At 43.2% G+C, this 129721-nt stretch overlaps 1 protein-coding gene across 2 annotated transcripts; it reads right to left on the bottom strand.

Annotated features, from left to right (window-relative positions):
• Nucleotides 1–12423: 12423 nt before the first annotated feature.
• TPPP (tubulin polymerization promoting protein) lies at nt 12424–121074 on the bottom strand. Of its 2 annotated transcripts, none has more exons than XM_074945156.1 (4): nt 98962–99074; nt 92077–92391; nt 29293–29446; nt 12424–15394 (listed from the first exon to the last, which is right to left on the bottom strand). In XM_074945156.1, the coding sequence occupies exons 2-4, from the start codon at nt 92385–92387 to the stop codon at nt 15200–15202; spliced, it is 660 nt and encodes a 219-aa protein (XP_074801257.1). In that variant the 5' UTR covers nt 92388–92391; nt 98962–99074; the 3' UTR covers nt 12424–15199. The 2 variants fall into 2 exon arrangements, with proteins under 2 accessions (XP_074801257.1, XP_074801256.1); XM_074945155.1 differs by lacking the exon at nt 98962–99074 and adding an exon at nt 120946–121074 and having other exon boundaries at nt 12425–15394.
• Nucleotides 121075–129721: the final 8647 nt, after the last annotated feature.

Here is a 129721-nt window from a genome sequence, read left to right as displayed (position 1 = left end):
TAAGCCAGGGTGAGATGTAGCATAAGCACCATTTTCTGCTATCATTTCATGGCTTAGGAAAGGGAATTGGTCTTGTCCATCTCATCTATGTAATTTCATAAATCCATGGACTGATCTGGGGAACTAGAGCAGGGATATACAAATGGACAAACAAGACGGTGCAGCGGAGCTGGGGAGTTAGGTACACTTGCCCAAAGTGTTCCAGCTACAGTAACGACGACGACGTTACCTTTGTGTTTGTGCTTGCAGCATCCTTTGATGTTGAATGATCTTTGTATTTGCAGTTAGTGCAGAAGCTTGTGTACCAGCTGTGGTGGCAAGTTTTATACACTAACTCATTTTACATTGTGGAAAAACAAACCGCCAAAAATGTGATATGTGTATAATGTTTTCGTGGATGCAGAAACTCCCAAGCACAAATCACATTTATGGGAGACGCTTTCACTGAATAGTCCACTTTGTCTGGAAATGGAGGCAGGTGTACTACAGCACCATCCTACTTTTAAATGATTCCATACAAATACACCAACCGGGTAACCCCTACATGTTCTAGGCATGCTAAGCTGACTATAAATAAACCAGCAGCTGAGCTCAAAAGATGACTGGGCTCTAGCAAAGGAGCTAGTTTGCTAAATCAGCTTTCAGATAACACACAGCCATTTGCTTCTTATCAGATATATCCATACAAGCACATTTTGGCCCTGTAGTGGCTCAGGGCAGGGGCCCTCTCACTCTGGGTCCTTGGGAGGCCCCCCGGCCTCACTACAGGCACCAAATGCCCTTTGACTAGGAATGGCAGTGTGGACTTCGTTTGGGCTTATTTGCTCTGTGCTATATAAAAATGCCCCACTTATGAAGGCCATTTAGCACTGAAACGTTCTCATTTTTCTAAGAGTGAGCTTCTATTGCCACATTGCCTTGGATACGTAAACAGTACACACCACTTTTGCCTTATCAGTATTTAATTAGCAGTCAAACAGAAATATTTATGTAGTTAGTTAGTTGTGAAGGAAATAGTCTGTGCTGGCCAAATTCTCAGTTACGCCTGCACAATCCCACTGAAGTTCTAGTGTTTGTAAAGCTGCACAAGAGGGCAGGATCTGGCTTCATGCTTTTGCCACAGACCCAGGCAGGCTTCCTTTGCTGGCTAACCCCCAATCTGCTGCGAAGGAACCCAACCTCTGGATTCCCAGGTATTTTAAACTCCTGGAGACCCATCATTGCCTCAGTCTTCGGGTCCCAGAGCACAGAGCCTCTGTCTAGCACTCCCTCCTGAGATCTGGAACCTGCATATGCTTAAGTGCTTTGCTGACTAGAGATGGAGTTAAGAACATGCTTTAAGTTAAGCGCACACGTGCTTTGGTGAATTGGGGCTGTGGTTACTATGCTGTTAGCATAACCCCTTAAAAGATGTTTGGCTAGTTTTAGAGCCTTCAGTCTCAGATAACGACAGTCTCATATACACATCTCAGGATTATACAATCTGTATCTCAACCAGATTGGTGCACCATAATGCAGGGATTCTCAAACTGTGGGTCGGGACCCCAAAGTGGTTATGATCCCGTTTTAATGGGGTGGCCAAGATTGGTGTTAGACGTGCTGGACTCCAGGGCCCAGGCCCAACTGCCTGGGGCTGAAGTCAAAGCCTGAGCTCCACCACCCAGGGCAGAAGCCCTTGGGCTTCAGCTTTGGTCCTTCCCCCACCAACTTGGGGTAGTGGGGCTTGGGCAGGCTCAGGTCACCCCCTTCTGAAGTGGTGGAGTAATTTTTGTTGTAGGAAGGGGGTCATGGTGCAATAAAGTTTGAGAACCGCTGCCATAATGAACTTGAGTTGATTTTTCAGTATCAGGCTAATTAAGGAGTCAGAGTCTAAGTCCTACTCCAATGCAGATCTCTTGGCAGGGGTACACCAAGTGTGGGGGATCCTCTTCCGTCTTAGATCCAGCACAGCTAGCACCTCTGTCTTCCTACCAACAACCCCAGTACAGTAGGGGCATGGCGGGGCAGGCAGAGGGACCAGAACATAATGCACTCTGAAAATGAATTGGCATATGGACCCTAGAGCACTGGAGCTACCAGGTGTGGTTTGGCTTAGCCCCCAACTTGCTCTAAGATGTACTTGGGGCTGGAGTCAGGGGGATAATCATAGAGCCATAACCAGCTCTCTGACAGACCCCCTCTCTCTGATGCAGCTCACAAAAGCTAGAGCACAGAGAATCTGGCCAAGATAATTTTACATATTTTAATTAAATACTATGTTGCATAGACAGCATACATATACTGTGCGTACAAAGATATATACATACCCATTTCAAGAGGCTGCGTTTATGTCACTGAAAATCCCAGGCTCATTGTGTCAGTCAAAAAAGCCCAAAGGAAATAGGTGCAGGTCATTCTCTTGAAATTCTGTGGGATTTGGACACTCCGCTCAATTGGACTCCTTTGAAAACCCTAACCTTAATTTCTAGGTTCCCAGTAAACTAGAATAGTGGACTGTAAAACACCCTTTCTTTAAAGGTTTTTGAGTTAAAAAACTGACCTTTCTATTAAAAAAAGTAAAAAAAAAAAAAAAAAAAAAAGCTCCAAAAAGTCATGTTTTATTTGACTGCTGCTATTTGGGTGACCTACCACACATGCTTGGGGATCACAACTTCACAAATAACACAGTTCTTTGAGGCAGTCGTGTTGGGTACAGTCCGAGGCCTCTATGGAGAAATGAAGGTCATCGGAGGTTTTCAGTTCTATTTCTCAGATTTTAGCCAAAGACATTTCCATAGGTGTGTTTAGTGAATGCAAAAATGACATTCATTCCAATAGTATGTATGGGACAATTCAGTGGTATGTTGCACTATAACACGTTCAATCATAGTTTGATAGTAGTATTGTGATAAAGTAGGAAAGTACCATGTACAGCTTCCAACATAGTACTTCTACAGCTCTTTAACAGCACAACGTTAGTGTGATATTATCTGCTAATTGTTAATACTATTTTAGTGTATGTTCTGATGAAATAGCTTCATTCTATTACTTTTTATCATACGACTGCAAAGCATTAAGGAATATTTATACTTATGGATAAAGGGTCTGTGATTAAGTTAAAAACCTTATTGAGCACAGTCTTCTTTTTTTTTTGTTTAAAATAATAAAACGAAATGTTGCAAGGTTCAAAAGTCATTGAGGGTGAGCAGATGCACCATTGATAGTTACATCTACCCAATCATCCAATAGGCAGGACAGTTACTCTCTCCAAAGGCCATTTGCTCCACCAGGAAAGGAATGCATTTGCTTTTTCAGAAGGGATTATATTTATTGACGGCTCTTCCTGGGAGTAAAGCATTTATTGTCACAATGCTTTCTGTCAACAGTAGAGTAGCAGCCTAGGAGCTTGAGATCAGAGCCCAGTTGTGACTATCCAAACTTCTGTTCACAATGAACTTGTATTCACTTTTATATTTTCAGAACTCGAGAATGCTCATTATATAGTCCTAGTGTCATAATATTGCTTAGCTCTTACACTAAGCATCACTTTTCATATTCACAGCACTTTGCAATCATTAACTTATCTTCACATCGCCCCGAGTAAGATAAATAGATAGGAATAATGATCCCCCTTTTGACAGATGGGGTTAACTAAGGCTGAATGGAAATGTGTCTTTCAAAGCTAGAAGTGGGGGTGTCAGTCAGTGAAGTGTTTTTAACGGTAGTTTATACATTTATTGCAGTTATAAATTACAAAATGACTTGTAACAGACAGTTTAACTAATGGTTAGTGTCATTTACTTTATGAAAACAAGAGGCTAACATGTATTAACAGATTTATTGATCACTTAACCGCCTTAAGATACAATTTTTTTACAATCAGCAGCAGTAGCATACATTATGAAAAGCTATACTCCTAAGGAACAATGGCGTACACAATATGAAGTTTACTAAAAGTTTTCAAAACAAGCTTTTACAGTGCTAAACAGACTACTGCCATACTTGAACTTTTCCTCTAAACATCAGGAATAATGTTGTTTACTTGACAAAGTAGCTTGTCCATGGTTAACGTGGTTTTAGAAATCAGCCAGACAACTTTAAAAGGTTTAAACATCCACAACATTGTCATTACTTTAACATTCACACTGATAAAGTGATATATTTAATACTTTATAGCATTATTAAACAGTGTAAAAATATATTGCATATATATATATTTGTTTCCTTTTTCCTGAAAAAAACCTAGTACAAACTAGTAGTATACGATTCCCTTTCAAGTGTCTTTCTTTATTTTTTTTGTTAGACTGAATAGTAGTTGAAATGAAACTAAGATCTGGGAACAGAGAATTACTGATGTGCTCCCCCATAACCTCTGTCATAGCTACTAACCCCTTGGCTCACTGGTGGGTCCATCTTTCCTGCCATTAAAGCCAGCAGATGAAATCCTGTCCCCATTGAAGTCAATGGGGCTTTTGCCATTGACTTCAATGGGGCCAGCATTCCACCCGGTGTGTTCTGCAATGAAAGATGCATGGCTCCCTTCATCAAGAGGTGAAATACTGCAGTATGTTTAGCCACTACAGTAAACATTAAGAGATGCTACACTCAAATTGTTCATTTGCAATAATGAAAAAAAATCAGTGATAAATTAGTCAGAAAAAAGTAAACTTGTAACGTTAAATGATCTTAGGTTTTTACAATGTTGAAAATTTCACAGTGGACACAGTATGGTAGTACAGATGAATGTTAATGTTTGCAATACTAAACATTGACTATAAGGTAATCATAAGCACACAGCAGCTTCCTGGTTTTCTGGGCCAAGATGAAAGACATAAAAAGGAACAAGAAATGATCAGATTAATTTTAGCTATTTATCAGGCTTTACAGGGCTCCAAGGAAGATGAGAATAAGACCTATCTCCATGTTGCAAACAACTATGTGACACAGATTGCGGCTACTACTCTAGCCAAAGCAATTCTCCTTCCACACCAGTGGTGAGATCCTGACAGTAAGCACATTCAGACATATGTAGATCTGAGACAATATAAGCCAAATCAGATGTGTATATTGGAACAGGATGAGACAGATAAAAGATGTAATTAAAGAGCAAAGGATAATATGCATAAATAAATGGCCATGGCTGAAAATGAATGATAAAAAACACCCAGAAACTGAATTCAAAAAATATTCCTGTGTATAAATATATATTTTTCCGGTGATGTTTAAATTTATGACATGATTAAATCTTGGTAAGGATAAACCTCAACCTATATACCCATCATCGACCATTTCTTTAATCTGCAGCATTTCGAGCCAAACAAACCACTTTATACTATTGGCAGTATGGGGGAAAACCTCCCGGTGGAGTTGTCTGCTGAGGCGAATATATTCTGAAGCCAGCACAGAGAAAAACACTCTCATGTTACACACTGTAATTTGTTGTTGTCTTTGACTTTGTAACTTCATATAATTCATTGCTTAGTGAATGTACTTTGTCAACAGCTTTAGGCTCTTCTGTGTGTGTCCAGGCTTTTACACAAGGCCTTTATAAAAGATGTTTATATAGTTAGTAAGAATACTTTACCACAGAAAAATAAAAAGCTGTATTTCATGACTGCATTAACACCAACAATCTTTAACCGAGCCCATGCTGAACTATTTCATATGTTTAAAATAGCACTTGAGCAAGTACCAACACAAATTCATCTACTGTAAACTGGAACCTGAAATAATGCACCATCATCTGGGAGCAGATCACCCTTCTGTCTTGCCTCGTTTTTTTTAAACTATCCGTAGAATAACTCCTGGTTAAAATGGAGAGTTATGTGAGGCATGTGAGTATATTTTTTCAAGGCTGTATTTTTAGTTAATTTGAATATAACTTTATTCATGTGGCACTAAAAATCAAAAGTAATTGAATCTTGAGCATGCATTATTAAGAACACTGGCTGAAATAACCACTAAGTGACGGGTCTCTTTAAAACATATATTCAGAAAAAAATTAACAGTACAATGAAAACGGCTTCCTTCAAGTGCCATGTACTTTTCAGTTATTCAGGAAGTTAACAGATGCTTATACATATATTTCAAAAATTAACTCATCACCTGATGAGTGATTGACTTCAGTGGAGAGTGCTGGATGATCAGCACTTTTCAAAATCAGGCCAGTTATTTGGATACTTAAATAGGAATTTAGGAGCTTAACTTTAGACACCAACTTTGGATAATCTTGGCATTTGTTTGTATACTGTTTACGCTTGCCCAAATAGATCTGTATGCATGAGAAAAGATGGTACAGTATAATATCCATTTCAGAGTGGCATTAGAACACTTCAATACCACCATGCATGTGTCAATATCCAGCAAATGCACTCACGCCTATTTTCCTTATTTTTAATCAGTTGCCTTGTGTTACAGCAAAAATCCACTTACCCCACATAAGCAGGAAAGGGGAAGGTAGTTTGAATGAAATAAGAGCTCATTCAAACCCCAAATTAATTCCAATCCTTTTTTTCCAAGGTTAACAAAAACTAAAATTAGACTTGTCTTTTTACCTTGTTTTGAAATCCACCTCTCTGGCTTCAGCGCAATATAGATGAGGAAATATTGGAAAACTATGAAAAAATAGCTGTCCTTGCAGTATCCCCACGGCTCCTGATCTCATGATCAGTTCTTGGGCAATGGAGGTTCTGTCTGCAGCGCATCCAAATCTTCGGAGGCTACCCCATCACTAGTTTGAAAGGCAACGTTTCAAGAGCTTCCTTCTTATATTCCCATTGCTTTGGGGATCTAGCAGGCGATTGTGATGGTAGTAGAGTGTCTCTTGCTGCCTTTATGGATAAAAATATGAAAACAGCCTAGGCCCTATTTTCAAATATTTGGGTGCTCCAATGGTCACGTGGGCACCAAGTGCCAATGTGGGATTTATTTAGGTGTCCAACTGAGGCACCCAGTTTGATTACGTGGCTTGTAGCATTTATTAGGAGTTTAATGCGCATTTGAGGTCTCTGCACTGATGTTTCATATTTTGAATATTACTTTTTGGGCTTGTGTAATCATTATGGGCCAACACCTTAGGCCTAGTTCCACGGGAATAAAAGGACACATTTTTAGTCCTTTCCCCCCCAGAAATACATGGGCTCTGCACTGACCTGATTGTTGCTGAGGATGGCTGGCCTGGTGTAGTGGTCTGTACAGTAACTAGATACCCGCCTAACGAAAAAGGGCTGCAAAAGTGCATGAGGCCAAAGAGCTCAGGGTATGAATTGGGACTCCCTGCCATGGATAATTGTAAAATGTTGCCTGGCGGGCATGTGAGGGCATCCATTCTGGTGACCTATTGTCCTCGCCCTGACTGATAGCTGTTTCCTTTCCTGGTGGAACATCAGGGAGGCGTGCTCCTGTGGTGTTACCCCCCTCTACTCTGCAGCTGCCCTGCAACGTAGTCCAGCGAGGGACAGAGTTGTGGACGCTGCCCTCCAGAACCAGGAACGGGTTAGACATCTGTGCAGGAGCTATTGAGCTGCCCTGACAGGGATTTCTGTCCTCCATTTTATGGAGAGGGCTTTGCAGCATCAGAGCCACACAGCTCTGGTCCGGTTTTGTGGAAGGGCCAGGATTTGTCCCTGGTAGCTTTAAGTTTTGGATCAGCACGCATATGGCACAAATACTAGTTACATCTACAGCATCGGTACACACACATACACACCTGCTAACAAACATGTACAAATCTTGGGTATTATATTACTCACTACTGAGCAATTGGCAGGGTACGTAAAGTACTTCTAGTTTGCTGTACAAAAAGGTGTGGTTACTTTGGCACACACTCAAGGCTAATAGTTTGGAGGGCATGTGCTAATGCATGCAACACATTACATTTTCTCCTTATTATGAGATCAAAATGGTTTGTTTCTTGGCCAATGGAGGACAGAGAACACCTCTTCATGATTACAAACAGGACACAGATAGATGCCCCCAACAAGTACATCCATACATCACTGTAAGGCAGGGTTATGCTTTAAATATCAAGCAATATGGCATTGCACACCGAGGCACAAAGAATCAAACTTTAGTTTGTAATAGTTAATAGCCTAAAAGAAATAAAAATTGGTTTTCAAATTAGTTTTAAGATGTTTGGGGAAGGGTCAAATATATGGGGGTACACCCAGCACCGCGAACCAAGTCAGTAAAAATTACTGGTAGATCTGAAGCATGAAATGAAATGTCAGGTGCTGTAAATTAAAAAAAAATGAATAGAGTGAGCAGAGGAAAAAAACCAAGCATGGTTCAAAATATTTATTGAGGGTTTAGGCCTCCTATAACCCCAGCATGTTTTCTTGTCGACATAGATCAATAACATGCGCCGGTGCCATGCTTTAGCCAAAAATATCTTCAGATGGGAATCCCTAAACTGCTGAAAACTATGAACTTTGAAGAGGCTTTTGAGTTTGAAGATACCAAACAGAAAACCAACAATAAATCTCTTACTGAAACCACACAGTTACTAGGAAATTTTGGTGAACTGCAAATATTAAATCTGGTGGCTTTATCTTGGCCAGTCTCCCCCGCGTAAAATATTTACTTAATCTGGACTCATAAAAATATTTTATTAGAATTCATCATGTAATTGCTCATGCAGAAGAGCTGTTAAAGCAAAATTGCCCTTTTAAATGCATGCGTTATTTTAAGGCTGTTGTTAGAGCTTCCGTGGCCATAAATAAAAGGACAAAAACGTCCATTACTGAATGCTCTATATAAATGTGATTACTGGGGAAAACTACACTGACTAAACATTAAAGCACATCATGTACTCAAAATAATTTATTAAACTAGCACTAAAGCAAGAATCAAATCTCATATTTTTGTGTCACTTCACTTTTTAAAAATCCATTTGTTTCCCCCCAGTCAGCACTTTAATTTCTTGGGCCCTGATCCTGCAAAGACTCATAATGCATGTGCTTAACTTTGCACTCAGGGCGTAAAGTTAAGCACATGTGTAAGGCTCTGCAGGACTGGGCCCTGCCTTGGTGTTAATGGAATCATAAGCATATTATGACTTATGTATTTGGGGGTGGGGAGGGGCAGCTCCAGTCAGGCCAACAGTGCCTGCCCCAGGCTTGCAGTTTCAGGGGGGGAGGGGGGATAATGTCCCCTGGTCCCCCCAGACTACACCTATGAATGGAATTTATTTTTAAATTAATTGTGTTTGATTTGTTTTTAAAATATAGATTTTGATGTCTGCAATACCACATTTGAAGTATCTTGTCATGTTTCAATACTATGAGCTTCAAAGGATGCAAAATCAAATTATAAATGAAAACAAAAGATGAGGACTGCAAAATTTGTACAGTGACTTTTGTGTGTGTGTGTGTGTGTGTGTGTGTGTGTGTGAATTGAGAAGCATTGGGTGCTTCAAATCAAACTGACAAGAATGCAGTCAGATGGAACAGCCTTAGATGCATGGAAAAAGATCACAAGCAGAAAACCTGCAATGTACACAAATCCTGACTAGGGACCATGCCATTTACCCAGCCTAGAGTAATGGTGTACAATAGAAGCACACCTACTACTACACTGCTTAATTGGGTGCAGCCTGCTGCCTCCTACACATATGGCTGTTATCCCTCCGCACACCCTGCTCTCCAAGCGCAGGGGCTGCCACTGTGCCTAGCCCTCATGCAGGCTACACAAGGGGCAGGCTCTTTGCATCCTTCCCACCCTGTAAGGGCTAGGCAGACACTGAATCTCAGAAAGTAAGTGTCACTCTTTTGTTGTGTTCTCACCTCCAGTTAGCAGCAGAGAAAAGACTCATCACAAAAGATTTTCTTTCCTACTATCTTCCCTCTTCACCCTCATTTCAAAGTAACTTTTCTTCACCTGTTCTTTTTGGCTTTTAAAAATTGACAATTGAAAAAAATATTAAAATAAATATCCATTTAACATTTTAATAGGAAATATATAAATGCTTCTGTCAACCGATAATGTTGCTGTTGGTGTTATTTTCTTAAGGCTTGATCCAAAGCCCATTGAAGTCAATAGGAGACTTTCCATTGACTTCAGTGCTCTTTGGATAAGGCCCTTATAGAGCATGTTTCTTTTAGTAGGAACTTTTGGTAGGCTTGGAAGGATTCAAGTTTTATGTTTAAATGTTGGTAAACATCCATTTTACTGCACACAAACAAACCAACAGAAAATATTGCCATAGATAATCATCAACATTTATCAATAGGCAATGTAAGAAAAATGCTGCTTGAGAACTTACTAGAATTTGATTTAAGGATATTTACTTTGCGTATTATGACATATGATGTTTACAATTTGTGTTTTAATGGTTGCAAAGCTAACTTTTTTGACTTGCAACATCAACTGTCATTAAATAATGGTCTGACCACTCCCAACTGGGAAAATTTAAAATCAATAAAAATTTGGGGGAGGGGGATGCTTTAAAATAAATATTGATATCTGATGAAATTAGAAAAAAATAAAAATCAAATTCTGCCAAGCCTATTTGTAAGCCAGAAGTAGTGTGCAGTAACTATAGTAATAGTGTTGTTGGTGCTATCAAGCTTGTCTATGCAACAAGGAGTAGTTCAATAGTTCTGTTCCTTTTCAGCATGTAACTATGACCTGCACCCACTAGCCTTATGGTCAGGACCTACACACACTCCAAACATGGAACTCCTGCACACAGTCAGACCCTTAGGTTGTAAGGCTTCTCAAACACCCAGAGTCACAACTTTAAATCTCTTCACTGCTGTGCCCTGCCACATTTGGGTAGCAGTAGAGCACAGCAGCGCTCTTTGAAGCCTTGACACTCTGTGGGATCAGCAGCATTTCAAAGATGCAATAGCTCCTACACCTCACCCTGCAGGAGGTGGGTACAGCCTGTCACACTAGCTGAGGCAACTTCCTAGTGATGAACAGTGAAGTCAACAGGAGTTGATGGGGCTCAGCAACTTGCAGGACTTGGCCTTCAATCTGGGCTTGATGCAGATCCCATTGACTTCAGGTCAGGCTCTCAACAGCCATGTGAACTAGGGCTGTCAAGTGATTAAAAAAAAATTATTGCGATTAATCGTGCTTTTAATAATAGAGTACCATTTCTTTAAATATTTATGGATGTTTTCTAGATTTTCAAATATATTGATTTCAATTACAAACACACAATACTGAGTGTACAGTGCTCACGTTATATTTATTTTTGATTACAAATATTTGCATTGTAAAAAACAAGAGAAATAGTATTTTTTTAATTTACCTCATACAAGTGCTATAGTGCAATCTCTTTATCATGAAAGTTGAACTTACAAATGTAGAATTATGTACAAAAAATAACTGCACTCAAAAATAAAACAATGTAAAACTTTAGAGCCTACAAGTCCACTCAGTCCTACTTCAGCCAATTACTCAGACAAACAAATTTGTTTACATTTGCAGGAGATGATGCTGCCTGCTTCTTGTTTTCAATGTCACCTGAAAGTGAGAACAGGTGTTCGCATGGCACTGTTGTAGCAAGATATTTGCATGCCAGATGCGCTAACGATTTATATGTCCTTTCATGCTTCAACCACCATTCCAGAGGACATGCGTCGATGACAATGACGGGTTCTGCTTGATACTGATCCAAAGCGGTGCAGACGGATGCATGTTCATTTTCATCATCTGAGTCAGATGCCACCAGCAGAAGGTTGATTTTCTTTTTTGATGGTTCGGGTTCTGTAGTTTCCACATCTGAGTGTTGCTCTTTTAAGACTTCTGAAAGCATGCTCCACACCTTGTCCCTCTCAGATTTTGGAGGGCATTTCAGATTCTTAAACCTTGAGTCTAGTCCTGTATCTATCCTTAGAAATCTCACATTGGTACGTTCTTCGCGTTTTGTCAAATCTGCTGTGAAAGTTTTTCAAATGAAGATGTGCTGGGTCATCATCTGAGACTGCTATAACACGATATATATATAGTAGAATGTGGGTAAAACAGAACAGGAGACATACAATTCTCCCCCAAGGAGTTCAGTCACAAATTTAATTAACGCATTATTTTTTTAACGAACGTCATCAGCATGGAAGCATGTCCTCTAGAATGGTGGCCAAAGCATGAAGGGGCATCCGAATGTTTAGCATATCTGGCACGTAAATACCTTGCAACGCTGGCTACAAAAGTGACATGCGAATGCCTGTTCTCACTTTCAGGTGACATTGTAAACAAGAAGCGAGCAGCAGTATCTCCCGTAAATGTAAACAAACTTGTTTGTCTGAGCGATTGGCTGAAGTAGGACTGAGTGGATGTGTTGGCTCTAAAGTTTTACATTGTTTTGTTTTGAGTGCAGTTATGTAACCAAAAAAAAAAAAATCTACATTTGAGAGTTACACTTTCATGATTAAAGAGATTGCACTACAGCGCTTGTATGAAGTGAACTGAAAAATACTATTTATTTTATAATTTTTACAGTGCAAATGTTTGTAATCAAAAATAAAGTGAGCAATGTACATTTTGTATTCCATGTTGTAATAGAAATCAATATATTTGAAAATGTAGAAAAACATCCAAAAATATTTAATAAATTTCAGTTAGTAATCTATTGTTTAACAGTGTGATTAAATCGCAATTAATTTTTTTAATCACAATAATTTTGGGGGGTTAGTCGCATGAGTTAACTGAAATGAATTGACAGCGCTAATGTGAACTTTGCAATATTCAGCTTTGATAGTGTTTTACAAATAATTCAAGGTTTGTTACACATCTGTTGCAGTAAAATGACTGTCCTTGAGCACTATCCAGATTTGTAGCTTTATGGGACATTTCAGGAAGGAATGTGTTCTCTAGTCTACACTTTACCAGTTACTCTGTGTTCCACTGCTTTTCTGGAATTAATTGGCCATAACAAATATCTGAAAGTGGGTTTGTGCTGTTACCTCTCCTTGAAGGGGAAGGCAGGTAGCCAGTATGATGTGTAAATGGATAACTAACCTTTCCTTTTCCAGGAACTGGATGGTTCAGGAAAAGTGGATAACTTTGAAACGCTTGGAAAGGCTTCACAAACAAATACTTCCACACACTGACAGTCCTGGTGTATCTCTAAAATTGTCTCAGGTAACTAGAGCCACCAAGGAGGGCTTAAAGCGGAAAACACACAAACAAGACCTTTTAAAAGCATGCACTGGGTTGCGCAGACTTCCCTCTCTCCTGAAAACCAAAAATCAAAACAAACTATAATCAAACAAATAAACAAAAAATTCCAAGCCCATGAGGGACTTCTTCTCTTTATTTATTGTTATTTTGGTTTCACGTTCATGTGTTGGTTTGAAAGGTCAGTGGTGGCAAAGTTACAAAAAAGGCTTCTATAGAAAGTCAGCAGAATACAAAAGACCGTCTGTTCAAAGGATGAGAACCTGTGTTCAGTGTCTGGACATGTGCCAAATACAGGGTATTGGCCTGCATGAAAAACTAGCATATGTTACTGCTTACTGTATATAAGTAGCTCACTAACGCTACCTGTTCGGTGTACATTAGAACCCTGACACAGATGGTGGCAGAGAGGCAACAGAGGTGATTACCCTGTACTATCTGGAGCTATAAAGTTAATGCTTGAACTTCAGTTAATAGAAAGCAAAGCAGAATTTTAAATGGTTGTAATCAAATACCCAACTAAAAGTCCTCCTTTATCATTTTATATTATACATTGTGGTGCTTATTCTGCTTTGTGGAATATCAATAACCACATGTAGAATATAGAGATCAGCTAATGAGCCCCTGCACTTTTTCTGTATGGATATTTCTCCTTACTTTTTAAGCAATATCAAATGAGTGAGATTTTTCAGTGATTTATCAATTAATACCACTTGTTATGGTGGCCATATATGGGATACTTAGTGGCCAGTTCGTTAGATCATTAAGACTGTGGTCCTGATTCTCCTCTTACAGCAGCTCTAAACCAGTGGAAATTGCTGGCCTTCAAGGAATTATTCCTGACTTACACTGGACAGTCCAAATAAGAGGAGAAAAGAGCCCCTAGCTTCAAACATAGAACACTTAACAAATAATGTAGCTAACTTTTGTAATATATCTTTAGAGGGGGTGAGACGCATCTAACTGTAAAATAAAGGACTAACAAATTACTATTTTGTGGTGATAATTTAGTTTCCTTACTTGAAATTCTGTATTGCAGAGCTGTCCCAGACCTTCCTTAACGCATTCACAACTTAAAAAGGAGCATGTGCCTGTGTGTGTGTGTACATGTGCATGAGAATATGTGCCTAGCTCAATGAAACTCTGATCAGTGGTGTTTAGTTCACACTTAACATAAAGTTTAAAACGTATAATCCATCATCTTAATGCCCCCTTCACTTGCCCTGTGCAAACCAAAAACCAGATTGCAACCAAGATTAATATTTCTATCACGACTTCCTTAGCAATATATCTAGTTCCTCTATAGATCATGTTAGTACATTAGCGCCTTTTATGTCCTGTGGTTTCAGTTAGAACCATGCTACCAATACATGCGGTAACTTGCAGGAAGTACAGTATTGGTTTTGAGAAGTCCTGGGCTTTGGGGGGTAAAGAGACGAGGGCTAGTATCTTCCACATCTTTCTGCTGACAAATACATTGGAACCTAAATAGTCTCAGCAAGGAGGAATAAGTCTTTTGTTGTTCACCAGTGGTCTAGGAAAATCTATTTCTTTTCAGGATAGCAACCTGTTATATTACAACCATTTACTTCCCACTAGTACAATACTGAATTTTTGTCTTTGAGGGCAGAGCTGGATCCTCTTTAAGACATCTTTCAAATAAATAAGTATTCAAATCAAACTACATAAATGTTGGGGTGCTCTTCGGAAAGGCTGCTATCACAGGAAAATTTACAGTGACCCTCTTTTCAACTATCTGGAGAGCGGTTTTCTTCTATACCCAAGAAAGAACTGGACATTTAGGAATGTTTGAGATCTTTTACCAGTATTGACTAAGTGTGGTAGAACAGCCCTTGCATTTGGTTTCTTGTCTAAAGCTCAACAACTTTGTATCTGATATTTTTGCCAATGTAAGCATGAGGAATGTAATGAAGTGTTGCTGTGCTTGCAAGTATCTCAGCGGATGTTGAAATCAGTTCCAGTTCTTGAAAACACTTCTCGCCAACATAGTCTTCACATTCACGATAACTGAAACATGTGGGATTCATCTACATCATTCTTACAGGTATATTCTCTCTTTTTAAACCCCCCAGGCTTACTTGCTTCCTTGTACTTTATGATCATATGTGCCTGCGTGCTTGTACCCAGGCACATAGCCCGACGCATCAACCAGGTCTTCTCGTCCTGCTTTGCCTCTTCCTTTCCCACTTGGATCAAACCTCTCTTTGTGGGAACCAGTGAATTTTGTCGTGTCTGTAAGTCGTGATACAGTTGGAGATGAAATGGTTTTCTATTGGGAGAAAGACAACACAAGAAAATACTTTTCATTGAAAAGAAAACTACTTTTAACGTTATAAATCATTAACTACTGTTGATATCGGAACTGCAGAGTAGTGATACCTTTTAACAGACGAAAAATAAATGAGAAATGTTTGTTTTGTGGCACTGGATGTAATGACTTCATTAGTTACAAATTGGAGTACAGAATGGCTTTGGGCATGAATTTTCAAAAGCGGCTTCCTATTTGGGGTGGGGAGGGTGGAACATCTGGATTCATGTCCCTACTCCAATGAATATCCAGGTAAGTGCCCTACCCATCAGGCTATGGAGTCACACTCTTTCTGGCCTAATACATGATTATTTTTTAAAAAAAGTGGAAAAGCTTCAGCAGAACAGATTTAGAGAGAATATCCTATCGCCCAATGGTTAGGGTAGTCTCCTGGGAGATAGGTGACCTGGGTTCAAATCCCAGCTCCACATGAGACTAGGAGAACCTCAGTCTCCCACGTCCTGGGTGAGTGCTCTGGCTACTGGGCAAAAGGCGGGGGTGGTACCACTAAAACCACATTTTTGGGCAAGAAATAGGTGACCTGGCTTTTACTCAACAGCCGGGGTGAAAGGAGAGAAAAAGCTGTTTCACAAAGCCATGCGGGATCATGAGAACTTCATTTGTGACCAGAAGCGGAGGTGAGATAGTGGCCATCTTGGACAATTTAGCTTTGTAGATTTATAGTTAAGTCAGAGGAGAAGAGAAAAAATACAACCCCCCAGTTTACACCTCTGTGGTTTTTGCATTGTGGCAGAAGACAGAGAAGGTGTGACATCTTTGGTGCGGTCAGTTGATGCACCTGGCACTAAGATGATCAATGTCCAATAATACTGCTCATCTCTCTTATGCGGGTGCTGCAGAATTAGTAATTGTTTATACTGTATTTTAAAGACAAAGTGCCAGTACTATTTTTGTGTGGTCCAGTGCATGTTAGGGGAAAGAAAGTGCTTTCTTTGAGACAAAGCCACCTTCAGGACAAAAGAGAATAGTTAACATGCAATTGTTTGCTGTCTTTTATGTTTCTTTCTTGATTTACAAAATACTTACAGTACAAAGGATTCTTGACATGAAACACATTCTGGTAAAAAAAAAAATCTAAAAAAATAATTCCCGAAAGATTTCATAATTTCAAAGTTGTTTCTGTTTGTAGTTTTTGAAAGACTTAAAAAATCAAAAATTGTTTTTATCTAAACCCACTTTTCTGCAAACCAGTGTTGATAATAATTTTGATAACATTGGGAATAAAATTGATAAAAATCACCAAAAAAACCCACCTCTTGGCTAGACTTCAGCAATGCAATATACCTTCAGCCCTTAGGAAACTTCAACCAGCACAAAATGCTGCAGTGCACAGGTGACTGACAGCATACCAGACCCGCCCTCTGCTCTCTACACTGGCTTCCCAGAGCATTTCTAATCAAGTTCAAGGTCTCAGTCCTTATCTTCAAAGCGCCATAGTGTGGGCTCAGGATATCTAAAAGACTGCCGGCCATAACTGACAGTTACTCTCCTCTGGTACAATGGAACTCTCAACAACAAGAGGAAAGCTTTTCTGTGCAGGAAACAGAACCTTCTCTAGGGGTGGTCTCAGTTCCTGGGATGAACTCTCCCAGGAACTAAAGGACCATCACGACCTCCCCACCTGCCTTCTCTACTATAAACACATAGCAACAGGTACACTTAACAATAACAACACCCTATCAAACCAAGACACTCCATCACACACGCTTCTCCCTCTGGGGAGCCGATGAGAGAACAAACACCATGACCGATGTGTAATCACACTGCTAGATGCTCTACTGGAAGGCGCTCAGACACTACAGCAATAAGTGCAGTATAAAAACCTAAACAGAACAGAAAAAAATTCACAACCCCCTACCTCTCTTCACCCCACCCCTCCAAAATACCCCAAAAGTTGTTTTCCATTTTTTTTTTAAATAAGGGAAAAAAATTAATGGAGGACAACTTTGTTTTGTTTTGTTTAATAAAGAAAAATAAGGAGATTTCTCCACAAAATAGTTTTGTTAGAAGAAATGTGACCAGTCTATCTGGTCACATTAGCAGACAAGCAACTTCCATTAAATACAACACAACTCAAATACGTACCCCCTTTGTCAAGAGAGCTGAGAGAAGAAAAGCACTACTTTCACTTTGTCCTAAAAGTCAACACACTCACGTTTTAGTACACCAAAGGCAGATACAGACTCCAATGTCAAGGCCCCTCCACCACTGAAAGCAACATGCCCCCATCACCAATTAAATAATGAAGCTGAATGTTTCCAAATTATGTTTTGCTTTAGACTAATGACATTTGATGAGGACGTGCAACATAACAACAACATAGTGGAGGTGGCCTTAAAAATTATGTAAACTTTTTGTTAGATATTGAATAAACCAATGTATACACTTCTCCCCTCCCCTCCCTGCAAACAAACCTAACACACCTGAAATGTCTGTTGAGTCACTGAAATTATAGAAGCTGCTGCAAGTGTGGCTGCAAGGGCTCTCTGTTCAGAGTATCACCAGGTTCGAGCATCACCGGGATTCCTGGTCTGCTATTGTCCACTTTTTAAGTTTTCAGTTATTTTGACTTTATGAATTATACCTGTGCAGTATACAGCTACAGTAAGGCATGAGCTGGGCCATGCCAAGAGTCAGACCATTGCGAGATCAGAGGTAGCTCAACCAATCACCACCCTTACTCTACACTGAGTTTGCATGGAACAATTTCATTGATTGTATGAGGGAGACTGCACAGATGGTGGATTACTTGGTCCAACTGCCATCCGCACAAATCAACACAATTCTCCCAAAACAATACAACCCCCCCACAAATTAACACACCCACCCACGCAATGCCACAACCAGCACACACAATAATCCCAAACATCATTCATGTTTGCAGCTTTTTTATACTTATGACTTTACTAATTACACTGGGGAGACAGGATGGGCTTTCAGCTACTAGTACACAATAAGATGTTCTACAGTGCAACTTTGGGGCTTGGTTTTGATGTGGAGATAGGCCAACATTACAGAAAACATTGGTAACAGCACCAAGAATGAGGCTTCTGGAGCATTTATTTCTCAAATAATTTTGTTGAAAGATATTTGGGGCCTTTTTTCCCTACTATCTTGTAAAGTGGAGCTTCCAAAATGTTTTTTTCCCCTGGATTCATACAGAAATGAAAATGATGGCTGGGAAGAAGCCATCTTGCAAATATGTATATTTTATTGGTGTGTTATGGCATGGCATTACTTTATATGGGGCTTTATTTTGTTTGTCCTGATTTATCACAGATCACCAGTACACTGCAGTCACAGTGATAGTAGGAAATACACCCCCATCAGCACTTGCCTCAGCTGCACAGCTAGACAAAACCAAAGTGTAATAAAATGAATAAGCTCAGACAACAGGACAGCAGAGTTGGACTCCTGGCCTGATGCCCAAGAGGGATCTTACTGTTGTTAATATGTACCCAAAGCATTACTGAATCTGACATGTACTCTGTATATAGATAGTCACATGCTGGAGTGTGGGCAGCTTAGATACTCCACAGCTATTTGTATTAATGCTGACCACAACTGTCCACTGCTGCAGCTGTCCTAATTCACAGCTGACTGGTATGGGAGACATGCTAGACCTCAGGCACAGAGTTAGCTTGTTAATTTCCTTGTAGCAAATAACCCAGTTCTGCTTTCTTCCAGGCAGACCACCACACATGGTGTTTTTGAAATGGGATTAAGAACAAGACCGTTGTGTGGGCTGTGGGTTCAGGGTGGTGTCCATATCCACCTTGCACCGCATGTAGAATGCTTGCATACATGTGTATTATTTGTAGAGCTGTTTCAGCACATACACGATACATTACCACCTACTGCAAATGCAGCACTCTCAGGACATGACATGCCCGTCAGGAGCAGCAGGAAGCCAGGCATTCTTGCTGCAGAATTCAGGACCAGTTTACTGTGGAGTACCCAGGCTCCTGTGTATAGTCAAGTCTCCCCTCCAGCCCCCACATCACTTGCTGTAAAGATTTCAGTGGGCCAAAAAACATTGATAACTGCCAAAAATAATTTAAAATACCAATGTAATTACACAGAGCATGGAGTTTGCAACAGGTGTGAGCAAAGGGTTAGTCAGGGCTTTGGTGTAAAAAAAACATGGCCCTTTCCTCTCCATCCTCCGCCACCCACAGACACATGATTTTCAGTCTAAGGAACAGCTAAATTAGGCAATTGGTGAGCAACAGCATGTGTCCCCATCTGTTATATAGGCTGGAAGTGGAGGGGAGAACCCCCTCATCTCTACGCCTTGGGTGCTCAGAACAACAGTTGCAGCAGCATATCAGCAAAGGGCAGGTTGTAAGACAAAATACATTTGGGGCATTTATTGGTTAGGTTTATTTATAGGTCCCTAATTCCCTCTCTGTAAGTGAGAGCCAAGAGCTTCCTGCTACAAGCACCTCCTGACCGTTTGGACAGTGCTGACCTAAGCTTATTAAAAATATAAAGAAGCCAGAGCAGATTGTATGGTCTGTAGGATGAGCGAATGACCCCAAGTAAGCAGAAAAAAAGTTAATTAAGCTGTGATGCTTGCCAAAGTATCCTTCAATCTCCCCAGACACTGGAAGCAAGGGCTGCAAGGGTTGGAAACTTGCAAAAAGCAAAGCTTATTAGTAAGTAGTCAAAGGGGTAAACTTAGTTTTTTCCCATATGTGTTTATAGAACATTGTTGCTAAAATAGTTCTTTACCCGCACACCACAGGATGCTACCAACAATTAAGGCTGTTTGTTTTGTAAACAGAAATAATCCCCATGCAAGACACAATCTTTGCAGTGTGAAGTTATTTAAGATCACTGTCCCTGTTTTAAAACACACACATTGTGTAGCACTTGCCTCATCTTCATCTCTGCCGAACTTCGGTTTTCCACAAGTTATACATTCTCCTGTCATGAGACGCCCTCTACATTTTAGGCGACTTCCTTAAACTTCAGCAGATCAGTCCGCAGGACAGAATTCACTTCTGATGGGTTGTAAGGGCACATCTCAAATTAAAGAGTTGGATGAAAAATGATATTCTCCAACTTTTTCTCTTCCTTCCACTCCCAACTCTGTCCCCCGCACCCACCTCCTACCCCCCCCCAAACAGTAGTGATAAGTAGAGATTTAGCAGACTTGTCCATATAACCCAATTCAAGCCCTGTGATTGCTGAAGTTCGGATGGAACACACACACCCAAAGTCAATTTCTGAGCAGATGTACAATTTATTTAATCCCATTGGTTTCAATGGGACTGCAGAAAGTGTACATCAGTGCAGAATTTCTCCAATGTCAATGTTACAATGCACAAACAATATTGCTACATTTGTTTTCAGAAGTTGCCAGTCATTTATCTGGGAACTTTCTTCATATTGTGAGTTATATCCCCAGGTATCTACACAATTTTCTACTGTTACCTCATAGAACCCCAATGTTAGGTCTAATGCACATCAACAGAAAGGTCCATACTTCATCAGTAAGGGTCAAACCCGTTTTCAGTGCCGTAGCAATACTCTCTCTAAAGTGTGGTAGATAGCAATAGATGTAATAAAACAGCCCCATCCTACAATTTAGCAACTCTTCCTCGTTTCTCTAATCATCTTGTTCAGCATTTTTCAAAGTTCGGGTCATGACCCAGTACTGGGTCGCAGCATATCAAGCGCTGGGTCACTCTGGTAGCACCGTCGACCAGGAAGTTGAAAGTCCTGTTGGCCGTGCTGCCCAGCTAAGGCAGGCTAGTGCCTACCTGTTCCAGCACTGCGCTGCGCCCAAAAGCAGCCAGCAGCGGGGCCACGGGGCTCTGCATGCTGCCCCCGACCCAAGCACCGGCTGCGAACTCCCACTGGCTGGAAACCGGGGGGGGGGGGGGGGGGGGTGCCTGCAGGCAAGAGTCACGCTCCTCTGCCTAGGAGCCGGACCTGCTGCTGGCTGATTCCGGGGAGCAGCATGGTCCACAGTGCCAGGACAGGCAGAAAGCCTGCCTCTGCACCCCGGCTGCGCCACTGACTGGGAGCTGCCAGAGGTAAATCTGTGCCCCAGCCCTGAGCCCCCCCCAAACCTGGAACCCCTTCCTGCACCCCAAACCCCTCATCCCCGGCCCTACCCCAGAGCCTGCACCCCCAGCCCAGAGCCCTGACCCCCTCCTGAACCCCAACCCTCTGCCCCAGCCCTGAGCCCACCCCACACCCCAAACTCCTCATTCCCAGCTCTGTTGGGTCGCAGGCATCAACAATTTTCTTCAACTCCCCAGAAAAAAAGTTTGAAAACCACTGATCTCGTTTTCCACTAAATTCAGATCTGTGGACTTTGCTATTGGCCTTCACATCAACTTGCTAATGATTTTAAACTCTCATGTTGCAAAGTCACCAAGCAACCACAATTCCCAGTGAAGCCATTGGAAAATGAGGATGCTCATTACCTCTGAAAAATCAGGCCACAAGCCTTCAAAACAGTGTATCAATTTCACAATCTTAGAACAAAGAAAATAGTGATCCCACCCATTATGTGCATTTCCATCACAAGCTGGAGCCATCTATTGAGAACAGTTCCAGCACCAGGGGATTCAAGAAGTATATGTAAGAAACATAAAAGTAGCATCCATGGAGACTGACAGAGTGTCTCTCCAAATTAACTGAGTAATGCGAAGGTCTTTTCGCCAGTTGTCTCTGAAGGTATTGAGAAGAATCCCACCCTTGTTTGTATTATAAGCAGGTGATGACAAGCCTGTCTGGCCTTCTGTCAGCACAGTTTCCCAAGAGACAAACTGTCCACCATGCTTCCAGAAGTGTGAACATCCAACAGACAGACAATTCTACCTCGGCTATTTCATATTTCTTTTGGATTTGTTCAAAAGACATTAGAGATAATACAATAGCATCAGTTTCCATTTCTTTGTCTTCCAGGTTTTCTTGGTCCAGAAACGTTCACAGATTGTGAAATTTGTACATGCTCAGATAGATGAACACTCAGACGATACTACACTTACTAGTTTTCTAAATGCTTTCTTCACATTAACAGAACACTAAAGAAATGGTGAAGTTCAGTGTAGACCATGTCTTCGAAAACATAGGCAGATAGCATAGGCAGATTTAGTTCCTTCCACAGTCTACTTTGCTCTCACTCTGCAGTGATTAATGAATGGGTTTCTCATCCTTATCAAAAGATCAACCCAGAGAATTTCAGACTCGCTGCTATATAGATTTAGGAAATGCAAGATGCTCCTTTGGCCAAACTCATTTACTTCTAATGAATTCTTGGTTAATATAAGAATAAAATACTTTTCTACATCCATGAAACAAATGGCAGTGGAATGTGAGATTGGGAGGATGTGGACAAAACTATCATGGTAAGATGTACATTTCAAGCAGGTCTGTTTTCCTACAAAGACAAGGACTTTCATCTTTCCAGGTCTCTTCTGTCAGAGATTAGTGGAGATACCACAGAGCATGATTTGGTTAAGGTCAACTGTTCTTTATATATCCAGGTATTTAAAAGAATTAAGCAGTCCAATAGAAATACTGGTCTTCAATAACTTTTTAGGCTTCTGACTTAACTACACTTATACTAAGCCTGGACTAAAAAACAATATCCAAAGTACCCGTAACGCAGGGGGCCTGAATGGGAAGATTTTTTTCAAAGCAAGCATGTGGTTGTTTACACAGAGACTTATTTTAGCCTCCAGAAAACCAAACTGCATCCCTCATATTGCTTCTTCATCCCTGCTATTCTGATGCAAGCAAGGAAAAGAGGAAATCTTGCCTTCAAATGAAAGGGATTGTGGCAGGGCAGGGGTAAAACCCCCTTTAAAGCAATGCCAAAATGCTGGCTGCAGACAGCTCTCTGGTCAAAAAGCCAGGTAGAGAGACATAGGTATGCAGCAGGGAGCCCAGCTGTAAGCCCTAATGAGGGCTAGCTCAGAGCAACAAGCTGGGCTGAGTGGGAACAGTTGGGCTAAAGACTGGGAGGGCTATAAAAGCCCTGGGAAAACCTCAGTGAGGGGTTGTTGGCCTGGGAGGAGACAGGAGGGCTGTTTCTCTGTCTCCTTACCTACTGGAAGGAACCTCAAGAGCCAGAAGACCCTGGGAGGGGTCTGTGGTGTGATTGTTGTTGGGGGAATTGGGACTGCACAAGAACACTGTAAATAAAGACACAAAGGTGAAACCACTGAAGAAGGTGGTGGGACTCTTTATTATACCAGCCTAAACACAGAGTTCAGGCACAAAAGTGGGAGTGCCGGCATAGACCCTGTGACAGGGATCCAGTGGACACTAGTTTGTTACAAGTAAACCTGTACGATATTTATACAGGTTCTTCAGCTGGCTTATGAGACGTTTCAAATTTCAGCAGAACTCCCTATATGCGCTATTGTGTACGCAACTTGCTCTATCAAAGTGTTGTCTCTTCAGCCATGGACAAAACTAAGTATGAGGGCTGGACTGGCAATTGGTCCATGAATAAACCATAGGTGGGAGTAGATGTACTCTTCTTAGTAGCACATCTGCACTATACAGTATGGAGCAAAGAAACAGCTGCCCCTGTATGGACACTTCTTCTGTACGAGTTCTTTTAAATTCACATTAGTAAATGGCATGCATTTTTGAGATGATGGCAAATTTATTTAGCTCTGATTTTGTTTTGCCATGTGGGCTATAACTTTATCCACTCTACTCCTTTATTTGTTCTGAGTAGACTCTTTTGAAATACAGAAGAAGGTATGATCTCTGGCCCAAAGAGTTTACAATCTAGGAAACATTTTATAGTCTAAAATATTACGATGCAATCTGAACCATTGGTTTCAGAGTAGCAGCCGTGTTAGTCTGTATCCGCAAAAAGAAAAGGAGTACTTGTGGCACCTTAGAAACTAACAAATTTATTTGAGCATAAGCTTTCGTGAGCTACAGTTCACTTCATACATGCATCCAATGAAGTGAGCTGTAGCTCACGAAAGCTTATGCTCAAATAAATTTGATAGTCTCTAAGGTGCAACAAGTACTCCTTTTCTTTTTAATCTGAACCATGTATCTCTTTGTCTGGGAGTAAACTGATTTTATATCCCACATGGGCCAAGGGTATCAGTTCAAACAGGACTTCAGCCTGATAACTTGAATTTTAGACAGTGCTTTACAATTACTGGTGAGGGGATTACAGGTCTGTAGTTCACACCTTCCCAATACATTCATCATCACGTTCCTAAAAGTGGACAGGAAACGCCTCTTCTGAAAAAGGGTTAAGTTGTCCAGCAGCCTGAAAAGGATGATACTTGGGTGTTATAGTGACAGAACTTGGAAGAGAAGCCAACCCTTAGACCAAAGCATCTACATTTCCCTTTTCCTTCAATGCTTCAAGGATTGCTATTCAACTGGAGCACCCAAATGACCTTCCCATCCCGCTAAGTTAAAGGAGTTTTACTTCTTGCTGTATGGCCTCTGGGTCAATGTTTGTTTCTGATGTAAATGACATCTTCTAACATTTGAAGAGAGATATGAAGTTATGTGCTTGTCCCCGCCTGTGCCTAAAAAACAAAAAAGTAGCACTGTGTTTGAATTAACTATGTGGTTACTTTAAATACAGTGCTACTTAACCCACTTAGCAAGCCACCTATCTTCTCCTTCACAATGATGGTTTTTAGCTGAAGAGCAGGCAAACATTTCTGTTCTTTAATTTAGCAACCCTTCCAACTGCTTGAATTGGATGATAAATTAGCCACACTTTGTTTTTTTATTTATACGGTGCCTCCAAGTAAATTATTCTCAAGACAATAGTTCAGATACAACTGACCTTTTGTTGTCATGACACCATTTTATGATCCAGCCCGTAATGAATATTTTCAATCACAAAAAAGCGTGTGCACGCACGTATCTATATATCTGGTAAATACCCATTTGCACATGTAATTACCCCAACCTGGAAAAGAACAAAGCTGAACAGAACTCCACTTAAAAAAAAAATGAAAGTAAGTATTGAATCCAGCATTTTCCAGCAGAGCAGAGTTAAACTTCTAGCCCTTCTACAGAGAATCCATTCTGGATTGCCAAATTAAGCTGCCTAAGGCATTTTCTGAAATATCGAGAGCTGCTTGGTGTAGAATGGGTAGATAAAGTGCTGAGAGACCCAAAAGACCTATGACAAAATCTGGGTCATCTTGATTTGTCACAGGTACTTTCCCAAAATACCTCTTTCACCACCAAAATTGGAATGGAATTAATTTATGACATTCTCTGGACTCCCAAGAATTACCTCTCTTCCCCTCACTCAGTTATCGTCACCATCGCAAACATCTGAGCCATCAGTTGCAATTTCAGTTTCCATGCTTCTGCCAACATGAGGGAAAACCCCTGCACAAAAATCAATGTTCCAACACATCTGTTTGCAATGCACAACCATTTTATAATGTTTTACAGGAATGCTGATGCAGCTCACATTCCAGGATACAGATCAACATTTCCACTCATCTTAGTATCTGGCTGCCAACTGTTGTCTTTCCAATCATATCAATCAACAGATAATTTTGTCATTTGAAAAACATTCTGAAGAAAAAAAAAAATGAATCCCTTATAGCACCCTCCAATCTCAAAAGCAAGGACTTGTAGATCTCACTGCTGAAGCGGAGATCTCCCTAAGCAAGAATGGGCAGTCCTTTAAAATAGATGTGCCCCACCATAAAAAACCTCAGCCAAAATTCAACCCAAGAAGGTAAGCCATCAAAAGCCCTTGATCTTCCACTGAAGTCTACCAACATCTGAGTCCCACTTCATATTATTTACATCATCCAGCAACTGAAATAGTGGGATATGCCCAAAATATTATTTGGGCCCCCAAAATGGCCCCCTGAAGCCTAAAAAGACCATCAGATACACATACCAAGAAATACAGATTAATTCTGTCTTCAGCAGAACTGAATGCACAGCCCTGATACGCAAACACAAAATCAGTTAAAACATGAACAGCCAAAAGCATAAAACAAAAAAGTAACTCTTGGAAAATATTTCACTGGCCTCTCTACTAATGTCTTAAAATGTATTGCTCCTCTCTGCACGGTGGTAAATCTCAAATTAAACTAGACTGGCATGAAGAGATGGTTAGATCAAATCCTTTTTGGGTGCCATTGCAAACAACTTTGTATCTCAATTAAATGTCATTCTGGCTACTAGCTCTCAGAATAAGCTTTTCACCTAGACACCTGATGATTGAGGAAAGTATCTGGAGTTACTAGATTAGTAGACAGACTACTGTGGAAACCTTCCAACTCAGGTTTACACGATATTACGGGTTGTTGCATCTGTTAACACCTCATGGTCACCAAGAACAACAGGCACGCTCTGACCCCTCCTTCAACCTTCAGGGGAACAGGAAAAAAACTGGGCACCACCTCGATCAGAACTCTGCCCAAAGCAATGATGGAGAGCTCCTCACAGCATATTTTAAGAGCCACAGGATCCCCTCTGAGTTTCACTTATGAGAGCATAGCTGTTAAATGTATCAATTTAGAAGTCCTGCATAAGGAATACAAACTAATTCAAATCGGCCCTCGTTTCCCCGGGTTTGATTTTTTTCCACCCCACCCCACCCCACCCCACCCCCCTTACTCCCATGTTATCTGTGCTATAACTTGCAGGTACAAGAGGGAGCAATGCAGGGGAGAGTCATTCGGCCTCCCTACCACCGCTACTGTGTTGGCATATCTCAGTGAGAATACTAAGCACTTACACAGTGCTACACTGTACATCTGCAAACCACTCAATGCCCCTCAACTCATGCAGGAAGCAGGTCTGTGTGCATGATTAGCCATTGCTCATTTCAGTACCTACTGACTGACAACACCAAAGATTAGAAGGGGCCTGGAGTAAGCTTTATAGAATGTGTACGAATCAAAGTAAGTAGTGAGTTAGTTAATATAGTTCAAAAGGTTAAGCATGCCAGCGAGGCTGAAATGTAACATTATTTTGGCAGGGTGAAACACATCCCATTTAAGTCAATTGTAAAGTTACTGCTGATTTCAAACAGAAACAAGATTTGGCTCTTAATTAATCGAACCCAACCTTAGAACTGCAGCAACATTATAGTTATCACAGATTTCAAAGATCCTGTAAAAACCTGGTAAGTACTATAAGGATTATGAAGATTGCTCTCTCTGAATCTGTCTCTCTTCTCCAGAAACTCTGACTGTGTATTGGCATTTGTCCCAAAACCTCTCCTTGGAAAGACTGTTTAAAATTAAAGTTTTAATTAAAAGACCTGGGCTCAGTTTCAGTAAGATAGTTGAACACATGCCTAACTTTAAGCAAGTGAATTGTCCCATTGACTTAACTTCAGCGGGAGTACTCAGATACTTAAATTGAAGCATATTTTTAAAACTCTTCCAGAAACTGGTCCTATGTTACTTTTTATCTTGTATGCTGTCTATTTCATTTTGCATTTCACGCAGTTTTGATAGTGAAAATAAATAAGCCCGTGTAACTGGGCCAGATGCTGCATTGTTTGGGTGACAGAAGTAGGGAAATGGGGTGGAGGGGAGGAAAGCAACCAAACTTGATATTAAAAATAAACAAATCTATCAACACTAGGCTTTGTAAAACTTGGTTTTGTTACACAAAACCTATCTAACAGTATCTCTACCAATATCAAAAACACTGAACAACATTATGGGTCTGACAGTCTTAAGTGGGGGGGGAATAGATTTAAGAACAGACCATATAAAACTGAGAATTCTGCCCTTAACATTCCCATGTCCACATGGCTCATATCATGCGCTAGGTTTACTTTAAGACTTTAAGACTTGCTTTCTTTGGTTTTGTGGATTTAATCAAAATATTTTAAAGTTGTTTAACAAGTCTTGTATTTAACTCCCATTTTTCTTGCAGCACAACTTATAACTAATATTTCTCTGCTCAGATCACATGCTAGAGCTTTCTTGACTATTTTGATTTTCCTTTCTTATTGGGTGGTACTGAGCAGCATAGCTCTGCCAGCATAGTAGGACTATGTAGTATCCTTTGTAATAGTGTGATACGGAGATATTTCATGAGCTTTGTTGCCATTTATTTCAGCACAAACATTTCAAGCAGGCCCATGCCAGTGACCAGTTCACCTCAGCAGCAAATACCTGCAATGACCAGTAATGGGACACTAGATGGGGAGGGCTCTGAGTTACTACTACAGAGAATTCTTTCCCAGGTGTCTGGCTGGTGGGTCTTGCCCACATGCACAGGGTCTAACTGATTCTCATATTTGGGGTTGGGAAGAAATTTTCCCCCAGGTCTGAGTGCCAGAGACCCTGGGTTTTTTTCACCTTCATCTGCAGCATGGGGCATGGGTAACTTGCTGGTTTAAACTAAAGTAAATGATGGATTCTCTGTAACTTGCAGTTTTTAAACTATGATTTGAGGACTCCAGTAACTCAGGCAGAGGTTGGGGGTCTATTTCAGAAGTGGGTGGGTAAGATTCTGTGGAATGCAATATGCAGGAGGTCAGGCTAGATCAGTGGTGGGCAACCTGCGGCCCATCAGAGTAATCTGCTGGTGAGCCGCCAGACAGTTTGTTTACATTTGCACGGCCTCCTGAAGCTCCCATTGGCCAGGAACGGCAAACCGTGGCTGGGAGCTGCAGACGACCATGCAAATGTAAACAAACTGTCTGGCAGCTTGTCAGTGGATTACCCTGATGGGCCACAGGTTGCTCACCACTGGGCTAGATTATCACAATAGTCCTTTCTGATCTTAAATAAAGTCTCTGAGTCAGTGTTTAGGCTCCTAAAAAGAAACAGCTTTGGAAAGGAGAGTGAGATTTATTGTATGTCACTACTAAAGTACTACTGTACCGTTACTCCAGATATGATCGGGGCTTTTCCTTCTATTAGTTTATGTATTTCTTGAACTGCTTCCTCATTGCTCTGGTCTTTAAATCGTTTCTTGGAGAGTTCTTGAAGAGCTTCTTTAAATTGATCAAAAGTAATCGTCCTAGAAGATTTCCCCCTGGCAAAACACACACACAAAAAATCAGAAGAAATTACAAAAAGGATACACAGTACTCCAAGAGAAGGATAACAGATGTGGTCTGCAATAGTGAAGAACAGTCAACATACAAATACTACATAAAAGGAATTGCCCTTCATCCCAAGCTTATGCTCAAATAAATGTGTTAGTCTCTAAGGTGCCACAAGTCCTCCTTTTCTTTTTTTGATGTCACCGTAACAGTAATGAACCTCACTTGGCTCAGCTACAGAATGAAAGAGAAACTAAAGGAACTGGACTACTGCTCATACTTCTCTCAGAATGTCTAAACCAAGGCCTAAAACTCAGCTCGACCTAACCACGTTTCTTAGGGGGTGTGAAAAAAAAAATCTCGTACCCCAAGAGACATATTTAAGACGACCTAAGACTGGGTATAGACAACCCTAGGTCAATGGAAGAATTCTTCTGTCAGCCTAGCTACTGCCTCTCAAGAGGTGGATTTATTACAGTGAGAAGAAAAACCACTTCCATTCCTGTGCTGTGGTAGTGCTTGTAGTGTAGACATAAGCTGAAGATGTAATCTAATTTGGGTAATTATTTGTAAACTCAGTTGCATAAACGAAATGAGTGACAGCAGCTTAGGCCAGGTCTACACTAAAAAGTTAGGTGGACCCAAGCTACATCACTCAGGGGTGTGAAAAATCCATAGCCCTGAGCAATGTAGTTAAGCCGACCTAACCCCTGCTGTAAACAGCACTAGGTCAACAGAGAATTCTTCCATCAACCTAGCTACTGCCTCTCAGGGAGGTAGTTTAAATACCGTGATGGGACAACCCCTGCCATCATTGTAGTGAGTGTCTCCACTCAAGTGCTACACCAGTGCAGCTGCAGTGGTCTGAACATAGACATAGCCTTAGTGTTGAACGCAAAAGGTGATTTTAGATGATATTGCATAGGTCTCCTCTTTGAAACGATGATCATGACCTACCCAATCATACAACATTTGTTTTGTGATATGAGCACTGTGAAATCAAGCTTAAACCATAAAGAAAACATGTCACTTTGAACTCCTCCTCCTCCTCAAAAAGCACCATACAACCCACTAGCACTGCATGTCTGATATCATAACCTATTAAACAAGTTAAATAATAAACTTATTGTAAAATAGGACTTCACTTCTCTCTTTGACTGTCCCATTTAGGAGACAACATTCACAAATAATAATTTATGGAAAAGGTTATTTGAGGGCTTGACATTTATGAAAAGCACAGAAATTCATAGCTGAAGCTGAAACTCTATCATTAAGTCTTTGTGTTGTCTTGATAAATGATTAAAAGTGAAAGTGAAAGGTGCACCACATTTCCAGTCTGGTGACTTGCTTGGTTGTTTTTATTTGCTAGAGTAGAAAAGTGTGCTGTAGAGGTGCCTATGGGTAGATTTTGATAGATTATTGCTTCTGAAAATACCTTTTTTAAGAAGTCAGTATATATTTAGACACTTTTATACATTATACACCTGACAGACCATAGTGACCCATTTAGAAGAGCTCTGAAAGCTCTTAACAAGAATGTCTGAATAATCATTCCGAAGATGTGTTTAGTCAAAAGGGCGTTTATGTAAATCTGCCTTTTGCCAGTCTAAATAAAAGTGCATTTCAGACAGAGCATAACTTCAGTTCACAAATCACTTTCTAATAGCAAAGACCATAGCAAGGGGAAATTACTTACTTGCCATAGCTTAATTTGTATGGAGGTTGTTTTGAATTTTGCTAATAACAAAAACTTATTAAGGATATAATTAAAGAGGATATAAATATATATCTTTCCACTTGCCTAATTTAATATCCCCAAACATTTAGACCAAAATTTACACTTTTTGCCTTTGAGATTTAGACATATCCCAGGCTAAAATTTAACGTACTAAGGGTATGTCTACGCTACAGTAGCACTGTAGTACAGATCCTTCCTACATCAAGAGAAGACATTGTTTCGTCGATGCAGGTAATCCATCTCTCCAAGAGGCAGTAACTAAGTCAACAGAAGAATTCTTCCATCAATTTAACTACATCTACACAGAGGATTAGGCTGACCTAATAACAGAGCTCAGGGTGCAAACATTTTTACAGCCCTAAGCAATGCAGCTAAGTTGATCTAAGTTTTAGGTGTATACCAGGCTTAAGTACAAAACCTTGCCAGAAAAGCTGACAGTATTGTTAATGCAATCCCAAAAAGCAGCATCTCTAATACAGAGGGATCCATTTACAAAGTTAGGAAACTCTCAGAGTCAAAACTGTTCAACGCAGAGATCTGTGTTGCTTGGCAACATCAGTCCTGTTTGCAGCCCAAGTGTTTCTTTTTGTACCAATTTAAAGAAGTGTCCTGACAAAATTAGCAAAAAACCAGATGAGTCCTTTCAGTGACGACAGCTGTTTATACAGGTGTAGGTGATGGATGGTGAAGACAGGGAAAGTGTGTGCTGGCAACAGAGAAATCAGGCTAGACAAACTGCACTCCAAAATCTAATTTGACTTTAATGACTAGATGTCATTATCATCATCATCAACAATACCGTTAAGTCCTTGCAGGACCTCAAAAAGATGTTGGCAAACATATCAGATTCAACTGCTAATGTAATTCTCTGTGCAACTATCCTGCTATGTAACATGCCTGACACAAGCAAGCATGGTAGAATGAGGACAATTCATAAGCAGATTTGTAAACATGCACTCCAGTTGCCTCTCATCAGAAGGGATCATAAAGAAATTGAAGCTAGATTTTGGTTTGAATTAAGGAAGGCAGTTTCTTAATGTATTCCTAGGGCAAAAAACAAAAACCCAAAATGAACACCCCTCTCCCCCCAACAACAAAACAAATGGTGAGAATCTAAGATTCAGGGCATTGGAAGTGACCTAAAACAGCAAAAATTCTCATTTCACTTTTGTGCACTCTAGTACTATTTGATATAAAATAAATCTGAAATCCTCAGGCATGAAGAAAAGCTTTCTGAACTGAGGCCCACAGCCCACAAAATTTACAACACCTAACTTTTAGGCGCATAGCCACCTAGTGGAATCCACAAACCCCAAGTTAGGCTCCCAGGCTCCCTATACAATGCATGGGGAGAGTGAGAATGAGATCCATAAAAGCCAGCACGCTAGGTGGGGAGCCGCCTGAGCTAGCCAACAGCAGATGCCAAGGAGCAGATGCAGTCTAAGCTCTCCTCCCCTAGGTAGTTAGGCACCTATATCCACTCACAATCCACAGCTGGGATCCCTCTCCTGGGGTCAGGCACCAAAGCAGTTTCTTGTAAGAAGGCAGCAGTAGACACCTAACTCTACACAAATCAGCTGACGGAGGACAGTGACTTCCCCCTTATAACCTTTAGCCCAATGATTAGGGAATTCACCTGGGATGTGGGTCCAATTCCCCACTCTGCCTGATGAGAGGGGATATGAACAGGGAACAGCCACCTCTCAGATGAGTGACTTACCCACCGTGCTAGGGAATGTTCCCATGTGGGACTCCGTCAAGTGCTGCTGTTGAAGCTGTTCATCTGTGCATAAATAACTAAATAGTCACTGGGCCAGACAGAGAGAGAATGACTCTACAGTCCAGCGGTTGGGGCAGTCATCCGAGAGGTGGGAAACGTGGCTAATGCCTACGTTCACGTGGTTTGAGGATCATGCTGGAGCTGAGGCATGAGATAGGTGTCCAGGCACCTAGACTTAAGGGTTGTGCACGTACTGACACACAGAAACTTAGGCGCCATGGGGACTTTCATGGTATTTAGGCACTGATGGATTTTAGGCACCTCCATGGTTAGGCGGCAGCTGAGCAGGGGATTGATCTTGATGGCACCTCAACATTGGACTTCAGCACCTAATCTCCTTTTATGGACCTGGGCCTGATTGTCCCTGCGCACACAGGGGCTTTTCACTTCACGTGTCTGTATGCTCATTAACGTGTTTTGCATTTGAAGGCACAGGTGCTGGTAGTTGGCAGAAGCATGTAAGAACCTGTCAGGCCCGATTCACCTATCCTGTCATATTCACGGGGCTCGTCCTCTGGTAGGCCTTGAAGATGAGCATCTATGACAGGATTTGTGCATGTGATTCCAAAAGGGAGGTGGGGGAGGGAAAGAGGAGAAAAGAGCAAAGATAGGCCGAAAGAATAAATGCTGTAAAGATGGTGTTATCTAGTGACTACATATAAAACCCTTAGGGTTTTTACAGCAAAGAGGAATAAATTGTTCACAAAAAGTGAATATGTTTATCCAATAATATTTTACAATAGTTGCTTTATATAGGGAGCCTTTCATCTCAAGAGAACCCCAAAGCACTTAATATTGGCCGAGTTCTGCTTTATGTCCACACACCCACAAAATGACTTCAGCCTCCATCTTTGCGACAGAACACAGTAGTTGTTCGTGACTACTCACATGCTAACAGAACACAGTAACGCTACATAGCATGTTTTTTAAAAGACAGGAAGTGAAGAAGAATATGATCTCTAACTAAGACTGCAAGGGAATAAGGCAAGCAGAATGTACTGTAATTATCCACCTGGAATTTGGCCAGGAAGCTCATTAATGGGATTAACATCCCTATTCTTATCAGAAATGCCAAGGGATCTTTAATGAGCACAATAGGTCAGCACCTTGTCTTGTGTCTCATCCAAAAATGCAGCACCTACAGCAATGCAGTATCCCATCATAATGCCACACCAAGGCATTGGTTCAGCACTGACTCATAGCAAAAGGGGCTGCCGAGAGAATTTCCAGCCCTACGTTTTAGATGCGAGTTATACCTGGAGGACTCCCATCCAACCATGCCAATACTGCTTAGCTCATGAGGTCTGACAGAATCACAGCCCCAGTTGGAATGACTGCATATAGTCAGTATAATCCATGGAAATTAATAATGTTGACTCTCTGCCAAACAAGTTTTATTCTGGCATGAAAAGAACTTTTATCAATTACAGTTTTTTCACAGCTGCACTTAGCTGATAAGAGAGTGACACTGATTTACCTTTTTGGTTTGGTTAAATGGGGAGTAGTGGGGAAAGGGATATGCAGATCTGACTCCTTCCAATCCATGAAATGGACAACCCTACCTCAAAAAGTCTGCACTGTTCACTCTCAGATTATAAAACAAGGAGCACTGAAGACATAACCACAACATATATTCAAATTCTCCACCTCAAAAGTGCATGCTGGAGCCACCACAAACAGGTGCCCTGAAAAAATGAAACAGTTTAATTTAGCTAGATGTATTCCATATAAACAGTGAAGAAATTAACCCATGATTGGCACTATGAGCTATGCTATATGTTATGCAGTGGTGTAGCTGTGTCATTCCCAGGATATTAGAAAGACAAGGTTGGTGAGGTAATATATTTTATTGGACCAACTTCTGTTGGTGAGAGAGACAAGCTTTTGAGGTACACAGACCTAAGGAAGAGCTCTATATAGCGCAAAAGCTCGTGTCTCTCACCAACAGAAGTTGGTCCAATAAAATGATATTACCTCACCCATTTTGTCTATGCAATTCTGGCAGATACAACTGGCTTCTAAGGAACTCCCCACCAAATTAACTTCTGGTCTGAATTCATGATGCTTTCTTCTCAATCCCAAAGCCGTTTTGCCTCCACACTTCTTGTTTTTTTAAAAGTTGGCAGAAAGTCTGTTCAGCTGTAGTGTCTAGCGTGAAACTCTCCACCACCCCACAACCACTCCCGATATTATTCAGTTATATCTAATAGCTTCACTAACACAAAAAACTGTGGATGGTATTTTCAAAGGAAAATAAGGGAATTAGATGCCCAGTGGGATTTGGGCACCTTAGACTATGAAAATCCGAGCTTCTGTGAATTTGACCTAGTGACTATACAGAGGAAAGAGTGAAGCTAACTATTATTACTATCATTATTATTATTATTTGCAAGGTGGTAGCACCTAAGAGCCCGACTCAGAGACCAGGACCTCGCTGTGCTAGGTGCTATACAAACACAGAACAAAAGGACAGTACCTGCCCCAAAGAGCAACAATCTAAAACAGCAGAAAATCATTAATGATCTGGAGGATGGCGTGGATTGCACCCTCAACAAGTTTGCAGATGACACTAAACTGGGAGGAGAGGTAGATACGCTGGAGGGTAGGGATAGGATACAGAGGGCCCTAGACAAATTAGAGGATTGGGCCAAAAGAAATCTGATGAGGTTCAACAAGGACAAGTGCAGAGTCCTGCACTTAGGAGGGAAGAACCCCATGCACCGCTACAGACTAGGGACCGAATGGCTCGGCAGCAGTTCTGCAGAAAAGGACCTGGGGTTACAGTGGACGAGAAGCTGGATATGAGTCAACAGCACGCTCTTGTTGCCAAGAAGGCCAATGGCATTTTGGGATGTATATGTAGGGGCATTGCCAGTAGGTCGAGACATTGGTGAGGCCTCATCTGGAGTAGTGTGTCCAGTTTTGGGCCCCACACTACAAGAAGGATGTGGAAAAATTGGAAAGAGTCCAGCGGAGGGCAACAAAAATGATTAGGGGACTGGAACACATGACTTCTGAGGAGAGGCTGAGGGAACTGGGATTGTTTAGTCTGCGGAAGAGAAGAATGAGGGGGGATTTGATAGCGGCTTTCAACTACCTGAAAGGGGGTTCCAAAGAGGATGGATCTAGACTGTTCTCAGTAGTAGCTGATGACAGAACAAGGAGTAATGGTCTCAAGTTGCAGTGGGGGAGGTTTAGGTTGGATATTAGGAAAAACTTTTTCACTAGGAGGGTGGTGAAACACTGGAATGGGTTATCTAGGGAGATGGTAGAATCCCCTTACTTAGAGGTTTTTAAGGTCAGGCTTGAAAAAGCCCTGGCTGTGATGATTTAGTTGGGGATGGCTCCTGCTTTGAGCAGGGGGTTGGACTAGATGACCTTCTGAGGTCCCTTCCAACACTGATATTCTATGATTCTAAGACAATAGAGGTTGTTGTCAAACGCACAAAGCAGGGGAAAAAAGACCCCAAAGAAGCCAAATAATTTCTCTTATCTTTTTCAAGTGTGGTAATCTTAGGTATTATGTGCAATGCCTGTAAGTTAAATACACATGGGGTCTAAAACGAAACTTGCTCATTTTTAGCTCAGAAAATGTAAGATTAAGAACAAATTTAACATGTTATTTTCTTTACTGATTTAGGGCTTAATTCTACCCCCATTTACTTCAGTAGGAGTTGTGTCTGAGTCCTTAAACTGCAGTATTGTTTATCATCCAGAAGCACCGAGTAATGTGACTCCTGGGTTATGGGTTAGGGCCTCCACTCTGTGGACAAGATTAAATGTCAGTGCTAGGTTTGCTGCTCATGGACCAGTGCTGGTGGTGTTAAGCACAAGCCACTTCATGCTTATTGTGAGGTATCTGATGGTATAAGTCTAAATTCAACCCAGGTATAACATCATTACAGTAACTGGGATTATACCAGGGATGACTGTGGCCCAATAACTTGAGCTCCTTGGGGAATCAGAATATCACTTCCTTTATCTTAGCTTTGGCTGGACACATCTCAGGTGTCCTCTCCCCACCACCTATTTAATAGGAAACTTCCATCTACTGTTCCTCTCACTCCCACCCACAACACACAACAAATCACTTTTTATTTTGGTGCATCCAATGGAACTAAGCCTCTTCCAGCTGCCATGGCATACTAGGTTGTGAAAGATGAGAGTAGAAGAAAGTTGCACACTTGATTCTGAACCTTACAGATAAAGGTCCCAATCAAATGAAATTGTAGGAGCCCAGGTTTGTCTGATCCAACCCTGACTGAAACACACACACACAGATAAATCTCCACACAGTGAAATACAAAGTAAACAAATCAAGCAGAACCAGTCAGACTCAAGTGGTCAACAGATCTGCTAACAACCTTGGATAGGACTTGATGCATATACACTGGTGAGTCACCCCAATCCTGCAGATTCTCTATTTACATTTCAGAGGACATTAGAGATGACCCAGCAGAACTGGCTGTCTTTCTACTAAGACTTAGCTCTGAAGTTTCAGGATTTGTTTTCTGAGGCTGTAAGTACTGCACAATGTACAAGACAATCAGGGCCTCTGGGTCGTTCCTGCTCTTTTAAAGGCCTCATTCACACAATACAGTTGAAACCATTTCCATCCATACGGTGGCCAAGGAGTTAATATACAAAAATAGAAAGTTTCCATTAAGCAATTGTTATAAAGAATCAGACTCCCTGCGTATGTTTGTAACTTGTTTTTAGGAGTTCATTACAAAATAACTATCTTGTTTCTATGGGAATAACAAAACAAATGCATTAACTTCCATGTGTTAAAAGTTCATAGGACTGTCTCTTCTCACTCCAAATGGGCTGACTCCAATTAAGTATCCCAAAGACGAGATCTGAACAATTTGGTCTCTTCTCTGTGGTTTCTGACTTCAAAGGGGTTAATGGAAGTCTGGGGAAGAAGATAAAATACTCACTGAAAAGAAAGTCTAAACAACCCATTACAATATAAAACACAATGACAAACTCAGATAGAGGAAATGCAAATTGAAACTGATTGACCAGAAAATGAAACCAACAGGAAAATCTTTACAATGGGGTGTGCAAAAACACAAAGGCTTTTATGAAAATATTGAAACAGTAGAGGTGGTGTGTTCAATTAAGAAAACAAGAGAGTCATGAAAGGGATCATGAATATCATCAACTTGAAAACCTCTCTGCGCTTGTTTATGACATGAGGAAACCTTTATCTTTAGGAAGGATACATTCTTACATACCATTCTATTTTAAGCTCTACTTCTTACACAAGCTGAATCACTCACATATATCACCCTGGTGCATAGTAAGTATAGCTGAGCACATAATTCACAATACATTTGATAAATGCCGGTTTTATCCCCATTTGTGAACAGATTATACATTCTTAAAATTGGTAATTCAAAATTATTCATTATTTTTTTCTTCCTCTAGTGGATGAACTACATAGCGCAGGGGTTCTCAAACTTTTGTACTGGTGACCCCTTTTACATAGCAAGCCTGTGAGTGCAACCCCCCCTCCCCTGATCCACAAATTAAAAAACAAACACTATTATAGGTGCTGGAGGCAAAGCGGGGTTTGAGGTGGAGGCTGACAGCTCACGACCCTCCATGTAAGAGCCTTGTGACCTCCCGAGGGGTCCCAACCCCCAGTTTGAGAACCCAACATAGTGTGCTCAGAAGGACAGATTCTGAATTTAGGCCTTGATCCTTCACCTGGTTTTCTAGGATCTAAATTTATACCAGAGAAAAATCTTAATTCAGCTTCCTGACATCAGTAAAAAGATCAAGAACTGGCAGAGGGCAGACTGCAATTGCAAATTTTATTTCAGTGATTATCCAAGCTTAACTTTCAACTTTTGAAAGTATCTACACTAGTGTAATGCCTGAGCAGTGTCACATCACAGGATGTGAACAACTATGTTAAAATTTACTCTCAAACTTTTGTAAATATTCACATACTATTTCCACTCTTTGCTCAACTCCTGTAATAAAGAATCTAATTTCAGTTATTTAAGGGTTCAACTTAATAGATGAGAGAAGTTAAGCAGATAGATGCATTTCACCTTGGCATGAACACTTTCCAGTGCAATCTTAGTTTTAAAATGTCCTGACTTTTAGTGCCTGATCTAGCAAATTTAATATTTCATAAATGGTAGGTTTTGCATTTAATTTCCTAGTTTTAAGAGGGCAAAGAAAATCTGGGAGCAATCAGAGAAGCTTCCCATTACCCTGTAGGTTTCTACATTGCACAGTTCACAAGTTCCTCTCTCAAAACCAGCAACGCTTGTACATTTTGTGGCCTGAGTGCACACTTACACAGAGATTCACTGTACATGCAAAGGCAGGATCCATGAATCTCGCCCTGATGTGAAGGGGCTCATCAACCCACAAAGTGTGGTTCTGAGGGAAGCACCACCACAGTGTGACATGGGGATTGGGGACCAGGAGGTAGCATTAGTAGAGCTGGGAGGCCATAAACACTTTTGCAAGTGGGGAGGGAGTCTTGTTTGGATTGGACGCCGGCCTAGTGGGATAACTCACATGACTGGAGTACTGTCATGGATGGATATAAACTGTTCAGGAAGGACAGGCAGGGCAGAAAAGGCAGGGGAGTTGCACTGTATGTAAGGGAGCAGTATGACTGCTCAGAGCTCAAGTATGAAACTGCAGAAAAACCTGAGTGTCTCTGGATTAAGTTTAGAAGTGTGAGCAACAAGGGTGATGTCGTGGTGGGAGTCTGCTATAGACCACCAGACCAGGGGGATGAGGTGGACGAGGCTTGCTTCCGGCAACTCACAGAAGTTACTAGATCGCAAGCCCTGGTTCCCATGGGAGACTTCAATCACCCTGATATCTGCTGGGAGAGCAATGCAGCAGTGCACAGACAATCCAGGAAGTTTTTGGAAAGTGTAGGGGACGATTTCCTGGTGCAAGTGCTGGAGGAACCAACAAGGGGCAGAGCTCTTCTTCACCTGCTGCTCACAAACCAGGAAGAATTAGTAGGGGAAGCTAAAGTGGATGGGAACCTGGGAGGCAGTGACCATGAGGTGGTCGAGTTCAGGATCCTGACACAGGGAAGAAAGGAGAGCACCAGAATACAGACCCTGGACTTCAGAAAAGCAGACTGACTCCCTCAGGGAACTGATGGGCAGGATCCCCTGGGAGAACAACATGAGGGGGAAAGGAGTCCAGGAGAGCTGGCTGTATTTTAAAGAATCCTTATTGAGGTTACAGGGACAAACCATCCCAATGTGTAGAAAGAATAGTAAATATGGCACGCGACCAGCTTGGCTTAACAGTGAAATCCTTGCTGATCTTAAACACAAAAAAGAAGCTTACAAGAAGCGGAAGATTGGACAAATGACCAGGGAAGAGTATAAAAATATTGCTCGGGCATGCAGGAGTGAAATCAGGAAGCCCAAATCACACCTGGAGTTGCAGCTAGCAAGAGATGTTAAAAGTAACAAGAAGGGTTTCTTCAGGTATGTTAGCAACAAGAAGAAAGTCAAGGAAAGCGTGGGCCCCTTACTGAATGAGGGAGGCAACCTAGTGACAGAGGATGTGGAAAAAGCTAATGTACTCAATGCTTTTTTTGCCTCTGTCTTCACGAACGAGGTCAGCTCCCAGACTACTGCATTGGGCAGCACAGCATGGGGAGGAGGTGACCAGCCCTCTGTGGAGAAAGAAGTGCTTTGGGACCAATTAGAAAAGCTGGACGAGCACGAGTCCATGGGCCCGGATGCGCTGCATCCGAGAGTGCTGAAGGAGTTGGCAGATGTGATTGCAGAGCCATTGGCCATTATCTTTGAAAACTCATGGCGATCCTGGGAAGTCCCGGACGACTGGAAAAAGGCTAAGATAGCGCCCATCTTTAAAAAAGGGAAGGAGGAGGATCCTGGGAACTACAGGCCAGTCAGCCTCACCTCAGTCCCTGAAAAATCATGGAGCAGGTCCTCAAGGAATCAATTCTGAAGCACTTACACGAGAAGGAAGTGATCAGGAACAGTCAGCATGGATTCACCAAGGGCAAGTCATGCCTGACTAATCTAATTGCCTTCTGTGATGAGATAACTGGCTCTGTGGATGAGGGGAAAGCGGCGGACGTGTTGTTCCTTGACTTGGCAAAGTTTTTGACACGGTCTCCCACAGTATTCTTGCCAGGAAATTAAAGAAGTATGGGCTGGATGAATGGACTATAAGGTGGATAGAAAGTTGGCTAGATTGTCGGGCCTAACGGATAGTGATCAATGGCTCCATGTCTAGTTGGCAGCCGGTATCAAGTGGAGTACCCCAAGGGTCGGTCCTCGGGCCGGTTTTGTTCAATATCTTCATTAATGATCTGGAGGATGGTGTGGATTGCACCCTCAACAAGTTTGCAGATGACACTAAACTGGGAGGAGAGGTAGATACGCTGGAGGCTAGGGATAAGATACAGAGGGCCCTAGACAAATTAGAGGATTGGGCCAAAAGAAATCTGATGAGGTTCAACAAGGACAAGTGCAGAGTCCTGCACTTAGGACGGAAGAATCCAATGCACCGCTACAGACTAGGGACCGAATGGCTCGGCAGCAGTTCTGCAGAAAAGGACCTAGGGGTTACAGTGGACGAGAAGCTGGATATGAGTCAACAGCATGCTCTTGTTGCCAAGAAGGCCAATGGCATTTTGGGTTGTATATGTAGGGGCATTGCCAGTAGGTCGAGGGACGTGATCGTTCCCCTCTATTCGACATTGGTGAGGCCTCATCTGGAGTACTGTGTCCAGTTTTGGGCCCCACACTACAAGAAGGATGTGGAAAAATTGGAAAGAGTCCAGCAGAGGGCAACAAAAATGATTAGAGGACTGGAACACATGACTTATGAGGAGAGGCTGAAGAAACTGGGATTGTTCAGTCTGCGGAAGAGAAGAATGAGGGGGATTTGATAGCGGCTTTCAACTACCTGAAAGGGGGTTCCAAAGAGGATGGATCTAGACTGTTCTCAGTCGTAGCTGATGACAGAACAAGGAGTAATGGTCTCAAGTTGCAGTGGGGGAGGTTTAGGTTGGATATTAGGAAAAACTGTTTCACTAGGAGGGTGGTGAAACACTGGAATGGGTTATCTAGGGAGATGGTAGAATCCCCTTACTTAGAGGTTTTTAAGGTCAGGCTTGAAAAAGCCCTGGCTGTGATGATTTAGTTGGGGATGGCTCCTGCTTTGAGCAGGGGGTTGGACTAGATGACCTCCTGAGGTCCCTCCCAACCCTGATATCCTATGATCCTATTTAGTCTAAATCTACCACTGTGGTTGTGTGTGGAAGTCTGTTCTGCAGTCACTGTTAAAACTTGTCAGGGTTGCCGTGAATAAATAAATAAATAAATAAATAAAGGTACGTTCAGGGGGCATCTGCAGGAATTTAAATTTGACCGCTTTTGGAGAGGCATTTAAACACACGATGTTATGAGGAAATCCAGTACACCCTTGCTATAACGAACCCCTGGGGATCCAAGCCATTTGGCCATTATTGCCAAGGGTTCATTATAGCAAAAGAGAGGAGGTCGATAGCTCCTCCAGTCCCAGGGCTGCGGTGGAGTCACAGAACTCCTCTGACCCTGGGGCTGTGGCAGGGAGAGAGAGCGCTTCTCCAGTCCCGAGGAGCTCTGTGACCCTTCCATGGCCCTGGGGCCAGAGAAGTTCTGTGTTCCTGCTGATTATTTAGGGGGGTGGAGGGAGGGGCAGAGAAGCTCTGTGACCCTCCCGTGCCCCTGCCTGCCCCCACTGTCATGCTCCCAGGTACATCAGTATTTGGAGTATTCCCTAGATTTACTGTAATGAGAGCCCAAGGAATATAACAAATAGGTAATTTTATTTAGTTATCCAAGGCATCTGGCAAGTTTAACAGCAACTGATGAAATTCTAGACATAAGGAATGTTGTTTTTCAGTGTGTGCACTCAAGATGTAATTTGTAGGCAATAATATCTGTTGTTTTTTTCTCCTACAACTAACAAAGGCACAAGTCCTCAGTGAGGACAGCATTCAAGCTTGATTCCAAACTTCAGCTCTCTTTGCTTTAGCCTTGCCTAAAAAATGTGGAGAGGGTACATATGTGGGCTTTGGTTGGTTGAGGGTTTGTTTGTTTGTTGTTTTTTAAAGTGAATAGTGGCTTTTCTTTCCCATCCTCAACAAACTAAAGAGCTGAAGGGATTTTGCTCAAACTTTCCAGAAAATTTTCATCTTTGAGCAGGGCTCAAACATTTGTCAGCCTGAGTTTGACTTTTTATCCCTGTATGAAATCCAGGAGTTAAAAGTGCAACTTTTTTTCAACCCTATCTACAGCAGCACGATCAATCCCCTCTGGTAGTATTTTACAGTGTGCTAAAGGCACTAACTTCTGTTCATTCATCAGTATCGTACCTCCTTCAGGGATTTTCCAGCCTGCTACTGCCAAGAGCAGTGAGTCTCCTTGATGTCATCTATAAACACAAAGTACATTAGAACCAGTACTTTGTGAGGGTGTTCTGGACTGACTGGCATCAAAATGGGATTAGAAAGAAAAGAGTTGTATAGATCAGTGGATAATGCAAGCATTTGTTTGGCAAGTTTATTCTTTTTGTCAGGGGTATTTGTTTTAGTGGCACTGGCATGGAGTCCAGGGTTAATTTGTTTCTGTAGAAGGAAGTATATTATGCATCTACCCACCTTGTTCTGTTTCTCTTTTCATTTTGTGGCTTACACATTCCACTTTCAGCTTTTTTGAGGTTAGTCGCTCAGTACTTTTACAACAACTAAGACTGCTAGAATCAATGATACTCTTCCCGAGAGCTAGTTAAATCCTCGGTGTAGATAAACTGCATTGGCAGAGTAACGTATCTCGACTGCCTGTATTTACACATCCTGTGAAGCTGCATTTTGTATTTCCACCAAAAAGTAAATCACAAAAAAGTACCAAGGCCACAGTCAGAAAAGACGAACTTTTCCAAATGAGAAGAGGTAACATTGTACACTTCCTGTGTTCAAACCTATCAGAGCAGAACCCACCCTAAGCAAGAACTTACAAACAAAACAGACAGAAGTGAAAAAGAAACTATTCTAGTGATATAACCCTCTCAGACCTGGTTAGGCAATACCCTTTACTGCTCCTTGGAAGATCAGACTAGGCTGTCAGATAGATCAGCAGGCAGGAACAAGTCAATGAAGGCAATATAAAGAAAACCAAAAGGATAACAAAAAACAAAACCAATGGATCGCCTCCAACCAAAAGCCTCTGCCCAGTCTAGCCACGGTGGAGACCTGGATTTCTGAAGCTGGGCACCTGGACACTGGGGCTTGTGGAGTCTGGATGTGTCGGTAGTCAGTACTGGGGGGACAAATGGGTGTCATCCTGAAGGCACCTCAACAACTGATTCCAGGAGCCGACTTGGGTTTATAAAGCCAGAACCAGTAATTTTCTGCTAAAATAAGTCACTCAAGATGAACAGCAGCCAAACAGAAGAACTGGCCTAGAGTACATAAAGCCGTTACTGCTTCTTTATACACATATGATCTCGCTGGCTCCAGCATCTCTGCCAAGTCAGAGATAAGGTGCTGTGACCTGGAAGGGAAATAAAAAGGCTGCATTCCTTATCACTGTGCAGTTCCACCAGCTGTCTCACTGCATGAGAGGAGAGAGGCATCAGGATGAACTGTAGAATGTGGGAGGAATGTACGATGCTCATCCCCGAAAACAAAGGGATTGGAGATCCTCATTTGTATTTTTAACAAGGATGTTAGCACATACAATAAGAAGCTTCTCCTTTACCTATTGAATTCCTGACCTAGATGCAAAGGGCTCTTGAGGAACATCACAAGGATAGAATCAGCGATGCAGAAATCCCTTTGTGGTCCGTGACCGAGCAGCACAGGCCGGAGAACAGATGCCATATAGCAAGGCACCGAACATCATGGCATTGTTTCATCCCTGCCCTCTGAAGCCAGGAAAAGTATTGCACCCTCTGACATGTTAAGTTTCCCACAATGGAGTCATTCTAATGGTAAGGCTGAAAGACCCATTCCAATCTAATCCATATGTTTTATCCCCTTTTAGTAGTGTTAAAAACTTCTTTCGGCTTGTGAATTGTCACACGCAGGCTCATAGCAGATGAGAAAGAGCTTGGAAAAGTTTGAAGCAGGTCACCCAAATGGATTTTGGGGACCCACCAATAGCAGTAGGGATCTGTATGCTTTTCTCATCCTAACTGGGAAAACAGGAGGCAGATGTTTCTATGGAGGATTCTCCTATAGCCCCTTCTCTGCTTCACTTTTCTGGAGTTTCCTTCCCTTGTCCTTTGTTCACATTAAACGTTCATTGTCATTAAAATGAAAGGCTAAAAATACATGTTCACCAGAGATGGGTGAGGGGGAAGAAGGCAACTAAAGAACAGTCTGTGAAGGCATGCCAGGAAAAACAAAGGGAGTGCAAAATGCAGACTGAGTTCAGTGAATAAGATTAATGGGAATCAGGAGGGCTTGTCAAGTGAAAAGGAAGCCTAGGCAAAAAATAGGTCAGTTAAATGATTGGGGTAGTGGCTGCGAAATGAAATCCATGACTCCAAACTGGCTGAAACAATTAAATGTAAGGTAGACTAGGGAATATACATGAAGCTCTGCTGCTAAAGGGATTTGCTAATTAATGTACTGTACCAGTGTTGTACTCGACCCTAACCTATATTTGGAGAGAGAGGTTGACCTGGGGAAGTACCAAAAGGTTGGGGAGGGAGGTGGGGGGAGAAAAAAGAAAATGTGGCACCAATCTTCAAAAAAGTGAAGAGACGACATTTTGGCTCCCATCACTCTGGCCTCTCTCTCCTAAATTTCCACCACAGTGAGAGGCATGCGAGAACTGCACAAAGAAAACAAACACTTGCGAATAACAAGAGGGACACATACAAATAAGGAAGTTGTAAGACTAAACATTACAAATGCTGTCTGGGGTACGTCACTTTAATCCTCAAAATGCTGCCTAGTATCTGGTGCATGAGTCCCGGAAATGGCATGTTCTTTTGGGCACATCAGGAAGGCGAAATTTGGAAGGTGGGAGCAAGGAGGGCTGGCATCGCTGGCTGGTACAACTCGGAGGGCAGGCACTCAGACCAGTGTGCATGCCGGGGGGCTGATAGTCACAAGAGAGTTTGGTAGGCTCACTTGTCAAGGAGACTGTGTGAGAGTTAGACAAGTAAGAGAGAGGACCTTGCCATGCGATGGGGGCTATTAGGTGGATTCTTAAGTAGGAGACTTGGTGCTTCAGGGTTTGAGAAGGGTGGTGGCAAATCAGGCATTAGTTGTGTCCCACTGCGGAGATAAGTGCAGTCATCCTCCATTATTAGCAACAAACAAAAAGAACAGTGCTCTTATTGGCCTCCACCACGTCTGGAACACACATGTCGACTGCAGGAAAAGAGGGCAGCGTTAGTAAACTGCAGAGACCCAACAACTTACCATGGTGACAGCTGCCAGAGACATCTTTAAACACACCAAAAATATGAAAATCCAAAAGGGTGAAGTCATGGTGCCCCATGCAGATAAAGACAGTGGTGGAGACTGCTTTCAACAGCTAATCATTTTACTATTCAGTATGCATCACAATGGCCAAGTTCTGACTAGTTCCTACATGCGTTAGCGATAAGAAACTCTTCTCTTATAATACTACTACTTAGCACTTATATAGTATGATAGATATTGCAGCCTTGGCGTCTTTGGGAGCCAATGTATTAAATGTATGAATTGTTTATGTCTGATTGTGCTCTACTCCAGGGGAGAGGGTTGTCACAGCTCCTCCAAGGAACTAAGAACACAGAGGTGTGATAAGGCAAGTCACTGAGACTAAACAACTCTAGGACGGTACCAGCCCCTGGAGAGATTCATACTGGGTTTTCCAGAGACTAGGACACAAAGAAAGGGATTTTGGTGTAAAATGATGAGCTTGAGGTCACATAGGGTCTTCTTTCTGAACCAGCAAATGGACAGGATCTTCTATCCAAGGGAGGCCCCACCCGGGCGGAAGGGTTGGAAAGACTTGGGCCTACTAGGGCCCAAAAGACTAGTGGGTGGTTCTGGGCATGGATAGTATTGGTTTAAAACTGTATTGGTTTGGGGATTTTTTTGTCTGTAATGCTTTTACCTTAAGAATAAATGTGCTTGCTTAGTAAGATCTGTGTGATAACTCATAACTGCTGGCAGTACTCTGTTCATAGCCCTTGGAGAGAGAAAGCAAAGCACAGGTGCTGGCCTTTAGACAGACTGGCTTGCTGGGGATATCACAATATAAGGCAGGGAGCTGTGCAGCCTTAAAACCCCATCAGAAGAGAAAGAAACGTGGGTGTCTACCCAAGAGGTGATGGCTGGAAGCTGGACATCTTAAGTGGGTGCCCTTGAGGGACTATGGAGGGGAACCAGAGGTGCAGTTACCCTGAAACTCAGACATACAGCACTTTACATTTCAAAGTGTTGTGCTAACTAGTTAAGAGACGAATACTGTTACCATGCACTTGGGCTGCTCTTTCTGTGATTGGAAAGCTACAAAGCAGATCATGGCAAAAGACATTACTCCTAATAGAATAGCTGAAATCCCAGGGCAGATGACAGACTAAAGACCCAACATCTGTACTTTGTCGGCCAATCAAACAGTACATGCATTCCAACACTGAATGCATAGGGAAAGAGGGTAGGCAGCCACAAATAAGGAATCCTTCTAGCGTTAATGAGCAGTTCAATGGGAATTGATAAATCACGGCCCTATGATGGAAAAAATAAAGACAGGTTAATAAGTGCATTTTGATTCACTCTCCACAACAGTGTGAAAATATTTGTTTAAAAAGGAGCCCAGTCGACATACTAGTGAAAATATGTTCAACACAAACACTGCTGAAAGGAAGCTGGAATACCATCACAGGCTGACTAAGGATAACTTTGAATAACCAAACTGAGTTCTCCAGTAACAAGGAATGCATTTTGCCCCAAGCAACAGTCAACTATCAAATGAACAGACTACAAAAAACAGCTTAAAAAGTAAACAAAACAGGAAATAAAATTCTCAGAACAAAAAAGTCTGATCATCAACTGTTTTTCATAACTTCTGTTTTTTTATCAACCTGTATATTTTATGGATACATGTAAATTAGAGATGGAAAAGACCTAGCTCCTCAATCACTAATACCAGTGTTGGCACTTCAGGCTTTTAATGATCAGTACCATTGCCTACCTTAATGCAGCGTTTCTGCACTGAGCACCTACCTGCTACAACTGCCCACATCCCAATCAGTTACACTTGTTTTACCCCCGGTTACCTAATATTTGGGGTCTTGTGTGTTGTTTGCATTGGAGGAGAAATGGAGGATGGAGTCAGGTATTTCTTTGATTCAATCCTGTTAATTTAAAACAATGTACATAAATAAATTTGTTAGTCTCTAAGGTGCCAAAAGTACTCCTTTTCTTTTTGCGGATACAGACCAACACTGCTGCTACTCTGAAACCCGTATATAAGTCCTGTTTCTCTCAACACAGTAGAAATCAAACAACAGGAGATGGTGCCTTTGCTCACAGTTCAAAACCTCTTTCTAGCCAGCACTCTACCCAAAGGGGCTCTCGCTCATCTTTTTCTCGGACTCATGCTACAAGCACTGTCCGTCTGTTTCTAGGACTGGCTTGCATGCTACCTTCTGTGTGTGCTTGTGTGGTATTTCTACTTTTCTCTTTCTCTCACTCACACACACAGTTCCTTCAAACAATATCCAGCCCTCTGTGTTTGCATTCAGTGCTCCCTAGTGAAACCCCTCCCTCCATATAGCTCAGATTCTTAACTGGCCTTTCCAGCTCCAATTGTCTCAGATATCTACCACAAACACGGTTAACAGCTTTTTACATTTATCCTGAATGAAGGACACCTATTACAACCACCAGCTTCAGCAAGGTTTCAGCTCAAGGGCTGGAGCACCCATGGGGAAAAAAATAGTGGGACTGGCAGTCCCACGGACCAGCTCCTCTCCCTCCCCACCAGAGCCTCCCACCCACCAAGATCAGCTTTTCAGCAGCATGCAGAAGGTGCTGGGGGGAGGGAGCGGAGCAAGGGTGGGGCACACTGGAGGGAGGGGGCGGAACAGGGCTGGAAGAGGCAGGGCAGGAGTGGAGACGGGGCAGGAAGAGGCGGGGTGGGGCATCTTAAGTGGGTGAAGGAGTGGAGTGGGTGTGGGACTTGGGGGTCGAGCACCCCAGGGGTAAATGAGGAAGCCGGCCCCTATGGCTTGGACTGCTACAATCCTGGGGTTCTAACAGTGTTTCTCGAAGGGCAGGATGCATTCATCCCAGGACTCGCTGGAGCCCACTGAAGATGTATACAGCTCGGTCAAGTAACTGAGAAGGAAGAGCTTCATTTTCCCAAAGAGTGCCTTAAGCCTTCAAATGGTTGTAAAAAAAGCATTGGGTTAGAGCACGCACAAATCAATGCGAAACAGCAGACAATAGCTAATCAGCCTACTCTGGACCCACAAGACTGTTGGTGTAACGTCCGTAAGTCTTTAACCGCCCTCCCCTCAAGAGACCTATAATGAAATTCTGCTCTGCACTGTGAGCAGGTGGGATTCCTATTCTACTTCACACAGATTATATACACACTGTATATTTCACACATTTACCTCCTTCTTGTAGTTTGCTTGTATTATCATAAAGCTAAAGACAACATTTCCCCCTTCCCTCCCAGACATCACTCTATACTTTCTCCCCAAATCTGGATCTTCCTAGCATCTTCCCTAAAGAACATCATTTCTATCCCTAGCTCCTTCTGCCTCAGAAAGACATTCCCAGTGTTTCTATATAGAACTCCTTGCTTGGAGCTCATTGGATAGATTTGATCTAACTTCAGTGTCTTGGCAAAAATAGCCCCACATCACCATACAAGGTTCAAACATCTAACATCAGGATACTCAACAGAAGAGCTTTACATCCCCATGAAGGGTCTTAAGGCTTGTCTACACTACCACTTACTTTGGTATAATTTACACCACTCAGGGGTGTGAACAATCCACACCCCTGAGCAATGTAACTTGCACCAACCAAAGCACTGGTATAGATAGCACTGTGTTGGCAGCAGAGCTTCTCCCGCTGACATAGCTACTACCACTCACGGAGGTGGAGTAATTAAGTCGACAGGAGAGCTCTCTCCCATCACCATCTTCACCATACGCGCCACAGCGGTGCAGCTGCACTGCTGCAGCCCATCTAGTGTAGACTAGCCCTTAGAATCTGTCACGCTGGTAATTATGCCTGTAACTGTGTTAACCCATTCCAATATGAGTGATATGAAAAAACAAGGCCAGGATTTATGTATTTTTAATTGAAGCAAATCATGACAAATACAACTGCAAGGTCAATTTGAATATTTTATTGGTCAAGATCAACACAGAGTAAGAAAGCAAAGTTTGTTCTCATGGGGGAAAAATGCCTGGAACCCTTGACAAAGGCTTTTGACAAAACTCCAATTTTTCCGTAGAAGTCACATTGTTTGGTGTAAAGAAAATTAAAAAAAAATCATTTGCCGAAGACAAGGAAAATGAAGAGGAGGGATGGAAAAAGAAGTCTTTAATTCATATACACTACATTCACTCTGTTATTCAGCCACTGCTGATGTGGGTCAAGGAACTGCTGCCAAAATGCACCAGTAAATCTATTCACATTTCATGCTCAAGAGATGTGAACGAAACTAGCTGAGTGGACCAAGATCAATTTTTTTCCCCCTTAATGAACCTGAATGCATCCGATGAGGTGAGCTGTAGCTCACGAAAGCTTATGCTCAAATAAATTTGTTAGTCTCTAAGGTGCCACAAGTCCTCCTTTTCTTTTTATTTTAGTTTGTAAATTTAATTTCATTTTAATCTTCCATTTTTTGTTTGAGAGCATAAGTATAGGGACAATGATTAACATTACGTGTAAAATAACCACCACCCTTCCCCAAAATACTCCATAGAATATTATAGTTTGAAAACTTTACGCAGAAATGAATTAGCACAGATTGATACCCACAGACTATGTTTTTTGTGAGTTCATTGCTTATAACAAATCTTACAGCCAAAACTACAGTGCCTTGGTCTAATCCAGCACTGAATTTCCTTTTCAAATTTAGTGACCTGTATCCTGAAATAAAATACCTTTAGTGGTACAAAACTAAGAATTTTTTTTTTGAAGTTTTATATAAGTGTTTCTGTTCCAGCTGATTTTACACCCACAACATTTCACAGGATGTCAGAGAGATGGATATTTTTCATATAAAAATCACATGCAAGCATGAAAACAAACTTCTCAACAAAATGCTCCCAAAATATTAAGTTGGGTTACAGCCATCTTTGATTATTTTTGTTTGTGTGTAGTTTGGGAAAAGAGATAGCAAGGGAAACTTTTATACATAGGAGCATAAGCACATTCTGTTTGTGATACAAGAGGGGAAAGCAGACAGGAGGACGGGGTAAAGAGGAGATGGCATGGGTTGCTGATGGCAGAGAATGAAGGGACAGAGTGTTAAAGCCAAGGGCATCCTTCCCACAGGATAAAGAAAGAGGGCTGTGAAATTATGCTTGCTGTATACACAGAGGGAAGGAGATTAACCTTGGTCCTGGTCCATTTCCAGAAGCCCTGTCACTCTGGGGACATCTTGAGAGCTTCCTATGAAGTTGTACTGGGAGGTTAAGGTTGGACACTGGGGTGCGTGGTCAAAAGAGAGCTCACAAGCACAGCTGCTGCCAGGTGGATTCATTTGCGATTTACTTCCTAGATGGCTCCTCAGGCAAGATCCATATGTACTCTTAAAGAGCCAAAGACCATGATACAGCTAAGGACAATTACGAACAGTGATGTCGGGCTGCTGGCCAGCCTCCCACAGCCCAGGAAGGACTAATACCATGCCCAACTCTCTTTCAGGCCCTTCTAGGGTTGCCAACTTTGGTTGGACAAATTCCTGGAAGCTTCATCACATGACATTATCTTTAATTAAAGATTAATCTTTAATTCCTGGAGACTCCAGGATAATCCTGGAGGGTGGGCAACCGTAGGCCCTTCCCTCAGGACAATTTATTAAAATCAAACAAAAAATACCCAATGTCTCACAAAACAAAGCCATCCCCAATGAACAGAGGCCTTTCATACTGTCCCCTTCTCTCTGCTCCAGGGCCAGTCACACGAGCCAACCTCTCTCCTGCAGCTCTCCTCCACTGGAGCCCTCTCAGCCCTTTATAGGGATCTCCTGACCTCTTCCCAGCAGGGCCAGATCAGAACAGGGCTGGCTGGCCCCTAAAGTGGAAGGCCACCTCTCCGATATGACCAGTGCACTGCAAACAGACACAGCAAAGTGTAGTGCAAAAATACTGAAGAAGGCCCTCTCTACTTTGGATTGCAAAAATGAAGCTTAGGCATTAGAGGAACAGTTTGTCTCAGGCTATTAGTCACATTTTACTGATTTTTAAGTTCTCTTCAGTCAACAATGTGATCTCATTGAAAAATAGAGATATGACTATGTAAGAATAGAATACAAGCCAGAGGAGCATCTGACCTCCAGTCCCTCAACTCTTAAAGTTAAGCTCCTTTAACAGATTAGTTACCCTGAAAACCACCTCCAGAGTCCTTACAATAGGTAGTACCAACAAAAGTACCAACAAAACTGAAAGAGAAATTAAAAGACATACTTGGTGCACTGCCAGCAAGTGAGCTCTGTCGGGAAGAGATAGGTACAGCACAGAGGGCAAACAAAATTATAGTAGACATGCTGTTAATTTCACTCTGTCTAAATTGCCTGTAAAAAGAACAGGAGTACTTGTGGCACCTTAGAGACTAACAAATTTATTTGAGCATAAGCTTTTGTGGGCTACAGCCCACTTCATCGGATGCACAGAATGGAACATATATCTTCTTCTAAGGTACCAGCAGAAAATTGATTTTCTTTTTTGCTGGTTCGGGTTTTGTAATTTCCACATTGGAGAGTTGCTCTTTTAAGACTTTTGAAAGCATGCTCCACACCCTGTCCCTCTCATATTTTGGAAGGCACTTCAGATTCTTAAACCTTGGGTTGAGTGCTATAGCTATCTTTAGAAATCTCACATTGGTACCTTCTTTGCATTGGTCATATCTGCAGTGAAAGTGTTCTTAAAATGAACAACATGTGGTGGGTCGTCATCCAAGACTGCTAGAACGTGAAATATATGGCAGAATGTGGGTAAAACAGAGCAGGAGACATACAATTCTCTCACAAGAAGTTCAGTCACAAATTTAATTAACATGTTATTTTTTTAAATGAGTGTCATCAGCATGGAAGCACGTCCTCTGGGATGGTGGTCGAAGCATTAAAGGGCATATGAATGTTTAGCATATCTGGCATGTAAATACCTTGCAATGCCAGCTACAAAAGTGCCACACCAATGCCTGTACTCACTTTCACGTGACATTGTAAATAAGAAGAGGGCAGCAGTATCTCCCATAAATGTAAACAAACTTGCTTGTCTTAGGGATTGGCTGAACAAGTATTAGTACTGAGTGGACTTGTAGGCGCTAAAGTTTTACATTGTTTTGGTTTTGAGTGCAGTTATCTAATAAAAAAAATTCTACATTTGTAAGTTGCATTTTCACGATAAAGAGATCGCACTACAGTACTTGTATGAGGTGAATTGAAAAATACTATTTCTTTTATCATTTTTACAGTGCAAATATTTGTAATAAAAAATAATAATACGTGAGCACTGTACACTTTTTATTCTGTGTTGTAACTGAAATCATTTTAAAATGTAGAAAAACATCCAAAAATATTTAAAACATTTCAATTGGTATTCTATTGTTTAACAATGCAATTAATTGTGATTAATTTTTTAAAATCACGGTTAATTTTTTAGTTAATCATGTGACTTAACTGTGATTAATCAATAGTCCTAGCTTTACTTTTTATTTTCTTGTAACCAATTCTGACTTATATGCCTCAATACTTATAGTCACTTAAAATCTATCTTTCTGTAGTTAATAACTTTGCTTTGTTGTTTTCTCTAAACCAATGTGTTTGGATTGAAGCGTTTTGGGAAGCTCCATTTGGGATAACAAGATTTGTGCAGATCATATTCTATTAACAAATGACAGACTTTGAGCTTGTATTGTCCAGGCTGGCACTGGGAGGTACAAGACACATTTCTGGGGGAATCTGGGACTGGAGAATTTGCTGGTGTTGCTCTGCAGTGTAATTCATGGCTGGCTATAGCACTTGTACAGTGCAGCTTGGAGTTATTTACATGCTGTAGGCTGTGTTAGAGCAGACCAGGAGTGGTTGTTCTCACAGCAAAGCAGCATAAAATGCACCCCAAGTTGGGAAATTGAGGGACACAGCTGTCCATCAGTCCAGATGGGTACCCTGACCAAGTTTGTTTTGCTATTTGGTTTATTATGGAATGACTTATTCCATAGCTCTTCTTTGCAGCTTTAATAATAAGCCTCGTGAACCAGTCAACATTTTCAGGCTTTGGTGGCATTCTACCGATGGGTCTCTCCACCACTGTAAAAAAACAGCCCATCTCAGGTTCCAGTGTAGAATTGGTATGCTGGTAACGAGAGGGAGCTTGAGACTGATGCGTACCACCACTGGCCTGTGCTGACTGTGCGGGAAGGGGTCCAGGACAGCTCAAGATGCAATAAGCAGTGATCCGCTGGAGTCTGTGGACACAAAACATAGGTCGGGTGTGTTTTCGTTCTTCCATCAGGTTGAACGGAAGGTACCTTTTTGCTTTGCATCAAACAGCAGGTACTGATCCTGTGCCGATGCCCACTCAGCAAACTGTTCACATGAAACATCATTCATTGAATAGCCCCATGTTGTATGGTGACTGTTGAAATCACCAAAGATACACAGATGGATGTTGTGATTTTGGTAGGTCTGGTAAGGGCCACTGCCAGCTGGGCAACTTATACATGTTATATATTGTCAGCTCAACAGCTAGGATACCAATCGTGAAATGGTTGTCCATTATTGGCAGTGCTTTGGCTATGTCTTTTAGGTGGCCATGCCATTTTGGATAGTTTTGTTTGGAGGGAAAGATGCCTCCTGGTGTCTTGAGGTGTGCTGAGTCTTCTTCCGCAATATGTGTTTCTTGCGGCACCAGGATGTTGATGTTATTGTCCATCAGCAGCCTCGCAATGACATCAGCCTTTGAACGAGATAGGCCCTCTACATTGTTGGCACAGACAAATCAAAGGGCCTATTATTTGATTAGTGTGGCTCTGTGTTAGGATGTAGATACTCAGGCCTGTCTGTAAAGGCCTATACTCTAAGAATTTAGGTGTATTCTGATCACTCAGTTAGTTATAGAGGCATAAAAGAAAGAATCAAAATCACTGTCTGCTGGTATAAGGGCCTTCTCTTACTGTGACAGTCTGAGGCCCTGTGCTTAGGCTAAGATCTTTGGCTAAGCAGCAGAGGCAGCCATAAACTGGGAAGCGAATGGTCAGATCCTTACATTCCAAACTAGTCACATTGAAATAAGCTATTGGGCTGTTAGGAATACAATCCTGTCCTGATAATGCCTATCACCTCCAGAGACAGGGAAGTGCCTAGAAAATGTAAAAGGAAACTTAGTTTGATAGCATCCTGTCTGGCAAGAACTCACTTATCAATAGCTGGGATGTGAAATCCTCACTTCTGTATTGTTTTGTCATTATAGTTCCCACTTTGCTATTGTTTATTTGCATGGTCTCTGTCTGGTTCTGTGATTGCTTCTGTCTGCTGTATAATTAATTTTGCTGGGTGTAAACTAATTAAGGTGGTGGGATATAATTGGTTAAATAATCATGTTACAATATGTTAGGATTGGTTAGTTAAATTTCAGGAAAATGATTGGTTACGGTATAGCTAAGCAGAACTCAAGTTTTACTATATAGTCTGCAGTCAATCAGGAAGTTGGGGGGGGGAATGGGAGTGGGAATTGGAATCATGTTTTGCTAAGGGGGGGGAAATGGGAACAGGGACACAGATAAGGCTCTGTGGCGTCAGAGCTGGGAAGGGGGACACTAAGGAAGGAAACTGGAATCATGCTTGCTGGAAGTTCACCCCAATAAACATCGAATTGTTTGCACCTTTGGACTTAGGGTATTGCTGCTCTCTGTTCATGCGAGAAGGACCAGGGAAGGAAGTGGGTGAAGGAATAAGCCCCCTAACGCTCTGAAAAGAGCCTTTTTCTTAGAATAGTTGCTATTTTGACCAGGAGGTCGATGAATGATCTTCCATCTCCAAAGTGGCGGCATTACATTGGACACATCTGTTAAGTGTACTTAACAGGGAGGACCACATGAAGGTCGCCACCATCACTCCGTAAGCTCCTCCATGGTTACAGGAGCCTCTTTATTCCCTGCTGGAGGCTAAAGAGCAAAACATTCCTAAGGGATCATGAAGCTACTGGTGACCTGGATTTAGCCACTGCTCTCCTTCAATCACTGCACTCTACAAGACAACAATGATGGATGGAAATGGTGGAGGCCACAGACTTCAGACATTAAAGCCATTCTGCATGGGCCCTTCTGTAGCACCTAGGTGGAGCAGTGCCATGACATACACAAGCACCACAAAGTCACTGCTGACAGCATCGCCAGCCTCTGGCTAAGAAATTCAAAGATGACTGTAAGCTGACAAAAAGAGAGGTGAAAACAGCTCTTAAGGAATCCTGCACAAAAAAAGTTTCCCTTCATCATCTCTGTCAGTACTTCACAAGACTCAAGACTGATGCTGCCCTCTTTGCTACCAAACAGGAGAAGCAGCTGGCAGTGGTGGCATCCTTCTGGACTTCCTTAAATATTTTGGGCTGAGAGGACACGAATGGATGGCAGCACTTGTCACAGAAGTCATCACCATCAGCGAACTCCCAACAACTTGGAATCAAAGGTAATGGCCATTTTAAAACCTGGAAAGCTGCCTGAGGCCCCCAAAAGCTTCCACTCTATATATCTCCTCTGTACAACATACAAATTATTGGAGTAGGTGATCCTGGCAAGGCTTACCGCCATTCTGGAGACTGCAATCCCCCCAGAACAGGCAGGTTTTAGGGCACGGTGAAGCTGCTGTGACTAAGTGCTTGCACTGACTACACATTCTGAAGCTAGTTTCAAGCAGAAGCTTAAAACGACCACAGCTTCTAGTGACTTGTCATCAGCTTATGACACTGTCTGCCATAAGGGCCTACTGCTGAAGCCATCCACCCTACTTCAGTGTGACCAGACATTTTGACTCACAGGTCAATGCTTTCAGACAGAACGTTGTGTGTTCATCTCAGAAGTCAGGTCAGCAAAAAGCTGAGTCTGCACAATGGCCTCCCACAGGGATCACTACTAGCACCATCCCTTTATAAATGATGTTTCCATAAACGACATACTGCAAGTTCATTTATTCTGATAGCCTGGCGCTAATGATGTAGACTGCAACACTCAAGGTAGTCGAAGACATCCTTAATGTTGATCTGAAGAGGACAGAAAACTGGCAGCTTAAACCCAATCCTTTAAAAACCGTGTCATCAGCTTTCCATTTCAGCAGTTCTGAAGCGAAGAGGATGCTTAATGTAAACGTCTACAGCAAGGCTATCACCCATGATTCTAACCACTGCTATCAAGGAGTCACTCTTGATGGCAGCCTTACCTATCAACAACATCTGAAGCAGGTGAGCCATATAAAGAAGACTTGTATCAATATCATCCAAAAGCTAGCAGGTTCTATGCTGGGATTGTGACACTCAAATGCTATAAAAGGCAATGCTGGCTTTAGTTTATTCCACAGCCAAGTAGTGCACACTTGTTTGGGAAAGGAGCTCACATATGGACCTCTTCAATATCCAGTTAAATGTGGCAGTGAGACTTGTAACTGGCACACTGAAGTCCACTCTGGTGCCTGGGCTTCCAGTTTTTGCAAACATCTTTCCTCCAACCATCTTGCGAGAGATGGTTATGTTGTGAGAGTACAAGAAGCCTTTCATTAACCAAAAGCTCCTGTTCCATGACCACCTTGTTGACGTGCCTCGCACTCATCTTAGGTCCCACCACCCATTCTGGGCAGCTGGAGTAGCTCTTGCCATCCAACTTCAACCCAGAAGACACCAGGCATATTCAATGGGCAGGCTCTAACAAACAACAAGCATCTCATAGATGATCCCACCATCGAACTGCCTGGTTTCTTGCTCCAGCGAAGACAGCGGACAACCATCCATGGTATTAGGATGTTACACGGAAGATGTGTGTACCTGATACACAAAGGTAGAATCAAGAATTCACCAGAATACAAATGCCGAGACCTCAAAACCAAACCATTGTGAACAAGTGCCCCTTCTTTTTTTTTCCAGGAGGTATAGCAAAGGTACACTCTGCATCTTCTGAAGCCCTCAAAGGGATTTCAACTTTTCTATTAACTTGCAAATGTTGCTGTTTCCATATAAAATAAAAATATTTCATAGTTAAGGATGCAGCTGACTTTTGCATGCTCCTTAAAGCCCATCAAAACAAAAGTCAGATTAACCTGAAAATTGGTAGGCCAAGTCAAGGACTGGAGTAGAGTCTGTGAACAAAGTCTAAAGTGATTTGAACATGGGGTTCTCAAGACAGCACCCTAAAAAAACCTGAATGGGTTGCAAAGAAGCATTAGAAGGTTGTTTGCTTTTTTGTCCACACCTATAGAACACGCACACAGGAGACACATGAAACTTATATCACTGGTATCCTCATACTGATATCCAGTGCACAGAACCAAAAACAAAGTGCATAACCTAAAACAAGAAAAGAGGTTATGTGAGCTTCACTTTGGAACACTCCAATATCAGTGGAGACCATGGAAAGGAGGGAAAAGTGCATGGTCAGAAGAGATCTGCAGATATACCAACATCCTCAGAGTGTGCCAACCCTCCCACCATAATCTGAATCCCTCTTAATACAGTTCTAGGCTCACTACACTCCTCCAAACCCAGGAAAGTCCTGGGCTCCCTAGGCCAAGTTTTCATGTGCTGCAAAGTTTGCTCCTGCAGCTTTAGTTGTGCAAGTTTTGGCACAGACTTTTTTGCATTAAGACATTTAGCTACCAGACTCTGTATATAAATCTAGGTTTCAGAGTAGCAGCCGTGTTAGTCTGTATTTGCAAAAAGAAAAGGAGTACTTGTGGCACCTTAGAGACTAACCACTTTATTTGAGCATGAGCTTTCGTGAGCTACAGCTCACTTCATCGGATGCTGAAGTTTTTCCACTGAATGCATCCGATGAAGTGAGCTGTAGCTCATGAAAGCTTATGCTCAAATAAAGTGGTTAGTCTCTAAGGTGCCACAAGTACTCCTTTTCTTTATATAAATCTAGGTTTTGGAACAAGTGAAGCGTTGCAATTACTCACTGAACACCCCAAAACCTGCATAAGTAATACTGTGATCCAAATGGACAGGTCATTTTGAAAGGTGCTCCCTGGGAGTTTACTTTAAAAAAATGTATTTCAGAAAACAAATTTTAAATATCAAAGTATGTACAGTTTGCTTATTTTCTGATAGTTTAATCAGAACTATGAAGAGTCCTAACCACAGTGAATACTGCATTGGTACCAGTACAGATGAGCAAGTATGTCTTTAGAATAGCCATGCTAAATTCTTCTTAAGCAAGATCATATAATACCTGCACATTAATCTCAAATCAAAGGACAAATCAGAAATAGTTAAAATCAAATCTCTATGAAAGATACTGTCAAAAGACTAGTCTACACAGCAGTTGGAAGTAGTCTACAAAAAATTGTGAAGCTGCTTCCATTCAAATCAAATGATAATGTAAAAAAAAGGGTCTTGATGTCAAATGAAGACTTATTTAGACATTAAACAGCAGTGGTATTTAGCTGTTCTTTTCTGGATCAGAGAAGCAAATTTGGCTTTGTTTGTTCTGAGGTCAGGCATGTGCTGTACTCTTTGGAAAACCTTGACTGAACCATATTACAAAATGTCTGTACACACATTTTGTGTGGGCTTTTCCAATGCATTCAACATTGGCCTAACTGCTCCTACAGAAATCAATGGGAGTTCTAACATCAACATCAATGAGAGCAGAATTAGGGCAGTGCTGAGCGTTTTTGAAAAAACAGAACAAAAAACAAAAAAAAACCCCACCCTTCGTCTCCAGGAGCTGTAGTAAAATAACCATGTGAGCATGACCTCAGGATAGTTGGAAGGTATGTGGTTTTGGATGTGGAAGACTGAGTCCTCAAAAGTAGCAACAAGCCCTTGCTAGCATTACATACTGAGGCATTTCCAGCTCTCTCTGAATCACGTGTGTAACAGAAATTACCAAACTCATCTGTCTTCATCTCTTACTACATCGGGCCTTCTGCTCTACTAACAATGCTGGCCTTGTTTTCCCATTTGCCCACTTCTCCCATTACTGTCAGCACACTTTCATCCATCCTCCCACCATGAACAGATGACTGTCTCCTGAGCGACCCCACAAAGCCAGCAACGTTGCTCCTCATTTAAATCTCTCCTGAAGACACCCACTTCTTCTGAAATGCTGAGCTAATTTATTTTAACAAAGTTGCCCACTTAATTACTACATTTATTTCAGCAGTCAACTGCTCATTTGTATGGACTTCTCACCCACAAATAATGTAACAAGTTGACAAGGAACACTTCAATTGAAATAGATAAAGACACATCCTATTATAATCAGGATGCATTTCTTTACGGGGCATGGTTAGAAACATGAGACATGATCTGAAAGAGTTAGTTTATCAGATAAAGATAGACCAAGCAACCTACAGCAAAGTCAGTCCTAGAGCCTGTTTTAAGAACAAATTTTGGACCATTCAAGGTCCAAAGCCTTTTCAAAAGTCATCTGGATTCTGGTGCAGTCCTTGAATTTTTTTTTAAGGAGATGTTGGTCCAGTCTTCTTTATGGACAAAGAGGGAAACAGAAATTCACAGATTGGTAACAGAAGGCTTCCTTGTATAAAGAGAATTTGCAGGTGACACTTTGTGAAGACTACAAACAGGCAGTGAACAAGTTTCATTAGAGGTGTGTCCACACAAACATTTAGTTTGTGGCAAGCGGGGGTGGGAATCAACCCACACTAGTTTACCGGATATTAACTGTATGGACCCTGCTGATGTGCATTAATAGTTTGTTAATGCACTCTGCTCTAGTCCCATTTCTAAATTAGCACAGTGTCACTTCCCCTGGATTAACGCTTGTTTCCCATTCCAGCTGGAGCTGAACTATGAATAGTTGTAAGTAAAACTGGACAAACATTTGAGGAAATTTACGACAATTAAGCACAGACATAAAAGGTCTATTTATTCCAGACAGCCCCTCAGAATCATATAAATGCATTTGAAAGGATAACAAAGGTTATACAGCCATCTACTTTGATGGCATCATCATCAGGAGCTAAAATGACAAGGAACACCTGGAAGCCTCCAAGAAGATGCTGGAATGCGTTCTGAAAGTAAGGGTGAGACCGCAGAAGAACAAGTGCACATTCTTGTGGGATTCTGTGACTTATTTAGGGCACCAGCAATTGAAGGAAGGTATCAAGTCAATGCCAGAAAAGATTCCAGCAATTTTGGAAGCGTCTGACATGACGTCAGTGACTGCACCAAGGAAGCAGCTAGGGTTACTGAACTATTATGGGAAATTTCTGGCAAGTTTAGCCTCCTGGTTACATCTGCTGTCAAATCTATTGGGAAACAGGGGGTAGGGTTGAGGCAGAGGCTGATTCTTCAAGAGTTAAATTGACCACTTCTCCCCACAGACATTTTGTTGCAGTGTCATTGCCATTAGTATCCTTAGGGCCTTAACAGCACTGAATTCCCTGGTGGCTAAACAGGAATTACCATCCTCAAAAGAACTGAAATGGAGGAAGAGCACAAACTGCCCTTCAGGTTTCCATCCCAACAAGAGAACATTTTTTTAGTCCAAACTGACAGGATATTTGAGGGCCCTCTGCACTTGTGGCTTTCACAAGGGGCACTTCCTGTTTGGTTGCCATGGAGCTGTAAGCAATATTCAGCCGCTCTTGGTTGTTTCCTCACCAGGCAAAATCAGAAAGAAAAGATTTACAAAATTTTCAAAGACATATATGCAAGGATAGATGATTTCCCACAAATCACCTGCAGGAAGAAGCTTTGCAGCATGGATGGCACTAGTGAAATATTATTTCTGCAAACTGTGATTTGTAATTTGCAAGCATTGAGGCAGCTTATGGTGAGGAGGTGAAAGAGGTCACCATTTGACACTGCCCCTTCCCACAAAGCACTTACCTCAAGTGTGTTGCCCTTTCAGCTGCTTTTAACTAATTTTCTAGTGAAAAAGCTAACCCAGGAGATGCTCAATATTCAGAAGTTAAACTTTACAAAAGACTGAGTTAAAATTGACTGCTGGAAGATAAATTGCTGCTTAAATGCCAGCTAGAAGTCTGGGAATAAGGGCAGGGAGAGAGATCCAAAATAGACCATAGAACATCAAAATGAAAGAGTTAGAAAAAAACTGATGAATATGTTCAAAACAGTAAATCAGTGGTGGTTTCAGAGTAGCAGCCGTGTTAATCTATTTCCGCAAAAAGAAAAGGAGTACTTGTGGCACGAGCTGTAGCTCACAAAAGCTTATGCTCAAATAAATTTGTTAGTCTCTAAGGTGCCACAAGTACTCCTTTTCTTTTTTAGTAAATAAGTGGTGTTCATAGCCTGTTCCCTCCTATTTGACAAGGAACTAAGTTTTCAGACTGGAAGCATATATTGCATAAAGCCCACTAAAATGGTGGTTTATTTAAAAAATGAAATGTAAAATCAATAAACCTTACTGTAATAGCAACAAGTCACAACAGGGATTGCATTAGTAGATTAGTGAACTTAAGTGTCTGAAGCTCACTTTATGCACCAATCACCTACTAATAGGATGAGAGTCTTTTTCTGCTAGAAAGAAGGAAGGTTTTTATGGTACATTAAACTTCTCACAGTTAGGCTTTAAAGTATGTTGTGGAAAAGCTGGTTTTCTATAATCTGACACGCCAATTTTTGCCCTCAATTGTGTGCATGAATATATGTAACTGCCATTGAGCTCATTGGAACTTATGAGCAGGCATGCAAGTGCAAAATTTGCCTCCTGCTTTCCTAGCCTGTATTTCATAAGAGGGATTCTTGACCAAAGAGAAAGGCTTTCTTTTCTTTCACCCTCTAACTCCATGCATGCAGGTCTTTTTCTATGCAAATTAACTGTAATTCAGAATCCTAGGTTGGTAAGTAGTTTCTAGTTTTGCAAATCTGGCCAATTTGTCCAGGCCATAAATGCTGCAGCTGTTTTATATTCCACTGAATTTTAGAATGAGATCATCAACCATAATCGTGTTTTGCAATTAAAACAAAATAAAATTCTAAAATAAAAACATAAGGTTGCATTCAGTTCATACTGGAACTGGTAATGTCAGTCGTGAATCTCTGTGTGTTCTTTAAGACATGACATTAGGCAAAGGTCTATGAGCGCTGGTACATACTGTACAACAAGACTGAAAAGTGACTCCTGCAGGGAATTATGGGAGCTGGATTTAGTACACAACAAAGCCTACACACTTCCCTTCACTACAATAAAATAAAACCCCAAACCCACCCAACTTCATTTTAGACTACAAACACTGCATCTTTGTTATCAAGGTAATGGCTTCATAGTCCTCTTGTTCACTTCAGTCTGTGGGTCAGTAGTTTTCCACTAGAACTCTTATTTCCAGTCATTATGTGTCTATTCAGAGCTGAACACTTTTCAGTTGGCTCATTCTCACTCTCAGATATAAAATGAGAGCCAGTGGAATGACTGGATACATTGGGCCAAACTGTCAATTACACTGGACTAAACCTAAGTAACTCCCCTGTTATCAATGGAGTTGTTCTATATTTATTCCCAGTGTAATTGACAGCAGAATATGGCCCATTATTCTTTCTACTTACACATTTAAATGTCTGATTCATTCAAAATTATCTGAATGTGGAACCTCCCGATTGTTTCCTTCTGAAGTCTAATTCTTTACCTGGGCTGGTCATCACTCAATCTAGTAGCATTTACTGCAAGGCGGGTCACAAATCTGATCTAGTATCCCAGCTCTGCTATCGCCACCGGAGTGATATCCACTCTTGAACAGCCTGAGTAACTTGGCTCCTCGTGGGTGGAACTAGGGATGTAAAAGTTTAACTGGTTAACCGACAAGCTCGATGCTTATCCATTTCAGTTCTGTTGCTGGCCCCAGGCATCCAGGATCCCAGCTGCTGGCCAGCACCCAGGGCTCTGTTGCCACCACGCCTCGGACTCTGCTGCCCCCCGGCATCCCGGCTGCTGGCCCTGGGGCTCTGCTGCTGCCCCAGGCCCAGGATCCCAGCTGCCAGCCCCGGGCCCGGAATCCCTCCTGGCTGCTGCCCGGATAGATAGACATAGTCAATTCAGATATATTACTTACTGGTGAAGTTTATGGGATCTTATCTTGCAGGGTTTTTAGAGAAACTAAAAAGCACAAGTGACCAGAGTCTTTATCTTGTAATGGAAATTGATCTTGTGATCTCTGGTTAATCTTCTTTTGGAAGGTGAAAATGGTCCTACCACTATGTCCTTGTTTTCCCGTCCCATATATAGCAAGCAGCTAATACTATGGATGTGAGTAAAAAATCACTGCAATAAAACATCTAACCCTGCGCTCCCGGCCCCTGCCCACCCCTAGCTGTCGCCCCAGCCTCCACTCCCTTACCTCTGTCCATGTCCTCCCTCCTGGAAACATGACTCTGCTCCAAGCCTCAGCTAAGTGGGAAGGACAATAGGAGGGGGCTGGCTTTCAGCATCCCCACTACTAAAAATGTCCCAGCGCCACTGGATCACACTGACTCTACCACACATATATATTATCTTTGTCAAGTGCCTTTATGAACAACAAAAACAGACTGTCTTATGTGTAAAATTAAAACCCACTTTTTTGTTTAACTTTTTACATAAATATCCCTGAGCCATCCAAAAACACAAAAAGTCTGATTAGAATTTCAACTCTACTGCTGATTTTTGTTAAGAAACATTAACATGTTTACACGCTCTGGTGTCAGTCTTGTGCGCAGCCAATTAACAGTAAGGCCAGCGTTGGAAAAAACACATTCTGCAGGCACAGACAATTCTGGAATGCACAAGCAACTCTGCGAGTTTTCCAAGGCTTGGTGTAATCTTCACCTAAAAGCATCATTATAGCACTCTTCCCAGTTTCACGCATATTTTTCGGCGCTGGCTTTATTGGCTCATCCGGTTCAGCACGTCTCAGTTCAGCTCTGGCACGTGGAGGTTCTTCTATTTCTAACATCGATGCAAGTTGCAGAAGCTTTGATTTAGCAGCAATCTGGACAACAGGCGAAAGAAACCGCAAGTGTTTATGGCGTGGATTTAACCAGAAGGCAATTCGTGCAGGTTTGGCAGTTATGGCAGGATCGTTGGGTTTCATGTGATGCTCCAGAGAGCGATGAACAAAACAACTTTTCCATTTTCAACGAGAGCTTCGCTTCTGAGGTGAGTTTGGAGAAGACTGTTGCTAATTGAATAAATATTTGAAATTGACACTGACTGTTCAGCAGACATGGCAGTTGTAGTGCATTTTAAAGTGGAAAGTACTGGTAAGATAGCCTCTATTAATTATCATTGCTTATCTTGCAGCTGAAGCGTTTGGGCATCAGATGGTTTTGTTACAGAGCTATCTGAAAGCGTAGCAGTTATAGCCCATGGCGGGATGCTGGGCGGCAGCAGAGCCCAAGGCATGGGGCTGGCAGTGGGGATCCTGAGTGCGGAGCTGGCAGCGGGGCCCCATGTAAAACGTGGGAGTGCTGCAGCACCCCACACACCCTAGTTCCCCCGTTAAACGTTTAACTGATAGAATTTTAATTGGTTACATGGTTAGGTTTTTTTTTTTTTTTTTTTTTTTTTTTTACACACACACTATTTACATCACTAGGTGGAACACAGGGGTTAAATCCTCCCCACCTGCAAGGCCAGGACCAGACCATATACATTTCCAGGCAGCCTCCCTGGCAGGTACTAATTCAACCTAGAGGGCTTGTCAGGGTTCCCTCCTGACTCTGAACTCTAGGGTACAGATGTGGGGACCTGCATGAAAGACCCCCTAAGCTTATCTCTACCAGCTTAGGTTAAAAGCTTCCCCAAGGCACAAATTCTTCCTTGTCCTTGGAATGGTATCGCTGCCACCACCAAGTGAGTTAGACAAAGATTTAGGAAAAAGGACCACTTGGAGTTCCTGTTTCCCCAAAATATCCCCCCAAATCCCTTCATCCCCTTTCCTGGGGAGGCTTGAGAGTAAACAAGGTGAGCACAGACCAGACCCTTGGGTTTTTAGGACACTAAAAACCCCAATCAGATTCTTAAAAACAGAACTTTTATTATAAAGAAAAAAAAGTAAAAGAAAAACCTCTGTAAAATCAGGCTGGAAGATAATTTTACAGGGTAATAAGATTTCAAACACAGAGGATTCCTCTCCAAGCAAAACTTTAAAGTTACAAAAAAACAGGAATAAACCTTCCTCTTAACATATGGAAAAATCACAAGCTAAAACAAAAGATACTCGAATGCATTTCCTTGCTATTACTTACTATTTCTGTAATTTTAGATGTATCATTCTGTAGGAGCTGGATTACTTGCTTGGTCTCTCTCTCTGTCTTCGAAGAGAACAACAAAAGCCCAAACAAAAATCTTCCCCACCCCCAGATTTGAAAGTATCTTTTTTCCCCATTGGTCCTTCTGGTCAGGTGCCAACTAGGTTAATGGAACTGATTAATCCTTTACAGGTGAAGGAGGGACTTTATGCTACCCTTAGCTGTATGGGTATGACAGGGCCAAAGTGGCAACCACAGACCTTCTCAATCGTGCAGGATGTTGGGTTCAGTGGGTCTGCATAAACTGACTCTATATCAGGCTATGCAGGGCTAGTGCAGAAACCCCTTCCACAGGGGGTGGAGGAGGTAGACAGGCACTCTTGTGTGGCCACTGCAGCAGTATCGCCATCACACGGCCCCAATGAAGGCATGAAGTGTTGAAGAGGATCTCATTCTGGCTTTCTGTACCACAGATGAATTTCACTCCCTGTGACCCTGGCTAGATCACTAAGTCACACTCTGTGCCTCTTTACCTACTTGTAAAACGGGCAAATTACCTACCCCATCAGGGTATGTCTACACGGCAATGTGTCTAGCACAGGTGGACACACCAATGTTAGCTTTAATCTAGCTAGAACAGGTAACAACAGTAGCGAAGATATGGTGGTATGGGCTTGTACTTAGGCTAACCACCCAAACACAAGCCAGTCAGGGATTCCGGATACATACTCGGGTTGCTAGCCCACACTGAAGTCCATGACACCCCTTCTTCACACAACTGTTATTTGTGCTAGCTAGATTAAAGGTAGCATGGGTGTGGCTGCCATGCTACAATCACACCTTCATTTTGTAGTGAAGCCAAACCATCCGAGGCGCTGGGAGAAGTAAATCATTTACATAACATCCCAGGAGGGAAGGCACATATACAGTAATACTATTCAAGTCAAGTCCTGTTACTTTTATTCACCCAAGTAGTCCCATTGGTTTCCAAAGGGACCAACGTGTGGAAGATGAGCAGAATTAGAGCCAGAATTTTTTTCCAAAGTGATTTTTTTGGAAGGACAAATCAAGCACATGTTACTTTCTTAATTTCCTTTAAATTATAAAGTTTTAAGTTAAAGAGAAACCCAACAGCAACAGTTACCAAAGGAATAGTTAGCCACCAAAAAATCTATTTGAATTTCCTGTTGTGTCTTGAGGAAGCTGTGCTGTTCAGTAAATGTGACCATGTTTTTCTAGGAAATGACACAATATTTGAGATTATTACACAAGAAAGCATTTGGGTAAACGTATCCTAACACTTCATACCATCATCTTATTATCTCAGCACTGACAAATGCAGATGAAAACATTTTTAAACACAAATGCCATGACATATACAAAGCACAAAATGAAACTGATAAAATGAAAAGCGCCTTGTACATAAGATGGCTCAGACATGTTTTTAAAATAAAATCATTATTCCACTTCCAAGTTTATAGCTGCTTCACTGCTGTTGAACTCCTCCCCTCTAAAGAAACCCCATTCTTCATAGGCAATCCTTATACCCTGGGCAGTTGTTGACGCTGTGGTGAACTTTCATGTTTGTCCCCAGCAGAAACACAAAGCAACCCCAAAACAGAAGAAATTCAGATTCCCCCCTCACTCCAGATGGTCCTCCTTCACCACACCTTTCAATGTTAATATTTATTATCCCTAGAACTAGGGAAAAACCAACCAATGACTGACGTGTGTGTTGTGGCTGGACATCTGTGCTGTTGGCTTTAGAATAAAGTATCAAATTCTAAGCAGAATGATTCAACCCAGGCAAAATGGCTTTGTTTAAAGTGACCAAGTTGTGATTTGGGGATGGAGCCAAAGGGGTTAGGAGGTCAAACTCTAAAAACAGACTTAGAAATCAAAGCAGGGAGCACTGACTTCTTCTAAGTAGTGTGACAGGGTGAGAGCAAAGAAGCTTCTTTAATTGGCTGCTCTGGGGCCTTTCTACAGACCTTCTTGACTGGGCTGGAGGACAGGCAATAAGTCAGACATAGTTGTTTCGGCAGAAACTGGGACCAAGCTAATTTTGCATTTTGCTTTAATAACCACCAACTCCTTCATCATACTCATCGTGATGTGAAGTGTAATTCTCCTAACAAATTACATTTCTCCTATGTCATTCTTCTCTGGAGATGGTTGGATTAGTGTACAGGTATCTGCAGTGGCAGTTACTAGGAAAATGCAGTTTATCTCCAAAATTGGCAATCATGTCTTCTAAATATGACTAGATTGATTCCTTTTGTTGATTACTAAGAATTGTTTTAAGATCTGATGAAAGGGAGATGCAAGTTTGGAAGAAGATCTGACATTTCCCCCTCACCTGCTTATGTAAAGAAGTAATTGTATCATCAACAATTCTGTTTATCTGTACGATAAAACTACTCACCAAAATGCAAATGACAGCTTATAGACCCAAACCATTTACGGTCATACTAGTAAAAACTGGCCTACTGGAACAGAATGCTTTGGTTGGTTTTGTCAAAATCCCATCAGTTATCAAACTGAACACACACTGCAATGTATTCTCAACTAGTACCAGAACTTCCATTTCCTAATGTGAGCCACAAGCAGATTGCCTTCTACTCAACCACTTAATAGGCATCCTGCTCAGATTTGCACATGTGTTTATCAGTGGCCTTACCACCTTTAACTAATGGGGCAAAAAGCCACAAATCCAACCATAGACAAACCACCATGTAACTTCACAGAATCCCGATTTTAAAAAGGGGGGTTTCATCACAGTGCCTGAAAAAGTAACCTGTTCACCTTTGGATACATTCAGGAATATCATCCAACATGGTTATCAATGATGGAGTATTTACTTCTGTCCATCTGATCTGCTTTATAGTACCCACTCATCCCAATCCAACTTTCAAATCTGATGAAATTCACAGCAGGTTTTTTCTTTGGAAGAAGTGGGTTGAGGGCAATGTCACTAATTTACACACCACCCTGGATAAAATAACGTGTCCTGAAATGTCTAATCATCCCCTCTTCAGTAATCTCTTCAGCTAAATACACACACCTCAGCTTTTTCTTCTTTCCTCCTAACCCAGTCCCTCTCAATTCATTAATAATTCTGTTGCTCTTCTCTAAAGAACTTCTAATTTGACAATTTCTTTCTAATGTTGTAGTTCTAAGAAATAAGAGATTCCAGCTGGAATCTCACCAGACCAGTACGGAAAGCTTTGTATGCAATCCATAATTAACGTTTTTTTCTTTAAGTGCTATTTCAGGTTGCAAATTAGTTTCTAAATTTGCTTTTCGCTAACACCCCCTCCTGGAAATATTTCAGCAAGAGCCTTCCAGGCTCGTCCAACTCACAGAATCAATGTGTTTCTCTGTACTAGGGCTAGTCAAACACTCTGTTGAAAAAAAATTTCCTCCACCTCAGGAAAAGGAAAAAAAGTGAATTTACTTATTTACAGTTTCATATAAAATGTTGCAATGAAAATTTTTTAAAAATTATGCAAAATTTCCCACACTATTTTTTTTAAATTATTTCCAAATGGGAAGGGAGATAAGAGCGTTACTTTCTCTTATCCTTTGTATTTTGAGAAACTTCACACATGCTCGTATACTCACATACTTTTCCACTCAAAAAAAGGGGATGAATAAAAATAATCTTTAAAAGTGTGAATTTTCCCACAACTTTTGAAATTAAAAAAAGAAAGAAAGAAAGAAAGGAGAATCAAAACTTGAAATGAAGTTTATTTCTAAAAATTTCATTTCAATTTTTTTTTTTGGCAAAAAATGAAAAAAGTTAATTTTTTAATGTTAATTTATGGGAAATTTTTTTATTAGCTCTACTTTTCACTTTTTAAAATAATTTTATTAACTTGAAGTGAAATCTCATTTTGTAACTTTCTTCTTCAGCAGTATTTTGCATCCACTTTACATAAGAGTAAATCACTTCAACGTGCAAAGAAATGGAGAATCAGGTGCAGAAGGTACAACCAAAATCCCACATGCAGGCCTCCATCCCTAACCCCAGCCAACAGTGATCTTCCGCTTGGTTCTTTAACATTCCTAGTTCCTCTAAACTACCATCTCTGCTGGACTGAGTAAAGAATCTCCCCATGCAGAAAAGATTTTGTTCCCTAAAATTTATTCTTTTCTGTGTTACCCATTAGATTCAGATTTCAAATGCACCCTGTCCCCCCCAAAAAATCCACCCTACAAACTAGAAAATTATGAAATCAAAGTTCTCTTGGTTCACTGGCATTAGATTCCCAACAGCAAGCCCCAGAATATCCTTTTTCTGCTAAACTGATCCACTTCCCTTCCCAGTCTACTCTACTGTAATCAATACCACCTTCTAATCCACATTGGTGCAATATCTAAGCTTGCATCCTTCTCTTTTCTGCTTACCTTTACCGGATACCATTTACTGACTAGATGGAAAAGTTTTACAACCTATTAATTATGGGCTTGGATACACTGAAGAATATCATCCAAATGTGATTCACATGTACAGAGCATCTATTTTTCTTTTTCATTTCATCTGGAAATACAAATGATCTCTGCACTGCCTTCTGAACTCCTTTATCTGTGTCTTAATTTGCCCTCTTAAGAAATGCCAGCACATTTCTGTAAGAGAAAGTATTTTTCATGGAGATGCCCATAGTAAAACTGTAAATACAAAATTCTGAAAGGTGCTGAGCACCTGTGATTTCTCAGTGAGGACATGGAAGTTGCAGGTGCTCAGGACCTTTCAGAATTTGGCCCAGAGTGGTGGAAGCTTTGAGCTGTTATTCCCACTAACGTTGAGGGCACTGCTAAGTGCTCAGCCCTTTTAAAAACAGGCTACTTATCTGTGTCTCTAAATATGAATTTAGGAACCTGAAATTGTAGACTTATTTTAGAAAATCTTGGCTGCATTGCTAAAAATCATTGCTGGATTGTGGCAGCAGTGTTATTTTAATAATGGATCCTTGTTTAAAGTTAGATCAGAATCTCCCATCTTCGTTTAAAATGACTATCAACTACACTTAACATTTTCCTTAAAACTATGAATTTTTTTAAAAATCTTAATCACAGGACAAACTCTTGTTTGCAAAATCCTCTTTGAAGACTCACCCAATTTAATAACATTTGCATTGTTCTTCTTTTTAGCAACAGAAGATTAGACCAAGATGGTTTGGGGAGTTTATTGTATTACTATTGCAGACACAAACATACCCACACATTATCACTGTTGCATTACTGGGGATGTCAGCAGAAATGTGCACAGCTGTAGTAACTAACACATTTCTATGGATTCAATGTTTTGTGCCTCCTTTCTCTAGTGGCACTGTTTGTTAGGTAACTGCTTCTATGGACCACTAAGGCTATGTCTATACTCCCACTTATGTCGGTATAATTTACGTTGCTCAGGGGTATGAATAAGCCACCCCTGGAGTAAGTCACACTGACCTAAGTGCCAGTGTGGACAGAGTTATGTCAGTGGGAGAGCTTTCCCCGCCAACATAGCTACTGCCACTCATTAGGGGCGGATTAAATAAATTGACAGGAGAGCTCTCTCCTGTCAACTTAGAGCGGCTACACTAGAGAGCTCTGCTGGAATGGCACAGTGCGTGGTATATTTTGGGGCTATCACAGGCGACAGAGGATAGTAACTGGATGGTCCACTGGTTGGGGAACTAGCCTGGGATTTGGGAGACCTAGGTTCAATTCCCTGCTCTGTCACAGACTTCTTGTGTGATCGGGCAAGTCACTCATTCTCTCTGTGCCTCAGTTGCCCATTTGTAAAACAGGGCTAATATATTAAGTATTTAAGATAGATATTAAAAACGTCCCTTGCAGAGCTAGAGCTGGAAAAAGACAATCCAAAATTTGGCAACTCATACTTCCTCTGTGATTCCGCACAGAGTGCCCTGGGGAAAAGCTTAAGAGCAGCCACTACACAGGCATTACCAGCAGTAAAGGATAAAGGTGGTTTGTAATTCAAAGGGTGCATTTATGATTATGCTAAGTGAAATCAGTGTCTTCAATTAAATTCCTAACCGATTCAAGATTATTTACTTGGTAAAATTGAAGGAAACAGCCTCTTCAAAGAGATGTACTTTAAATGAATCTAAAAATCTTGATTTATGATTGGCAAAAGCAGTAATAGTTTCTAAATAGAGACTCCTCAGAGTAATCAACATGAATCAATATACCACATCCTCCCAGCTGTCAAAGCCTTCCCACAACCGTATCCCAACCAGATATCATGCATGCCTGTCTCACTTACCTACCCACACCACACACCACTCCCCTCCTAACTACCATGTGCCTCAGGCATCAGGCACACTCCCAGCATCCAGGCACCATCCACTTTGAAATTACAGTAAACTTAAGAATGCACAGCTGGAAGAAAGGCTACGTGTTTGCTGTCCCGATTGGGTACATGAGGCGATAAGAGCACATGGGCCTCTTTCCCAGGGAAGAAGCCAGAATGGGGCTGATATGTTCTCCAAGCAGGAGGAGCAAGCATGGCAAGGCAACACTCAGCACTCTAAAAGGGCAATGATCAGGCAGGCTGGTGACAAGTTCAGGCACTGTCTGTCCTGAGACAAAAGCTAAGAGGCTGCACTGGGGGAGGAGAGCATATTCAGCCCTTTTTTAAAGGTTTAGTACTCATCGGACACAATCCCATGGCTGTCCCCAGCACTCCTGAAGCCATCTGCCCATCGCTGTCCTCTGCAGGCCAAATGCCTCGGGCCACTACTGCTCACGTGCTAGGCCGCCTCACACTCCACATCACTCTGGGTCTCAAAGTCATAATTTCACGCTCACTTATTAGTGAAAATTGCAGTTACCAAGGGTAAAGGGTTGGGGTAATGCCAAATAATCAACTCCTCTGAGGCACAGCAGGCAGCCAAACTGTGGATTAACTGGCATTACCCTGTAGCGCTTTAATGGTAAGTATATCTAAAGACATTGTACTTGTATATATAATCCGCTTCTGATTATTAAGCACACAGCCAGTCTGTTTTCTAAACCAGTCAGAACTCAGATTTTCAATAATGGCACAATGAGCAGCTGTCACATTACAGTACCATTCCACGGATTCATTGCTATTGCTTGCTGCAAGAAACCATTATCCTGTGACACACTTTGCTGATGATGATAGAATTTACCATCTTTATTGATGATAGGATCCATAGAGCCTAAGAAAAATACATCCATTGACTCCACAACTACTTCTCTTATTAGTCTACATTATTTTGAACTACAATATTTGCAGATGGAGGGCATGAGAACAAAGATGTTTTGTTAGAACACTGGATGGTGCAGTGAGTAGCTATAATGAGATGCACAGCCTTGCATCCATCAGTCACTGATGCCTATCTATCCCAATTTGCTAACCATCACGAATAGCACTAACTGTCATCCTTGTTGGCAGGCTCAGCAAGGACAAAGAAATAAGTGACTATGGAGGATTAATTTTTCTCTCATTCAGTTATGAATCTGTGTCCTCCTAGGGGTCTTCCTACACTCCTGTTCAGGGAAGCTCTTTTGTATGTTAGTTGAATAGTGGCCAGCATCTGCCATGGAGACTTAGCTGGATGCAGGAGAGCCTCATTAATAGGTAGTGCCATTCTGGAGGGTGTTGGTGACTGAAAAATATCAAGCAGTCTGTGCTGCTGATCTTTGACCTCCTCCAGAGGGATCTGCAGAGTGTCAGCTACTCATCTAATGAGGTCCTGGAATCATCTGACATCATCAGCAATGGAAGGCAAGAGAGGTATTCCCAATCCCACCTCATCTGGTGACAATGATGAAATGGGAGTCCCTGGGATGATTTCCTCATCTACACTAGCTTCTAACTCCTCAAACATCTTCTTCTGCTGTGAAAGGGTAGAGGGAGGATGTGAAACCCTGGTCTCCCACAGGGATGGTACCGGTGTTCTACTGAATTGTTGCCAATAGGCAACCCACAGGTCACAATATGGCCATTGCAGAGATGCATAAAGGAGCAGAGGTAGCACCATCCTGGATGAGCTGGAAGTCCTCCCTGTGGAAGGGGGCATTCCCAAAGGGGTATGTAGGAGAACCACTAACAGAAATCATGGAGACCGACTGGGAGTCCTATTCTTCCTCCACATCCTCACATTGGGGGGCAGCCAATGAGAACAGAGTCCTGTGCTACCGAGTGCCAACTCAGAGTCCAAGGTCTTGGTACCATGACAACAACAACGGGGACTCCGGTTCATCTGACACTGAGAGATCCCTGGAGTATTGGAACTCCTGCATTACCAGAGAGAACCCCAAAGTACCAACACCATAGCTGAGGTTGCCGTGGCAGAAGCTGACAGTAGCAGTAATAATAAAGGTACCATGAGCTTTGTCAGACACTTACTAGGTACCGAGGGTACGGCCTGTACAGGCATCCCCAGCTGAGCTACTTGCATTGGCATTAATGGCTGGGTTAAAGCACACAACAGATCAATGGGGGATGCTTCAGTACTGATGACAGGGCTGAGCTCGATGACACCCTGTGCTTACTCTCCTTACTAGTGGAGGGTACAGGCACCTTATTAGAGCCATGCTTCCTCTACTTGGATCTCTGGGGCTTCACAGGCCCACAGGTACCAGAGAAAAAAAAGTGTCCTTGGCCTCAACAGTACCCTTGAAAACTAGGGACCTGGTCTTTTTTGGAGCGGACTCCTCAGATACAGATTCCATGCTCCTCTTTTTGCGAGTCTTCCCAGGGTATGCCAAAGGCTTCTCTTTCTTAGGAGAAGCGTTCCTCGAGGCTGACTGGCCACTGGATCTGTTCAGGGACAGATGTATGGGGCAGAGGGCAGTTGGGGGTCTTCTGACCTGGCTCAGAGAGCAGTGAATGTTCTATCGCCAACATCGTGAGCTTTATCTCTCTGCTCTTCCTAGCTCCGGACTTAAGGGCCATACAAAAGGAGCACTTCTATGAGATGTGGGACTCCCCCAGGCAACAGACACACTTGGACTGTCCACTGCTCACTGGTATAGCCTCCCAGCAAGACAGGCAGCATTCGAAGCCCAGCAAACTAGGCATATCCTGCCAGGAGAGGACAAGTCTCCTGGGGGAAAAGAGAAGGAAAACAGCCCTCTCACCTTAACTAACACACACTAACAACTCTAAACTAAAAGGACGGTCAGGGTTGCAAAACCATGCTCTGAGTGTCTCTGGCCTCTGTTTGCCAGAAGCTGGGAGTGGATGACAGGGACACTAGTCAAAGAAGAAAAGAAGTTTTTAACCGTGTCACAGACATTCCCCCCCGTCTCCTTTTCCAATATAGGAGATTCAGCTTCAAGAATCCTTCCTTATTATCCTCTCCAGCTCTAGACAAGATATAAACAAACAGAGGAGGAGGAGGCTGGAAAGGAAGAGCAGGGTGAGAGATTCAGTTTTCGTCAGCCTTGAGAAATGTACTCAAAGATTTACTGCAAACGGACTAAAAGTGAAAAGAAAGTGGGTGGGATGGGGAGGGGGAAGCTGTGAGGAAAACATGTTCTGATTTCAGTACAGCTTAATCTGGTAATTTCCCAAACTAAATTGTACCTGTGTATATTAGAAGTTAATACTGGTGTAACTAATTCAGAAGTCTAGAGTTAGAAGGTGTTGGACTACAATAATATGACACATGAAGGCTAGAAATAGGGCACATTTTTTAAAACGGTGAGGGCATTTAACCATTAAAACAAATTCCATAGGGATGTGGTACATTCCCCATCACTTGCAATCTAAGTCAAGACTGAAAACACTTTTTCAGAGCTATCCAAAGCTCAAACAGAAGCTATGGGCTTGATGCAGAGATTACTGGGAGAAGTTCTTTGGCCTCAATTAAGCAGGACGTCAGATTATATGATCATCATGGTTCTTTCTGGCTTTAAAAAGACAAACAAACAAAAAAAACTATCAATGTCATTTCAATCTCAAAGAAGGAGTCTAACAATGGAGTAGTGGAGGCAAGAATTATAGTCAGACCGAAGTAGTGGCCTGCATACATATACCACCTTTTAGCTTATGGGATATAAAAAAAAAAAAATTTAAATTCACAGCATAAAGAGTGTTGGCTAAATTAGAATGTGGATGGGAGAGCTGCAGGATGCAGTACTGGCTACTCAATAAGTGGTTTTATTCCTCTAAGGGTACGTCTACACAGCCCGCATCAGTGAGACTCCCAGCCCAGGTCGACAGACTCCTGTTCGTGGTGGGGCTCACACTCCTGCACTAAAAATACTTGTGTAGATGTTTCGGATTGGGCTTCTGAGCCCGAGCTCCAGCCCCCCCCCCCCCCCCAAAAAGGGGGGGGGAGGGTGAGCTTTGAGACGCAAATTCAAAGCTCTGTCTAAACAGCTAATTTTAGCGCGATGATCAAGCCCTGCAAGTCCAAGTCTGTCAAGCCAGCCTGGGAGGCTCACTGTGTAGACATACCCAAAGTAACGCTTAACCCAGGAAGAGTGCTGTATCGCACAGTAACAGCATGGTGCTATTTGGGACTGAAAATGCTGATTTTGGATAGTGTGGTCATTAAAAACCCCATAGCATTTTTTCAGGGAGAGGAGGGATGCTAATCCAGGTGTCCTGGCTACATTCCAGCTCTAGTAATTATGTGCAACCTACCTAAATTCCTCATTAAGTTTAAATTCAATAGCTTCCGCCAGTTGCTGCCCTAACCTATTGTTTAGCAGTGGTAAAACAGCTGCTGTATTTTACCCTAGAGCAGGTTGTCACGGAGACTCATATACACAGTGTAAGTATTCTGGGACCTATCAGGATTACCATCATTGTATAAGTGCAAGCAATATCAGCATTATTATTACTAAATTATTTATATTACAATAGCAGCTAGGAACCCTAGTGAATAACCAGGGCCTAGAGTTGATCAAAAATTAGGAAAGTTTTGTCCCCGTGGAACATTTTTGAAATTTTCCATTTTTCTGACCAGCTCTATCAGGGCCCCATACAAAAGGTGTACATGCTTTTTAAAAAATAAACCACAGCTGCATAAGGTTGAAGTCTTGAAAATTACTTGAAAGGGTAAGAATTAGCCATTTTACTAAAGTCAGTGCAAACACTCTCAGGAATGGTTTCAAGTAACATTAACATCAGTGTTTCAGCACTGTAAGTAATTTTATATACAGCCTCCAAAACTTCTCACCAATAAGTAGCCAAGCTAGCACATGACCAAATTATGGAAAGAAGGTATCTTCTTGACGGCAATCACTTCCAGTACCATGCTGAATTTAATAAATTACACTTTACTCATTTGGCTTACATCCAACACTGCAGATGTAAGGTCATGTAGTATACAACTCTAAGGGCCAGATCATGTCCTGCACAGTTAGCATTTACAAATGAACTTTTCCATTCCTCCTCTGTAACACTAGCTCCAGATTCCTGCTCTCAAGTATCCCAAGATCCCAACCAGTTACAAACCAAGGGTTCCAATAGCATGATTAATGTGAACTTATATACAGCTGAAAATGTTCTTCTGCCAACCTATTTCCACAAGAGAGCCTCACATTCATTCGTGACAGAAACGGAAGTGGGAGACCATGTAACACAGAAGCTCCAGCTATCACTCAAGCTGGGTTTTTGGCTAATCCTTCCTCAGTTTACGAGTGCTATCAATATCTAAAGATGGGTTCAGAAATACATTTGAAAACAGAGGTACGACACAGCCTCCCTCACTAAGCATGGCCATGCAGCTTCTTCTGGTTCTATTACAAACCCCTGAAGCAGCTCTGGATAACAGGAACAGCACAACAGCTGTGCCACTGACTCAGGTTAGCACATGCATTTTTCCTTTAGTACAGTACCACACTTTTTCCCCAAGAGCAGGACCATATCTTTTATTTCTTTTAGCGGCTATCTGGCCAAAGGCAGATTAAATAAATTCCACGTTACTGCTCTAATGGTATGTTAAAGTATCTATTTCAGGTGGTTATAGTAACCTTTCCTAGTTGATCTAGTTACTTTATGATGCATAAATCTTTCTTCCACTAATGTTTTTCCTCTAAAAAAACAACATGTATTTAGCTCCGATAAATTCAAGACAGTACTTAATCTTTTGTACAAACTTTCAGGAATAGTGTGAAGCATATAATCAGGAATATTTGCAACTTCTGTTGCACATGCAATACATACTGGCCAGAAACTTTGTTTCATATCTAGTATAGTGTGTTGTATGAAGCAGTTCTGGATTATTAGGTTTAGGTATAAATGCAAGACATTAATCTGGCTAATAATAAATCCCACCACCTATAGTCATACCTTATGAGGATCTCAGCAAGTCATCTGAGGGGATTTTAGAGTAAACATTTTTATTAAGATTCTAATCAGGATTCGGGAGCAATGTGAGTTTTGAGGATTCTTCCTTTTCTAGGTATACGAATTCTACCTACATTTATCCATAAAACAACCAACACTTTTGTGAAAAAGGTGCTTAAGGAAGGAGCAAAATGTTAGAGACAGGCTATCGAGGCAGAGTTTGTTTTGCTAAATTCCTTACAGGTAGACTAATCCTGCTAGGTTCCTTATAGATTGGCCAATATCTTATTTTGTTTTGGTTTTGTTTCCATGGAGAAGGGGAGGGACACAAACCTTGTTATAGATCTAGAAAATACTTATTTGTTATCAGTAAACAGGGTTCCAGCTTTTAGCTTTTATAGTTAAAAACACATTTGATTTGGTTGATTAAATAGGTAAGAAAAAAGTTACAGACTAAGTGGCGTAATATGAAAATGAAGTTCTACTTGAAGTGATGAGAGCTATATGAGAGACTGTCTGATATCAGAGCCCTATTCGTATTCCAAACCGAAAAAAAGCCCTTATAATCCAGAACTGCTTCATGCAAACTGTACTGAACAGCAAAGCTGTTGGACAATACGTACTATATGTGATGTCATAAGCACACAAAGGAGCTGGGAAGTTCCAAGAAAACACAAATACTGCCAGAGATAAGTATTCATGTGAAATATGTTTACACAAAATCCTATGATTTTAAAATCATAAATACCATACATTACTGACCTATACATTTTACATTTGTACAAATTAGACAGTGTATGTGAATATTTATCTACTTTCCCAGAACTGCCCACTTCTATACTTGTACATACTTAGGTTGTTTGGGTTTTTATTTTAAAAACAATAACCCCCATCACCACCACTAACATTTGCTGGTATACATACATAATAGCAACCTTAATTTAAAGGTCTTTGGTTTCTTGGATACTACAGTGGATTAGGCAGCCCCATCTGAATTGTAATTTCAATTAACAAACAAATATCTGATGTGTGCTGAAGGAAGAAATAACTGTTTTGAATCACTTCCTGCTATAATTTGACCTGCTTTTTCAGCCTTAAGTCGTGCCCTTTCTCAGTCAGCCTGAAAGTCAGAGATTGATTAACACAGATAATTCCCTATGTACCATTCCAAATCCAGTTAGTACTCATTTCCCCATGTAGTCAGATACAATGTGCAAAAATCACATAAAACAGGTAGAACAGTTATCAGGTGGGATTCTAAAATCAAAATACTAATACCACTTTGAGAATAATTCCAATAGGAAAGATGACAATTTTCAATTGTATATTACGATAAATATGCTTCATTTACCTAGGAGAGTTGATTTGGAAGTCTCACTGCATTGCACAATGTATTCATAAAAAGCCACAAGAGGCATCAGAAAGTGTTTGTTAAACAGGAAGTACTTCAGTCCAACTTCTTGGGAGGACTTTTGAATGAGCACAGGTTTCAAAGTGCTGCTCTTTGACAAGTGTTTGAAGTAATACTTTTCAATGCAAATAAACGACAGCTGTGGTTGTATTCCGATTGTCAAGTGGGAAAAGCATATTATCATCCTTGCCAGGTGTTTGAACTAAGTAGCTGTGTAGGCTGATCACATCTGGTTTAATTCTTCCATGATTTTACCACAGCAGTTAGCTACTGTTGAATTAAAACCCAGCTGGCCTCAGGTAGAAGCATTACTTGTGAGACTTAGTTGACCCAGACTGTGGGAACTAGGCTAAACAGCTGACTTGCAAGTATGTTAGAACATGGGTGGGATCTGTTCAGGTCAGGACATAGCACAGTATATTGTGAGGGTTCTCCATGGGAACAAAAAAATTCCTTTCTTAAAAACATGGAGGAGAATTTTCTGGTCTTTAGAATAGATGGCTTCCTCAGCAACAATGAAACATGTCAAAGCAATGTCAGAAGCTATTACTGGAATTAAGAGTACAATTATGCTTTTGATTGATATTTTCCAGCACAATATTTTTGGAGGGTAGGAGAGGTAAAGTATATTTACAGGATTTATCTAGTTTAAAAGGAGTCTTCAGTAACAAACTGGTATAGAACCACACACAAATTTTTTAAAAAAATTTAACACATAGTAACATCAAAACAAACAAATATTTCCATGGAGACAACTACCTAAATAAATGCTCACAAGAGAGCCAAGGCATGACGTCACCCAGGCCTGCCTGCATCCATAGTAACATGCCAGTATAAACAGAAATATTTTGATTTTTCTATAAAGTAATGTCATAGAATTAGCAATTTTATGGCAGTGCATACACCATTTTCTTACAGTGTTTAGTGCTTGCACTTCTAAAATAAGGGCAAAGATATTTATATCAGGGCTATTATTACCAACACCACATTAGCTGCATCCAACAAGTGGAGCATGTGTATGGCATATCTACTGTATCAAATTCCCCTGAGCAGTTGCTGATCCCAATAAACAAAGAAATTTATGTTCCCAAAGCAACACGTCGGAATGCTGGTCAGAGGGTAAATCACATCTATTCTTCTTAGATATTTTGCTTTCCAAGGCATGAAAAAACAACACTCCCAGACCTGCTCTGTCACAGCCTCAATGTTTTGGTGGATCAACATGAAATCCAGACACATTTTGTATTTTTCCACTTCTAGTCAGTCATCAATTGGCCAGCTTTCTCTAGGGCCACAAAACTCACCAAACTCATCACACTTTCCCTGCAGGTACATGGTTTAGCCATTACAAGAAATGCAGATGAACAGATTTTACAAATCAACTGTCAGCATTGAGGACGTGACATAAGACTAGAAAAAAAAAAAATCAATGAAAAAAATGGTTAGTAACCTTTCTGCAATGTTGCTCTTTGAGATGTGTTGCGCGTGTCCATTCCAGTGTAGGTGTGCGCACACTCCGAGCACAGATGCCAATTTTTTTTCCCCCTTACTGGTATCTGTTGGGTCAGCTCTAGTGCCCCCTGGTGTCGCACACTCATACCATTTATATAAAGGGCCCTACCAACCCTGCTCCCCTTCAGTTTCTTCTTGCCGACCACCTCTGAGAGAGGGGACAGAGGGTGGGTTTTGGAATGGACATGTGCAACACATCTTGAAGACTAACAGTTACAGAAAGATTAGTAACCATTTTTCTTCTTTGCGTGCTTGCACGTGTCCATTCCAGTGTAAGTGACACACGAGCAGCAGTACTGGAGGTGGGTTCCAAGATTAAGGACAGGCCGACCGTAACACGGCCTTGCTGAAGTCAGCATGGTCTCTGGCCAGTTGTGTAATGGGATAGCAAGTCATGAACATGTGAACAGACGACCAAGTTGCCACCCTGCAGATGTCCTGAATTGGAACTTATGCCAAAAAGGCGATGGAGGAGGCTTGAGACCTTGTAGAATGTGCTGTTAGGTTAGCCGGGGGGGCAGAATATCCGTGAGCTCCTAACATGCTCTGATACACAAAGTAATTCACAATGAGATTCTCTGTGCAGAAATCGGGAGACCTTCCATACTTTCTGCTATCGCTATGAACAGGTGAGTGGATCCACGGAACAGTCTGTATCTAAAAAGACAGGGCACGCTGAACGTCCAACAAATGGAGACACTGTTTCTCTCTATGTGCATGTGGCTTAGGGTAGAACACTGGCAGAAAAATTGCTTGATTGCAATGGAACTGTAAGGCCACTTTTGGAAGTAATGATGGGTGTGGTCTCAACTGGATCTTGTCTTTGAAAAAGACCATATATGGGGGCTCCAAGGTGAGGGCTCAGATCTTCGAAACCTGCCTGGCTGAAGTTATGGCCACCAGGAAAGCTACCTTCCCGGAGAGAAAGTAGGGGTGGGATCCCTAACCTGTGGGTATACCCTCTCCAGACCCTTGAGAAACTGGATGACCATGTTATGTGAAAAGACCAAACAGCTGTCAATCTTGAGATGGAAGGCTGACATAGTCAAGGTCCATTTAGCAGTTGAAGAAAAGGCTAGACCTTGTTGTCTGAGCAGGAGGTGGTAATCTAGAACAAGTTGCAGAGATGACTGCAAGGGCAGGACTTGACGTTGGGAACACCAAATGGAGAATTGCTTTCATTTTGCCGGGTAGGTGGCTCTGGTGGATGGCTTTCTACTGCTCATTAGGCCCTCACGGCCTTGCTCTGAGCAAACTAGTTCCTCCACATTCAGCCCTGGAGTTTCCAAGCCGTCAGATGAAGGGATGTGGGGTTCGGATGCCACAGCCAGCCACAATTCCTGGATATCCAGTTTGGGTGCAGCAGAAGCTGCAGTGGTGTCTCAACGGACATGCCTAGGAGGATGGGAACCAGTGTTGCCTGGGGCATTCCGGGGCTATGAGGATGACCTGTGCTCAGTCCTGCTTGATCTTCATCAAAACCTTGTGAATCTGCGGGATAAGAGAAAATGCAGAGTATAGGTGCCTTGTCCACGATCGCTGGAATGCATCTGCAAGAGACCCCGGGCTGTGACCTCTCAGAGAGCAGAACTAGTAGCATTTCCTGTTGGTTCAGGTGGCGAACTGATCTATAAAGGGAATCCCCCACCACTGGAAGATGACCGTCACGATGTCTGGATGGAGAGACCACCTGTGGTGAGAGGAGAATGCCACAGCTGAGGGGATCTGCCAGCTGGTTCCGAGTCCCAGGAAGGTAAGATACCTCTAGGCTGATGGAGTAATTGATACAGAGCTCCTACAGGCAGATTGCTTCCTGGCATTGGGGGAAGAACGTGCCTCGCCCTTCCTGTTCATGTAGAACATAGCACTCATATTGTTTGTGAGGACCAAAATTCATTTTCTCACCAGGTGGGGCAGAAATGCCTGGCAGGCTAGACGTATTGCCCTGAGTTCCCTGACACTGATGTGCAGGGACAGCTCTTCTTGGGTCCAAAGACCTTGAGTTCTGAGGGACCCCACGTGGGCTCCCCAGCCGAGGGCCGACACATTGCATATCAGAGATAAGGATGACTGGGGATTTGAGAAGGGTATCCCCACACAGACTATCTGGCTGTCCAGCCGCCATGTCAGTGAGTTGAGGACCTGTACCAGACCCATGATCACTGAGTCCCGGTGATGGCAAGAAGGGTAGCAGACAGTGGCTAGCCAGGCTTGTAGAGGTCTGAGTCTCAGTCTCACGTGTTGCACTACATGTGTGCATGACACCACTTGACCCAGGAGGCTCAGGCACTTTCACATGGTCATGATTCAATGACCTTGAAGAGATCTTATCAGTAGGGCCCTACCAAATTCATGGCCATGAAAAAATACATTATGGATCGTGAAATCTGGTCTCCCCCTGGTCTTTTGTGTGCTTTTACCTTATACTATACAGATTTCACAGGGGCAACCAGTGCTTCTCAATTTGGGGGTCCTGACCCAAAAGGGATTTGCAGGAGGGTTGAAGATTATCTTAGGTGTGTGGGGAGGGGTCACAGTATTGCCACCCTCACTTGTGTGCTGCCTTCAAAGCTGGGCGGCCGGCCAACAGCCACCGCTCTCTGCCAGGCACCCAGCTCTGAAGGCAACACCCCGACAGCAGCAGTACCAAAGTAAGGGTGGCAATACCAAACCATGCCATCCTTACTTCTGCCCTGCTGCTGGTGCAGCTCTGCCTTCAGAGCTGGGCTCCCAGCCAGCAGCCGCTGCTCTCTGGCCACCCAGCTCAGAAGGCAGTGCCACCGCCAGCAACAGGGCTATCAATTTGGATAAATGGGGTTCTATTGCACCAATGGGGAAAAAAGTGTGTTGCAAACCTGAAAATGTATGCAAAATTGTGGACTGCATAGTAAGCTAATAAAAATCAAAAGTGTGGTGGAAACCTAATATTGAGGAATCTGCAATTTCTGCACTATCTCAAATTAAGTAGGGCCTTACAAATAATGCATTTCTGGAATGAAATTTTAGATGATAGTAATTTGTGCTAAAATCCATCAAACATCTGGGATTTATGTTGTTTTCTTAAGTGTCTTCAAATATCTGGATGATTAACAAACAAAAAATACATTCCCATAAATAACAATTAACTCAACTCACGTCTTCTTGTAACACACACTTTTTTTATTTTTCCAATCATCTCAACTTGTGTGTTCTTCATACCTATGCTTCCTCTTCCTCTTCCCTTAATGTACATTCAGAAGCCATACACTCCCAGATCCGTTGAATTTCTCTTCTACCCTGTATATAATCCTCCCACAAGAGGCCACCAGCATAGCTACAATCCAGTCTGAATTTATGTCCCCATCTAGAGACTGACAGTGACTCCGAATTTTTCATTTTAATTCAAATAGTGTAACTAAGCTACCACATGGCTTCATCACCAATGCTGAGTAATATAATGAACCTTAGCCGAGCTTCCTTTAAAAGCTAGAAGGAAAGGAAGACAGACATTTCCAGCCTTTCAAACTGTGTAGGTTCACTATAACTTGCATAGAATAAGTTTGCTTAGTCCAATAAATGCTGTTCACGTTGAGAAAAGATTACTAATCCTACAAGGTGTTCAGCACCTCCCAGGGAAAGTTCCAATGTGTTCTATCAGTACCAGCACTCTGCAGGAGGGAAAATGCTTTACTGTAACAAAAAAAAAGTATCTCTGAACAACGGAACCAACTCCATCACTCAGATGACTTTGAGCAAAGGAGTCAGCAGTGACCACCTACTCCTTATTTTCAGAAGCTATCCCTCATCCCAGACTACAGCCATACATATGTAGGATATAGTGATTCTGACTGAAGACTGATTTCACTAAGCTTAAATTGTCTCCAGATTCCACAAAGTTTTCCAGTTATACCCTAAGAGTATGGCTAATCAGAAAATTGTCCCTCCTAAAATTTCAGCTGAAAATCCAGTTTGGAAATGCCTCCATAGTGCCCCATTGTTCTTTATGGGCCTAGGTCTCTGACTAGATTACATCTCCCATGGTGCATCACGGCTTCCCCTTTTGCTGAGCCATCATAATGCACCCTGGGAGTCCTTGGCCATGATGCATCATGGAAGATGTAGTCCATCTGGGGAACCCAACCCATAGAGGAGAATGGGATCTTTAGGCACCTAAACTACAACTCCCAGGAGGCACCACAGTGGTATTCCTCCTATCAAAATTTTTCCATTTTCAGGTGTTTGATGTTGAAAATTTTCTGTTGAAAAACAGTTTAGATTAAAAAATTTCAACCAACTCTGCCTAGAACCCACGTACCTTACACTAATTATTATTACCTTTCTGTAGAAATAATCCCACTGGGGGAAAATAGGACTATTCACAACAAACTACGGTTCTACTCAACCTATGAGTAAGGGTCACAGAATCTGCCCATTGATTTTTTGGTTGGGTATGGAGGGGAAGAGAAGGAAAGGAGACATTGCAGTTGTTTGAGCACAACCAGTACATTCAGTATACACCAAGCTCGCACATGTCTCCCAGGTGTCCACAAAGTGAATACACTGCCAGCGTTCTAGCAGTTGAGCCTGTTAGCCTTCTACACATAAGATTTCATTCGAGTTTTTATTTCACTTTTTAAATGTGTGCACTGTTCAGCATTTCTGATGTTTTCACTGATCCTGTTAACACACCCGTCATAATTAAAATGCTACATGAAATATGTATGTGATCTCTAGTGAAAATAAAAGCTTCCATCACAATGAACCAACTCCTCAAAACAAAAAAAATACAAAACACAAAAACAAGTTGGAAAAATAACTATTGAAAAGGGTATACAAAAATGATGTGGTAGAATCTTTTAAGGAAGGTTTGAAATATTGAAATTTTCACAGTTAAATGTCAGTTTTTGCTTATTTCTCTCTCCACCAATAAAATACAAAGAAATGTCATAGCTAAAAATACTAATTTACACAGAGGGAACTTTCAAAACTTATGCTGCACTTGCCGACAATGGGTGGGCAATTTGTTAATAAGGAATTAATATTCTAAAATAAATTATTTTATCTTCCAACTATTAAAAAGGCAGTGACTTCAGGTATCAACAGAAAACAGTACCTGAAGGCTAATCCTGGGTCCTGGCACCTTTGCATAGGAGCCTCTGAAAGCCACCCAACCAGCAGTCGCTGCTCAATACTTACACCCTACTCGTGACTCCACCCCACCTGGGCACTGAGGAATGACATTAAAGAGGCAATGAGTATGCACACGGTTTCCCAAGATAATGGAAGACTGGTTTCTCCAGTTGATTGACAGGGGGGTAATAGGTTAAGTTCCCTTGTTTCAGCACTGTCCTTGGCTGACAGCTCCAAAAGGACACAAGGTGGGTGAGGTAATATCTTCTATTGAACCAGATTCTGTTGGTGAGAGAGACAAGCTTTCGAACCACACAGAGCTCTCCTTCAGGGCTGGGAAAGGCACTCAAGAGTGTGACAGCTAAATGCAAGGTGGAACAGATTGTTTAGCATAAGCAGTTAGCAAATATGCTAAGGGACCATTCAAGGTAAAGTGGCTCGTTGACACCTCTGCAGTCATAGGACAAAAGGAGGCAATTAGTAGATTATAGGTTGTTGTAATAAACCATAAAATCCAGCATCTGTTCAGTCCATGATTTTTAGTGTCTAGCAGAGTTAGGTTTCAGAGTAACAGCCGTGTTAGTCTGTATTTGCAAAAAGAAAAGGAGTACTTGTGGTACCTTAGAGACTAACCAATTTATTTGAGCATAAGCTTTTGTGAGCTACAGCTCACTTCATCGGATGCATACTGTGGAAACTGCAGAAGACATCATATACACAGAGACCATGAAACAATACCTCCTCCCACCCCACTCTCCTGCTGGTAATAGCTTATCTAAAGTGATCACTCTCCTTACAATGTGTATGAAAATCAAGGTGGGCCATTTCCAGCACAAATCCAGGTTTTCTCACCCCCCCCTTCCCCACACACACACAAACTCACTCTCCTGCTGGTAATAGCTCATCCAAACTGACCACTCTCCTTAGGAGTTAGGAGTTTAAGCTCCCAGGCTTGTCTTTGGAACATGTTGTGGATGAGAACTGAGAGGTCATATATGAAGTGATTGCTGAAATGTGTTCACCCACAGGTGGGAGGGTGGTTTTGTCTTTTATCAGTTTTCTGTGTCAGTTCATTCGAGAGCATAGTGATTGTTTGGTTTCACCCACACTGAATAGATCTGGGACTGGCACGGCTACAACTACACTGCATAGCTCCATAAAGAAGCAGCCAGCCAGGAGAAAAGACGGAAGACAGGGCCCTCTCAACCAGAAGAGCCAGCACCCCAGGGCAGTCATGAGAGGAAGAACCCAGTGATCCCCATTCCTAAAGGGGGAAGCAATTAACCCTGTAATAGCTGCATGGGAGTTACTGCAGCTCTGTCATTCCAGCAAAGGTTGAGAAATCAGGAATTCCTGGGCTATTTTTATACAACAAAAAAAATGTATTAGGTTACCTCCTTGACAATAGGGAACACAGGGGAGTGGAAGTGGCCTGTGTTTATATCAGTGCATTCTCCCTTTAGCCCAGGGGTCTCAAACACGCGGCCCGCGGGCCACGGGTTATTTTCTGTGGCCTGCCAGCTCCCCGCAGCCCCCCTACCCTGCCCCCAGCATTCCCTTAGAGCGGCTCCGGCCTGGCATGCACCAGGGGCAAGGCAGGCTCCCTGCCTGCCTGCCCTGCTCCTGCGCCACTCCGGGAAGCAGCCGGGACCTGAGGTGGGGGGGACGGACCGGGGTCTGTGTGTTGCCTTGGCTGCTTCTCCAGGTACCTCCTGGCTGCTTCGGGGGGAGGTACCTGGAGGAGTGGCCAGGGCACCACAGAGACCCCTGTGCCCCGACCCCCCCCCCCCGCCAGGTCCCAGCCGCTTCCCGGAGCAGCACAGGGGCAGTGTAGGCAGGCAGGGAGCCTGCCCTGCCTCCGGTGTGTGCTGGGTCAAACCCGCCCCCCGAACCCCTCCTGCAGCCGAACCCCCGTCCTGAGCCCCCTGCTGCACCCCACACCCCTCCTGCACCCCGACCCCCTGCCCTAAGCCTCCTGCCACACCCCGCACACCTCCTGCACCCCAACCCCCTGCCATGAGCTGCCTGCCGCACCCTGACCCCCTGCCCCACCTTGCACCCCGACCCCCTGAAGCAGCACACACCCCTCCTGCACCCCAACCCCCTGCCCTAAGCCCCCTGCCGCACCCTGCCCCCCCTGGGGGCAGGGAGGGGGCAGAGTTGGGATGGGGATTTCAGGGAAGGGGTGGGAAGAGGCAGGGCAGGGGCCAGGGCAGCGCAGCGGGGGGGTGGGGGTGGTCAGTGGTGCAGCCCTCGGGCCAACGTACAAGTCCTCATGTGGCCCTCGTGGTCATTTGCGTTTGAGACCCCTGCTCTTGCCCCATGTCCCTAACGCTCCACACAGTGGTGCAAGTAGAATTCATGTCTTACCGGTACGCAGCACTGGCTAAAGAGGGAGAGGGTGCATTACCTCCCCACGTGACCCCACTCCGCCCTCAACCTGGGGCCATGCACTCTCCCCCTCCTCATGATCCATCCCACGTTACCTGGGCGGGGAGCACTCCCAGTGGGTGGACAGGCCACAGCTGCTGTGTGGGCTGCTAAGAGAAGAGGGGGCTTGCTCCTGGAACAACAGCCACTTCACAGTCACACCTGCTTTGGGAATTGCCAGCAGAAGAGCTTCAAACCAGCTCCCTCTGACAGCAGAGAATATTTTTTTCAGACACACTGGCAACTGAGCCCCATGCCAGCAGTTCCTCTGGCACGGCTGTACTGCCCCCAGCCCCTCCACACAGCTGCATTTCCTGAGTCCTGTCCGGGGTCCGTACAGCAGCCCTGCTGGAGGACAAGGCTGGGGGGACAAGGTGGGGGGCAGTACAGCCGTGCTGAAGGCGCTGATGGCATGGGGTTCTGCTCCTTTCACGCCGTGGTTCCCAGGAGAGCCCTGAACCACATGGCTCTCCTGGAAACTGCGGCGGTGAAAGGAGCAGACGATGGGACCACTGGGCAGCCCTACATTGGCAGCTCCTCCGGCATGGCAGCCCCGCCCCCAGCGGGGCTGCTGTACAGACCCCAGACCAGAGACGCAGGCACGCAGCTGCGTGGAAGGGCTGGGGGCACGACAGCCGCGCTGGAGGAGCTACATGTCGTGCTCCTTTCGCTGCTGTGGTTCCCGGGAGAGCCCTGAGGTTCAGAGCTCTCCCGGGAACTGCAGCGGTGAAAGGAGTAGAACTTGGGGCCACCGAGAGGCCCCATGTCAGCACTCTTCCAGCACAGCTGTACCACCCCCAGTCCTGTCCTCCAATGGGGCTGCTGTATAGACCCCGGACAGGAGATGTATGCATGCAGCTGGGTGGAACAGATGGTGGCGGTACAGCCACACCAGAGGAGCTGCCGGCCCGGGGCCACCCGGTGGCCCCACTTTCTGCTCCTCCTGTGTCTTTCCGGTACCCCGTATCGGCTATAAATAGCTTAGTGGTATGGCGTACCATATCGCCCTACTTGCACCACTGGATCCACGCCTCACTCCCACAGAGCATAAGTGAATCCACTCCACCCCAGGAGGCATCAGTTCTGAGTCCTCGGGATCCATCAATCCAGTGCACAGCCAGTTTCTGCAATACTAAGGGCCTATCACATCATTTACTGCATGGAAACTGGCCTGAGAAAGTAGTCCTTTGTCATTTCCTGTTAGGCTAGCAACAAATAAATATTTAAGTTTATCAAAACCAAAGAATACTTGAAAATAGAACATTGACATCATCCATCAAAATTCATTAAAACACAAAACTGAAAGCCCAAACACCTCCAAGCTTAGCCATCTACTACAGTGGGCTAGTTCCCTGATAAGATTCCACTTGAAATACAGAGCTTGGTTATAGCAACAGAATCTCCAGAAAAATACTGTCACGGGAGCAGAGATGGCGAGAGGATAACCCAAGAACAAAAGGGTTGGAGTGCCTATGCTGGCTTGTCAGCTGAAGACAGAGCAAGAAGCAAAACAGCCGTGAGAGGAAACACACTCACCACAAACAGCATTTTTTCCCCTCTTGGAAAATGACAAATGTTAGGAAAAAGCCAGTGGATGAGGTTGTTCAAGCATAAACAATGGATTCATTCAAGAATTAATGACATGATGTCCTATGACTCGTGTACATCACATTGGACAACCCGTGAAGGGTAAAGGGCCCTTTCTTCTCCGTATTTCTTATCTTTGGTGGGCTCTAAGGGTCAAATTTTCAGCAAGTCTCCCTAATTGAACCTGCAGCTGCCTCAGTTTGCATGGCCTCAAACCAGCATTTACACATGAAACTGTGGGTAAGGGCATGTGCAAACATATACTCCTGAAAACTATTAGCACAATTAAGGAACCTTGCTGAAAATTTGTCCTTAAATAAAACTAAGCGTTGTGCAACTTAAACAACTTCTAAGGTAATGGAGGAGAGGGCCTAATTAGCCAATACATTTGTGTCTCCACATCTGATCAAACGTAAGCAGTTTGGAGGAGGGAGGCAAGTAAGATAGCAATTTTAGGGCTTGATGCAAAGTCCACTGAACTAACTGTCTTTCCATTGACTTCACTGGGTTTTGGATCAGGCCTTGACTAGTTTTTCCCCTTGGAGGTTAGGATTCCAATTTGGTGGTAATTGGTAAAAGGTAATAAATAAAATTTGCTTAGCAGTGCCAATCTATGGGCAGCATGCACATGCACCTTCATTACCAGTACACCATCCAAGTTTTGGTGGCTAAGTAGAAGGCTTCAGCCACAAAAAAATGCATGGCGTATTTGCGATGTAGATGCGTGCCCATGCCACACAAGTTTGGGACCACCAAGAAAATCTTATTTATTACCTCAGTCAAACTGGATTCTTAGCCTCCAAGGGGGGAAAAAAAAACAAAAACTAGTGAGGGTCTGTGGCAGCTCTTCGGACTGCCCCAGCTGGTGAATCTGCCCTCTGGCTTATAAGTGTGTTTAAAACCTGTAGAATTATGCATGGGTTAACCCCTCACTTACCACTGACTATAGCCTGGCTTGAGCCAGAGCCAGGGTGTAATTGTGGCAGAGGTACATGTTGTGTGCTGTACCTGCTATTGCTCAATAAAATGTTAATTCTACGAGTCACACCAGCTTTTGGCGTGAGGGGAATATAAATATAAACCTGGGGGTGGCTGCAAGGTATAACAAGACAAGGGAGCGAGAAAAGGGAAGTAACTTACTTGATTTTACTGAAGACAATGTCAACATCTGTGATTGTCACATTCTTCCCATCTATCACATGACAGTCCTTACATAATTTTGACCAGTTTTTTCCATGCATTTCTTTTCCTGTGGCTCTGGTATCTCCGTGGATGGCAAATTTTCTAAAAGCCTCTTCTAGAGCACTAAGCTCTGCTGCCATAGCCCCTTCGTGGGAACTGTTGGACTCATAAGATAGCCTTTTGGCTGCTCTCTCTTTTGCTGGATCTGCAGGAGACTTTGGAGGGGTCTTGTTTGCAGGTTTAGTGGACTTTGTTTTATTGTCAGCCATCGTGCTGCAAAGAGGAGGGGAAAAAAGATCATTGCATTTCCTGCAGTTTAATTTGCATAGTTTACCCTCTTTGTTAGGCTGTCCCTTGAGAACTAGACTTTCCATATGCTACAGTCCATGTTACAATCTGTGAAGGGAGCTTATGCTACACAGTTAGTAGTAACTTGGCACTTTCTAGTAGGGTTTATGTACATGGAGACCTAGTGCGGGACAATCCAGGGTGCAAATCTACAGCACGCTAGCTGAACATTAAATGGCAGCATGGACCCTGCTACTGCACACTAAATATTTGAAACAGCAGTACATCAAAACACACTATGGAACTTTTAGTGCCTGGAAGCAAGGTCCACATGGCCAGGGACTCTTGTTTAAATTCTTGGACAGTACCCTTCTCTTAGCAAAACTACTACGAGGTAAAAAAAATCTGAGAACTGACCTGCTACAGTATGTTGGATTCAACACCTGCAGAAAGTAGCACTAGAAAAGCATGTTCCTATTCCAGGTGACGCCATTCAGATTTGATTTTATCTGGTCCATCTGTTTTACTTTCTTTCACTCACAGTCTGATATCAGGGGTGCTAAAACAATTTTTATAGTGGGGGTGCCGAAGGTGGAAACCATATATCTGGGTTGTTATTACTATTTCAAGCCAGGTGGTGAGACAGCACCCACAGTACCCCTACTTCCAGCACCTATGTCTGATATGCCTTTCTGGAGAAATTTTAGCACGCTGCTAGTTAGCGTAACAGCTGTTTGCAGGCAGCATCAAGAAGAAGCAACAATACAAAAAAGCAGTACAATTTCTTACAATTAGAATCCTCCAACATTGATTTATCCAGAGCACTCATCAGGGGTAAGGGGGAAATACACAACTCCAATCCAGTCCAACCCTCTCTGGATATGGGCTGGAAAACTCTGTACTAACTGTGTGTTTGCTTCTGAAATGGGTAAGAGACCACATCCTTTTAACACAGTTTAGTTAGTTTGTGTAGAGAATACCACATGTGCCCAAGTGCGGGTTTTACTTCTGAATTACGTGCAAAATCCTTTTTGTTTGATTCCCAGTGCTCACATGTGACAGCAATGAATATGATATCATGCCTAGATTAGATTTTGGCTCAGTTTCTGCCTCCCCTCAGGCCAGTCACCAAATTATCTGATGTAACCTCAGAGGACTCAGACATACCCATATTTCTCCTTTTCCTACTCAGCCTGGGTCCTGCACTCTGCAACAGCAGCTGACCATCAGCTATTTGTTGTGCAACACCTGCTGATCTATTTGGGGCATTTTCCAGGATAGAGCCTGGGTCCCAAGGACATACCCTTAACCTGCCCAAATACCCACCAGATACACAGCAGAAACCAGGCTGTATTCAATCTTGTAGTGTGGGTACAGGTTGTAACAACATGCAACTAAAGACTGTACCACTGGAATTCACACTCTCAATAAGGCACATAAATTTCATGTGGCCAATGATTAGCATCTCCCACTCTTAGGCAGAAGAGGGGAGAAAACAGAAGGACAAAGTTTAGTACTGGAACAGTAAATTTCCTTTTTTCTAGTATTTGAGATTTGTTGTGTAAACTATAATAACGTAATTGTCATTTGAATTTTCTACCTTAACTCATCCTTAAATTTATTTCCCAGACAAAAATCTTTAAGAAATCACTACATTATTTCACATTTACCAGCAGGACAATACATTTTCAGAATTTATACTCTTCATAAAGCACCTAGGTTAGTTCTACACAACTCTCAAGACCATCACAGGTTTTTCCAGACATCACATTGGCTCTCTTAAAAAAATCATATACAACTATTGCATATATCTTTACCTATTTTCAACAGAGTGCATCCTCTCTGTAGGAGTCTTATTGAGAGCTGAGAGAGCAATCTATTGTGAAGTAGGAGGTTATAATGAACTTGTTGAAGCTAGAATTTTGTAGCCCGACACTATAGGCAATCTTGTAACAAAGACTACTACAACAAAGGGAGCTTTGTATTGCCATGACATAATAAATTTGCACCACGTAATGCGTCCATAAGGGATATTGCTCAGACTGTGAAGCGGCATTGTATATTTTTTAAAGGTTTAAATAAAGACTCAGAGAGCCAAATAAATTACATTAAAAAAGGAGAGGTCTTCATACTAATAAGAACATAAGAACGGCCACAATGAGTCAGACCAAAGGTCCATCTAGCCCAGTATCCTGTCTTCTGACAATGGCCAATGCCAGGTGCCCTAGAGGGAATGAACAGAATAGGTAATCATCAGGTGATCCATCCCGTTGTCCATTCCCAGCTTCTGGCAAACAAAGGCTAGGGACACCATCCGTGTCCATCCTGGCTAATAGCTATTGATGGACCTATCCTCCATGAATTTATCTGGTTATTTTTTGAAACCTGTTACAGTCTTGGCCTTCACAACGTCATCTGGCAAAGAGTTCCACAGGTTGAGTGGGTGTTGTGTGGTAAAAAAATACTTCCTTTTGTTTGTTTTAAATCTGCTGCCTATTAATTTCATTTGGTGACCCCTAGTTCTTGTGTTATGAGAAGGAGTAAACAACACTATTTACTTTCTCACACCAGTCATGATTTTATAGACCTCTATCATATCCCCCAGTAGTCATCTCTTTTCCAAGCTGAAAAGTCCCAGTCTTATTAATCTCTCCTCATATGGCAGCTGTTCCATACCCCTAATCATTTTTGTTGTCCTTTTCTGAACCTTTTCCAATTCCAATATATCTTTTTTGAGATGGGGTGACCACATCTGCATGCGGTATTCAAGATGAGGGCGTACCATCGATTTATATAGAGGTAATATGATATTTTCCATCTTATCTATCCCTTTCTTAATGATTCCAAACATTCTGTTCGCTTTTTTGACTGTCGCTGCACACTGAGTGGATGTTTTCAGAGAACTATCCACAATGACTCCAAGATCTCTTTCTTGAGTGGTAACAGCTAATTTAGACCCCATCATTTTATATGTATAGTTGGAATTATGTTTTCCAATGTGCATTACTTTGCATTTATCAACATTGAATTTCCACCTGTCATTTTGTTCCTCAGTCATCCAGTTTTGAGAGATCCTTTAGTAGCTCTTTGCAGTCAACCTGGGACTTCACTATCCTGAGTAGTTTTGTATCATTTGCAAATTTTGCCACCTCACTGTTTACCCCTTTTTCCAGATCATTTATGAATATGTTGAATAGGTCTGGGCCCAGTACAGACCCCTTGGGGACACCACTATTTCACAGAATCACAGAATATCAGGGTTGGAAGGGACCTCGGGAGGTCATCTAGTCCAACCCCCTGCTCAAAGCAGGACCAATCCCCAATTAAATCATCCCAGCCAGGGCTTTGTCAAGCCTGACCTTAAAAACTTCTAAGGAAGGAGATTCTACCACCTCCCTAGGTAACGCATTCCAGTGTTTCACCACCCTCCTAGTGAAAAAGTTTTTCCTAATATCCAACCTAAATCTCCCCCACTGCAACTTGAGACCATTACTCCTTGTCCTGTCATCTTCTACCACTGAGAATAGTCTAGAACCATCCTCTTTGGAACCACCTCTCAGGTAGTTGAAAGCAGCTATCAAATCCCCCCTCATTCTTCTCTTCTGCAGACTAAACAATCCCAGTTCCCTCAGCCTCTCCTCATAAGTCATGTGTTCCAGACCCCTAATCATTTTTGTTGCCCTTCGCTGGACTCTCTCCAATTTCTCCACATCCTTCTTGTAGTGTGGGGCCCAAAACTGGACACAGTACTCCAGATGAGGCCTCACCAATGTCAAATAGAGGGGAACGATCACATCCCTCGATCTGCTGGCTATGCCCCTACTTATACAGCCCAAAATGCCATTGGCCTTCTTGGCAACAAGGGCACACTGCTGACTCATATCCAGCTTCTCGTCCACTGTCACCCCTAGGTCCTTTTCCGCACAACTGCTGCCTAGCCATTCGGTCCCTAGTCTGTAGCGGTGCATTGGATTCTTCAGTCTTAAGTGCAGGACCCTGCACTTATCCTTGTTGAACCTCATCAGATTTCTTTTGGCCCAATCCTCCAATTTGTCTAGGTCCCTCTGTATCCTATCCCTACCTACCACTCCTCCTAGTTTAGTATCATCCGCAAATTTGCTGAGAGTGCAATCCACACCATCCTCCAGATCATTTATGAAGATATTGAACAAAACCGGCCCCAGGACCGACCCTTGGGTACCTCTAGACATGGAGCCATTGATCACTACCCGTTGAGCCCGACAATCTAGCCCACTTTCCACCCACCTTATAGTGCATTCATCCAGCCCATACTTTAACTTGCTGACAAGAATACTGTGGGAGACCGTGTCAAAAGCTTTGCTAAAGTCAAGAAACAATACATCCACTGCTTTCCCTTCATCCACAGAACCAGTAATCTCATCATAGAAGGCGATTAGACTAGTCAGGCATGACCTTCCCTTGGTGAATCCATGCTGCCTGTTCCTGATCACTTCCCTCTCGTGTAAGTGCTTCAGGATTGATTTCTTGAGGACCTGCTCCATGATTTTTCTGGGGACTGAGGTGAGGCTGACTGGCCTGTAGTTCCCAGGATCCTCCTTCTTCCCTTTTTTAAAGATGGGCACTACATTAGCCTTTTTCCAGTCGTCCGGGACTTCCCCCGATCGCCATGAGTTTTCAAAGATAATGGCCAATGGCTCTGCAATCACAGCCACCAATTCCTTTAGCACTCTCGGATGCAACGCATCCGGCCCCATGGACTTGTGCACGTCCAGCTTTTCTAAATAGTCCCTAACCACTTCTTTCTCCACAGAGGGCTGGCCACCTACTCCCCATGCTGTGTTGCCCAGCGCAGCAGTCTGGGAGCTGACCTTGTTCGTGAAGACAGAAGCAAAAAAAGCATTGAGTACATTAGCTTTTTCCACATCCTCTGTCACTAGGTTGCCTCCCTCATTCAGTAAAGGGCCCACACTTTCCTTGGCTTTCTTCTTGTTGCCAACATACCTGAAGAAACCCTTCTTGTTACTCTTGACATCTCTCGCTAGCTGCAGCTCCAGGTGCGATTTGGCCCTCCTGATTTCATTCCTACACGCCCGAGCAACATTTTTATACTCTTCCCTGGTCATTTGTCCAATCTTCCACTTCTTGTAAGCTCTCTCCATTCTGAAAACTGACCATTTATTCCTACCCTTTGTTTTCTATCTTTTAGTTTTTCTTACATTTTTTGGTATTTTTTCTACATTTTCAAATATATTGATTTCAATTACAACACAGAATACAAAGTGCACAGTGCTCACTTTATATTTTTTTTTTATAAATATTTGCACTGTAAAAATAATAGTTTTTTTCAATTCACCTCATACAAGTACTGTAGTGCACTCTCTTTATCATGAAAGTACAACTTAAAAAAAGGTGATTTTTTGTTACATAACTGCACCCAAAAACAAAACAATGTAAAACTTTAGAGCCTACAAGTCCACGCAGTCATAATTCATGTTTAGCCAATTGCTAGGACAAACATGTTTGTTTACATTTACAGGAAATAATGCTGTCTGCTTTTTATTTAGAATGTCACCTGAAAATGAGAATAGGCGTTCGCATGGCACTTCTGTAGCCGGCGTTGCAAGGTATTTACGTCAGATACGCTAAACGTTCATATGTCCCTCATGCTTCAACCACCATTCCAGAGGACATGTGTCCATACTGATGACGACGCATTCTGCTCAATAACAATCCAAAGCAGTGCAGTCCAATGCATGTTCATTATCATCATCTGAGTCAGATGTCACCAGCAGAAGGTTGATTTTCTTTTTTGGTAGTTTGGGATCTGCAGTTTCTGCATCAGAGTGTTACTCTTTTAAGACTTCTGAAAGCATGTGCCACACCTCGTCCCTGTCAGATTTTGGAAAGCACTTCAGATTCTTAAACCTTGGATCAAGTGCTATAGCTATCTTTAGAAATCTCACATTGGTTCCTTCTTTGTGTATTGTCAAACCTGCAGTGAAAGTATTCTAAAAACGAACAACATGTGCTGGGTCATCAAATATACGGCAGACTGCGGCTAAAAAACAGAACAGGGACATACAATTCTCCCCCAACGAGTTCAGTCACAAATTAGCGCATATTTTTAAATGAGTGTCATTATCTCTCGTAAATGTAAACAAACTTGTCTGTCTTAGCAATTAGCTGAACAAGAAATAGGACTGAGTGGACTTTCTAGGCTCTGAAGTTTTACATTGTTTTGTTTTTGAGTGCAGTTATTTTTTGTACTTAATTCTACATTTGTAAGTTCAACTTTCATTATAAAGAGATTACACTACAGTACTTGTAGGAGGTTAATTGAAATACTGCTTGTGTTTCTTTTTTACAGAGCAAATATTTGTAATCAAAAATATATTGAAATCATATATTTGAAAAAGTGGGAAACATCCAAAAATATTTAAATAAATGGTGTTCTATTATTGTTTAACAGTGAGAGTAATCGCAATTAATTTTTTTAAATCGCTTGATAGCCCTATCTATAATTTATCTGTACAAATCCTTGGTTACACTAGGAAGCTTAGCAAAAAAGGATACCTTGTATCTTGTTTAGGAAAAACAGTGATTCATCATCAACTGAAGCTACATCCTTCCAGGCAATACAAATAAAATACTTCAGTAAGCTTTCAAGGACAAATGTTCACAAACCCCTTAAAAACAAAAATTAAGAGACTTAATCAGGCACAGAATAGCAAAACATGAAAGCTAAGAAACTAACTCCATTAATTTTACATTATTTCCCATTAATCAAAAACAGAATTTCATTTTAACTTATCAAAAACTATGTAACCCAGCACAATCATGGGAAGGAGATTTATATTCCAAAGTGAATATGGACCAGTTGTATATTTTTAAAAAGTCAAGCATGGTTATGAATTTAGGACGGGGTGGGCAAACTTTTTGGCCCGAGGGCCACAACGGGGTTGTGAAACTTTATGGAGGGCCGGGTAGGGAAGGCTGTGCCTCCCTAAACAGCCTGGACCCCACCCCCTATCTGTCCCCTCCCACTTCCCACCACCTGATTGCCCCCCTCAGAACCTCCAACCCATCCATCCCTTGTCCCCTGACCACCCCCTCCCGGGACCCCTGCCCCTAACTGCCCCCCCGGGACCCCACCCCCTATCCAACCCCCCCTGACTGCCCCGACCGCTATCCACACCCCCGCCCCCTGACTGCCCCCCAGGACCCCACCCCCTATCCAACCCCCCTGTTCCCCATCCCCTAACTGCCCCCCCAAGAACCTCCGCCCCATCCAACTACCTCCTAACAGGCCCCCCTGCTCCCACACTTATCAAACCACCCCCCTGCTCCTGACTGCCCCGACCCCTATCCATACCCCCGCCCACTGACTGCCCCCGGGACCCCACCCCATATCCAACCCCCCCTGCTCCTTGTCCCCTGACTGCCCCAACCCCTATCCATGCCCCCACCCCCTATCCAACCCCCTGCTCCCCGTCCCCTGACCACTACCCCTGAACCTCCACCCCATCCAACTGCACCCTGCTCGCTGACTGCCCCCCGGGATCCCCTGCCCCTTATCCAACCCCTCCCCGCCCCCTTACCACGCTGCTCAGAGCAGCAGGCGCTCACAGCCACACCACCGCCCTGCCTGGCAGGAGCGGTGGGCCAGAGTGCCAGCGACACAGAGTGCTGAGTCTGCAGGGAAGGGGCCGGGGGTAGCCTCCCCATCCGGGAGCTCAGGGGCTGGGCAGGACGGTCCCGCGGGCCACCGTAGTTTGCCCACCTCAGATTTAGGATTAACTAAAAAGGATTTTGATTCTCCTTTACATTCTAAGCAGCAGAAAAGGAAAACAAAAACACCAGCTTCTGTGCAATTTTAAGGGAAGAAGAACTTGAGAGCACTGTATACTTAAAAACCTGAACATTAAAAAGTCAAGATATTCTAAATAAAGGTTGAATTAAATACACACATACAAAATATGAAAATATACAATTAAGGTTACCCAAACAACTGTAATTTTGCTTTTCTTCCCTCAACACCACCCAAAAAGCCTACTGAACTGTTGGAGAGAGAGAGTCATCTAAAACTTATAAACTCCACAGAGCCAGCCTGAGCACTTTTTAGCAGGCCTGAGAACCAATGTTTTGCCACCACTCTCTTTCCCCCACCCCACCCAAACATCAGTCCACCATGCTCACACTACTATACAACAAAGATGGCCTTAGGATATTTTTGTCCCTTCTTGGGTTTGTTTGGGGTTTTTTTTTGGGGGGGGGGGGGGCGCGCAGGGCCGGCTCTACAGTTTTTGCCGCCCCAAGCACTGAAAAAAAAAAAAACTGCTGCCACGGACGGCAAAGGGGAGAAGCTGCCGTCAATTTGTCACTGCGGCCGGCGGAACAGAGAAGCTGCCGCCGCCAAACTGCCGCCCTGGCCAGCACCACTGAGGGGCTGCCGCCGAATTGCCACCGCCACGGAAACACTGCCGCCCCAAGTACCTGCTTGGAACGCTGGTGCCTGGAGCTGGCTTGGGGTGCTGGTGCGGGGGAGAGGACAGGGAGGAGAGGAAACAAGGTTAGTTTTTGGGATGCACCACAAATGTAACAGACTCATGTTCATAAAAACATTATGTGCATTTAGGTCTCTGCTCCTTTAAGCCTCCCATTGCTGGATCCCATCTCTGTGCTGAAGCCTTTGCACAGCTGCCAACATCTTAAAAAAGCTTTGTAAAATAACTGTTCAAATGAACTGGGGTTCCAGGATGCCTTTGGCCCAAAGAACTGGAGGATTGTGTGCGCAGCCCAGTGAATCGTACATATACTGTGCTTTATAAATACTATTTCATTCTCACAAACTACAAACTGTTGTTCCCCCTTCCAGTTTGAGGTAGGTAAACATTATTGCCCATTATAGAGATGGAAAAAGTAAGCTGGAAAAGTTAAATGATTTGACCAAGGCCACAGAAAGATTCAGGTTTGAACTAGGATTATAATGTGGAAGTCCTTTATTTACAGTTCCATGCCTAGTCCACTAGATCACGTTCCCTCCCATGTTACTGAACTGCCTTTCCTTGTGGTCACAGATTGCCCAGTTTAGTCACTGCAGAGGTGCCAACTCAGCTGCAGGCAACCAGCCCAGAGCATAGTTGTCCAAATACCATCAATGGAAGCTGCATAATGATCTGGAATCCTCCCAAAAATGCAGGAACCTACAGCTAACATGTCCATGCATCCCAACTGCCAGTGCTGGGTAGCCTTAGAAGATGCACAAATACCCTGTGATCTTTAGGACACTGAAACTTTCAGCCCTAGTGATCATTTTACAATGATTTACATCTGTTTATTTTGCTAGAAAGAGGGCTGTACACTTATGGCTAGAGCCCTGGGATGTTTTAAATGAAAGCAGAGATTGTCTTTTCTATTTACCAACCCTCAAATATGGAAGACCTGTGGGTTTCAATGGCTTTAAATGTCCTGTGGGGTTTATAATTTCAGTAGTTTATAAACCCTACAGAAACATCTGTGGGTCTTGCATGTTTTAAAGCAGTTACTGCAGACTGTGTCCAGCCCAGCCCCTTGTGACCTGCTGCACCAAGGCCCTGAAATTGCTTAGGAAGCAGCAGAGCAAGTCAGTATATTTTGTGTAAAAGAGGCACGAGCCAGCATGAAGCGTTCGGAACATTGATGTTTCTAGTGTAAGTATTGTTCTTTCTCCCACCCCACACAGAACTAGACAAAGGTATCATTCCTCACCAAGGGCAGCCTATTAACTCAAATGTAAGATATCTACACCAAACCATTTCTGAGTTACGACATTACAACACAGCATTAGAAAACTCTCTAAAGTGAGATTGCCTACATTTTCGAACCTCCCTATTTCCTTTCCCAAATGCCTTGTCCAGTTTGTCTCCAGCTTTCCAGAAATATTCTGGCCTGGCACCGGACCACACCTAAGATTTCAAGTAGCTTGCTTTCAAATGGGTGTCACTACAGGTTTATAATGGAAGCCTTGCTTCAACATTAACTATGGAGAGACACTAGCTTTTGTATCAACTGAAGTGTACATTCTAGGATAGAGGAGTCAAAGGGTTAGAGCAATCCAGCCAATCTATTCTACTAACTATGCAGTGTATAATTATTTACAGCCTCAATTTCTTAGACACAATCCAGCTAAGCTGAGAGAGAGAGCTGTGTATCTTAAAACAGTTTTGAATTATTACTCTCCTCGCTGATCAGTAATTTTTTTTTTCTTTAAAACTATTCACCAGCTGGCTGCGACAAGGTCAAAAGTCTTGTGAACTAAATAAGTAAAGTTTTCAGTCCACACTATTTACAGGAACAGAAGACATTTTTAAAGACAGGCACACAGGGACAAATCCTGGTTGGACTCTCCACTGAGGTTGGGAGAAAAAGAATCAGCAGTTTTACCAGCTACATTTTCCCTTGCAAAGGAATTGCCATGAGCTTATCCACCCCCTGCTTACTCCAAACCCTAAATTTCAATGACACATGTGGAACCACTGCTCCATGGGACACCAAAGATGCAGCTTCCTTGACTGGCCTCTACATAGCCTGCTTCCTACCCAAAGGAGAGAACTATGGCAATTCTGCTGTATTTACAGCCTTCCATGCCTGTAGAGTGGGACAGGAAGAGTTGAGCCCACAGTGAAAAGATTACATTTATAAGAAAATCTATTTCCCTACAGGTTGGAAAACTTCATCTCAGATTGCAACAATTCCTTCAAGCATTATATCCCAGGGTGGTAATTATTTTTCTAATTTGGGGGGCAATAGGTTCCTACTATCAACTTCACCTCCAGTCAACAGTGTATGCCTCCCAAACAACTGTAAGCCTCAGATCATAGGCCTTCTCTTACTTCCACTGAAGATAAAATTGCCAGGCATAGATACCAACCCTCTGAGTTTTCAGACCCTACTATGAGTTTATGGAGAGGAAAAACACGAGTCTATGGGGAAATCCCATCTGATTGGCCGCTCTTCCCCATTTCCCTGCCTACTAAATAGGATAAATGGGAACAGTCTTTATGCAGATCAATAAAAACATATGCATATTTGTTTAGTTGGCTGAGTGGCAACTTGGTGGTATTTCTCGGTCCGTAGCATGACAACTTTTGAACACTGCCGGAGATCAATTCCAAAATGCTAGGGAATATCCTAGGCATCAGTGAGCTGAACTCAATTTCAGTGAAAATCAGAAAAACCAAAAAGGTAGGAAATGAGGGGGGAGGACACGCATAGGTTATGTCTACACTGCAAGCAGACCCCTGTGATGCCAGCTGACTGGGGCTCACGGGGCTTGTGTAGACAGACCCCCCCCACACACACATCCCCGGGTCTTTAGAGCCCAGACTCCTGCCCAAGCTCGAATGTCTACACCGCAATTAAACAGCCCCTTCGACAAAGCCCCACAAGCCCAAGGCAGCTGAAAGGGGCCAGCCACAGGTTTTCAATTGCAATGTGAACACACCCGCAGAGCCAGCAGTTTCAGCCATCTCAGTAATTCTCTACAGATCAAAGAAATGGTTGATGGCAGCCATTAACACCTTCCAGCATAATATCTGCCCAGCCTTCCAATAGTTTAACATGCTGACACCATGAAACATTTCTCTCTCAGAAAAAGGAGTTAAAAAAAGCAGTGGGGGGGGGGAGGGAGCAGGCTGTGGGGGGAAGAGTGGCCCAGCTCCTGGCATGGGGCAGGGGACAAATAGGTAGCCCTGGTATGAAGGAAAATAGGGATGAATGGGGGACAATAGTATGGGGGGCGGGGGACATGGGGTGACACAGAACCCCTTGTATGTGGCAGGGAGGAGAATAGTGGGAAGGGGGAAATGAGGGGGGCAGGTGGCGTACTGGACACACAGAGCCCCTGGCACATGGCAGGGGTTGCAGGGAGTCCCTGAAACAGAGGAGGATGGGGAGGTTGCTGCACAGAGGGAGGTTTGTTTGGTTTTTTTGGGGTGGGGGGTGGGGGGGGTGGAACGGATGGATGCAAGGAGCCCCAGTGTATGGAATAAGTTCAGCCTACAGAAGCAACAAGGAGTGCATAATTTTCTGTCAGGACATTTTTCACCTCGCCTTCACAAGTCATTTTTACTCCCGTCCAAGTCTGCTTGGAGTTTTCCTCTCCTTATCTGATTTCACTGTCACAACAGTTCCAGCCTCACCTGCCACAGCTACACTGTCAGTTTCTGAGGCCAGCCAAGCAAAGATTTCTGCCCCCTCAAATACCTTCTCAGCTGGTCCTTAAAACTGAAAAGCCATATGTACTTAAGTTGGATAATACACAGTGCTCAGCCTTCATCAGTAGCTGAGTGTATGACCCTCTAGTTTTATGTTCCTTACAATCTTGTTTATTTTCAAGTATTGGCAGGTATGCCATTGACTTCAATGCAAGTAGGATCAGAACCCATATTTTTGGTCAATTTGTGGAACATATAGGCTAGAATTTTCAAATTTTTCAAATTTTGAAGCAAAATAGTGATCAAGACATCACGTTAGTCAGTCCTCATTTAAAAAATATTCGGCACAATTAGCAGGTGCATCCAACACTGCTTACATCCTTCCGAGCAATCTAAGCAAAAGGCAGAAACACAATTTTTAACAGAGCATTCTAGATGCTGTTTACACAAGAGAGATTTTAATTGGTTGTAACTATAGTGCCCTTGTTGCCAAGATGGAGACTGCTCTGCGGGCGGTTCCTTCCCAAGAAACTCCTTTTCGTCCCAGCAGCACCTGTTCCTAAGCCTCCGGAGTATATATACACACACACCCCTGAATAGTACAACAAATATAGCGAAGGAAAATATAGATTTGCAGAGTCATAAATGGGGAAAAACAAGAGGGGTAGAAGATAGGGGGAGAGGTAGAACAAGGTAACATCCAACACAAGGACCTGCGGGGACCAAGCCCTGCATCTAGACTCACCGTTCCGGAATACTGGGCAGAGTTCCAGTCCCGCAGAGAGTCTTGGCTGTCTTCGGTGCCAGTAAACTTTCTCCAGCAAAACCCTTCAGTGCCTCTTCAAACGCTCTCTGCAAACCCACACAGAGCAACAACCTCCCAAGAGGTGCCGCATAGGGGGAGGAGGGTCACGTGCTCCCCCTCCCCCAGCTTTCTGCCAGGGTTTATATGCGTTGCCCTAAACCGCGCTGCATACCACCAGAACCTTTAAATTGGAGGTTTTCAAACTGTGGGGCACGCCACCTGGGGAGCACAGAGGAAAGTTTAGGGGGGCCAGCTGTGATGCCAGATGGCTTAGGCTTCAGCCCAGCACAACGGGGCTCGGGGCGGGAGTGCCACGTCCACCCCCTGACTCACCTCTTTTTGTCTGGGTGGGAGGGGCATAACCAAAATTTGTAACACAAAAGAGGGAGCTTAGCTCAAAAAGTTTGAAAACCGCTACTTTAAATTGGCCCTCCCACTATCAACAGTTACACATTGTCTCTGCCCAAGGCCAAGTCACAACCCTCAGTACTCACAGCCGCATACGGCTGTGCACGACAGTGATACTGGGTCCAGCTCCAGTGTGTCCTTCTCAGATGATTCCTCCCTGGCACAGTGCTCATTTGGCTCCCATCCTGGGGCATCCCTGGTCAGCCGCTGTGTCCCTCCTGGGCTTTGAACCAGTTCTTAACTGCATAGGCGGTGAGTGAACCAGTCCCTCGGGGAGGCTAGCCCCCAGCCCCACCCCTTCTGCCTGAGGCCCCCCCGCATGGCCGGAGGATCCCCAAGCCCCACCTCCCCCTGAGGCCAGAGGAGCCCCAGCCTGCCTGCCCCGGCCACCCTGTGGGGGAATGAGGGCGGGGCCTCAGGGGTGGAGCGTGGACGGGGCTAAGCCTCCCCGGCCTACAACACCTGTTGTCCATGCTTGGCTGCTTTGCTAAATGAGGGCCTGCTCACTGTAGGCCCTCTTGGCTGAAGCTACTGGCACACACATGCCCCTGTGGGTCTCTCTCCCTTCCCTTCCCTCCCCTCCCCCTGGAATAAACAGCCCTTCCTCTCCCTCAGGACAAGGTTTTAAAGGGACCATGCTCTCTAAACCTCAACAAAAAATAATCCTTGTTGTCCACACCAAGGTGGGCAACTCTAGGCAGCAGATCTCCAGCAGCAGACCCAGGTCCCCTACTGGCTGAGAGCATCCCCAGCATCCAACCCACTGTAAGGGACCCAGGCGTAGGCAGTCTGGTGCAGAAGTCTCAGGTGGGATGAGGTCTGACCACCAGGGATGGGAGTCACCAGGCAGGCGTTGGAGGAGTGGCAAGGCCAGGTCCCATAAGCAACCAGGTCAGAGTCAGATCGGGATCGAAGACTGGAGATCAGAGGCAGTACTAGGCTAGCATCGAGAGGCAGGAATAGCGGTTGAAACCAGACTGGAATGAGAGACCGGAGATCAGAAGACAAGGCAAACTCCGGCGTTTAAGCAGTCTGAAGTCTATGTGGTGGCCCAGACAACTTCCTAGGGCAACCCCTGGGGTTAAGGAAGGGCACTTGGCCAATCAGCAGGCCACAGGGTACTGTCACTCCTGGTCTCTTGGGTGGTACTTCCTGCAGTGCCTACTCTCTGCAGTGATCCCTGGCTGCAGCTCTGCCTGGCTGCGGGGTGGCACTGTGGGAATACCAGCCACCCCAGACTCTGCAGAGCTGGGTTCTAGTCCCTGGGTCCTTCCACCCCCAGGGTCCTGTGCGTGGAATAGGTTCGCACAAGGCAACTTGCTTCCCCCCCCTCCCACCCTGTGGTATAAATGATCATACATCAGCACATGCCCAGGCTGCCCTTCCTTGGAGGAACAGCTAGGCTGGCTGTCAGGCATCAGCTGAAGTGCTACCACTCACCATGGAGGCAAAAGGACAGGTCCCTAAGGCATGAAGTCAAGGGCATGTAGGTTTAGAGTGGCCATTCAAAGTACAGCGTTCTCTTCCCACATTGTCCCTTCCTCATTGGGCCCTCTAGGGCCCCCCACAGCTTTGGCAGCGTAAGGGACTCACTTCAGTGGAGCCTCTGGAAGGGTCAGCATGGGTTCTCCACCTTCACCATGCCTTTGTGCAATGACAAGGAGGACCAATGCTGTGGGAGCCACCTAAACAGGATGTCTGCCATACCTCACTTCATCCTCACTCCCCCAGGAGCTGGGCATCCAGACAGACCAGGTAGATCATCATCAGGACCACGTCCAACTCATGGTGCTGGCAGGCTCAGAATCCATGGAAACATCCTCATTAGGGAACAGTACCCGTCCCACAAGTAACAGATGATTCTAGCAGAGAGATCTGGCAGGGTCATAACTGCCCTCTGAGCATATATAATATACTGGAAGGTCCCACAGTTTCTCCTCTACAAAGTATGGGTGCGACTCCCATCAGCCAGCAATTTTGTGTTTTCCCTGATTCCAGGCCAAAACTCAAATCACCAATCTGGAGCTCCTGTTACCTCACTCACCAGTCCTAAACGGGCTTTGTTCTGTTGATTCTGATGACCCGAGACTTGTATCGCTATCTGATATGCCTCCTTCAGTTGATCACTCAGCCAAGTCTCATACCCCAAATAGGTTTCCAGTAGCGCCCCGTGTGAAAACACTCAGATCAACTGGCATTTGGGCTTCTCAACCAATCATCAGCATATATGGCGTGTACCCAGTTGCATCATGCCAAGTGCAGTTATAGGCACGTACCAAGTGCTCCACATGCCAGCTCCAGTATTTCTTCTGCCGAGGCTCCAGGGTTCCCAGCATGCTGAACTATGTGCAGTTCTCTTGTTCTGGCAGCAGATCCTCTTGCAGATGGGAATGGGTGGCATAAGACTTTTTGATCCCCATGATCTTGCACGGTTCTTTTATTAACCGGCTCCCAAAGTCCCTTCTCAAGCAAGACCTTGGAAACCATGGAAGCTTTCTGATCCTTGGTGGGGTAAGCCTGGGCGTAACAAGTAAAATGGTCAGTCACCATCAAAGATATTAGCAGTACCCCAGTGGTCAGGCTCTAGACAGAAAATCCATAATGACACGCTTCCCAGGTGCCAAACTTGTGATGTTGACAAGAGGAACTGCCTGCTTAGGCAGTCTTTTGTCAGATTACACCTGGTGCAGGTGTGAACACGATGGGCTTCTGCCCTCATTAAAAAGTCTCCTGTTGCAAACCAATAGGTGGATCCATTCCTTTAGCAAAAGGACCTCCCTTTGGGCGACTCACCCACATAGCTTTGAGGTCCTTTCCCCTTTCCAACCCATAAAGGGGATCCTTCATCTGTGAATCGGCTCACTGGGAATGCTCCATCTGTTCAACCCTCAGTCTGGGCAGCAGAGGGTCCTTTACTCTAGTAAAACTGGAGTAGACTGTGGGTGTGGCTTCCGGTGGTACCACAGATAGTCAATCACTCATTCTCCATTAGTTGTGGATTTATCCTCTACATCAGATACCCACTGGCATAATGCTCTCAAATCAGGAATCCCCACATCCATCCAAGCATTGAGTGATCAGTCCTCAGTTTAAGGCCAACGAGACAAGGCATCTACATCCATTGCCTGGGCCAATAATGCATGGTGAAATCATAGGCAGAGTGCGCTGCTAACCACCGGCGCCCTGCTACAGATAATTTTGCTGTTCTCTTGACATACAGCAAAAAGGTTATCATCAGTCTTCACGATTACCTCTGTGGGGCTGAGTTTGTCATGGAACCTCTCACACAGCCCACTTTAATGCCAGGAACTCCACTTGATGAGCAGTGTAGTTCCTCACAGCGGGTGTGAGGCCTCGACTTGCAACAACTACTGGCTGAAATTTGCCCTCGTGTTTTTGATAAAGGACAGCTTCTAACCCGGTATAGCATGCATCAATATGAAACTGACGTGGCTGGGTGGGATCAGTGTACACCAAGACAGGTGCTTGAGTGAGTTGTCAAATGTTTTTCCAGAAAACTTCTTTACACTCGGCAGTCAACTGCTTTCTGAAAGGTGCACTCACATTAAAGTATTGATCCCGGCATGGGTTCCCCTTCTTATTTATGGGGGATATCCCTCAGTGAGCTCTGTGGTTGCATGCAGAATGTGGGGAAAGTTCTTTATCAACCTGCAGTAACTGCCACAGAATCCCAGAAATAACTAATTCCTTGAAGGTCATGTGCCTTGGCCAAGTGGTTAATGCCTTCACTTTCTCCAGGTCCACAACCATACCATCTGTAGATGCTGTGTGTCCCACATGCCTTACAAACATCTGGCAGATGATGCACTTGTCCAGGGATAAATTGAAGCCAGTCTCTTCCAAAAGCTCCAGGACTTTGCATGGTCGAGCTTCATGTTCTCCTAAAGTGTGCCTAAATCCCACAATGTCATCCAGGTACACCAGGCACTCTAACAGGTGCACGTTCCCTACCAACTGGAAACTATCCCTCCCCAAGGGTTTATCCTCAATCCCCTCTTGGGATGCGGGCCCCCTCACTCTCCAATATGCAGCTTTACATAAAGCATGCATTGGCAGCTCCTGCAGGTAGTTTCCCACCATCTCATGGAACTGGTTTACATTTGTTCTTAGGATTCAGGGTGCACACATTGTTCATTCCGGATCTGAGCAGACCAGCACCAACATTTCTATTTCCTGGGTTGCCCTGTGTTGTCCTTCAGAAATCAGACCTTCAAAAGGATATATCCCCGATAAGGGCAGAAGTCACAACCATTTCCCAGACTGTCAGGCCAGACAGGGGGTGCAACAATAAATACCGCAGGTGTTCTTGGTAGCAAGATTAATAAAGTATGGTGATCTGCCATCTGCTGTCCAACAATGCCTCACACAATCATCCTCCTATACGGATAAACACTGCAGTCTGGGGTCCTATCAGCCCATTTGGTTTAACCTTTGTCTGTGGTTTTTCCTGGGGAGCTTTGGACTTTCAGGGTTTCCCTGAAGCTCCCCAACAGTTCACTACAGTTGTCGGGATACAGCTACATTGTCTGTCTCATTCTGGTAGTCCAAGGCATAGTGCCCAACTCTCTCTCAGTTGTAACAGGTATCTTCTTGTGGACTATCACCCCTTCAACTGTCCTCCCTTTGCAGCCCACTCCTGCTACTTACCCTGCCATCTGCAAGATGGGGATTGTCCCAGTCTTCGCCATGGCCACTTCTCAGGTCAATTCTCTCAGAGCCACCACGACTGATGGGGCCTCTTCCCTTTCTTCGAGCCCTACAGCAGTGTAACTCCCTGCCTTCTTCAGCTGCGCCACTGCATCCACCCACAATGATCACTCCTCCTCTTCAGGTATTCTCAGATAGGATCATGGAACAGGGGAGGGTTGGGGCCTCCTTCCACATTATCATCCCATCTTGTTGGGTGCCCCGAAGGATCTGGTCCAACCCAGAGGAATCACTACCTGTTGCAGCAAGTGCTCTAGTCTCTTGATGAAATCTGACAGACGTCCACGGGGCTCCTGATAGGTGTGATGGAAATGATAATACAGATCTTCACCACTGTCAGTGTTGCTGTAGATGCTCTCAAGAGTGGCTAAATGGTCTTGCACCATTGTAGCCAGTTGGGAGCCTTTCAGGGTTTGGACGATTCAGATGGTAGGTCCACACAGATTCTTGAGCACCCATTTCTGCTTCTGGGCATCTGAGCATTCCCACTCTTGGGCAAGGGGCACTGCAAAATCCCTCCAGGTCTCATAATCATCCTTCCCCAAGGGTATGGGAGACACCCCTGAGAAAGAACATAACTGCTTATATGGTGCATTTTCATATGCCAGCTTCAATGCATCTTTGAGGGCATTCCCCAGCTTGTTAGCCCACTCTAATATTCTGGGTGCTGCAAGTGCCAGAGCACCTCCCAATGCTGAGATTAATTCCTCTCTAATGAATCCACCTCAAGTGATGCGAGCGTACCAACAAAGCGCTGTTCTGGTCCCAGGATTTTCTAGGGGGTAACTCCCACCTGCAGCAATTTGGGAGCCTTGTCCAGATACTTCCTTAGAATGAGTACATAGAGATACCAGGCCTTTCACTATATGGATGTAAATACAGGTGCAGCTCTTCACTCTCTCCAGTATTCCCGCTGCATCTAGGTTCTCCTCAATTTCACTGGGTTCCATCTTTTCCAGAAACCCCATCAACAGGACCCCCTTAGTTTCTGAGATCCGCACCCCTTGGCACACATCTTCTAGTAATCCCCTCTCTTTGCTTTTCTGACTGAGAGAAATCACTCAGGTGTCTCTTTGCTCTGCAAAGTAGTGCTCAGGGTGCATGATGTCGCTGTGTGCATGTGTGTACTGCAGATACCCATATGGAGTCATCAGCAGCAGGGATCAAACCCAGGACCTCTTGATCTTAATGCATGAGCTAAAAGACATTCCTCTATTAGCCAAGTCTGTAGCAGGCTCATAGAGCTATAGCTGGCCTAGCCCCACTAATGGAGGACAGAATGCTACACCAAGGGCGGGGAAGCACATCCCAAACTTCAGAGACTTCCCAGCTGAAGTCCCCATACGGGCCACCAGATGTAACAATAGCGCCCTTGTGGCCAAGATGGAATTTGTTCTGTGGGCAGCTCTGGGCAAGAAAAGGCATGCCCTGGAATGCAGCAAAACTCCCTTCCATCCCAGGGGCACCTGCTCCAAACCCCCTACAGTAAACACACACAATAGTACACCAAATATAAAGAAGGGAAATATTTATTTACAGAGTGATGAATGGGGAAAAACAAGAGGGGGTAGAAGATAGGGAGAGAGGAAGAACAGGGGTACATCCAACATGTGGACCCATGGGGTCAAGCCCTGCATCTAGACTCAGAGTTCAGGAATCCTGGGCAGAGTTCCAGTCAGGCAGGGAGTCTTAGGTGCTCCTGGTTGTCTTCCGTGCCAGTAAGCTTTCCCCTTCTGCCACACTCTGCAAATCCAGAGCGACAACCTCTCAACTTAGCTAGCTACAGCCTCCCTCCTTATTTTCAATGCAAAGTCACAAGCCCCATTACTCACAGGCCCATACAGCTCTGGGTGACAGTAATACTGGGCCTGGCTCTGGTTTGTGCTCCTCAGGGGATTCCTTCCTGACATGGTGCTCCTCCTAGCTCCTGTCCTGAGATGTCCCCGGTCGGCCGCTGTGTCCCTCCTGGGCTTCAGACCGGTTCTTGGGTGCTTCACTACATAAAAGGCCTGTTCACTGTAGGCCCTCACTCTCCTTCGCTCCCCTCCCCTCGGAACAACCAGTGCTTCCTCTCCCTCAGGATGAGGTTTTAAAGGGGTCATGCTCGCTAAACCCCAACATTAGCATACAGCACTAAACCCTTTTAGTTTTTTAGTTTTTCTTTTTTCTTGATTGCATCTCTCTCTCTCTGTTTTGCTTAAATATAGACAAAATTTGATCTTGCTGTTTTAAAAATATTCCATAAGTGCATTTATAGATAAATAATTACAGACAGAAAATAGAATTATGTCACATTAAAGCAACAGGGACAAAACGCAAATGGAATTTTTTCCTCATTTTGGGGTTAACATTTATACCGAGTAAAGGGATTAGCAGCTGGAGAAATGAAATCTTCTCCTTATTCAGATGTAGCTGCTTGTGGCAATTCAGTGCAAGCTTCCCTTGCAGTGCCTCTACAGCTATCAATAAGAATCAGAGTTACTGCAGTCCCTTTTTGAGCTCTGCTCTGGACTGAATTTCTTCAATTTGGGCCCAAATCTGCGGGATGCTGAGCACTCAACTTGGTCAGCAAATGGCATGATTGCTGTGAGATGTGGACCATGTACTGTTCACTGCAGAGTGAAGCCTAAAGATCTTTTCCACAATCTTTCAAAGCATTGTAAAGGATTTAGCCATGCAACTTTCATTCATTTCATTGGCTTTATGAGGAACTGTGTGCCTAAAAGCGTACTTGTGCCTAGCACTATGGACAGGGTAAGGCAGGTAGACTATACAGAGCTGCATAAAGACAACTGTTGAAATGCTCATTGCCGCCAATTTACATACACAGTAATAATAATAATAATAAAATAATACTGATTACACACCTTTCCTAATGCTTCTTTTAGTTTGCAAAATAGTATTTCAGACTTTTATGAAGTTACACATGCCATTCAAGAGAACTGCTTTAGAAAAAGAAACAAAAAAAAGAGACTTGATTCTGATCTGAGAACCAAATGGTTATCATTTTATTACAAAAACCAAAAGATAACTACCTTTATAATTTATAAATGTTGCAAGATTGCTGATGTACATAAAGTAAAGTAAGTTCAATTATCATTATATTTCCACAAAGAAAACAGAAACTTCCTCAGGTTGCTTAAAGGGGGAACACACCACAACATAAACCCTTAAAAGCAAGGATATATCCAGTTAAGATATCCTTCTTTAACATACCTTCACACACACACACACACACACACACACAGCTAAACTCCACCGCTCTGTAAATAAGTCACATACACCTCTGGCATGTACAGTAATATAATACACACACAGCATTCCTCACAATCACATTGTAACAAGAATTTTTGACTCCAACTGGCAACATCAACACGTCAGTATGCAGGTGAATTGTATGATGAGTTATTCTCCACCTTACTAGCTTTGCATCACCTGAGGATTCCTCCTACGTTGAGTCAATTCCCAGATCTGCTGGGTTGCCATTCGCTGGCAAAGTAGCTCCAATGGACTGTAGTGGAACAAGGAATCAAGCCCACAATATTCTGCAATTGTCCATGCATAGGAAGGAAGCAAGCTAACAGGTCCACTACAGGTTTCACAGAAATATATGAACAATATTCCACTATTTGCAATGAAAAGACTGGGTCCAAATTCACTTGATTACAATACAGCATGAAAGGAGCCACAACTATTCAGTCCAGTCATTTCCTTGCTATGCTGTGAGGAAGCGGCTGGACAAAATAGTCACACAAAGTGATAATTTCAAAGTATTTTTTTTCTATTTTAGCCTGGTAGCTCTTCTCAACTGTCTCCTGTATTTCATTAAACAAACAGCTCCAGAGTTCCAGCAACAGTAGCCTTTAATTCCAGATAAGAGCCTGGGCCAAATTAAGTCAAGCCACTAACCTTGGGAGAGCTTCCGTATTAGCCTGAACCACTCATGTTCTGACCTCTTTTCTGTAGTATACTACTATTTTGAACTTCTATAGCACCTTTTCATCCGTGGATCTTAAAGCACTTTTCCAAAACATTGCCTACTGAGGACTCAGCTCTCCAGGAGGTAGATAAGAGATCATTTCACCCACCACTAAAATGAGGAGGAGCACAGCAGCTGTTCAAAAGCATACAGCAATTCTATACAACTAGTTAGCACATGGAATACTGTGAACAACTAAAAATCTAGCAGGAAATCAGTCAGAATGTAATTAACAGAAATGGAATTTGGTCAGGAAAATGGAGTTAACAGCCCTATTATTACAATAAGCACTGTGGGATTTTTAATGACCACAGTCATGACCTGTTGAAAAATTGGTCAGGATGCAGAAAAGAGACACAAAAATGATTTGAGGCTAGAGAAAATCCCTTACAGTGAGAGACTAAGAGCTCAATCTGTATAATTTATCAAAAAGAAGATCAAGAGGTGACTGACTTGATCACAGTGTATAAGTACCTTCAAGGGAAAAAGTTACTAAGTATAAATGGCTTTTTAATCTAGTGGAGAAAGGCATAACAAGATCCAATGGCTGGAAGCTGGAGCCAGACAAATTCAGATTAGAAATCAGGCACACATTTTTAATAGTGAGGGTGATTCATCATTGGAACAAACTACCAAGGGAAGCAGTGGATTCTTCAGAGCAAGACTGGATGCCTTTGTATATCAGTCAAACACAAGTTATTGGTCTCAAAACAGGTGTAACTGGGTGAAATGTAATGGCCTGTGATATACAGGAAATCAGACTATATAATCTAATGGTCCCTTCTGGACTTAAACTCTATGAATGAATGGCCTCATCAGTTTTACCACTAATCCGTAAGAGCAAGTACATCTAGCAGCATACTGTGCAGGCAGTGGTTCAGTACCAAATAAGATGTGGGGGGGGGGGGGAGGGAACATCACTGAATCATCAGCAGTGCTTTCTGAAACCACCTGTGAGTTTCTTTAAGATTAGCCATTCAGTGACTGGTGCACCCCAACATTGCTTAGCTTGGGAGAGTGGGGGGGGGGTATGTCTGCAGTGCAAGTGAAGGCATGATCATAGATGGGGTAGGTATAGCCTGTGTTAGCTTTAGTCTAGCTCGTGTGGATGACATCAGCATGCAGATGCATCGGCACAGGCTTCAATACAGGCTAGCAGTGCAAGTACAGCCCTCCAGCAACCATGGGTATGCACTATGGTTGCTAGCCCCTGCCACTGCATCTATGCTGCTATCGTTCCCTGTGCTAGCTAAATTAAAGCTAGCATGGTTATGCCTCCCTGGGTTACCTGTATAGACATACCCTAATAAAGGCTGCCTGAGGGATTCTGTTCCAGTCCTTTTCTTTTGAGAGGGAACTCAGACTGTTACCTGTTACAGACACTGTCTTTACCAGGTGCTCCTTTAAGTCCTTTCAAGATAAACAGAGTCCTTAACATTTAACTTCAAAACCAAAAAGTCTCAGGTTCTTCCAATATAGGGATTCCTTTGTCAACCGAATTTGTTAGGACTTGCACTTTCAAAGCACTAATTAGGCTAAATACTCCATTCAATGCTGTACTTTAAATTTGCCTTTAAAATCTTGACAGGAACAGGCATACTGTTTCTATGCGCTTCCCTCAGTGAAACAGGCTGTTACCTTCAAGGGCTTCACTATATGGTCAGTTTTCTTCAAACATCTCTCTAACATGTTCATTTTGTTTGATGTCCCCTATACTTAAACTTTGAGAGACAGAAGTACACTGAAGCAAGTAATATTTGCCAGCAATTAGCTCTATGACAGCTGTAGTAGACCAGAGGTTCTCCACCTTTTTCTTTCTAAGCCACCCCCCCCATGCTATAAAACCTCCACAGCCCAGCTGTGCTACAACAACTGTTTTGCTGCATATAAAAGCCAAGACGGGTGTTAGGGGGTAGAAAACAGGGCAATTGCCCAGGGCCTTACACCACAAGGGGCCCCGCAACGCTAAGTTGCTCGGGCTTTGGCTTCAGCCCCAGGCAATAGGGCTCATGGCCCCGGGCTGCAATCCTGTACGGTGGGGCTTTGGCTTTCTGCCCAGGGCCCTAGTGAGTCTAACACCGGTCATGCTTGGAGGACCCCCTGAAACCAGCTCACAGCCCCCCAGGGGGCCCCGGACCCCTGGTTGAGAACCACTGGGGAGGACAGTAGACTGTAGATGCAGGGAAAGCTTCAGCATCTGCATTAACTACATGGACCTTGAAGAAGTCTGGGTTGTCACTCTTGCTCTTTGGCATTATTCCAGCACCAGATAAAGTCCATGTTTACATGCTTCCAGACCACACAAAAGACATGTGCATGCACACACATGCACATATGTGCAAAAAGAATAGCAGAAAAAGAAGGAACAGCAAAGAAACCTATAAGAGCGGCACAGTTTAGGCTCCCTCTTATTTACTTATCTTTTAAAAATCCAATTGTATACCTGCTGCCCGGTCGAAAGTCCTGAAACAGCTCCTCTTCTTGGGAAAAGCCGATTTAACTGCCCCACCCTCCTCTCTCTGTCTCATGCTCAAGCACCACAAGCACACAGAGAATGACTTTCCACCTGTTCAGATGAACTCAAACTTAGGTCTCATCTACATTTTAAATTTAGGTCAACGTAGCTACGTTGATCAGGGCGTGTGAAAAATCCGCACCCGAGTGACATAGGTCTGCCAACCTAATCCCCAGTGTAGACAAAACAAGGTCAATAGAAGAATGTTTCCATAGACCTAGCACAGAAAAGTGGTGTTCCTACACAGACAGAAAACCCGTCCATCACTGTATGCTTTCTCTACCCTACAGAGTTATGCCAGCATACCCCTAGGGTATAGTCCTTAGAGAGTAAACATATCTTGAATTACTGCATGCCAAGAAAACAAGGCCAGCACAAAATCAGCCTGAGAGACACTATATCACTAGTACTGTACATAAATCCCCTCAGGTAGAAAAAGGCCCTTGCAGCCTGGCAAGGCTTGCTAGTACCTGTGCATTCCGATATTCAGCCACACACCCAACCCAGAAAACCAGCAGATCTCATTTCCAGGAACAAAGCAGCTGACAATCCAAAAGCAAAAAAAACCCAAACACAGAGCAGAAATGGTGTACAAGAAAGCAGAGCCATTTGGATTCTAGCACATGCACATCCCCATCATGAAAGCTGTTAAACTCAAGCATTTTAACTGGCTAGTAGAAGCATGTAAGAACCTCTCCTGCCTATATGTACACAATGATCTCCATTTTTAATCTGATAAAGTTCCTCCTCAACCCACTGCACATAATCTACTCCAGACTTGTGCCAATTTGAGGCCAAAGATAACTTTCACTGGGGAGATGTCTGAGCACATGAGATTTCTAAAAGGAACAATAGTAACAGACACTTAACTATAGCAGGTCTTCAGGTCAACTAATATCAATCTTTTCTCCCCTTTTAAAGCAAGCATTTAAAACACTAGTGTGAGAGAACTGTCTATTCATGACAAGCAAAAGGTGATAATTGTTGCTCTGACCCACCAAAATGACACACATGCCATAGTTACAAAGAGAGGCATTTCAAGTGAAAAAGAGACAAACTTGTTTAATTTCATTGAAATCCATTGCATGAGAAGGTCTTTTCAAAAAGAGAGGAGAGAGAGAGGAAAAATTAAAAATACTTTGCTAAACACTATGGTCTCTCTTCCTTAAATAGGGTCAGCAGGTATGCATGAGTAAGAGGGTGAAGTAAGTCAGCCAATTATTATGCTGAAGAAAGTGATGCTCTTGTTATGGGAACCATCACAAAGAAAATCAGAATTGGTTTGCAAATATTGGCACATCCTTATACTGCAGAAAAATCAGACGTGTATGACAAGTAAACTATGTAATGCAAGAGAATGCTTGAATTTCTATGGTGCATTGCTATTTTACCTGGTAACTGCACTGAGCTTTTCCTCTCGGAGCCCACATTTCAGTCCAGCTAGTTACCCAAATTGAAACATTAGATGGCTTATCCTTTAGTCAGTCTATACCTAGACATACAATTAAGTCTTTTAGTCTGTGCACAGATGATACACATAACCATCAGATAGGCTTAATGGCCTCTCCTCCTTAAGTGTACTAGTTTGTCTTTGTTGTTTTAGTACAAAGTTGAGGGCTCTAACAAAACAATGTTTAGGAAAAGCCACACTGCATTTGGCTATACCTAGTGTTGCTAGAATGTCATAAATAAAAATAGCTCAGTTTTCAGCACAGTCAATCTGTAGCCTAAAACATGTATTAAGATAGAACGATAAATAACTGCCATACATAAACTTCAATGTATACAGACCTTTTTCCAATTACAATAATCTTAAATATAATAATAGTGAGGGGGAGGATCTACATTATCTGTGAATTGTTCTATGCATGGCTCCATAAAACCTAATGCTCTTTTAATACTTAACAGTGGACATTGCACTTAGGCAGTCACAAGTGACACGCTGGTTGCAGTCATATGGCTGTGGTCACAGACACAACAGAGCTCAATACAGCCATTAGACGAAAAAAAGTTGTAACTAATTTTGAAAGGCATGTAGCTACTGGCAAGAAGAAATGATTGCTGAAATGTTAAGAACCAAAATTGAAACTTTTCATATCTGTGCTCTTGTTAACAATCATCATTTAAGCCTGAGAACACAGCCTACAATAAAAATTCTTTACACTTCCCCATTTGTTCTCAATTTTTCATTTTAACAGAAAAAAAAAAAATCTTTAAATCCCACTGAGAATGGATATGCAAATATTATAAAGGACAAGTTATCTAAAGACATAAACAGAGCTGTGTTAAAAGATTCTCCCCTGGCAGCAAGATCAGCGAAAATAAAATCATTTTTTGTAATCACATTTCAAAGTTTTCCTGGTTTATGTCAAAATGAAAGGCAAGTCTTTGCACAAACTGCCCCAGTGACATTTTGAAGCGTTCATGGTGAAAAAGCTGTGTTTCCCAGGGAACAATTAAAAAAGTATGCACTGTACCAAACTTCTGAACTTAAAAAAAATCCGTTTTCATACTTGAATATTCAAACACTAATATTTTGCAATAATAATGGGAGAAAAAAAAATCCTGCTTGCCCAAAGTAGAGCTGCAGCCATTCACAAACCACTAGTTTTACCAGAGTCTGAAGTATTAATTTCAACTACTTACTTTTATAATGAACTAGCTCTGAAAAAGATAATTGGCTAATTTAAAATATTGTGTGTTTTCTCACTTTTTTCCTTCTTATATACGGTATTTTGCTTTTCTACCTGCTGTAAGTCTGTTCTCTGGGAGCATTCTTGTATGCCGGAAGCTGGAATTTTTGGAGGGTTGTTTAGATCTGCTTTGTGTAGCTTTATATGACAAAGCTCGAACTAATACTGGAATGTTTTTAATAATTGGATGCTTTCTACCCACCAAACACTTTATAAGGTGACTGCCTGTTCTGTATCAAAACACAAGGGATTTCATAATGAGGGACTTAAGAAGCTCTGGGGAAACAGGAATAGGTAGTTTTATGTTAGTAAGGTGAAATAAAATTAAAACATTTACACAATTAATGCAGAGCCAGATATCATCTGAAACATTTGGGTGAACAAGTCCGGTGAAGGCAGCGCTCTCTTCAGCGTGGAATGAAGGGAGCATTGCTCGACGCGAGCTAAACAGTCACCCAGGGAGTGCTACTAACATCAACCATGCAAGAATCCAGCTCTCTCCAAGGCAGGTGCTGTTGCATGTCCTCCAAGCAGGGGAGCGGGAGGAGGCGTCCTACTCAAGGATGCAGCTACCAACGCTCACGGGCTCCATCCTGCAGTGTTAGACAAGATGCAGCTGGAGCAAGATCCCAGCTGCCTGGCACTGGTCTGATGGCCGATCCAGAGAAGGGAAACAGCTTTACACTGCGCCTCTCTCCTGCTCCTACCCGAGTGGGAGAGGGAACGCCGCCCAAATAAAGAGGGCAAAAGGCCAGGCTGGAAGGTTGCTAAAGACGAGCTCCCTGCCCGGTTCTCTATCCCCCCGGGGGGAGATGGTTCTATAACGCCGGGAACGTGCAACAAGCGCACCTAGGCGCCTCGGGCAGGTTGCGCGCAGCGATCGCATCCCGCCGGTGAGCCGGCGCAAAGGCTGCTGCAGCTGCTCCGGCGCAAAGTCCACCGCAAACGCCGCTCTGCGGCGCGGTGGCAGCCCAGGAGAAGCCATCCCGGGCCGCTCCGCTAACGCCACCAGCCCCGCCAGGCAGTCCCGGAGCCCGGCGGCGGCTCCACTTGCCGCCCTCGCTGCGGCGCGCCGGGGGATGGCGAGGGGCTGCAGCCCGCGATGCGCCTCAGCTGCGCCTTGGCCGGCACCCGCAGCGCCAGCCCCCGGCAGCGCCCTGCGCTCCGCCCGCCCGCCCGCCCGCCGCGGGGACGCCTTGCGCTGCCCTCGCCCCCTTGCCAAGGCGCCCACTTACCCCTCGGCTCTGAGCGGGCGCGGGTGCCCCCCAGCCTGGCAGCCACCCGGGAGCCGACGCACGCAGGGAAGCCCAGCCACCGCGAGCCGGGCGCCGCCGCTCCGCCCCCGCTGGGCTGGCATTGGTGACCGCCCCGGCGCCCGCCCCCATAGGCTGAGCGGGGCCGGCCCCGCCCTGGCTCCCGTCGGGTGTGAGGTAATGAATTAGCGCGCCCAGAGCCGCTGCCTTAAATGGCTGGTTGCGGACCGGGGTGCCGGGCCCGCCGCGCCTGCTCTCTATCCCCTCGCGCGCCTCCCCGGCGCTGCTGCTGCGCCCGGGGCCCGGCGGCAGGTGCCCGGGCAGGTAGGGGGCAGGCAGCGAGCGGGAGGCCAATCACAGCGCCGCGGGGGCGGTGGCTCTGCTGCGGGAAGGCTGGAGCTCGGCGCCCCTGGCTGCGTTTTGCATCCTAGCCCTCACGTGGCATCGGCGCCCCCTGGGAGCAAGCCTAGCTGCTCCTGCAACCCCCACCCCCAAGTCTATCCTTGCAGAGGGGGCCACGTTGCCCTGCGGCCGGCCAGTTCTTGGTCCCGCTCTCCCAAATTCCACGGCCTCACTGGACCCTGGTTAGCCGCTGCTGCCCCCAGCGCCTTGGAAATCTGACCCTGGATGTTCCCAGAATCCCAGCACCGCAGCGACCTGGCCTCGGGAGCCTGGCCGAGTTTGGCCACAAATGCAGAAATGGTTCCATCAATCTCGAGAACAAGTGTTGCTTCTACTATTCCTCTAAAAAAAACACCTCCCCCTCACCCCCAGCACATTTTGGTATCTGGAAGGTGGGAAAAGGGCTAATCTGGAGTTTGTGCCCTGGGGTCAGGATTTTTAAGATGTAGCAGAAGCAGCTAAACAAATTTAAGCAATGGAAGTTATGCCATTAGGGCCAAAAATTGGCAGGATCCAGGTGCCACATCCTGGATTTTGTGGTACTGCTGTGCTAGAACACAGCAGGGGGTGACTACATTTGTTTTTTCTTTTTGGCAGTACAGTTTGAGAACTTTGGTCTAAAATTTGGCAGGATCCAGGTAGACCTAGCCTGGACCTCTCTTCCTCACATTATGGGCACAGGGAACCTAGTCTCAGAGGCACTAGCTAGGGGTAAGGAGAGGTCATATATCACAGGTGTGGTTAAACAACAAAGTTACTCATGGAGGAGCACCCTGGAGCTGGAGCCCTTAAATGCAAAGGCAAGAAAAAGGGCAAGTGTAGAGCAAGTCTACATAATGAGGATACTCAGCCATATGGTCCCTATAGAAATGCCATTGAATAGCAGAGAGATGGGATACACAGAGCATCCTAGAAATCACCATTTGAAGGAGGTGTTCTCTTAATGCTTAATAAAACCCCAGAACACTGTGCACTGCTGATCAAAGTTCTCTTCCCTACCAGGCAGGTTGGCTGATAACTTCTCCAAGACTGCACTGTAGTTCCTTTAATAGACCAGTGACCAGACTCTGGGACAGGCAGGAGTTGAAGTAAGGTGTCCCCGGGGGTGGGTTAGAACAGCTCTCCCTTCTCTACTAAAATTTGGTTTGGGTAAGCAGTGCTGCCTCACAGCTCCAGCTCCCCCTCAGCTGGTACTGTGAGAGCTCCCCCTCCTGTTTCAATCTGCTTTAACCGCTGGGTATAGATTGCTAGAACTGAGACATAAAATGAGCCAGTAAACCCTCATTCTGCTCTAAAAAGTTTTCTTCCACTTTTTAGAAGACTGAAAGTGGAACCTCAGGTCTAATAAAAGGGAGGTCATGATTCTTAGTAATGCTGAGAACCTGTTTTCAGAAGGGTTACAGCAAGGGAAGGTAATGCTATAGCAGTCAAGCCAGTAATTCTCTAGATCTGTGCCAGATCAGGACCCTATTAGCATCAAGCCAGTCTCCCTCCTTTAGATTTTGTTACTTGGTTGACTTTGTGGCTGATCCTATTCCTATTTCCAGTCAAGTGCCAGTATACCTGGTGTTCTGGTAAATTATATTTCTCTAATAGGACTTTCCACAGCATGCAGAGATCCGTGGCCTCAACTTCTAGGATCAACCATAGAAGTGTAGTGCTTGGGGCAGATTAAGCCCTGGCATAAATTAATGCCAGGTATGAATTTGATCCAGCCTATATACTTGAACCCCCATTAAGAACCCACTTTATTTCATTTTATCACAGTTGAGTAGTTCCTTGTCCTTGAAACCTTTTAAAACAAAAGTAAGCTTACTTTTTGACCATACTTTGAAAACTCCTACCCACAAATATGAAGGATCCTAGGAGTTGCCATGCAAGGTAACCTCCCTCCTTTCACAAAGCAAATCTTAAGTGTATGTGCTATTGAAGGATGTGCCACCAGACAGTTTTTAATTGAGGAAGATAGGCGAGTCATCAATAGGAGAGTGATCAAGGGTACCTCAAGGCAAACATGTTCTGCCAGTCTAATCCTAGCTAGCCCCCACTCCTCTCTCAACCATCTAGCCAGATAGCAAGCTAACCCTCAAGGGACAGAAACCTTACAATAATATTAATAATAAAGTAGATAGGAGAGGGTTAAGGCTCTGTTCTCCTTCTTTAACCCAAATTTGCTAATCTGAACACTGATCTTCTGCCCCCTCCAAATAAACATAGAAAATTCCAGAAAATCCATTTCAAGGGATATCTCAAAGTTTGCTGCAATAAGTGATGTAATCATGGGATCATTTCCACACTAAACAGATTAAATCCTCCCATCCTTGAGGCCAGAAGATTAGACTATCTTTCTAAATCTAGAACTGTCAAAGGAAGCAGTTATATTTATTATTTAGTCCTTTAGATTTAGAATATAAGAAGGCTGCTATCCTAGGCTTTATGTGCCTTTGACATTTCTTAAAAAACTCAAATCAAAGCATAAAGATAAATCCAGCAGCAAACTCATGTATCTTTATTACGGTTTCCTGCAGCACCCATAATGTTAGCATCCAAATATGTTCCAGCTAAATTAAATCTACATGGTGAGGTCCCTAAAATGTCAGTGAGTTTTCTGTTCTCTCCTCGCTGCATAAGGTAGGAAGAATTCTTCCCTATTCAGGGAAGAATGTATTTCGTTGGTTTCATGCTAATTCTGGTGGAAATGCTTTGTCAAAGAGGGGGATCTTGCAGCAAGCCCTGAAAGTGGTCAGCCTCTGGATTAGTCTGATCCCTTCTGGAAGTTTATTCCATAGCCAAAATCCCAAAAATCTTTATTTCCATCTCTCACCATCTTCGGCCTGGGCTTTGTAAAATGCATTTTCCCAGAGGATCACAGCTGAGTTTGTAGGCCACAAATGTAGCTGGAGGATGAATGTTTTCTCTGATAAATAATTCATGGCCCTTGCACAAATCAAGATACCTGAACCTGATCGTTCATTGGTCTGACCTAGTATTTTAAATTCTTTTAAATTCTTTTCCTCTTCTAAATAATCTTTGGAAATATACATGGCATGGGTAGGGAAATTTATAGTGAAGATTGCCTAAGTATTTCTATTCCAAAGGGTAATTTTCAGCTGCTTATAACTTTCTCCAAGTTTTACCTTTACAGCTAAAATTTGTGATGCATGAGTCAGGGAGCAAATGTTTTTGTGCAAGTTCCATCAAAATGGTTGAGACATTTTAAATCACAGAGGAAGTGAAAAACAAATATGTAGTTCTTCTGCTAAGGGAATGTGTTGCAATCAGTTTCTGAAAATCTTCTAGCACCTCTGGCAATGGTAATATATACTTGAAAATTATCAGAAACAGTCCCTGGGTTTATGCATTTTTCACTGATCTGGTGAAAATTGGGTATGTTGTGGCCAAGTTGTAAGGATTTTTAAACATGAACTCTGGACTATGTTAAATGGTAAAACTAACAGTTTGCAATACACATGTAAACTGAATGGGAAACTGAATAGTGTCTGAGGATTCCAGTAGATGTCCATGCATAACAAAATGGAATAGAATTACAGTTTTCGTAAGCAGGGGGATTTGGAGTATCAAAAGTACTTTATATTGGGACTGCAACTTCCTATGCCTTTGTACAGCAGCTAGCACAAGGAGGCCCTGCTCATAATTGGAACCTCAGTAGTACTGCGATACAAATAAGTAATTACTTCATTAATAATAATTAAGGTGCATATGGGGGAGGTGGAGCTGTGAAGAAGTCCTGCCTTTTTTCCATGTGGTACAGAAAGGTGTGCATGGAATAATGTATAGGCTTCTGTCTCACTCATTGCACATATTGAGCAGTACAAAGCACAATAGTTGAACATGGTGGAATTTCTGGTTAGTCAATTTTCTTTTTAAAAATATGTTGGAATGTCCATATGAAAAATGACATTAAAAATAATGAAGCATGCAAAACTTGGAAATTGACAAAGTTAAAGTTGCCTGTGGAACTGTTGTCTGCCCTGATATGCATATGTATGACAACATAATCTTTACATGAATGTATGATCACATACTTTGTTGTTTGTTTCCTCAGAGACCCACCTAATTTACTGAGTACACTGGAAACAGAATGATGCACATTTGTGTAACTAATTAGTCTGGAGTCCATGACACCCGTGGCTGAGTGCACAAGTTGTGATGTGCACTGAGCAAGGCAGAGATACTCTGGAAAAGAAAAGACAGTCTTGTGACTTAGACAATACCATGGGATCAAGCAATCTGAATTCTAGTGCTGCATCTGCACATCCTTCCTTGAGCAAGTCACTAAGGCCCGGATCCACTAAGGGGCTTAAGTGTTTTTCTCTCTGACCCAGTGACTATTTAAGTAGCTGTCCACAGTGGAACAGCTTCACCAGGAGAGACTGACAAAGCCCCACATCAGAATATCCCATAGCTCAGTGGTTAGAGCACTCTCCTGAGAGGTGGGGGACTGTTTTTGAAATCCTCTCTTCCCTCTATGCCAGAGAGGAGGGAATTGAACCTTGGCTTTCCACATCCCAGGCAAGTGTCCTAATCAGTTGGCTAAAACTTATAAGGTAGCTGCCACCACCACTACCTCCTCCTCCAACCGGATTTTGAATGGAACCTGATCCGGTAGGCGCCCACTGAGGATGCCTACCAGATTGGGCCCCACATACCCTATCTTTCCCCCATTTGTGAATCACTCTGGGGGTTAGGCAGGAGATAGGCATCTGGACACCCAGAGTGAGGCAGCAGTGCGAATGCCCAGAGGCAGAAACTTGGGCACCGAGGGATCCTTTATCCTGGGAACTTAGGTGCTGAGTGAGTTTAGGTACCACAGGGTTCAGGTGGGAGTTTTCTGGATGGCAGTGGAGCCAAACTGGGACTTTGGCGCCTAAGCCTGGGCTTTAGATCCCTAAGTACTTTTGTGGATCTGAACCTAAATCTCTCTATGCCTCAGTTTTGCATCTGTAATATGAGGATGATAATCCTCCCTTATCTCCCATTGGTCTGGTTGGGTGAGGATATATTCATTAAATGTTGGTGAAGCACTCAGATACTACCCTGATGGATACTACAGAAAAGCCTATAGAGAAAAATTTCTCATTAAGGGGAGAACTTGGCTGTTGTGCAGAGTACAAGACCAGCCACTGAATAATGAAAATAAAAATAAATATTGAACAGCTGCCTCATTCACTGAGCATTGTTCATCTTGTGCTCTGAATATGGCAGGCATCCTTTGGGAAAAAATTACGTGGTTATGTGATTAAAGATTGTAGGTGGAATTTCAAAAGCACCTACTGAATTAGGAGCACATGTCTTTCCATGGGATTTGTACAAGTCACTTAGGCATTTTGAAAATCAGACCCTGTATCATATTTCACAAAGGTTAATGGTTAAGTTTGCACCAGCTACTTTAACTTTGTAATTTTCTGATTTCTGAGTGCTTCACTTTGCAACCTGAAGAATCTTTTCATGTAGCTTTTTGTTGGTAAATTGGATCTGATTCATTACACACACTCACAAGTATGCCCTCACCTTTTAGTTTACTCGGAGTTTATGTTTTGCAGGTATCAAACTACCATCAGTTAGAGAGAAGCAAGCCATAAATGTCTTTGCTCCTGCAGTCCTATTCCTGGAAAGAGAAATAGCAGCCCTGGAATTTGCCAAGCCAATAGAGGGAGAGTGAACATCAGCGTAAGTCCCCCTGGCCAGAACTTAGGCATCAGCTGTGTTGGAACAATAGACAGAACCTGGACAAATATGTGGGGCATTCATATGCAAATGAGCACACCAAGCTTCCCACAGCAGTTGCTATAGTGGAGACATTCATTCAGTAACCTTGCTCCAACAGTGACCTATATGTGATGCTTCAAAGGAAGTTGGAAAAAAGAAAATAATTGCACTTTCCCAAATATACCAGGATTTCTCACAGAGGAAAAAAAAGTCTTTCTGGCCCACTGTGAGCAATTAGCTGCTCTACCCTGAAGCACGAGAAGACTGCCTTTTTATTCAACATCTTAGCCTACAATAATCTGTTTTTATGATATATACAAAAAGTGTTCTTTCCAATCCCACTAATTTCTTTGTCTCAAATCTTACTGATTTTCCTTGGCACTGAATTCTACAGATGTTCCTATATGCTGTGTAAATTAGTATCCTTTCAATATTACATTTGGTAGCAGACAATTGTTATTAAGTGCTCCTTGTTTTTATGAGATGGGATGAAGTGGATGGAAGTACTTTTATGGAGTACTTTTAAACTAAATCATTCATTGTTTTGTGAACGGCTATCTTGTCACATCTTACTTTTTTCCTTTTTAAGATATCCCACAACCACCTCCAGAACTCTTAGCTAAGCTGATCTGTACCTTTGGCTACTTCTCAGTGTTCTTTTTGAGGTAAAACAAATAGAGCTTTGTTAGGGCTCATCCCTTCAGCATGAATGTACACTGATACAGCAAGTGGGCTTACTGTAGATGAAACTAGATACACAGGTGAAATCCTAGCCCCACTGAAGTCTTTGGGAGTAGTGCCATTGACTTCAGTGAAGCCAGGATTTCATCCTTGATATGTAGCCACCCCTTACCTCCACATTTGTGGAAGGCTTTACCATGTTTTAGCATTTGTAACTTTATGGAGTGTAAATAGGTTAATGACATTACAAACCTGTATGGGCTAGGGTTCATTTACTATAGTGACATTTTATTTCAGTGTTGTATGTTGCTATTAAATGTAAGCCAGAGGAAATCCAAAGTATTAAAAACTGATTTCATCTTTTACCGCAAAGTATCTTTCTCAGAGAGTCAGTGGTTCCATTTAATAAGAATCAGAAAGCTGTACACAATAACATGTATCCACATGTTGAAGACCTTCTAATACATTACAGTATTATTTGATTTAGACCAAATGTTGATACCTAAAGTGGGATTTTCAAAAGGTATCCAACTAAGCACCGGTCTGTCTCTTTAGGTACCTAAATACCTTTAAAAATCTGGCCTCACAATCCTAGATTTAGGCTCCTAAATAAATGGCCAGATTTTCAGGGATGCTGTGCAGTTACCTAGCTAGGCTAGGCTAGGCTAGGCTAGGCTAACTGTGAGGCGTGGCTGAGGAAAACCAAGACAAAAGCAATAATTTTAAATTTTTAGAACTTTTATCAGGGAAACCCCCAAAATTGTATCAGAAGCATAAATAATATAGAACATTACCAAAGACTGGCTGACTTTTAATAATAAACTATGGTCTAGGTTTAATGGGTCCTGCCCCAGCACAGAGGGCTGGACTTGATGACCTTTCAAGGTTCCTTCTAGCCCTACATTTCTATGATTCTGTGCTGTGCAGTTAGAACCACATGCATTGTTATTAACATGAACAAAAGAAATTACAACATATTGTGTCGCTTCAGAGAAGAATCAACTTTTCTTCTCCTTGGCTGGAAGTCCAACTCCACTCTTGGGCTTTGTCTACACTACACAGCCTTTAGTGACAAAATACTTCCACCCCCTACAAGCGGGGTTCGCGCTCCTGCCGACAACGAGCCGTTTACATTGCCACTTGCCGTGGTAAAACTTTTGTCTTTTTTGGAGGGGGCGGGGGGGCTTTTTTAAGCACCTGTGAACGACAAAAGTTTTGTCGTTCAACTGGCAGTGTAGACAAAGCCTTGCTGTCCTGTTCTTAGCTTCTCTTCTGCTTGAAGTGCTCCTTAGATTCAGTGTTCCTGTGGCTGTCCCTCTTTTCACCGAGTTTGTCCACAAGCGGGGTTTCTTTTGTGGCCCTCACTTGCTCATTAGGCACCTTTGAAATGTATTTTTTCCTCCTTCTCACTTCCAAGTCCCCTGCTTTTATTCTCCTGTTCTTCTTTTATCGTATCCCCTCACTTCCTACCCCAACTGAGGTTCATCCACTCGCTCATTATCTCCACCCTTCTCTAACAGTGTTTTCTGACTGCCCCTTCGGGTGGATTCCAAGCGCCCTCCCCAGCTCGAGCTGCGCTCTCCTTGGACGTCTCTCTTCCCAGGACAGCATTCTGTGCGGCTGCATCACAACTGCAGCAGGTGCTAGTGCCAGGATGTGAGTTACTACACTTATCACCCCCCTTAACATACATGTCCCCATGTATACTTAGGTGGCACTCCATTAAGCTAACTTATACTCCTAACATCATTTATATTAACTCTCGATTAGAACTATTCTATTCATTGTTCACTTTCCCCATAGGTACCATACAGTCATAAGGTTGGTGGGGTTCCACCACTCCCATTCTTTTGGTTACTGTGCATTTATTGCCTCTTGTAGCAACCTTTTTGGAGGTATCCCTTTTGTAGTGCATTCAGAGCATCTAGGTACCTCATCTGTGTCA

This window comes from Natator depressus, chromosome 2, assembly GCF_965152275.1.
Source record: "Natator depressus isolate rNatDep1 chromosome 2, rNatDep2.hap1, whole genome shotgun sequence".
NCBI classification, from domain to species: Eukaryota; Metazoa; Chordata; order Testudines; family Cheloniidae; genus Natator; species Natator depressus.
This window is presented reverse-complemented; position numbering and strand designations above follow the sequence as displayed.

Excerpts from the sequence above, each read along its gene's own strand:
- TPPP (XM_074945155.1), bottom strand. The coding sequence starts at position 121,067 with ATGCCAGCCCAGCGGGGGCGGAGCGGCGGCGCCCGGCTCGCGGTGGCT. Across the intron at positions 92,392-120,945 it reads CGCCCGCTCAGAGCCGAGGG|CACGATGGCTGACAATAAAA; the intron begins GTAAGTGGGCGC and ends TCCTCTTTGCAG. Across the intron at positions 15,395-29,292 it reads CGATCATATCTGGAGTAACG|AAAACCATTTCATCTCCAAC; the intron begins GTACAGTAGTAC and ends TTCTCCCAATAG.